Source organism: Prionailurus bengalensis, chromosome D1 (assembly GCF_016509475.1).
Source record: "Prionailurus bengalensis isolate Pbe53 chromosome D1, Fcat_Pben_1.1_paternal_pri, whole genome shotgun sequence".
NCBI classification, from domain to species: Eukaryota; Metazoa; Chordata; class Mammalia; order Carnivora; family Felidae; genus Prionailurus; species Prionailurus bengalensis.
In genome coordinates this window covers 40065231-40209409 of record NC_057346.1, presented here as the reverse complement: position 1 = coordinate 40209409, position 144179 = coordinate 40065231, and the positions used below count along the sequence as shown (strand labels likewise).

General features: G+C 39.4%; 1 protein-coding gene and 1 long non-coding RNA gene across 4 annotated transcripts; one reads left to right on the top strand and one right to left on the bottom strand.

Annotated features, from left to right (window-relative positions):
- Positions 1-36286: 36286 nt before the first annotated feature.
- Positions 36287-46818, bottom strand: LOC122483214. The gene is made up of 3 exons (XR_006297353.1): positions 46707-46818; positions 44555-44687; positions 36287-36693 (listed from the first exon to the last, which is right to left on the bottom strand). It is a non-coding gene; the product is annotated as an uncharacterized LOC122483214 (long non-coding RNA).
- DEUP1 (deuterosome assembly protein 1) lies at positions 46122-129063 on the top strand. 3 transcript variants are annotated; one of them, XM_043579951.1, is made up of 15 exons: positions 46122-46254; positions 48118-48190; positions 65354-65525; positions 67167-67262; positions 74638-74772; positions 78004-78117; positions 80111-80353; positions 86472-86617; positions 89861-89966; positions 94316-94513; positions 97621-97707; positions 108158-108181; positions 112317-112513; positions 118612-118726; positions 128850-129063. In XM_043579951.1, exons 2-15 carry the CDS (start codon positions 48162-48164, stop codon positions 129024-129026), a joined length of 1839 nt encoding a protein of 612 aa, XP_043435886.1. In that variant the 5' UTR covers positions 46122-46254; positions 48118-48161; the 3' UTR covers positions 129027-129063. The 3 variants fall into 3 exon arrangements, with proteins under 3 accessions (XP_043435886.1, XP_043435888.1, XP_043435887.1); XM_043579952.1 differs by lacking the exon at positions 46122-46254 and adding an exon at positions 46874-46977; XM_043579953.1 differs by lacking the exon at positions 94316-94513.
- Positions 129064-144179: the final 15116 nt, after the last annotated feature.

Below are 144179 nucleotides of genomic sequence, written 5' to 3'. Positions count from 1 at the left end.
TCTGAGCGGTCAGCACAGAGCCCGACGCGGGGCTCGAACTCACGGACCGTGAGATCATGACCTGAGCCGAAGTCGGACGCTTAACCAACCGAGCCACCCAGGCGCCCCCGAATTAAAATTTTAAAAAGAGAGTAAATCCTCAGAGTTCTCGTGACTAGAAGAAAATGTTTTCCTTTTTTCTTTTCTTTTTATTGTATCTATGAAAAACTGGATGTTAGCTGAACCTATTGCGATAATCATGTCTCAACATCTATAAATCACACCATCATGCTGTATGCCTTAAATTTATACAGTGATGTATGTCAATTTATTTTTCAGTGAAACTGGGGAAGAAAACGTCCTTGAAAATCTAAACCCATCTTGCTAGATTTCCCACTCGTCTCTCATTAGAAAACCCTCCTTCCGTTAATTTACCCACCCACCCATACAAGCAGTATTTTTTGAGAGCTCATGACTTGACTGGCACAAACCACGGAGTGGGGAAACAGATGCATGAACAATTCATTACACTCCAGTGTGGTTGATGATGCATTTGAGACACATACAAGGGGCTGCGGGGAGCAAAAGAGGGAGTAGCTGACTTTGCCCAGGTGCCAAAGGAAGCAGGGGAAGTATCTGGAAGAGGAAACCATATTTGAACAGGACCTAGGAGAGAGATTTAGTCAGGCAGGAAAGTGGAGAAAAAATATTCTAGGCTGAAGGAGCAGCTCGTAAATAATTCCATGAGGCCTGTAGTTTCATGTATTTCGTAAGAAATACATGTGTCTGTTTTACGTAGGGTGAGCGACCGTGTGCCTGGATCACAGGAGTCCATAGGCATGAGCGACTATCCAAACACCTTAAGTCCTGTTTCCTCCCATAATCCTTCCTGGTTGCTCTTGGTATCCTGTGTCCTCTCCCTTCTTGCAGACCCATTGCCCAATTATTTGGCACTTGATTCAAGACTACTTTTATCAGCCTCTGATTTTTCTCCCACCTGGTTTATTTCCATCCAACTTAACAGCAAAGAATATGCCTTATGTTTGCTTCTCTGGTATCTACTTCAGCAACTGATCAATGTACCATGGTGCATAGTAAGTTCTTAAAACTCATGGCTGACCAATAGATGGGTGGCCCTTTCGCTTCTCTGTTCCCAGCCACAAGGCCACCTGAATGGTTAATTCTAATTTTTTTAATGTTTATTTATTTTTGACAGAGAGAGAGGGAGACAGAACATGAGCAGGGGAGGGGCAGAGAGAGAGGGAGTCACAGAATCCGAGGCAGACTCCAGGCTCTGAGCTCTCAGCACAGAGCCCGATGCGGGGCTCAAACTCACAGAGTGTGAGATCATGACCTGAGCCTAAGCCGGACACTCAACTGACTGAGACACCCAGGCGCCCCCTGAATGGTTAATTCTAAAGGTGACTGACTAGAGCATTTTGCTATACCACTGGGATAAGTACCGGCACGCAATCACCCCAAACTGTCTTTTGAATCTTCTCTCACAGTAGAAAGGGCAGGTCTACCACTGGTGCAGAACCAGAGTTTCTGTAAATAAGGCCTGCTGTGATCCCATCAGACCTTTCAATACTGACTGAAGAGCTGGCAGTGTTTACTAAACTCCTGAGATCACTAAAGTCTGAAGTAATCTCTTATGCCTCATTAATCTCCAATGTTTGAAGTAATCGCTAATGTATAATAAATCTCTAGTCTCTGAAGGTTTAGATCACACAGATGTGTTGTTTCAGATGAATAGCGACAGACGTGATTTTGTCGTTCGGTCATTGAGCCCACACTTAGGGAACCTGTCATGTTCAAAGCACTGAACTGGATTCTTTTCCTGTGATTCACACTTCTATGTCCTAACTGCTCCATGTCATAGTGAAAAATGGACTAATTTACAAAAAAGTGGACCAGAAGTTCTATGAATGCAAAGTAAGTGATTATTTTAGTGTTCAAATAGATCAGGGGAACTTGTCCCATTAGTTTAAGGTTAAAGACGAGATTCTTTCATTCCTCCTTCCATCCTTCCCTCCTTCCTTCAACACGGTCATAGAGAACCTATGATGTATCAGATACTCTACTTGAAACCAAAGATACAATGATTTAAAAAAAAGACGTGAAAGATACAAACTTCCTAATATAAAATCAATAAGTCCTGGGGATGTAATGTACAGCATAGTGACTGTAGTTGAAAATACTGTGTAGGGGCGCCTGGGTGGCGCAGTCGGTTGAGCGTCCGACTTCAGCCAGGTCACGATCTCGCGGTTCGTGGGTTCGAGCCCCGCGTCGGGCTCTGGGCTGATGGCTCAGAGCCTGGAGCCTGTTTCCGATTCTGTGTCTCCCTCTCTCTCTGCCCCTGCCCCGTTCATGCTCTGTCTCTCTCTGTCCCAAAAATAAATAAACGTTGAAAAAAAAAATTTTTAAAAAAAGAAAATACTGTGTTGTAGGGGCCCCCGGGTGGCTCAGTCGGTTAAGCATCTGACTTCAGCTCAGGTCATGATCTCACGGTTCATGGGTTCAAGCCCCGCGTTGGGCTCTGTGCTGACAGCTCAGACCCTGGAACCTACTTCGGATTCTGTGACTCCCTCTCTCTCTGACTCTCCCCCACTCATGCTCGCACTCTCTCTCTCTCTCTTCTCAAAAATAAATGGACATTAAAAAATAATAATAATGCTACATTGTATATTTCAAAGTTGCTAAGAAATGAAATCTAAAAAGTTCTCATCACAAGAAAAAAGTTTCTTAACTACATATGTTGTTCATGATGGATGTTAACTAGAATTATTATGGTGACCATTTCACGAGATATACAAATATCAGATCATTACATTGTATACCTAGCATACCATAATAAACCTTTGTGTTGTATACCTAATACTAACATAGTATTTCGTGTCAAGTATACTTCAACTTTCAAAAAAAGAGAGACAAGATTTCTGCCCATATGGAGGAGAAATACCTTGTGCATAGAAAGCAGAGTCATCTAGAGCTTCCTACTTATTTGATCTACTGAATACTCATTTTATATCAGGCATTAGTATGGTTCAGATATGTTGTGTGAATTATATATGTCTGTTACTTTAAAGTATGCCTTTTATTTGGATGATGATGATAGTAAGTACTTAGAACATGAGAGTCGGATTTTAAAAAACTTGAGTTCTACTCTGTCTTGTATTAGGTATGTAAACTGAGAATATCATTTCCTTCTTTGTCCCTCAGTTTCCCTATCTACAAAACTGGGAGAATAGGGGTGCCTGGGTAACTCAGTCAGTTAAGTGTCCAGTTCCTGATTTCAGCTCAGGTCATGATCTCACAGTTATGAGATGGAGTCCTTTGTCGGGCTCTGTGCTAACAGCACAGAGCCTGCTTGGGATTCTCTGTCTCCCTCTCTCTCTGCCCCTCCCCTGCTCACATTCCATGTCTCTCTCAAAAAACAAAAACAAAAACAAAAACAAAAACAAAAACAAAAACAAAACAAAAAACTGGGAGAGTGGTAAATGTCCAGTTCTTAGGGTTTTGGGAGATCATATAAGATAACTCCCTACGTCTCTGTGCCTGCCTATCTATCTCCCTGAATTGTCTTTCCTACTTCCCCCTCCTATCTACCTGGTAAACTCCTAGTTATCTTTGAAACCCTAGCTCATGTAGTATCACCTCATGTCAGGAGTCTTTCTCTTTCTATCCCTGATGGTGCCAAGCACTCTCTTTACCCATGCAGGCTTTTATATTGCAATTGCCACATGATATTGTCATGCAGATAGGAAGAGCCTATGCCTTATTCACCCATTCTGTGCCTAGCATAGTGCCTGGCCCATAACCAGTGCTGAAAAGTCGGCTGAGTAAACGAATAAAAAAGATGTTGGAAAAAAGATAGATTTCAAAGCATTAAACAAACGTAAGGTATTATTCCCATCATTATGCTAGTGCAGAGCCACTGAAACCAAAAGGAGACTTGGCATGACTGAACAGTAAATGTGCATTCTATTAAACCTCTGATATTTTACCATTTTTTTTGGAACCACAGCATTTTCTAGTGAGTCACCAACTCACTTTTGCAAAAAAAGAAATACAGCAACTTCCTGGGAATAAACATGGTAATAACCAAAATCAAAAAGCATGAAGAAAACCCTTGTCCAAAAAGTATACATCTGAGGGGCGCCTGAGTAGCTCAGTTAAGCGTCCGACTTCGGCTCATGTCATGATCTCGCGGTCCGTGAGTTCAAGCCCCACATCAGGCTCTGTGCTGACAGCTCAGAGCCTGGAGCTTGTTTCGGATTCTGTGTCTCCCTCTCTCTCTGACCCTCCCCCGTTCGTGCTCCGTCTCTCTCTGTCTCAAAAATAAATAAAGATTAAAAAAAAAAGAAAAGTATACATCTGAGAGTTGAACCATAATACAAAGCATCTAGTTTACTTTATAGGGGGCATCAGCCTCTCTTAATTTGAGTCTCCTTAAAAGCTAGGGATATTTCTCTTGTAGTCAGCGCTGAAGCAGGAACCAAAGCCTGTACTTATTTATATCAGAAGGAAATTAGAGGCCATATATTTTGAAACCAGGCATTTGGCTAAACTTGTTTTAAAGAAATGTGCTTAGCCTGTTGGGAAGGGCACTGGGTGTTGTGTGGAAACCAATTTGACAATGTTATATTTCATATAAAATAAATAAATAAATAAATAAATAAATAAATAAACATAAAAAATTTAAAATAAAAGAAATGTGCTTAGGATTCTCCACCAACACAATCACTGCTAATGTGGTCTGTTCACTGTACCTCTTCCCCAAATGTGAATGTAATGAGGGGTGTCTCATGACCTTCTACTCCATGAGTTCAAAAGAGGGAAACATTCTTTTATGGGTTCAGTTATGTTTTCATTTTTTTGTTGTTGTTTTATTGTGAAACACACACACGCACACACATAAGTATGTGAAACATATATGTGCAATTTAGCAAAAAAACCTGCGAGCGCCTGGGTGGCTCAGTCAGTTGGGCGTCCAACTTCGGCTCAGGTCATGATCTCGTGGTTTGTGAGCGGTTTGTGGGTTCAAGCCCCGCACCAGGCTCTGCGCTGACAGCTCAAAGCCTGGAGCCTGCTTCCGATTCTGTGTCTCCTCCTCTCTCTGCCCCTCCCATGCTCATGCTCTGTCTCTCTCTGTCTCTCAATAATAAATAAACGTTAAAAAAATTTTTTAAAACCTGTAAAGTGAAATTGATCTAGCCACTACTCAGATAGAAATAGAACATTGCCAAGATTCTAGAAGTGCCCCCATGTATTCCTCTTTCTGGAAGAAACCACTGGCCCGGCTTTGGGGATAATCATTTTCCTACTTTTCCTTGTAGTTTTATTTCCGTAACTATTTTAAAACTTGTTATATCATACAGATTGTGGCAAGATTTATGTACACCAAAATGCGCCATTCAAATAATATGGTTTAGTGAGTTTTGCAAATGTGCATACCTATGTTGCAACCATCCCAATCAAAATACAGAATTTCTGGGGCAGGTGGGGGCTCAGCTGAGCCTCCGACTTTGGCTCAGGGAATGACATCACAGTTCATGAGTTTGAACCCCACATCGAGTCTCGCGTTGGGCTCTCTGCTGTCATTGCAGAGCCCGCTTCAGATCCTCTGTACCCGGCTATCTCTGCCCCTCCCCCGCTCGTGCTCTCTCTTTCAAAAATAAATATTAAAAAAACATTTAAAAAATACAGAATTTCTATCACCCCATAAAGCTTCTTCTTGTCCCTTTGCAGTAGACCTTCTCAGTCCCAACCCCAGACTACCATTAATCTACTTTCTATCACTGTAGGTAAGTTTGGCCTCTAACCGTCTATTACATATGGAACCATACAGTATATACTGGCTTCTTTCACTTAGCATAACGCCTGTCTGATTTTGAACTGTATGCAAGCAGAATCGTAATAGATGTTATGATTCTTTTGAGTCTTGCTTTTTTGTTTAACATTACATTTATGAAACCCATCCATAAATTCGCATCTACCTATAATTCATTCATTTTAATTGCTGTATATAAACCATTGTATAACTACAGCATAATTTATTTATCCTTTCAATTATTAGCAGGCACTTGGGATATTCTATAGTTCCACTGCTGACATGTACTGATCCTGTAAATTGATTTTACATCCAGCTAGCTTGCTAGCCTTCTTATTAAAAATAACAACTCTATAGGTTCTTTTGGAGTTTCAGTGCACATATATATTCATATTATAGGTGAATAATGACAACTTCATCCATAAAATCTCTATTTTGTTTTCATTTTTCTTGTTTGTGTGACTGCTCTCGCAAGGCCCTGCAATACAAAGTTAGATAGAAGTGCTGATAGCATATTCTTGTGTTGTTCCTGATCTCCAAAAAAGAGTTTTTCTTTTTTTTTTATTTTAATGCCAGTATAGCTATCATACAGTGTTATATTAGTTTCAGGTATATAGTATAGTAATTTAACACTTCCATACATCACCTAGTGCTCATCACAAATGCGCTCCTTCACCCATTCCCCAACCCACCTCCCTCTGGTAACCAGCAGTTTGTTCTCTGTAGTTAAGAGTGTTTCTTGGAGCAGCAGAAGGAGAAATCAAGGAATTTATCCCATTTACAGTTGCATCAAAAACCATAAAATACCTAGGAATAAACCTAACCAAAGAGGTAAAAAATCTATACACTGAAAACTATAGAAATCTCATGAAATTGAAGAAGACACAAAAAAATGAAAAAACTCTCCACACTCATGAATTGGAAGAACAAATATTGTTAACATGTCGATACTACCCAAAGCAATCTCTATCAAAATAACACCAGTATTCTTCACAGAACTAGAACAAACAATCCTAAAATTTGTATGGAACCAGAAAGGACCCCAAATAGCCAAAGCAATCCTGAAAAAGAAAACCAAAGCTGGAGGCATCACGATTCTGGACTTCCAAGCTGTATTACAAAGCTGCAATCATTAAAACAGTATGGTAGTGGCACAAAAACAGACTCACAGATCAATGGGACAGAATTGAGAACCCAGAAATGGGCCCACAAATGTATGGCCAACTAATCTTTGACAAAGCAGGAAAGAATATCCAATGGAATAAAGACAGTCTCTTCAGCAAGTGGTGCTGGGAAAACTGGACAGCGACATGCGGAAGAATGAACCTGGACCACTTTCTACACCATACACAAAAATAAACTCAAAATGGATGAAAGACCCAAATGTAAGACAGGAAGCCATCAAAATCCTCAAGGAGAAAGCAGGCAAAAACCTCTTTGATCTTGGCCGAAGCAACTTCTTACTCAACACGTTGCCAGAAGCAAGGGAAACAAAAGCAAAAATGAACTATTAGGACCTCATCAAAATAAAAAACTTCTGCATGGCAAAGGAAACAATCAGCAAAACTAAAAGGCAATCAACAGAATGGAAGACAATATTTGCAAATGACATAGCAGATAAAGGGTTAGTATTCAAAATATATAAGGAATTTACCAAACTCGACATCCAAAAAATAAATAATCCAGTGAAGAAATTGGCAGAAGACATGATTAGATACTTTTCCAAAGAAGACATCCAGATGGCTAACAGACGCATGAAAAGATGCTCAACATCACTCATCATCCAGGAAATACAAATCAAAACCACAATGAGACACCACCTCACACTTGTTAGAATGGCTAACATTAACATCTCAGGAAACAACAGATGTTGGCAAGGATGCAGAGAAAGAGGAACTCTTTTGCACTGCTGGTGGGAGTGCAAACCGGTGCAGCCACTCTGGAAAACAGTGTGGAGATTCCTCAAATATTAAAAATAGAACTACTCTACGACCCAGCAATTGCACTACTAGGCATTTGTTCAAAGGATGAAGAAGTGCTGATTCAATGGGGCACACGCACCCCAATGTTTATAGCAGCACTATCAACAATAGCCAAAGTATGGAAGGAGCCCAAATGTCCATCAACTGATGAATAGATAAAGGATGTGTGGTATACAAATAAAATGGAATGTTACTCGGCGATCAAAAAGAATGAAATCTTGGGGCACCTGGGTGGCTCAGTCGGTTAAGTGTCTGACTTCAGCCCAGGTCATGATATTTCATGGTTTCTGAATTCGAGCCCTGTGTCGGGCTCTGTGCTGTTCTGACAGCTCAAATCCTGGAGCCTGCTTCAGATTCTGTGTCTCCCTCTCTCTCTGCCCCTCCCCTGCTTGCACTCTCTCTCTCTCTCTCTCAAAAATAAATAAACATTAAAAAAATGTTTTAAAGAATGAAATCTTGCCATTTGCAATAACGTGGATGAACTACGTTATTATGCTAAGTGAAATAAGTCAGAGAAAGACAAATATATGACTTCACTCATATGTGGAATTTAAGATCCAAAATAGATGAATATAAGGGAAGAAAAAAATAATATAAAACCAGAGAGGGAAACAAACCATAAGAGACTCTTAAATGCAGAGAACAAACTGAGGGTTGCTGGCGGGGTGTTCGGTGAGGGGGTGGGTTAAATGGGGGAGGGGCATTAAGGAGGGCACTTGTTAGGATGATCACTGGGTGTTTTATGTGAGTAATGAATCACTATATTTTATTCCTGAAAAATAAAATAAAATATTAAATAAAATAAAATAAAATAAAATAAAATAAAATAAGAGTCTGTTTCTTGTTTTGCCCCCCTCTCTCCTTTTTACTTTTGCTCAATCATTTTGTTTCTTAAATTCCACATATGAGTGAGATCATATGCTATTTGTCTTTCCCTGACTGACTTATTTCACTTAGAGTAATACTCTTTAGATTCATCCATGTTGTTGCAAATGGCCAAGATTTCATTCCCTTCTATGGTTGAGTATATATCATATCTTCTTTATCTATTCATCTATCAATGGACCCTTGGGCTTCTTCCATATCTTGGGTACTATAAATAATGGTACTAAAAGCACTAACTATAAGCATAGGGGTTTATATACCTTCGAATTAGTGTTTTCATATTCTTTGGGGAAATACCTGTAGCCTACTGCCTCATAGGGTAGTTCTATCTTTAATCTTTTGAGGACTCTCCATACTGTTTTCCTCAGTGGCTGCACCAGTTTGCATTCCCGCCAACAGCGCATGTGGTTTCTTTTTTCTCCACATCCTTGCCAACATTTGTTGTTTTCTTGAGTCAATGGAAAGGTTTTTTTTTTTTTTTAATTATATTAGGTATGACTATTAGGCCCGATGTTTACTGGAGATTGGGGGGTGGGATATTATTTATCAGAATATTCTCTGGCAGAATGAAATTCTCTTTTAATCGCAGAAGTTTGGGGGATAAAATTCACAAATGATATAAACTTACTAATAGTTTAGACATAATTAGAAAATATGCTTTTCTGCAACTATTGAACAGATGATCATATGAACTGACATTCTATTATTAAATTGGTATTCTATAAACCAGTCTTCTATCCCTAACATAAACCAATTTGGTAATAGTGTATTATTCATTATATGATTTCTTTATTTTTGTTTATGTCCAACTTCATGAGTAAATTGGCTTGTAATTTTCTTTTCTCATACTCTCCTTGTCAGGTTTTGGGTTCAAAGCTTTGCTAAGCTCATGAAAGCATAGGAGAGTGTAGTTTTTCAAAAATTTCAACCTTGGGTGAGATTGGATTTATTTTTTCTTTGAATGTTTGGTAGAATTCACCAATGAAGCCATCCAGGTCAGCAATTTCCTTTGGGGAAAATGTTTGATCTGACATTGAAATTCAGGTTTTTTACATTATTCCTTTTTGAGTAGGTTTGGTAACATAATTTTTCTAGGAATTGCTTTTTTTTCTCAATTTTTTAATTTATAGGTATGAAGTTCTTCATAGAAATATCTACATGATCATTTATTATCCACAGCATTTTTCGGTGTCCTATACAATTTGATTAAACCTAGTTTGCTCATTGTATTCTACAAATACTCTGGACTCTTGCTTTTTCGATTTGTTGGTTTATTTGATTATTTACTGAGACAAGTGAATTAAACTTGTCTACTATGATTGTAGTTTTGTGTATTTCTCTTTGCAATGCTCCAATTTTAGCTTGCTTGTTCGCTTTTTTGGATGTGTTGATCGGTGTACATAAATTTATAATTTCTATTATGATTGAAAGTGAATACTTTTATCACTATGAAATCATCCTCTATCTTTAGTAGACGTTTTGCCATAATTTTTTTTTCTGATATTAACCTGGCTGTACTAGCTTCCTTTGGTAGGTAATCTACAAAGAGTATATTTTCAAAACCTTTTATCTTCAGATGTTCTGTACCCATAAGTTTTAGATGTATCCCCTTAAAACAACATATAAAAAAACTCACCTGAATATTTTGCCTTGTAACTGAATCCTTTTGTCCATTTATAGTTAATACAATGACTGATATACGTGAGTTTTAAATATATTTTAAAATTTTTTTAGTGAGAGTGTGAGCAGGGAAGAGAGGCAGAGGGAGAGGGAGAGCAAGAATCTTAAGCAGGTTCCACATTCAGCATGGAACCCAACAAGTGGATTGATCCCACCACCCTGGGATCATGACTGAGCCAAAATCAAGACCTGAAATCAAGAGCCAGAGGCTCAACCAACTGAGCCACATAGGTGTCCCTGGATTTTAAAATATTCTTTTTCATTTCATGTGCATTCTTTATTAATTTTTTCTCTCCTTTCTTTCTTACTTTTTGTTCATTGACAGAATATTTTTATTATTTCATTTTTCTCCTAGGAATTTTCAGCTTACACAGTTTGTTTTATTCTGTTCATGGTTAACCTACAACTGTGTCCTCTAATCCAGTAATCACTACTTCAAGTGTGCCTGTTTATATTTTAATGAATTAAAATTAAATAAAACAAAAAACTCAGTTCCTTAGTTACACAAGCTACATTCCTAGTACTCTAAAACTCTATGCATCTAGTGCCTACTATGTTGGACCGCATAATGGAACACTTTCATTATCTCAGAAAGTTCTTTGGGATGGAACTACCTTACAGACTGTAGCATATGTACTTATCAAGGGCTAAAGTAAATTGCTACCCTTATTTACGTCCTAGATAGTCCAAGGACTTTAGAACACCATATCTCAACACCCCAATTTGTTTATTATCGTTGCAGCATATGTTAGTTCATTACAAAATTCTCACTAGGCAGTATTATTATAGTTTTATGCAGTCAGTATTCTTTACATATGCCCATTTTTTCACTGTATCTAGTCTTCATTCTTTCTTATGCTGGTGGCCAACTCTATGTTTTTGTTTGCAAATATTCTTATTTTACCCTCATTCTTAAAAGATTGTTCTCCTACATAACAGTGTTCTAGGTTTTCAGGTTATTAATCGCGAAACATATTTTGCTAACTTTCTATCATCCTGCTGGCATAGTTGCTCAAAATTTGCTGTTTTAAAATATTGAATGTTGAGATGCATAAAACGTAAAAGTCACAAGAAACATGTGAATCTGTGTGCACGCACCCCTAGTGTTTGGGTACTGCTAGAGCTTTAGGCTGCATCAACAACATGGCCCTCAAGGCCTCAACACAAGAGGAGATTTGACGGAAGAGGAGTAGGGCTGAGCCAGCAATCTTTTCTGCTCATAGTTAATATATCTTACTTTTGCAAATTTTACCAAAACATGTGATCACTTTATCAAAGGACGAAACCACCACTCAATATTTGAAAGAAGGGGCACGTGTGCACGCACGCACACACATGTGCACACACACACACACACACACACAGCTAAATGCCTTATTTACTATAGTCAGGCACAGCCTCTCTGAGTGGAGCGAACTGTTGATTTACATAGGGTTTGGGTAAGGGTAGAGTTCTAGTATTGATGATTCTCAGGGGACAAATGAATTGATGGCATCTGTAGAAGCCGTGACTGGGTGAGACTCTTGTTGACTGGTTAACATTCAGAGGCTGTTCATTGGAGTGAGTCTCTAACTGATTTTCAGGAGTAACTGGCTGACTTTCAAAAGGGTATTCACTGAGGGGCACCCGAGGGCTCAATTGGTTAAGCGACCAACTCTTGATGGACTCAGGTCATGATCTCAGGGTCCTGAGATCGAGCCCTGTGTGCTCTGCACTGGGCATGGAACCTGCTTAAGATTCTCTTTCTCTCTCTCTCTCTCTCTCTCTCTCTCTCTCTCTGTCTCTCCCTCTGCCCCTCCCCCTGCTCTCTCTCTTTCTCTCTCTCTAAAAAACTAAAGAATAATAAAAGGATGTTCAATGAGACAAGTTGTCCTTGATGTACTAAACAGAGGTTTAAAACCAGTTTGATGGCTAAGGCTACAGAACAACCTGTGGGTTTTTTTTGTTTTTGTTTTTTAGTGTTGGTTTTTAGGAATGTAGGAACCTTTCTTTATTTTCAACCTGAAACATTTCTACATTTCTAAGGCCTTTCCTGGGCCTTAGAAAGGGTTGATATCAATGAGAGGTCTTAAAGCTTAAGTTTCACTAACTTCATAGTAAATCTACCTCTGAGGCCAGAATCATAACTATTTCACCTTTGCCCCAAGGGTGGGAATGTAAACTGGTGCAAGCTACTCTGGAAAACAGTACAAAGTTTCTCAAAAAGTCAAAAGCAGAACTACCCTATGAGCCAGTAATTGCCCTGCTAGATATTTATCCAAAGAATATAAAGACTAATTCAAAGGGATACTTGCACCTCATGTTTGTAGCAGCATTATCTACAATAGCCAAACTGTGGAAGCAGCCCAAGTGTCTGTGGACTGATGAATGGATAAAGAAGAAGGGGTACACACACACACACACACACACACACACGCACAATGGATACTATTCAGCCATAAAAAAAAAAGAGTGAAGTCTTGCCATTTGCAATGGCACGGATGGAGCTGGAGAGTATAACACTAGGTGAAATAAGTCTGTCAGAGAAGAGGAGGAGCTGAGATGGAGAAGGACCCTAGGCTTGCCTAGTCCCTTGAACACAGCTTAAGAGACACCCCACCAAAGACCATATACAAATGGCAAATAGTCGTATGAAAAGATGCTCCCCATATGTCATCAAGGAAATGAAAATTAAAACAGTGAGAGGGGCACCTGAGTGGCTCAGTTGGTTAAGCATCTGACTTCGGCTCAGGTCATGATCTCACGGTTCATGAGTTCGAGCCCCGCATCCGGCTCTGTGCTGACGGCTCAGAGCCTGGAGCCTGAATCCAGAACACTGACAACACTAAATGCTGACAAGGATGCGGGGCAACAGGATCTCGTGTTCTTTGCTGGTGGGAATGGCATGCCAATTTGGAAGATTATTTGGAGATTTCTTACAAAAATAAACATACAATACAGCAATCATGTTCCATGGGTATTTACCCGAAGGTATTGAAAACTTCTATCTGCACAAAAATGTGCAATGGATGTTTATGGCGACATTATTCATAATTGCTGACACTCGGAATGTCCTTCGGCAGATGAATGGCTAACCTGGTACTTCCAGGTATTGGGATATTATTCAGTACTAAAAAGAAATGATCTGTCAAGCCATAAAAAGACAAGGAGGAACCGTAATTGCATATTTCTTAGTGAAATTTAGTGAATTTCATATTTCTTAGTGAATTTAGGAAGGCCACATACTGTACGATTTCAACTGCATGCTATTCCAGAAAAGGTAAAATTATGGAGACAGTAAAAAGATCAGTGGTTGCCAGGGATGGGGAAGTAGAGATATATAGGCAGAGCACAGAGGATTTTTAGGATGCTGAAAATACTCTGTATGATATAATGATAGAATATGTCCTTATACATTTGTCCAAACCCATAGAGTATACAACACAAGCATGAACCCCAAAGTAAACTATGGACTTTGGGTGATTATGATGTGTCAATGTAGCTTCATCCTTAGCAAAAAACGTACCAGTCTGGTTAGTGATGTTGATGATGGGAGAGACTATGTATGTGTGTGGACAGGATTTATGAGAAAGCTCTGTACCTTCCTCTCAATGTTATTACAAACTTGGGGCAATAGGGGCACCTGGGTGGTTCAGTTGGTTGAGCATCTGACTCTTGATTTCAGCTCAGGTCATGATCCCAGGGTTGTGGGATCAAGCCCCTCATTTGGCTGCACAGTGAGCATGGAGCCTGCTTAAGATTCTCTCTCCCTCTAAAAAAAAAAAAAAAAAAAAAAAGATTCTCCCTCCCTCTCCTTCTGCCCCTCTCCCCCACGTTCGATCTCTCCCTTTCTAACATTAAAAAAATGGGTAAGGTGGTATATTTTATATATATTTTACCACATTAAAAAAAAATTCTAGAGGGCACCTGTGTAGCTCCGTCAGTTAAGAGTCCGACTTCTGCTCAGGTCATGATCTCGCAGTTCGGGAGTCTGAACATCAGGCTCTGTGCTGACAGCTCGGAGCCTGGAGCCTGCTTCATGATCTCTCTCTCTCTCTCTCTCTCTCTCTCTCTCTCTCTCAAAATTAAATAAGGAAGGTTGGCTCAAATAACCTAGTTACCTAGTTGACTATTACTACAAATGGAAGCTGGAAACTGACATTTCTATTGAATAACTACTCTGCCAAGGGTGATGCCATGTGCTTAACCTTATTACTTCATATAATTAGTAATCGTTTAAGTAAGAGTTACTTGTTCCTTTGGCAAGCAGCCAGTGCACAGTTAACATACTTAGGGTGTAGGCAGGCCTTGTGCTAGGTGCCAGACATCAGCACCAATCAGGTGAACTGATTCAACAGTAAACATCAGCAGCTCAGTTCATGCCTGAGAAAGGCGCAGAATGCAGATGCCATTACAGAACCACATGGTAAGAACAGAAGAGGAGGACCTCCCCCTGGCTCCTACGTTCTAGGCTTCCTGCTCAACATTTACATTCCTTATCTCATTTCATTCACCCAACAACTCTGAGTTAGGAATTACGGCCTCCATTTTACAAAGGACGACCTTAAATCTCAGATTGAATTTGCCTGTGACCGTACAACTGCCGAGAGTCGAGTCGAAGAGCTGAAACGCAAAGACCACACCTGCTTCTCCAAACCCCAAGTCCTCTCCACACGTGGGTTCCCAGAGCAGTTCTGGGAACCAAGCTGCCGCAAGGCAGCGTTTCACCATGAATACAGAAACGAAAGCAGTGGAGACAATATGGTGAGTTTTCTGTTTAAAAAAAAAACAACAACTATATTCCATTAATAGACTGTCCAATATACTACAACTTGCCCCCTTTCATAGTTTGGTACTAAATGTTTCCTTTCTGGGGCACCTGGATGGCTCAGTCTTAATCACCTGACTTGAGCTCAGGTCGTGATCTCACAGTTCATGAGTTTGGGTCCCACATCCAGTGAGCTCAAGGTGAGCTGAAGCCCTGCTTCAGGTGAGCCCCGCTTCTCTCTCCCCCTCTCTCTTTCTCTCTGCCCCTCATGAGATTCTCTCCTCCACTCTGCCCTGTCTCTCTCTACCCCTCGCTCACTTGCACCTTCTCTCTCTCAAAAAAAAAAAAATGCTTTTTTTTCTCTATTCTGAACTGATCCCCATCATAATAGATAGTCGTTGTCGCTCTTTTTCAGGATCCCTATATCTAAATTCTCTTCTTATGTTTGGGAAAGTCTGCACTTCATAAATCTTTATGGGAAGCACAGACTTCCTCCAAACCTAGAAGCTCACTTTCCCACCTACCTTGCAGGGAGGACATGAGCCCCTGAGCTATGCTCCACTGATGATAAATTCACCCCAGACTTTGACTTTGAAACCAGTGTTAGGAAGAGGCAAAGACTGCCCAGGCAAGGAAATTCCTTCCCAAATTTCCCCAGGATCCACTCTGGGGATGAATGGCGGCGGTGGTAAAGTATACCTGGTTCCAGGGGCCGTGTGTCAGTGGAGACATCCAGTGGCCCCATTGCTGACGTGAGCAGTTAACCTACAGCATCTACTGTTTAAAGGCACTGGCAGTGGTGTGTTTATTGTATCAGAGGTCTGGGCAGTGTTCTTGTTGGCTTGGCCCAAAGCCTCCAGCCCTGCCGGCCATTCTGTGAGCCACACAAAATCCTCACCATAAATTCTTTCTTCTTGAAAGCAGCATGATTCGTTTCTGTTGCTTGCAGCTAAGAAACCCTGTGAGAATAGTTGGGTGTTTGTTTTAATATCCATTCTTGGGGTGCCTGGGTGGCGCAGTCGGTTAAGCGTCCGACTTCAGCCAGGTCACGATCTCGCAGTCCGTGAGTTCGAGCCCCGCGTCAGGCTCTGGGCTGATGGCTCGGAGCCTGGAGCCTGTTTCCGATGCTGTGTCTCCCTCTCTCTCTGCCCCTCCCCCATTCATGCTCTGTTTCTCTCTGTCCCAAAAATAAATAAAAAAACATTGAAAAAAAATTTAATATTCATTCTTGACAATCTAAAAGGTGTCAGTATTATTAAGCAGTTCCCACCATTTTGGAAAAAAATATTGTTTGGTGAAATTAAAAAACATTTGGGAACCACTGCTGTGTATTTTAATACTCTAGGTTGTGCACTCAAAGCTCTACCTAATGAACAATTAAACTGACCTAAATAGAATTGATTTTCTCTTAGACTGGTGCGGTGACTAAACATAACTCTGGATAACCATGCAGTCTGTTTTATTTAGTTGTTAATGTGGCCAGACAGGCAACAAGTCTGTCTTCTTAGCAAACAAACCAGATTGACTATGTGTCTTTCTAATTGCTTTCTCAGCTGCTGTGAAATGTTTGATCTGGTTAACAATACAGATCAGCTCCTCTTTTTAAAAGATTAAAACGGCCTGTAATTAATTAACTAATTACTGTATTGATTCATTATATTTACTTACTGAGCGCAGCTATAGGTTTTTACCAAGCAAGATGCCCGGCATGCACAAAAGACACAAAGCTTATGATCTCAATTACAAGCCATTCTTTCCATCTCCCCTGAAACCACCAGTAGTGGGCCCACCACAATGACTTCTGGTCTGGGCTTTTGTAATTGCTCCCTAGCTGGTTTCTTTTCTTCTACCCTTGCTCTTCTGCAATCCATTTTCCATTGAGGAACTAGGGCATTCTTTTAAAACATTAATTGGGTCACAGTACTGCTGTGCTATAAATCCTTCCAAAATCTTCCAATATCCTTACCTTTAAACCCAAAGTTGTTAATCCAACCCGGAAGGCCCCATGCAATCTGCCTATATTTCTAACCGTGTCTCACCTGCCCCCTGCCACGTGTCCCAAACATACTGTCCTCTCAGTTGCTGAAAGGCTTTGATCTCTTTCCGGACTCAAGGCCTTTAAACATATGATCCCTTCTGCCTGCAATGTTTTTCTTCCCACTGTTCACCTGGCTCACCCCTACTTTACTTCCTGTTTTAGTTTTTACTTGTTCAGAAGCACCTTCTCCGACCACCTCATTTAAGATAGACCCCTGACTTACTCTTTCAACACATCTGATATTTTATAGCTGACATTTTCTCTCACAGCTCTTACTGCAATCTGTGATTCTATATTCACATGTTTGTTTCTGTTTACTGTTTGTCTCCTCCATCCTCGTCTGTAAGCTTTAGAAAGACAGGGACAACTGTCTTGTTTACCACCTGGCACCCAGCATACCTCCTGGTACGGGCTCCTTAGACATTGGTTGAATGGATGAAGGAAGAAATTAGCAAACAAAGCCAACGCTTATACAGTTCCATGGAAAAATAGCGTTCTGGACAGGAAATGCTAGAGATTGCAGAGAGAGGGAACTCAGAGGAAAGCTACAGAAAGGCTCCTTGGGGAGGCAGCACTGGAGGGAGACCCCAAAGTTTGAGTAAGATATGAACAGGCTCTGGTGAGGGCGAGACCTCTGGGAGAAGCTTCATTGCTTAAAGAAAGGGTGGTGGCTGGGGGAAAGGTGGCCGCTTCGCAGGAAACAGAGGGATCTCACTCCTGGATAACTGAGTAGTTGGATTTCAATGTTCGGTGAGGCCATGAATCGATTTTTTATGAATCCTATCTCCGGAATAAACACATTTATGGAGTGAATCTACTCAGGATATAAACTGCCAGGTGTGTGGTGTAGGGACGGTGGCAGACATTGGGCGCTGGCTTGCTCGATTCCACGCCAACTCCTGAAAGGACGGTGCCTGCTACATGCTTGAGCCTGGGGAGCTGAGACTACACACCCAGACCCCATAGATTCCATCAGGCAGACGGCCCCAGGCCAGATTCAAGGAGGAAGCGAACTTCACGCACAAGAGTGCACGTTTGGCAAGCACAGTTGCCAAAGCATGTGTGTTTTTGTCGTTGTTGTTTTGGGTTGGTTTTCTGGTTTTTGGGTTTTTTTTGGTCTTCGTTTCTTTTGTTGTTGTTGTTTTGTTTTGGGGTTTTTTTGTTTTGTTTTGTTTTTGTTGTTTGAGTCAGCCGTAGCCGAGCTCCCAGCGTCTGGTTACTTACTCGCGTCCTGGTTATTGAAAGACAAGGCACAGTATACTCCTTGCGCTCATGCAGATCATGGCCAAGTTTCCAGGATGAATACTCCTGGAGAGCCCATGATTTGGGGGTCTCTCTTAACTATTACAAGGTTCAAATGTCACTTTAGAAGGCAAACACAGTGTGAATTCAACATTTTAAATGCTCTCTAAACTTGACTGCTGAAGTCTCATCGTCCCTTCAATGTCCCTAACAGTAAAGATCGAAAAACGGTTCTCCCACTGACTCGAGTTCACACTTAGGGCCCACATCCCTGCCACGGGAAACATTCACACCCTTTCCCCTTAGGATGGGGTGCTCAAGATTCACAGCACACCAGCATCTTTCTTCCAAATCCTCCCCACGAAACCCTCTCTTAATCTCCACCCTCTACCATTTTAAGTCCTTGGTAGGAGTGATCCACCTCATCAGTTCCTGGACATCACTGCCACCTACTTTGACATTTCCGCAGATTTATCTGTTTTACATCTCGCTGATCACTTCAGCGGACACATGCATTTCAACATCTTTTTGCACCAGCATTTATGCCTCCCCACCTCTAACTTCTGCCTTCCTCAGAAAACCTTCTTTTGAATGATATCCATCCCGTTTTTAGCTCCTTGTGTGGATTCCAACCAGCCCTAAGCCAACTAGAAAAATATTCTCCTGGTCTATTAGTGGTTCAGCATGAATATATATACTGAATGAGTCCCCTGTTATATCACAGGGCAAGATGCTTTCGTCTCTATTTCACCTGGGAAGGGTGTCATCCTAGCGGTTGCTGGCAGCCTTCTTGTCATGAGAAAAACATCCTAAGAACAATACCCAGCCATTGAGGAAGCAAGCTGAGACCTGGAGCCCTGAGAGTGCATGGCTTGGATTGCTCTACCTTTAAACTTCTTGCTGTAAGAGATAATAAGGGTCCTTATTATTTTAGCCGATTGGAGTCAGAGTTTCTGTTATTAGCAAGCAAAAGATAGTGATCATCTATAAATTCCCTACGTCAGGTTATAAGTCTTGAACCACTCACTGTGGAAATATTTGATAATGGAAAACATTTGGTAGTTGAAAACATTTGGAGATGGAAAACAAATGGAAACATGGGTTGATGGGGAACATTAACTGGCATAGTATAGTCATTTGTTTCTTCCTTAGCACGAAGGGTAGAAGTCATTTTCCGGGAACCAAAGGGCTCCTCTAAATTTGGGGAGAAGGGGAAAAGGTAAAGGAATTCCAAAGAGACAAAACATCCCACTGAGGAGTGCCTGGGTGGCTCAGTGGGTTAAGCGTCTGACTTTGGCTCAGGTCATGAATTCACAACTCATGAGTTCAAGCCCCACATCAGGCTCTGTGCTGACAGCTCAGAGCCTGGAGCCTGCTTCAGATTCTGTGTCTCCCTCTCTCTCTGCCCTCCCCTGCTCGTGCTCTGTCTCTCTCTCTCTCAAAAATAAATAAATATTAAAAAATTTTTAACTTAAAAATAAAACACCCCACTGAGACTATAGGCAAAGCTTTTTAAAGTAATTTTTGAGGGGTGCCTGGGTGGCTCAGTCGGTTAAGCGGCCGACTTCGGCTCAGGTCATGATCTTGCGGTCCGTGAGTTCGAGCCCCGTGTTGGGCTCTGTGCTGACAGCTCAGAGCCCGGAGCCTGTTTCAGATTCTGTGTCTCCCTCTCTCTGACCCTCCCCTGTTCATGTTCTGTCTCTCCCTGTCTCAAAAATAAATTTAAAAAAAAGTTTAAAAAAATTTTATAAAAAAAAATAATTTTTGAAACCATTCTCTTTGAGAGTGCATTTTTTTTTTAAATGTTTATTCATTTTTGAGAGACAGAGCGTGAGCAGGGGAGGGGCAGAGAGAGGGAGACACAGAATCTGAAGCAGGCTCCAGACTCCAAGCTGTCAGCACAGAGCCCGATGCGGGGCTCAAACTCACGAACCGTGAGATCATGACCTGAGCTGAAATCGGACACTTAGCCAACTGGGCCACCCAGGCGCCCCATGACTGCAGTTTTAATGTTGCCGTTACCTGGGCACTTTTAGCAGCACCTGGGCAATTACTATTAATTCAAGATAATTGCTTCACATACATTGAAAAAGTCCAGTATGCTTATTTCCTTTTCAATGAAATTTTTTTAACCTAAGTTTGATTACCTTATGAGACTAATGGGTATTTTGGAAAAAAATTAAAATCTATTTTATAGAAAGATACCAAATCAACACATGAACTTACGAACTTCATTCTTAATTAAATAAGTGTCTTTAGGGGAAGTAGCTGTTTCCAGCCAATAAAGGCACTTTAGTTAACCGTTTTGTTTTTATTCTATTCGAGCGTTTAATTCTATCAGTTTGGTAAATCCCCTATGCATGCTGTGTATTTCTGGGAAGCTCAGGATCTCTGTGTGTTTTGGTGTGTTCTGTGTGAAGAAGTATGATGATGCTATAATCAAGGCCACTTTGCTTCTAGCTACCTGTAGCATCAATGATAAAAATAGACAGGAAAGAGATACTTGGATGGCATCGTCTGTATTGTGGTTGGAGAAATGATCAATATCCTCTGAATGTCTCTGGCATCTTCCCTTCCACGACTTGCGTTCAGACTTTCATTATCTTGCTGGATTACTGCAAAGCCCCTGAAGTGGTATCTTTTTAATCTCCTGTCTTTCCTTTCTTCAGCCCAGACGTCACGCTATCTCCAGATAAATCTTACAGGCACACAACTCCCATAGCATCGCTGTCTCACTCAAGAGCCTTCAGGGACCCCCCATTGTCAACCAAAATCAATAGCATTCGGGGCCCAGGTGTTCAAGAGCCTTCTAAATGTGACCCAAACACACTTTCCAAACTTTTCTCTCAATCTTTGCCTGGGTGTATTGTATGATTTCAATCAACCGGACTGTTCGCTGTTCCTCGGGGATCCCTCATGCTCCCACTTCTCCAAGCCATGGCTGTGATCGTTTTTCTATGATGACTATTGTCTTAGTCTGTTCTATGGTGACCATTGTCTGCTGTAACAAAAATGCCATAGGTGGGTGGCTTAAACCACAAATATTTATTTCTCACAGTACTGAAGTCTAAGAAGTCCAAGATTGGGGCACGGGAAGATTTGGTGTCTGGAAGATTTGCCCGCTGCCTGGTTCATAGACAGTGTCTTCTTGCTGTGTCCTCACGTGGGTAGTGCTTGGACAGGGCTGCACAAGAAGAGAAGTCCCTCACTGCAGGAGAACGTCCGGAGGTTACAGTGGGGAGGCAACCATCCAGAAGGGGAGGAGGACAAGGGGACTCCCAGGGAAGGAGAGGATGGAGAGGGGCCTTATGTGACCAGGTGATACGTCTTTGGGTCAGAGACCTCTGAAGGGCCATAGCAGCTTACAACCAGAAGGTTCTACCTTATCAATGGCCAGCAGATGTGGGGGTCAGATTTCACTAGGTATGCAAAGCAGTTAAGGCTCTAAATGGTTAAAAATCTGCTTGTCTGGACTATTTTTTTAAATAACTGGATGTGTAAAATTTTGATAGGATGCAAGTAAGTTTTTGAACTGATCTCAGTCTACAGAGAAGTAATAAACAACCTAGGGGTCAATACCCACAGACCATCTTTGGCTCATTTATATAACATTTTGGGCAATAAGTAGCAGTCAGTGCCAAAGCAACCGTTTACAAATTGAGTTAAGTATTAAACACTTAAAATTTAGGAGGTGCTGCAGCAAATGACTTGACATATCCTTTGGAATTATAAACTGGGAAAGAATGAAACCGATTTGATTGGTGATGGCAGTACCTACCATCACTCTCTCCCCACTCTTTCCCAAATAAATCCATGGGAACTTCAATCAGAGTTCAACTTAAGGTGCCCAAACCACAGTATTACCCGGTATGATAGAAAACAGAGACCCCTCCCAGTGCTATGATCCCACTAATGGTGCCCCCTAGTGGTTACCGTGTAGGTTAGTTTCATGAAGGGACTTCTTCCAAATGGAGGAGATGAAAATGTTGGGTAAAATGTATTATTCTTCCATGAAGTGGTACACCATTAGACTTGTTTATGTAATCACAATATAAAACGACACACAATTTTTTCCGTCCAACATAAAATGTCCCACAATTTATATTATTCCCCCACAGGGTCCATCTTCTTTGTTTTAATACTGAAGCTCCTACAATTTGGACTCATTTTCTACTGTCCAGGGTTGATAAATACCTCAATTATTTGTCTGCACATAAGTCCAGAAACACAAGCAGAGATTCTTTTTTAAAAAAATGAAACTTAGGGGCGCCTGGGTGGCGCAGTCGGTTAAGCGTCCGACTTCAGCCAGGTCACGATCTCGCCGTCCGTGAGTTCGAGCCCCGCATCAGGCTCTGGGCTGATGGCTCAGAGCCTGGAGCCTGTTTCCGATTCTGTGTCTCCCTCTCTCTCTGCCCCTCCCCCGTTCATGCTCTGTCTCTCTCTGTCCCAAAAATAAAAAAATAAAAAACGTTGAAAAAAAATTAAAAAAAATGAAACTTAGCATTTTAGAAATTCACAAGTCCCTTAAGAAATTTCTGGGACATGGGGCATAATAAAATACAAGATTTTGATTACTGCTTAATAGCCCTGGGGATGTTTTCTAAGTTAATTTGAAGAGGTAGTTTTAAGTATGTGACTCTTGATATTTATTTTTTGTCCAACAAATATTTACTGAGAACCCTTTCTATGTGCCAGGCACTGGACCAGAAAATGGGGACATGGCCCTAAGCAAGTTCGATGTGATTGCTGCCCTAATGATACCAGGAATGTCGCAGTGGTCATGAAGCTGCCCCAAACCTTTGCTTCCAAATTGAAGATTCTGACAAGGTAAGGCAAAAATAAGTCATTTTACTATTTTATTTTCTTCTGGTCTGGGCTTCCCTGAGGCTGGAACTGATGGACTTCAGTTGCAAATCCTGCCAGAGAGAAAGTGTTTTTTTTTTTTTTTTTCTTTTTTTGGGAAGGCAATTGATAGCTGTGTAAGATATCACTGGTCTGAGGACTCGAGTTTAAGCTCCAATTTGCTTCACCCAAGTCCTTGATCAGCCTCGAGGAGGCTGGTTCGTGGAATCCCACAGTCTGACTTATCAAAATATCCATTTGACCTTGAAAACATTCTTGCCGATGCCATGCAGCTAGAACACAAATGAGGTATTTGAACAAAGTGTTTGCATCAGTGACTCTAAATTGACACAAACTCTGTAGGTTGCCTAGGATGAGAAACGTCTCTAAGGCTCATTTTATTTGGTGCCTGCAGGGTTTTGTTATTCTCTGGGCTAGAAGATGACAAACAGCATGTTAATTAAAGAACTGACATCCTTGGATTTACTCTTTTCTCACTACTCAGAATATTCCTCCTCCCCCAGCTCTCATCCCCACTCCTACTATTCCCAAAGAAATGTAAATGAAACGTTTGGTAGTAGTTTTTACATGAATAATTTTGGGACAGATCCTGTTCTTCTCATCAACCACTTTACAGCAACGTCCAATCGGGTGCCCTGTTATGTTAAATTTTGATCTTTTTAACATAAGAAAAATCATTGTGATAAAGGTTAATGCCTCCTTAATATTTATACACTTGAGTCATATTGAAAGTGTATTTTGAAATTCTGAAATCTTGAATTAATATGACAACGTGCACAGACTGTGTGACACCATTTGTAATTCATTAGCACATACTTTACAATATATTAGCATCAAATGTGGAATGCTCCGTCGTGATCCTGGCAAGCCTGTGAGTTTCAACCTCGTGGATCCTCTAGCACTTTAAGGTTTTGACATAGATGTCCAGAGACAATTCCAAATGATTCTTGCAGATCAGGAATACGTTAATTTACCCAGCAACCTGCTAGGTATAATATATTACCCTGAGAAACACGCTTACCTAGCAGTCATCCAGCATATGTTTGTCTAGGTTCGAGCAGATTTTGAACACCAGACTGCCATAATGTAAATGAATTGTGACATGATCCTGGTAAATTGGGAACTGCATCTGCTGTACTGCACCTGGCGTGTGTCCCCCTTGCACAGTGAGTCCGCAGATGATTAACAGTCACTACAACTCACATCATTTTGAAATAGTGCCTGGATAGCCCCACATGTATCGTCAGGGGCTCCTGCAACAGATGGAAATCTAACAGTGTCATAGATTTCATAAGTTTGTTCTTTGCTGTTGCTAAAACCCCCTGGAATATTTATTTTAATGACCTGTTCTCCTGGGCATCTGAAAACCAGTCTCTGACTGACAGATCCACACAGTGTCCAAAACAGTGATTTAATGGCTATACTTAGCTTGACTATCACCTCAAAACACTTAAATCTTAGCTCTTAAAAATTCCCAAATCTCCAAACATCCTTTGGCATCATAGAATATTCAGAGTTCCCCTGAGCTTAAAAACTTTTGTAGGAGCATAGCTCAGGAGTTCATGTTTAAAAATATTTATAAGGAGGGGCGCCTGGGGGGCCTCAGTCGGTTAAGCATCCAACTCTTGATTCTTGCCCAGGTCACGATGTCACATATTTGTGGGTTTGAGCCCCACACAGGGCTCCTTGCGGAGCCTGCTTCGGATTCTCTCTCTCTCTCTCTCTCTCTCTCTCTCTCTCTCTCTCTCTCCCTCTCTCCCCCCACCCTCTGCCCCTCTCCCCCCACCCCACCCCCGTGCTCAGTCTCTCTTTCCCAAAATAAATCAACAAACTTAAAAAAATAAAAATAAAAGAAAAATATTTATAAGGATGTTTCTGGTTTTATAATTATTAAAGAGAAAGCTGAATCATCTGAATTTTAGAACTGACAGGGCTGCTTCATATTTATTATTATTGATCTCTGTGACCTAACTCTTTAGAACTGTAGTACAGTATTTATGATCCATTGTGTGGTGTGTGTGCATAAGCGTATGTGTGTGCATGTGCACATCTGTATATGCACACAGATCTTCATGCAACACAGAAAATACGCAATTGGATGCGTGAGTGTGGTCTTGTCTTTGTGATTGTTGTTGCCTGTACATGTCAAGTTGTTCTCGCTTCCTCCCTTTGAGCAATGACAGACAGCTTTGTCCTCAGCTCATCCCTGCCCTGCTGCTTTGTCTCTCCAGCAGTGCGTCCAGGACTGCTAATTTCTTCTCAATATCCAGTGTATCTCCTCTTTGGTAATATAATGTTGGGTTTTAGCTAGACACATTACACATTGCTGCCCACCAAAATACACAGTTTCCAATCTTCCTTGCAGCAGGTGTGAACAAATGACTGCATTTTTGACAACAAGACATAAAAGACCCCTCCTTAGACTCCTTCCATCAACCTGCTGCCTGGAACACCAACTCAATGGCTTGAGCTCCGCAGCCATCTTGTGCAAATATCAATGAGATCTATATAGTGACCTGGAAGGAGACTTGTGCTCCGAAAGCCAGGGATCCTCACCAGTCTCTGGCTGCCTATCTTCAGGGTATGTTATGTAAGAGAGAAGTAAACCGCGATCTTGTCCAAGGCATTGGTTTTTCTGCTGTCGTGTGTGCAGGCAAATTGAATACCAACTGATGAAAGTGCCCTGGCCCTTTCTTCCATTTCTTCCACACCTGCCCTTCATGCCGTCTGTCTTCCGCTCTGTGCCCTACCATCCACATTACTGTTGTGCTCCTGGGAGCCATTTCTTACCTGTCTAGTACCCTTGACTGGTCACATGAAGCCAAGATCTGATGATGGCCTCTATATCCCATCCTTATCCCTACCTCTGTGTCTCTGGAAGTTTCTCTTCATACAGCTATTATGGTGGACATCAACAGACCCAAACTTGTATTGTGCCATTAGCAACCCAAACAGCAAGGGAGCATCTGCCCTACATCTCTGGAGGTGAAATCTCAGACACTTGTCTGATTGGCTGCTTTGGGTCATCTGTTTATCCCTGAAGTTGCTATTGATTAGGGAGAAGGGTAATGTGGTTAGCCAGGTTCAAGTTGTACCCAGCCATGTGGATAGGACAGAATGGGTTCAGTCTCTACATGAACTAACCACATGGAATGAGGGTCCCTACAAAAAAGAGGAGTTCCAAAAGAAGGTGAAAAACTACTAAGAAGGCAAAAGAAGGGAAGACTTCTATCACTGCATGATCTCTTCTCACAGATGAGGAAATTGAGCACAGAGAATTTTATTTTCCCAAGGACACACAGGAAGTAGGTCATGGAGCTGGGATTCAAATCCAGTTCTGTCTGACTCTAGAGTCTTTGTGCCCTAACCATCTGCTGAATTATGTTCTTTTATACAGTACTAAAAAGTAATCATTAAGACTCCAAAATTTAATTGATGGGGGCATCTGTGTTTCTCAGTCGGTTGAGCAACCAACTCTTAATTTCAGCTCAGGTCATGATCCCAGGGTTGTGGAACCGAGCCCCGTGATGGGTTCCATGCTCAATCCATGGAGCCTGCCTGGGATTCTTTCTCTCTCTCCCCCTGCCTCTCTCTCCAGGTTATGCTTACTCTCTCTCTCTCTCCAAAATAAAAAACAAAAAGCAAAACAAGAAACAAAACAAAACAAAATTTAACTGATGAACCAGAAAAAAAAAAGAAAAAGAATTAATTTGTCTAAATTTGTGAGATGGGCCTAAGACTATGATCTGAATTCCCACCTATATCCAACCTAAACAAGATAAGTCTCCTTACCACAGAAGTATATTATTCCTTTTTATACATTGTCCATAAACAAACAAATAAAAACATATATAGGTCACTTTGTGCCTTCAAGGGTTTTATTGTTTCCTTTTGGGGGGGAGCTTTATTCATTACACAGGTAGTCCACACAGAGCTATTTTCTAAATGATGCTCAGCTTTTTAATACCTTTTCCCAATTAAACATAATCATACCAACCTTAAACTACCCAAATGAATCCCTATGTACCTACACTATACTTGTCTTAGTGTTCTTTTTCATTTATTTTGTTTTAATTTAGTATATTTTCATTTTTTTTTTACTTTTTAATTAATTTATTTATTTGTAGAGAGAGACAAAGCACACGAGCAGGGGAGGGACAGAGAGAGAGGGAAAGAGAGAATCCCAAGCAGGCTCCACATTGCCAGCACAGAACCTGATATGGGGCTCAAACCCGCAAACTGTGAGATCATGACCCAAGCCGAAGTCAAAAGCTGGATGCTTAACCGAATAAGCCACCTCAGTGCCCCTAGTAACTTTTTTTTTTTCTAATTTGAGCACAGTTGACACACAATGTTACACTAGTTTCAGGTGTATAACTTAATGATTCAAAACCATAACGAGATATCATCATAAGTCAGAATGGCTAAAATCAAAATGACAAGAAATAACAAGTATTGGTGAGGATGTGGAGAAAAAGGAACCCTCATGCATCGTTGGTGGGAACGTAAATTGGTAAAGCCACTACAGAAAACAGTATGGAGGTTCCTCAAAAAATTAAAAATAGAAATACCATATGGTTCAGTAAATAATTCTACTACTGGGTATTTACCCAGAGACATACAAAAACACTAATTCAAAAATATATATGCATCCCTGTTTATGGCTGTTTATTGCAGCATTATTTACAATAGTCTAGACATGGAAGCAACCTGAGCATCCAGCAATAGATGAATGGATGAGGAAAATATGGTGTGTGTGTGTGTGTGTGTGTGTGTGTGTGTAATATTACACAGCCATAAAAAAGATAAGATTGTGTTATTTGAGACAACATAGATTGACCTATAGGGTACTGTGCTAAGTGAAATTAGTCAGTCTTAGCATTGTTCTTAATACTGGTCATGCTTTTTTGTTTCCCTAAGACAATACAGACTACCCTACCTACATAACTACATAAACATTGAAAGCTATGTTTAAATGCTCATCCACAGGAATCCTAAAGATGTAAACCATGGATGTCACCACTAAGGGATTTGTGTGCAGGGAATCACCCTAGAGATCATTAAACCCAATCATTGCATTTCACAGATGAGAGAAATAAGATTCGGAAGTTAAGTGCCTTGCCCCAAATCACTCCACTGGTTTGGCAGATTCTGGGGATTAGGTAACATTAAACCATTATGCATATTATTCCATATCTCATTTACCATGCACCATTAGGTCCTCCTCTTCAGAGATACAACCTCCTCTGAGACTTTGTTGGCCACAGAATTCAAGTTTGCCCTGGCATACTAGCCATGTGATTAATATAAAGGTAAGGCAAATAGAGCCAAATTCCAAGTAATATAAAGGTGCCACTGAAAAATGCCAGGAGATTTTTAATGATGGATTTAAGTATGCTTCTTGAATCTTGTACAGAATCTCATTTTCATCATAGGCAAATAATACAACCACTGTAGTAGTAAAAATGAAATTAAAGAAAGAGAGGAAGGAAGGAAGGGAGGGAGGGAGGAAGGGAGGAAATTATGATAAAAGAGGGGAAAAATAAGTCCTTGCAAATGACTGTTAAAAATTGTCCAGATAATTCTGGTGTGCTGTTTTTCTACCACAAAACACTTCTTTTCTTTTTCTTTTAATAATCCCCTTTCTAAAGCTGTTCAAAATTCATTAAATTGTCATGTTGTCACGGTATTCTTATCTCCAAATGTGAATTAACTACATGTTGACTTGAAGAAACATTTTTTTCTTCTATAGTGTTATGCCAGTATTGCTAGTGAGGAGATTTGCACCACCCTGAAAACTCTGAAGTAATAAAATTCTATTAATCATAGTGCTGTAAAGTTTCCAAGTTTATCTTCATGTTCATGGTCAGAAACCTAAATGGGTTTTTTTCAACTGTAGCAATTTCACTGGAATAATAGAGTTCTATAGTGGTGACATACATCTCTTAATTAAGGTTATTTGTCAGAATTACGTATACCAAGATATACGTTCTAATTTAGTATACCATAAAACATATTCTGGTCTTGTTTTCACTTAAGTTCAGGAATGCAGGTCCTGAGATTGAGTATTTCCTCTTAGGCCAAGAGTGGCAAATAGTTTTCATCCAAAGACCCAGCTTCATTATACCTAGAAACAGATATCGGGAAGGTTTGTGAGTCTGTTTCCAGACCCTGGAGGGAAATAGAGCTGTTATCAACAAGTCGTCTCCCACAGACTAACAAGCGAGAGGTAACATTGTGTAGCGCATTTACACTCTCCAAAAGATAGTTCTTATTGTCTGTTTTCTTTGTTGTTGTTTCAATTTTAATGTTTATCAAACTCATCCATGTACATGGTTAGAAATTGTAATAGTCATGGTTAGAAAGCCCAACAGGAAAACAAAGGCTTATAACAAAAAACAATAGTCTCCTGGTCTACCTCTTCCCACTCTTGATTTACCACTCCAGAAGGCAACCATTCCAAGTTCTTGGGCTTTTCTTCTCTATTTGCCTCTGCAGTTCCCAGGGTTGTTACTCACAGAGGACAGACTGACTCAGTCAGTTGGGTAGCTCATGGGGGTGCCAAGCTTCTAGGAACAATGGTTAAAGGCATGTGACAGGCTGCCCTAAGAAAAGAAAATGTTCAACACTGCTTGCCCCACTGGTGCAGGTGCCTCTCTGAAATACAACCTTGTGGCCGCCCCCCAGAGCTGCATGATTCTGCCATGCCCTCACCAGCCAAATGGTTTCCACATGGGGCCCCTTCCTCGAGGTGTCCACTTCCAAGTCAGACTCTCACGGGAGCGAGCCTGGTAGTGGAGGCCAGGTCACATATAGCTGTGCCAGCCGCCAAGGACACTGGAACAGAATTTGGGGTTCATTTTGGGGACACAGGGCTCAAATGACAATAAATTTCCCAAAGATAGTAAGATGTCATTCAAAAGGAGCTGGACAGCCCAAGAAATGACAAATATCTACCATAGCTTTCTAATGAACGAGTTGATTATACTGTTTTTCAAATTTGTATTTTATTTTATTAAAGTTTATTCATTTATTTTGAGAGCGACAGAGACAGCACAAGTGGGGAAGGTGCAGAGAGAGAGGGAGACAGAAAACCCCAAGCAGGCTCCGCACTGTCGGCACGGAGCCTGATGTGGGGCTTGAACCCCCGAAACTGTGAGATCATGACCTCAGCAGAAGCCAAGTCAGATGCTTAACAGACTGAGCTGCCCAGGAACCCCTAATTTTTGTTTTACATATTACCTGGGCTATCCTCACTGTTGAAGATAATCATAACTTCCCCAGACACAGACTTCTCTTTCATCCGCCCATATATATAAACATATAATATTGTTTTGATAGATCACTATTTGAGTTTACACGATTCTATCCACATAAACATTTTCCCTGAAATTAACAATTATTTCTTTTTTTTTTTTTCATTTGATAGGTTTCTCTATACCTGTCATGAGGGCATTCTAAATTTTTATTTCAGAATTGTAATTTCTGAATTTCTGGTATAGTATTTTAAAATTTCTAGGTGATCTATTTTGTTTTCTACGTGTTCTCTTTTTATAATCTGTGTGTGTGTGTGTGCGTGTGTAATGTTTTTTCTTATTTCCCTGAAGAGAATTACTGTTTGTTTTTCTTCTGCTTCTTATGTTGTTTCTTTTGTCTGTGTTACCTTTTCTATTTATTTTGGTCTCTCTGATGTTAAAAGTTGCCCTCCCTCAAATCTCTCATCATTCTTATTTTGGCTCCTATTTAAGAAAGAGGCCTTAATAGTGTGAGACAGAGTAGGGCTTCTTAAAGACTGGGCTTCGCTGAAGGATAATTGAGAAGAACACAGGGACTCCCAAGTGTCAACATTTTATTTTTTTCCTCATTTTTGTCTTCAGCTGATCACTTTCCTCCGAGAGGACTCCTCTAATATCCTGTCCTTAAATGTGGCTGCCAGCATCCTAAGAGCTGAGCCATGGAAACGGATGTTTAGAAAAGAGGCTTTCATTCAGTTCTGTATTTGGTATGGTAGCCTTCATTCTTTCTGCTGAATGCCCTAAGTCCAGAGACCTCTGGTTTGACATCTCCAGAGAAGAAACCTTGGATTTTCTGCCAGCTTCATGAAGAGGCAGTTGTCCAGCTGGGGAAAGGACCTGGGTTACCATCTACATCCTGTGTGGATTTTCAACCAACCCTCTTGTTTTCTTCCCTACCTGTTCTCCTATATTCTGAAGTACTTGTCGGAGTCAGTTCCTGAGCATTTTTTTTTTAAATCCTTGGCATGGGTTGATATGCTTCTTAGATTTAGCCCTAGTGGGCTTAGATTTCAGCTTCCTGTGATCTGTGGAGTTGGTCCCCATTTATCCATTAATCATCCAGCTGCTAAAATTATACCGCTGTCTTCTTTCCTATTGTCCCTGTGCTCTCTCTCTCCTCCTCCTCTCTCTCCAACTCTGTATGTATCCCCTTCTCCCCTCTTCTTCTCTCTCACCACGTGTGTGAGTGTGTGTGTGTGTGTGTGTGTGTGTGTGTGTCTGTAATCCTTTACTGTCATTGTCGAGTTGTAGAAAGGAAGAAAAGGTAAAGTATGTTCCAATCTTCCACATTTCTGTGTTAATTAGAAATCCTTTGCTAGGAGCCCCTGGGTGGCCTAGTTGGTTAAGCATCTCATTCTTGGTTTCTGCTCAAGTTGGTTAAGCATCTGACTCTTCGTTTCCACTCAGGTCACAATCTCAAGGTTCGTGAATTCAAGCCCCACGTCAGACTCTGTGCTGACAGTGAGGAGCCTGCTTTTGATTCTCTGTCTCCTTCTCTCTCTGCCCCTCCTCCTCTCACACACTCTCTCTTTCTCTCTCAAAAATAAATATACATTTAATAAAATTAAAAACAAAGAAATCCTTTGTTACATATTTTTTCTTGAAATCTTGTCAACATTTACCATATAGTACAACAAACAGAATTGAAATTATTTTTTTCACAATTTACAAGTCCGCTTTTATCAACTTTTAACAAATCAGATCTTCAGTAGGAATGAACTGGTTTTCCTCTTGGACATTTAATCATTATGTTGAGACTTGGGTGGGGCCTCAACTCCTTTCTCTTTCAATCTCAATTCAATGTTAATAGCTAAATATTAAGTATCTCCCTGTTATGCAATTATGTAATTATATAAGCAACAAGTTTCAAAAAACATCAAAAAACACAAAGTAAAAAAAAATTGCTGTTCCTTTTTCAAAGTAATATGTAAAATTCACTTTTTTTCAGTCCCACTAGGCTCATTTGCAAGTATCTACCATATCTTTGTAAGCACTGTCAACATTTTGGTCTGTAGGCTTCTAGGAATTTTTAGGTTTATACTTACATATGCAAGTTTAGATTTGTTTCCCCCAAAGTATAGGATCATGCTATACATACCACTATTAAACTTGCTCTGTTCTTTTTTGTCATAGATGCTGGGTCTGGAGTTCTCTCCTGTCCAGCAAGAGAGTGGATGCAGAATTAAAATGCAAGAGAGGCTAATGTCCAGGAGAAGCAAGAGCCCCAAGTAAGGGTCCTTGCTCCGTTTTTATTAGGATCAGAAGACTTATAAGTGTGATAGATGTGCACAAAGAGACAATGAAACCATGAACATCAACTCATGGGCGTGAGGGAAAGGGGGGTTCGAAGATATGTGGTGTTCGGGATTTGGGTCAGTACAAAATAAAATCCTGACACCGGGCAGATGGTTGTTTAAGGCAGGCATGAGGTGCCACCTCTGTTTACCTAAACTTGCCTAGGGGACAAGAAAGACAGAACATGCTACCTCAGGGTCAACAAGGCACCTTTCTTTTGCTAATTATCTCTGCTCCTGGAAACTTTGCCCTGCTGTGATCTAAAGTCCTGTTTACCTGTTTACCTGTTTTGGTCATTCCTTCCTGTGAAAGGAGCTTTCTGCTATAGTACTAAATTGGGGACGTTTCCACCCTGAATACCTAATCTTACTTACCTAATTTTGGATGCTTTCATCCTGAGATTTCCTATTCCTGTAGGCCTTGTTAACCCATGGGTGCAAGCTCAGGGAATTCCTAAGCTTGTTCCCCACACGTTTTTACTTGTTGGTATATTGACAACATTTTTCTAAGTTAATATTTTTTATATACCTCATTATTTTGAATGGGTATTGAGGTAGTTTTAAGATACATTCATAAATAAAATAAGTCTACTAATTCTTGATACTCCTCTCCAAAAGGTGTAGCATAATTCCCCTCTTCTGAGTGTGGGCTTTGTGACTAACTTCTAATGAACAGAATATGGCCGAAGTGACACTACGTGATGTCTGAGAATAGATCGTAGAAGGCGTTGCAGCTTCCCCTTTGCACTCTCTCTCAGACCACTCATTTAAGGAGAAGCCAGTTCTGTGTCACCAGGACACTCAAGCAGCCCTAAAGAAAGGCCCATGTGGCAGGAAACTAAGGCCCTCTGCCCATAGCCAGTGAGGAAGTGTGGCCCTCTGCCAATATCCAATTGAGTGAGCCATCTTGGTAGTGGATCTGCCAGCCCCAGTCAAGCCTTCCAAAGAATGCAGCCCAATGCTCTAGTTTCTCTTCAGATCGCATAAATCTTTTGCCTTTTACCAAAGAATGCAGCCCTGACTGACATCTTGACTGTAATGTCAGGAGACACCCTGAACCAAAACCACCCAGTTATCTTGCTTTCTGATTCCTGACCGACAGAAACTATGATATACTACAGGGTTGTTATAAGCTTCTATGTTTTGAAGTAATTTGTTACACAGCAGTAGATAACTGATACAGTTTTGGTACCTGGAATTTGGGTGCTGTCATGTTAAAACCTAAATATGTGGAAGTGGCTTTAGAACTGGGCAGCGAGAAAAGACTGTCAGGGCTTTGAGGAAGAGTGTTAGTAAAAGCCTAATGAAACTATTACTAGAGGCCTGATTGCCATTGGGAGGCTGTGGGTGAAGCCTCAAAGGAAAGTGAACAAAAGCTTTATGGAAACTGGAGAAAAGGGGATCCTTGTTATGTAACGGCAGAAAACTTAGTATACCGTTCCCTGTAGTAATCTGGAAAGTATAAAATGTACCTAATGAACTGGGTAGTGTAGCTAGAGAGATTTTCAGGTAAAGTGCTGTAGGTGTCACCTGGTTTCTTCTTGCTGTTTACAATAAAATGTAAGAACAAAGAGAGAAACTAAAGAAAGGATTATTACACATGACAAAGCTAGACTGGATGGTTTTGGAGATGCCCAATGCTTCCAAATGGCAAACCAAGCTAAAATTAATAAATGGCTTCCCATCAAAGATCAAATCAAGGCCACTTCCAGGAAAAACATGGTCTAGAGATGAGGCTGAGAGGTAGCTATAGAATACCTTGTTTATGACCACAGAAAGATTGAACTAAGATGGTGCCTCAGAAAACTGTTCAAACAACAGAGCTTTAAAGATGCTTAGGGATGTTGTTCTTCCATAGTTCAGCGGAAGCCCAAGGTAGAGAGAATTTACCTTGAAGAGATTTATGGGTGTGGCTTTTGTTGAATGAAGGGAACCTCAATACAATTCATAGGAGGCCAACAGTTTTCTAAAAAATAATTATAATTACAGAAATACTACCAGCTCAGACTGAAAGAGACAGAGATAGTACACAATGAAAAGAAGCATTTGGAACTCCAAAATTTTACTGAGAAAATTACACAGCTCCAATACAGCCTACCTTGCAAGGAAAAGGAAGGATTAATCCAAAGAGGTCATCAAGAACCCAGGTTGTGGACCCAAGAGCCACAGAGGATCATTCCCGGGCAGGAGTAAGATTGAATTTGAATCAAGACACTTTTAACATGTGGCTTAGAACAATGATTGCTTTGGGCCTCCCATTTTCCTTCTTTTTGAACAGGAATGTCTACAGTGCTTATCTTTTGTCCATTCTACATAATGTACATTGAAGGTGTATGTGAGCAGATACCTTGTCTCTTTAGCCCACAGTGCCTGAGATCAGAGGAAGTGTACTCAAGGAGCTGCACTTAAGGAATGACACCTGGGAAGCTTCAGCCATACCTGGGCCAAATTAACATGATATCTTTCTGAAGCTGATACTGTAATGGGTTGAGACTTGGGGGTGAAGGGGAGTAAATTTGGAAGGGATGAGTATATTTTATTTTATTTTATTTAATCAATCAATCAATCAATCAATTAATCAATCAATCAATTATTTGAGAGAAAGCAAGAACAATCAGGGGAGAGGGGCAGAGGAAGGAGAGATCTAGAATCTTAAACAGGTTCCATGCTCAATGATGAACCTGACACAGAGATTGATCCCACATCCCTGGGACCATGACCTGAACCGAAACCAAGAGTTAGAAACTCAACCGAGTGAGCCACCCAGGTGCCCTGGGATGAGTATGTTTTCTATGTGAAAATAATTTTAATTTGTGGCCAGAGAACAAGTTGGAGTAGTTTTAAAATATGTCCCCAAATCACTCAACACTCTTCCCTCCAAAAAGTGGAGACAAAATCACTTTCTCTTGAGCTTAGACTGGACTTGATGACTTGGAATATTAGAGCATTGGTAGAATATTGATATTGTAGAATACTGCAGAAATGATAGTGTGCAAATTCTAACGCTAGGTCATAGAAGCCAGCTTCATTCTTGCTCTGTCTTAGATCACTCATTCTGGGAGAAGCAAGCCGCCATGTCACTCAGAATGCTCAAGTAGCTCTAGGGAGAGGTTCGTGTAGTCCATGTGGAGAGGGACTGTGGTCCTCTACCAACAGGCATGTTGGGGGGCCATATTGGAAGCAGATTCCCCAGTCCCAGTCAAGCATTCAAAGACTGCACTCCCGGCAAACATCTTGACTGTACTCTCATGATCGACCCTGAGTTCAAACCATCCAGCTAAGCCACTACCAATTCACCACCCTCAAAAACTCTGAGATAATAAGTATTTGTTGTTTTGAACTGCTAATCTGGGGGGGGGGGCGGTAACTTATTACCCAGAAATATGTAAAGAAATATATTGTCCTCCCTCCTTCTTTTTTTGCAAATATAAACAATGCCGCAACAAGCCTCTTTGCATATATATCTTTATGTTCTCAAGGTATTACTTCTGTAGGGTAAATTCTTAAAATGGGAATCTCTGGCTATGCCCATTTTAAATTGATATAGATATTGTCAAATTTTCTCCCCCAAATAATTGTAACAATTTACACTCTCCCAAGCAGCAGATGAGAGTGTCTCTATATCTTTGCTAATTTTAAATGTCATTAGTCTTTCTAATTTTTCTCAATCCTATGAGAGAAAGTATGACATTTTTTAAATTTATATTCCTTAATTTTGCTGAGGGTGAGCTTCTTTTTGTTTTTATGGCTTGAAAAAACACCTTGCTTATTTCAGATGAAGTTTTCTTTGCACTCTTCTCTTCCTGGATCCTTCTTCTTCCACAGTGCCTTTCACGTGGCATAAATGGGCAGTTTCTGAATGGATGAAGAATGGAATAATTGAAATTCAGATATGCAGAAAGTCTTCATTTAACTCCATGGGATTGACTTTTAATTGGGGAAAAAATACCTTAGCAACCAATTATTTTAATTAGCCTTTCCCTTCCCCTATATCACTATTTGATTATCATTCAAGTATTCTCTGACAAAGCTCTTTATTTTACAACCTGCTCAGGTCAATCTTTTTGGTTCTTTTTTTTTTTTCTTTTAAAAAAAAAATTTTAAGCTCATTTATTTTGAGATAAAGAGGGTGTAGGCAGGGCAGCGAGAGAAGGAGAGAGACAGAATCCCAAGCAGGCTCTGCACTGTCAGCATGGAGCCCAAGGCAGAGCTCCGACTCACGAACCGCAAGATCATGACCTGAGCCAAAAGAGACACTTAACCAACTGAGCCACCCAGGCACTCCAGGCTAACCTGTTTCTAAAAGTGGCCATATACTTTTCCTTTCTAAATGTTTTAAATACAGCAGAATAGCTATGTAACAAATACTAACACTAGTTAACAACAATAATGGTGCTAACTGCAGCTATTATTAAGCACCTACAATGTGACAAGTTCATTATATACATAACTGATCTAATTTAACATTTCTCCATCCCTCTATTATTATTTCCTACTGTAGGAACGAGGAAACTAATACACAATGAGGGCAAATAAATTAAGTGGTAGAGCTGAGATGCAGACTCTTATCCATATGAATTCAAAGCCCACATTCTCTCTATAATGCTCAGCTGACTTTCTAGGAAATAAACATTTATATAGTTGTTTTCACATATCATATGTTCAGAGAAAAAGGAGGGTTCAAGAAGAGAAAAATATTGCACAATTTTAAGTAATGAACACTGAAATTATATTTTTCTTGCCCAGAGGGCAACTGCTTACTGCTGTTGATTCCCCGCTCAGAAGAATGAACATTTTTTTTCCTTCATGGTTTGCAAACTTAATTCAGCCATCAATGGGTAAGTGACTTACACCCAGTTAAAGTGAGGAAATGCAATTGAAACACTTAACTATGAAAAGAGAAAAAAAAGAAAATGTGGCTTCCTTTCAGTGATCATCAGTCACTACCATCCAAGGATTTATGTCAAGCTGAGAAAATTCTCCCAGTCTGTTCAGAAATAAGACTGCATAATGAATTTCAACACGGCACTATGATAATGAGATTGATGCCTTCTTTACAAAGCAATTTACAAACTCTCAGAGGTAATTTGGGTTTCTGGATGTTGAGGTCACCGCAGACGGAAGGGGAGTATACTGTTAGGTACACTCCAAAATGTTCCATCACAATAATGTGAATTTAATTTTTAGAAAAGATAACTCCCCTAAATTGTCAAAAGTTGTTTCTAACAAGCCTCGTATGGAATTACAGTGCCGTAGAATGAAACCATGGGGAAAGGAAATGGCACTGTATGTGAGAGTAATATGAACTAGATTCACGCTACATACTTCTCGGATTCTTTTTCTGGACATATCTAAGAGGCTTCATAATGTTAGTCTGGGGAAAAAAGGGAGAGGAAAATGTTTGGGTTTTTTTTTTTTTTCTTCCTGATTGAAAATGGCAAACTCACGTTCCCTCAATGCTGCACTCAGATACCTCCTAGAATGATGTTTTATTATGGGCATAACCACTCGTATTCAGTAGCAACAGCAACCGGGCTAAGGTGTTTTCTACCTGCAAGAAAAAGAGGCATAATGATGGCAACGCGATGAGGAGTCTCGCGCCACAAAGTACCTAAGCAACGAGGGTTCTGGGAGTCATTTTTCTTCAACCTGTGTGTTGTTCCACGCGATCATTGAAGGGTGACACTAAAATGGATAAAACACTGGTATCTCTCTAAAACAGGGGCTGCGTACCCTCACAGTGATGACAGAAGGTTTATTCATTAATATTTGTTTGAAGTGCTTTTTCATGTATCTCTAACTCAATTTTATTCAGCCAGCTGCGCGTTAACAATTGTTTATAGGATAACCAGAACACATGACACTCAGAGATACACAGAAAGTAATTCTCAATTCATAGAAGTCATTTCGGTAAAATTAAATAACAGCACAATAACAATAATTGAGTTTCCTAATATGAATTTCTGTGTTCTGAGTATATTTTAAAGCCCTATTGTCTTATTTTATAAATGGCTATATTGTGTTCTTTGGTTTATATAGTGGGGACTCATGTTTAGCCCAATAAAGATATGAATGGTTACATATAGAAATAGTGATAGATATTTATATATACATGGGTTAGTATAGACATAAATATGTCCTTGCTTTGTCAGCTTAGAATCAATGACACTCGAGTAGCAATGAACATACCCATTGCTTGTATCTCGGTTTCTAATTGCACTTTAAATAAAAGGCAACATAGATCCTTGGAGAAATAGCAGATTCTAGCACAGAAGCAGAAAATATACATATACAGAATGAGCCTGGAGCATCGTGTAATGCCAGAAAGCAATGAGGTGCTCTCAAAATACAAAACTAAACTAAACCCCACACTACTGAAGGTATGTGTCAAAGGAACATAGAAATTAGCTGAAAGAACTCCCAATGGCCAAATCTAGAACAATTTGAGAAACAAAATAAAGTCGTTTTGGATTATAAGTCAAAATATACAATAAACATCCACAAGTTCATGCTGATATAAATAAATGGAAGAGATGAGACAAATCTGTGCAAAAGAATTTCAAATAATTTTTTTTTAATTTTTTTTTCAATGTTTATTTATTTTTGGGACAGAGAGAGACAGAGCATGAACGGGGGAGGGGCAGAGAGAGAGGGAGACACAGAATCGGAAACAGGCTCCAGGCTCTGAGCCATCAGCCCAGAGCCTGACGCGGGGCTCGAACTCACGGACCGCGAGATCGTGACCTGGCTGAAGTCGGACGCTTAACCGACTGCGCCACCCAGGCGCCCCTCAAATAATTTTTATAAATATTCTACCCTTAAGGAGGTGATGGAGTAGATTCCCTATTCCTTAAGTGTCAGCCGCACATAATGACTTTCTTCTAAAGAGTACAGGATATAGGGGTGCCTGGGTGGCTCAGTCGGTTAAGCGGCCGCCTTCGGCTCAGGTCATGATCTCCCGGTCCGTGAGTTCAGCCCCGCCTCTGGCTCCGTTCTGACCGCTCGGAGCCTGGAGCCTGTTTCAGATTCTGTGTCTCCCTCTCTCTGACCCTCCCCCGTTCACGCTCTGTCTCTCTCTGTCTCAAAAATAAATAAACATTAAAAAAAAATTAAAAAAAAAAAGAGTACAGGATGCAAAGGGTGGGGGGAGTAACTTTACAGTGGCGAGAACTAACGAACACCAGCGGACCAAGATCAACATCAACATAAATCATGTTGATAGCAGGTACTCTCAATACAGTGTGCTGAAAATGACGGTTTGTTTCTTTGATCTTCCTCCACCAAACCTATGACCCCAGTCTAATCAGTAGGAAAACACTAGACAAATTTCATTCAAGGGACATTCCACAAAATACCTAACCACCACTTCTCAAAACTGTCAAGATCATCGAAAACAAGGAAATTCTTAGAAACCGTCACAGCCAAGAGATGCTCAAGGAGACATGATAACTAAATGTGTTATCCTGGATGGGGCCCTGCAACAGAAAAAATTAGGTAAAAACTAAGGAAATATGAGTAAAATATGGACTTTATTTAATAGTATTATATCTGTATTGGTTTATTAATTGTAACAAATGGACCATACTAATGTACGATGTTAATAATAAAATATAATAATAAAAATGTACGATGTTAATACTGGATGTGGGGTATGTGGAAACTATATTATCTTCACTATTATCTTCACAATTTCTCTGTAAATCTAAAACTCCTAAAATAAAAGGCTTATTTTTGTACATATTTTTTTATTTTAGAGAAATAGAGAGAGAAAGAAAGAACGAAAGAAAGAAAGAAAGAAAGAAAGAAAGAAAGAAAGAAAGAAAGAAAAAAGTAAGAAAAGAAAGAATCTTAGGCAGGCTCCATACTCAGTGCAGAGCCTGACAGGGGGCTTGATCCCACGACCCTGGGATCATGGCCAGAGCCAAAATCAAGAGTTGGATGTTCATCCAACTGAGCCACCCAGGTGTCCCAAGGTTTATTTTTTTTTAAGTCACAAAAATGGAACAGCAGAAAACATACCCATCTTGACTTTGGCCTGGGTGAAAGGAAATTCTTTCTCTGGAAATTTGTATCATAAGTTGTCCCTACACTTATTTTTCATTCATTCATATTACCCGTGTTGTGTGAAAAGTCTCCTGTGAAGAATTTAATGTAGAGTGGTTCGGGATTGAGTATGCCCCAAGGAACCTCCAAAAGCAGATGTAAATCCTCTCTGGAAGAATTTAACCTCAATGTGGTTTCAAAGATGTCTCAGAAATAAATTCCTCCCCCCAAATTATCTCATAGTCAAAAGTCATAAAACACACACACAAAACTAAGACAACATGGTAAGAACTAGCAGTAATAGATCTTGAAAATTTTGTTGAGATTGGAATCATAAAACACAAAATAAAAAATGACTATGATTAATATGTTTAAAAATTAAGAGAACCTTGAACATTTGACACAGAAAAGGTAATTATAAAAATTATGAAAAGTGACAAAGATGATTTGCAAATTAACCAAATTAAGTTTATTTTATTTCAAATTAAACAAATACTTGTTGAGTACCCACTCTATGCTAGGGCATGTACTAGATGTGTTCATGTATATAATCTATCTTATTTTCAACAACAAGTAATTATATTAAAGTGCTAAACTTGTAAACTTTCATCTTAAAATATTTTTCATTATTTTGTTTTCTCTCTACTATCTGAAAACTTTCTTCTGATCTATTGTCTAGTTCACAAATTCTCTTTGTCGCTGTGTCAAACTACTATTACACACATCTGTTATGTTCTTAATTTTGGTTGTTAGTAATTTTTTTTTAATTTCTATTTGGTTCCTTTTCACATATGTCAAGTCAGTTTTTATACTTACTTCTCCCTAAAGATTTCTTCAGTTTTGTCATTTGTTTCTTTAAACATGCTATTCATAGTTTTATAATTTTTGTCTGATTCCAGTATCTAAGGCTTCTGTGGTTCTGTTTCTGTGGTCTGTAGTTTCTATTGTTTTTCCCTGATGGTATCTTGTTTCCTGGCCCTGGATTACATTTAGGTATGTTCCGGTCATTTGATTTGAGAAATTATTCTTGGGAATAATTTGAGGCCTAGAATGATTTTAATCTTAACCAAAGAAAATTTTTGCTTGCTTCCTCCATGTGTCTTTCTTTCTTTCTTTCTTTTTTTTTTTAACATTTATTTACTTTTGAGAGACAGAGAGGGAGACAGAGCACAAGCAGGGGAGGGGTAGAGAGAGAGGGACACAGAAACTGAAGCAGGCTCCAGGCTTTGAGCTGTCAGCACAGAGACCATCACAGGGCTCGAACCCATGAACCGCGAGATCATGACCTGAGCCACCCAGGTGTCCCCTCAATGTCTCTTGATCTACCAGTCCAATAATGCCTCACCCATGCTCAGAGATTGAGGGTGCCCCGAATTACCCAGGTGATCCAAAGCTGAGCTGCAAGTCAGTGAGGGTACTCATTTATTTCCACTTGACCGTTTTCCTGAGGGCAAAGCCTGTGGGGTTCCAGTTTAAGGTAGAACTCCCTACGTGGAGAGCGCCCAGGTTTTGTCTTTTGTCCCCTGTGCTTCCTAAGACCAATAAAACTGCTGCTCAGTTTTGTAGTTACTCCTTCCAGAGCATCAGATGCCCTCCAGGCAAAAGCAGCATTGAGTGCCTGGCCAACTTCTCTAAGTTCTTGCCCTTTCCTAGACTTTGACCCAATAATTTCTCACTATCATATCAGCTCGGGACTTGAAAAGCTTCAACAGAGATGAGCTTCTGGAAAGAGTTGACCCCTGGCTGCAAATTTGTTTTCCCCACTGGGGACCCTTCACTTCGACATTGCCCCTGCCATGCCTGAGCCCAGGGAATAAGCTGTCTCCTCTATAAAACTTTAGCTCAAAACTGTACAAAATCTTCAGTTCCCCTTAACTTTTCGAAACCATAGTGCCAAAACACTAAGGGTCTACTAGAAGAAAGCAAAGTACAAGAAAAAAATATGATTGGCATTTTCCAAAAAAAAAATTGGTTTTGCTTTCTACAGTGAGACCTGCTGTTTAGAACTCCCATCAGGATCAGGAAGACACATTCCTTTGGCACCTGGGCCCCCCCGGAGAGCCGAAACTAAGAGGTAAGGCCCTCCCATTTAGTCTGAATTCTCTTCGGGGGAGCAGCCCTCGCTAGGGCTAGAGAATGGATAGCACTGTGAACTGTAACGCGCTGAAAAGGCCTCTCCCTGCCTGGCTAAGTGTCTGAGCTACACGCTTCCCTTGAGACGTCCGATCCCTCTTCCAACCCAGAGAAAATCAATGAGGATTTTGATAGGAGGAGACTTCCATAGTCCCTCTCAAATCACATGCGAATAATTTAGACTCTCTCACACTGCATGACCCTTTACACTCAATGAAGGGCTTTGGCACATTGACCAGACACCTGTATTCTGGGACTGTGCTGTCCAGTATGGTAGCCACCAGTCATGTGTGGCAATCGAACACTCGAGTACAGCTCTACGAACTGGTTGGGCTGTAAGCATGAACGCCAAGTTTTGAACACTTCGTATGGTAAAAAAGAATGTACAACATCTCAGTAATTTTTTTAGTAACTAAATGTTGAAATGGTACTCTGGATATATTGAGTTAAATAAATATATGATTAAAATTAACTTCACCTGCTTTTTTAATTTGGCTACTACAATATTTAAAATTACATAAGTGGTTTGCATTACATTTCCACGGGACGGTGTTGTCCCGAGGGTGATCTTGGTTCTAAAGACTGAATTTCCTCTTCCTGAATAGTTATTTTCTCAACTAGGATATTTTTTTAAGTATCTGTAGAAAATTCCTTAGCGCCTTTCTGTTTTTGGAAGTAGCGTGATATAATAAGAAAAAAAACACTTGGGTTCTAATCTCTATTTTTGTCATTAACTAGCAATGAAAGTAGTCAAATCATTTTATCGCTTTGGGTCTGAGTTTCTTTATGTAAAATAAAAGGGTTGGACTGGGGGGACCTATATGGTTTCTTCCAGTTCTATGATTATTTGATTTGATTATAAAATTTCTTCTAAAATATTTTCCAAGGATACTATAGACTTAGGTTTGATTACAAACTTTCTTCTAAAATATTTTCCTGGAAAATATAAACTTAGCTTTTTATTACAAAAATATGTAATTTTTGAACCTTCTTTTAAAAATTTTTTTAATGTTGATTTATTTTTGAGAAAGAGAGAGAGAGAGAAACAGAGTGTGAGCAGGGGCAGGGGCAGAGGGAGAGGGAGATACAGAATCCGAAGCAGGCTCCAGGCTCTGAGCTGTCACCATAGAGCCTAACACAGGGCTCAAACTCCTGAACTGCAATATCAGGACCAGAGTGAAGTTGGATGCTCAACTGACTGAGTCATCCAGGTTCCCCGAACCTTCTTTTGAAGAAGATAAAAAAATAAATATTTCCCTTGTTAAAAGGACAGACATTATTAGGCTAATTTATACAACTTTGCATACGCTAAAGTGCATGTTTATTTTCTGTGCTGCCATTGTAAGTTTTGCCATGAAAACTATTTTGTTAATTACAGTTTTTCCATTTTTCAGGTTCAATCTATGGCTATGATTATTGTCTATTGTATATAATTGATCCATTAGCTTCTCCTCCATGGGTCATTCTCATTCCTCAGACATACATGTCTTCTATATTCTCTTTTGACCATTTCTGGTTATATTTTTTATCTTATTCTGACCTTGCTGTGTCCTCTAATTTTCTTTCAGCGTTGAGCTCTCTTGCCATCTCATACCAGCACTCTGGTCACACTCTTCCACTCCTTTAGACTCAGGAACTTCCTGCTCTCCTCATCCTTTCCAAAACAATTTCATCTGGAAAGATATAATAATAAGTACATTTCAGGTAAATTGCAATCTGCAGTTACTTCTGCAAAGTGTTGGGGATGAGGTGGTGGGAAGGTAGGTCTTTGTATGTTAAGCCTTAATTTGCATGCTGAAATGAAAACCTTTATTCCTATTAAATTGAATGGACTGTTTCTTTTTTTTTTTTTAATGTTTATTTATTTTTGAGAGAGAGAGAGCACAAGCAGAGGAGGGGCAGAGAGACAGGGAAACAGAGAATCTCAAGTAGGCCCCGTGCTGTCAGTGCAGTGCAAAGGGGATTGAACCCACGAATCCTGAGATCATGACCTGAGTCGCAACCAAGAGTCAAATGCCTAACCAACTGAGCCACCCAGCCGCCCCTCAGAGTGTTTCTGTTCTATATTTAAATTGTCTTAAACTCCATCACAGTATGTGAATTCTCACACATTTATGCTTTGCAAGCCCTGCCCACACCTATTCTTTCTTGTGAAAATGTGGCTTTAGACGTATCTACAGTTACCTATGCAAGATTCCGACCGCTCAAGAAACCTACTCAACCTTAACTTTTGGACAGAGTTTGAGAAGCACTGAATTTGGCATAAGACAATCTAGGTTCATTATCTTAGCCACACTTGAACTGGATGTATCACCTTGGACATATCCATGATTCTAAGGTAATCTGCTAAAAGGAGCCCTAATAACACCTGTTACACACATGTCACATGGTACTTCTGAGCATCTAAAGGAAATAACCAACATGAAAGCACTTACCAATGGTAAAGCACTACTCAGTGTGAGTGATATTGGGCATCCTGAAACTTCATGAAATTTTGTTCCTAGTTCCATTTTCCCTTCTTTGGGTCAGAATAAATACACTGACCCATTGAGTTTCGACAAGAACTAAGAATATGACTGAAGGTTTTCAGAATAATGGAAAGTTTCAAGTTAAGACGAAACGGTCACTGTCTTCATTCAATCATAATGAGAGCTATGAAACACATATTAGAACTAATAACCTAAGTTATTTTACACAATTCATCTGTGAAACTCAATTTGTCAAGAAATAGTAAATGTTTTTTTTGAAATTCAAATGGAACCTGGGTGGAGGGATTAGGGTCAACGTTAAATTGCTAGTCGGTTTAAGTAACAAATTCATGTTAATGTTGTGAAAGTGGAGTGTAAAGAAAAGACTTTAGAATTAGATGTTAATCAACTGGATTTTTGAAAAAGGCTCCTACTCCTAAAATTGATGCAAAAATATTTTCCAAATAAATTCAAGTGCTGAAAAATATTATTCAAAGCATCTATAGAATATACACATGTGTGTACATGTATGTATGCATATATTCTTTCCTGTTATTTCTTTGAAATCAGAGCTACGAGACAGAGTTCTATCATCAATTATTCTTGGAATTTAGTGAAAAAAGAAAAGAATTTGGAATCAGTCACTCGGTTCCGTCCACCTTCCCTGGCTTAGGAGCTATTTCCTCCTCCCTAAAAAGGGAGGCAATCCTGTCGGCTCCGCCTAACTCGCAGAGTTGTGCTAAGAACCGAGTGCGCCTTATGGGAAAGGCAGGTACGGTTGCTGATAGGACGATTAGAGGAGCCGGGCCCTCAGCAATGCAGTTTTAAAAACCCCAGCTCTTCGCAGCTGGCGAATAGAAAGCCAGTTCTCTTTACCCCAAATCTATTCCATTTTTGATACCATTTCAAATGTAGGTAAGAGGAAGGAGGGCCAGGGGCATTTAAGAAACCCGGACGCAGAAACTTCCTCTCCCCTCAGCTGTGTATATATACTCTTTCCCTTCGTCCGTCCGTTCAACAATATTTCTCAGACCCCTGTCGGGTTTGGGACCCTGGGCTAGGTAGCGACAGCCCCGAAGGGGAAAGGACCCAGAATGCGGTCCTGAGGAGCCTTCGCTCTAGGGAGCACACACTGGACCCGTAACTGCGGGCCAGCGAGGACCCGGGCCCCACCGCCCCACCTCCCCACTCCCGGCCCCGCCACTGCCGAGCCCATCCCCCTACCCCTCCGCGGCGGCGGCTTGTTCCGGCCGCGTCCCCATGGCAACCAGTGGCGGCGCGGAGGGCCGGCTGCTGGCGGGGAGGGAGAGGCCCTAACGGCCTTGGCGGCCGCGGGGCGAGCGGACCCGGACGGCGGGAGCGCGGCGGCGGGTGGCGAGCGGCGGGCGGCGGGCGGCGGGCGGTGGGGCCCCTCGGGGCGGGCCCGGTGGGCGGTGACCCCGGCGTTCCCGCTCCAGGGGCCTCAGACCTCGCGGGAGAGCGCGGCGTAGCGCAGGTAACCCGCTGCGGCCTCCAGGACCCGGTGTCCACCCCGACCCTCGCCGTCGCCGCTCTGCCGGGCCGGCCCCAGGGGTACCGGGGACCCCTACTGGCCGGCTGCTTCGCGGGGGGCTGGGCGTGAACCGTGCTCGGTCTGGCGGGGGCGCGCGCGGGCGGGGAGAGTCTGGGCTGTCGGGATGGTCTTGCAGAACCCAGAGCTGAACCTCCCTGAACAGGCAGGTGTGGGTTCTAGCTGTGTGGTCTTGGGCAGGTCGCCTAGCTTGTCTGTGCCTCCGTTTCCCTGACGCTAAAGTGAGTGATTGGAAGAACCTGCACAATCAGTTTATCTGTCCGTTCTGGTCCAGTTTTCCTTCCCCATCCCTGCCCCTGGCCCCTCTGCTGCACACAATCCCAGAGGCTCTCTTCAATTCCTTTAATTTGGAAGTGACCTGAGCCCCGGGGTCTTCCTCGTCTTTCTACCATCTCAATGCTACTTAATTGACTTTAATTCAATGATTCAGAGGAGTTGAAGTTCTTTTCAACACTTTGTCCAATTCTCCTCATATCTTATTTTTTAAATAAAACTTTGTTGCTGGGGGAAATTTTTTTTTTTTTTTAATTTAGGCAAGTACCAAGAGGGTAAGCAGGTGCCCACAAAGCCATTGAGGAATTATAAGATTTATATTTTTAGGCAACTCTTAGCCTTTTTGTCCTAAATCTCCAGGTATATTCATTCTAACAAAACCCAGAAAGGGCCAAAGAAAGAATTTACTCGAAGGCAAACTTTTAGGAGACAAGAAAGGAAAATTTGAGAACATTTAGCTGTAACACCTCCACAATGGGTATTGTTTGACTCCTCTCCTCTTAAAGTGATAAGCACTTTGCACAGTCGCTGGCGCCAAGATGTTGCTCAGTAAATAGTGAATGAATGCTCCTTGCGGTCAATGCCACATATTTCAACTCATCACTTAGGCAATGTCATAAATGCATGGGGGGACTTAAAAAGGGGGCAAATTTCCACATTTTGTAGAACCAAGAGCTACTACACTGCGAAAAGCTCACACTGCATGGTTTGCCAACAGCAGAGTCTTCTTGTTTTATAGGTTAATAAATGTAAGCATTTTAGAAAGCGAGGTCATTTTTTTCCCCCTAACAGATTAAAAACCAAGAAACATAAACCAGAAGCAGCTGTTTCTTGACATGGAGAACCAAGCCAATAATACAATGGGGTAAGTGCTGAAAATTATCTGTTTGTTAAGTTGGTACTTAACTATGCCCCAAACTCCCTGATGGTACATGAATTTTGAAATTTGGTATTAATAGAAGGATGTACCAATTACTTTGGGTGAGGAGGATGGGGGGAAACTCGTGATTCTAATTAAGAACGTATGGTATGAATCTTTCCAATTTTGACTATGGATCTGGACTCGAAAATCACCATTTCCCCACAGTTTGTGAGTTTTTACAGTGTTTTGGGATGATGGGTGCCCACGCAGGCCTCTTGTGCTCTTGGGTTTCCACAGGGCAGTGGCTCCCACCCATACTGCCCCTATCTTGCTGCATTGAGTGTCCCAGGCTTCCCTCCACACTTGCCCTTAAGGCCGAACTCAACCCTTAGCCTCAAAACAGATCTGGCTCCTACAGACTCTTTTTTTTTTTTTTAAACGTTTATTTATTATTGAGAGAGAGAGCATGAGCATGGGAAGGGCAGGCACAGAATCTGAAGCAAGCTCCAGGTTCTGAGCTGTCAGTATAGAGCCCGACGCGGGGCTCGAACTCACAAACTGTGAGATCGTGACCTGAACCGAAGTGGGACGCTTAACTGACTGAGCCACCCAGGTGCCCCATGGCTCCTACAGACTCTTAAGTCTAGAGAACAAACTGGTGGTTACCAGAGGGCACGTGGGTGGGGAGATGGCGAAATAGGTAAAGGGGATTAAGAGTCCACTAATCATTGTGAGCACTGAGTAATGTGTAGAATTGTTGAATCACCACATTGTACACCTGAAACTATTATATCGCTGTAAAGTGTACTGGGATTAAAATTAATTAATCAAAAATTAATAACGTTTTAAAAAAACGGATTTATCTCCTCAAACAACAGTAAGAACTGGATATTTTACCAAAGTCTCATGAAGCGATCAAGAATAGAATTTGTACAGCACTCACCATTGTAAATAATTAAATTCCCTGGGGCGCCTGGGTGGCGCAGTCGGTTAAGCGTCCGACTTCAGCCAGGTCACGATCTCGCGGTCCGTGAGTTCGAGCCCCGCGTCAGGCTCTGGGCTGATGGCTCGGAGCCTGGAGCCTGTTTCCGATTCTGTGACTCCCTCTCTCTCTGCCCCTCCCCCATTCATGCTCTGTCTCTCTCTGTCCCAAAAATAAATAAACATTGAAAAAAAAATTTTTAATTAAAAAAAATAATAATAATTAAATTCCCTTTCACAAATATCTGTCCCCACCCCTTCTGTGCCACCTGCACCACAAAGGTATCTCTTCCTATTGTTTCATTAGTCACCCGGCCACTGGCTGACTCCAGAGCTGGGGGACAGGGGAGGGGCCAGTGAAGGGGAGTGGTACTGGAGTGCCTAATCTGGACTGTGACTGACTTGCACTGCGTCAGTGGCTATTCTGCGCTGACCATGACTTTGACATCAGGCTAAAGGAGGGCTGCACAAGTCCAAGTAGTTACAGCTGTCAGTTTTGTAAATCCTACTCTATACTTCTTACAACAGCCCCGTTAGGCATTGTTCTCATTTTGCACCTAAGAAAATTGAGTGTATTAGAGTATAGGCTGAGGTCTTGCAGTGAAGAGGCCCCAAAATGCAGTGGTTGAAATAAGGCTGAAGTTTATTTCTGTCTCATGAATAGGTTTAGGGATAAGCAGACCAGGACTGGTGGGGCAGCTCTGCCATCCTCACTAGGTGATTTTTCATCTCTGGACCCAAAATTATTGCTTCAACTCCCACCACTGTGCTCCTGCCAGAGGGAAGAGGGAAGGGCAAGGGGAAAATTTGGTTCCTTTTCGGAATGTGCCCCCGAAAGAGCAGGCCTCACTTCTCGTCATTTCCCACTGGCCAGAGCTACAGCTAGCTAAAAGGAAGGTTGGGAAGTGTGATCTCTAACTGAGCAGCTCTATGGCCAGCTAAAGCTTAGGTGAGAAAAGGAAGAAGAGTGGATATTGGTGGACAGTTAGCAGCCGCGGCCACATTTCTGAGCTCAGAAAGGTAGAAAGAAGGAGAAATAAAGCAGCAGCTTGCCCCAGAATATGCAGCTGGTTAGTGGAGAAGGTAGGATGTGAATTCAGATATGTCTGGTTCTAATCCCGGCATCCTTTGCTACATTGGAAATGGGGGCAGTGAGAGTATCTGTAAGCAGAGCCAGGTTAGGATTCTGGATTGAGCAGGTGTTAGGTCCCTGATGTGATGATGGCACTGAGGGCCTAGGTGCAAATTGAAGGTCTCAGACCTAAGGTTGGGTGCCAGATCAGAGGCCATGGAGACTGCTATTTCTCTTCATTCATTCTTTTGGGGGGAAAGTGTGGAATATTGAATGTGTGGCAAGCACAACACTAAGTCTTCTGGTTCATACAAAGATCATTAAGAAACAGACCTTAAATGGGGCGCCTGGGTGGCGCAGTCGGTTAAGCGTCCGACTTCAGCCAGGTCACGATCTCGCGGTCCGTGAGTTCGAGCCCCGCGTCGGGCTCTGGGCTGATGGCTCGGAGCCTGGAGCCTGTTTCCGATTCTGTGACTCCCTCTCTCTCTGCCCCTCCCCCGTTCATGCTCTGTCTCTCTCTGTCCCAAAAATAAATAAACGTTGAAAAAAAAAAAAAATTTAAAAAAAAAAAAAAAAAAAAGAAACAGACCTTAAACAACTTAGAATTTAGTAGGGAGCTATAGCACTTGTACAATGTGATTGCAAGTGTATTAGAGTGTAGGCTAGAGTATAGACCAAATTCTCCCCTTGCCCCCGCCCCGGAAGTGAATGAGAATTACTAGAAGTTTCCATGAGCAAGTACCCTACTGATCCCCGCAGACATGGGACCAGACATTGTCTACCATGGCCTACAAAGCATGAAGCGTCAGGTTGACTTTGCTTCTGTCCCTCATGCTGTTGAGAAATATGTAAAAATCTAGATAATAAAGAGTAAAACTTCATCAGGGGCATCTTACAGAGCTTATCAAAGCATGTCACCTACATACGGTAATGTTCTGTGGTGCAACGTTCATTTAACAATACGTATCTAGAGTCTCCTATGAGCCGTTGATTGTTGTAAGCACCAGGAAAAGAGCAGTGAACAAAACAGAGACCACTCCTCCAAGGGTCAGTGAGAGTCATTAACATGTTTTCTATGGTGATGTGAAGAAAAATAAAGCTGGCTAAGGATGAGAAGATGAACGGGATGGTCAAACAAGCATTCCCTGCTAAGGTGACATTTGAGCAAAGATGATATTGGGCAAAGAGAGTTCCAGACAGCAGGAACAGAAAGCGTGAAGGCGTAAGGTGGGCGTTTTTACACAGAATATTTGTTAGGTGAATTATTCTCCAACAGCTGGGTTACAACAGGGTTTGGTTTTCATTTTAAATCCATGATTTCCCCCCAGTTAAAGGTGTTTGTATTTGTGCCATCATAATCAACCTAAACTCCTTCTAATCAAAACAGCCATGTTTGAGTTTGTCCTTTTTATTTGTTTTTAGAGTGTGTGCCCAGAACATAATTATAAATGAGCAAATGATCTGTTTGTATTGGCCTGCTTAAGAGAACCATATCTACAGTTTGCTTTGTTTCAGCTTCCTTATTAATTTCTACTCCTATTAACTTGTCCTTCTTGGATTTATTTTACTTCTTTTGTTCTCTGGATTTTTTTAGTTAAAAAATGTGGTTCGCTTATTTTTATGATTTCTGAATTTTATGATTTCTTTAAGTAATAAAAGCCTTTCAAGCTCAAGTTTCTCCTGAGCGCAGCTCTGCTGTGGGGCCATCCTATTAGTGTTTCCACTCTCAGTTTCTAAATAAATTGCCTGCGATTTCAGCTTTGATTTCTGTTTGACTAATTTGAGATATTGAAGACATGAAAGTTGTGAGGGAGGGATTAATTATATTTTTATTACTATTCCTTTCTAATCTCCCTACCACCATGGTCACAGACTATGGCCTATGTGATATTTCAGTTTCATTAAGAGTGTTCTTATAGTCCCTTGCATGATCAGCTACTATAAATGTCCTTTGGACATTTGAAAACAAATGTATATTCTGTATTGGTTAAGTAAAAAGGTTTACAAAGTTATACATAAGTCATCAGACCTCTAATAAGATCTAATAATATTTAAATTATGTTTTTCAAATCCATTTTTACCTTGCTTTTTGTTTATTTGATCTATCAAATTTTATGGAAGGTCTTCACCATAATTGTGGTTTTGTCCAATTCTTATAGTTCAAACAGTTTTTGTTTTACATATTTCAGTGTTCTGCTTAATGTATTGAGGTTCATGGATGTTATATCTTGATATATTATATGATTTAGCTTTATAAAATATCTCACAAATATAAGTTAACGTGTTTTGTTGTTGTTTTAAATTCTACTTTGCCTGATATTGATATCGCCATCTCTGTTCTGTTTTTAATTTATTTTAGTCTGTAATATCCTTGTTCATCCCCTTTGTAATAGAAGAAACTCTGTCTTTTCCTTTCTGTGTGGGAGAAACCCAGTTCTTGCCTACTACGTTTTTCTTCCCTGTGTGCCTCCTTTACCTTCACAGAGAACCCTTCACTTCTGATGCCCTTGTCACCAAATGCATGGAGGTTTTTCCTGCACCAAGCAATTGTCTGTGACACCAGCTGGGTGTCCTACAATTTAGCTCAATTCTGACACTATCTACCTGGAGATAGCATGCAATCACACAGGTTAAAGGCTCAGTACCACATGACTCCTCCTGCCACTTCAGATGCCAGTAACAAGCCCAGGTTGTCACCTGTGCTTCTGACCAACTGGAAGTAGATACTCCGATGGGGGGTTCCAACGACCTCCACCTTGGGTGCAGTGCATTTGCTGGAGCAGCTCACAGAACTCAAGGAAACACGTTTACCAGGATAAGGATAAACACGTTTATCAGATGAACAGCCAAATGGAAGAGAGGCATAGGGCAAGCTACGTGGGAAGGGGTGCTGGGCTTCCATGCCCAGGTGTGTTGCCCTCCCAGCACTTCCTGTGTTACCAACCCAGACGATCTCTGGATCCCATACTTTTGGAATTTGTGTGGCGCTTCATCATGTAAGCATAATGGATCATTACCTCCATTTGCAGCCCTTCTCCCTTCTCAAGATCATGGAAGGTGGGATGAAAATTCCAGGCTTCCAACCATGGCTGAGTCTTTCCAGTGACCAGCGCTCATTCTGGGAGCCCACACAAAATTTCCTCGTTAGAACAAAAGGTACTCTTATCACGCAAGAAATTACAAAGGTTTCAGAATCCCTGTCTCAGAAACCAGGGTCAAAGATTAAATATCAGAACAAAACATGCTCCTAGCACTCTTATCACTTAGGAAATGAAAGGGCTTTAGGAGCTCTGTGCCAGAAATAGGAAATAGACACCGATATATATTTTCTATTATCTCACTTCCTTGTTTTCATTTTTTTTTATATTGTGTCTCTTGTAAATAGCATACGGTTAGATTTAAAAAATACCTCAGTTGGAGAGTCTTCGCCATTAAAAAGAGGATTTTATGATCATTAATATGCCAACGTTTGACCCATTTTGATTTCCCCAAATTTGCTACTCTGAGCTAGTTTTCTTTTTCCTCATTTTCTATTAGAAGTTTTACATCCTATTTTATAAGTTCTCAATGAACACTTTCTACAAACATTGTAAATTTGGGTTTCTCTTTTGGCATCTTGCATTTTAACTGTATCTTTGACTTCCCCCATCTTTTTTTCTTTTTTAAGACTTAACCTTTAGTAGTGCCTGTGCTTCCCCATTCCTTTATCTCACCTCCATAAAGTTATCTGGATTTCTAGTTCCTGGTCGCTATTAATTTATATATAAATTATTACATATAGGATAATGTTAATTATTATTTTATTCCACTTTTATTTTAGAATCCTTTATTAATGGCTTTAAGTTTGCATTGCTTATTACTGTTGTTTGTATGCAAAATCTTCCCTGTTCTTAATTTTTAAAACTATTTTTAATGTTTATTTATTTATTTTTTTTTAATTAATGTTTATTTTTGAGAGAAAGAGAGAGAGTGCAAGCGGGGAAGGGGCAGAGACAGAGGGAGACACAGAATCTGAAGCAGGCTCCAGGCTCTGAGCTGTCAGCATAGAGCCCGGCACAGATGCTTAACCATCTGAGCCACCCAGGCACCCATCCCTGTTCTTAATTTTTAAAAAATTTTGAATTCATTTTAATTTGACTGAAGTACTTCCTTAGGTAATCTTTTCATAAAAATGAACATGGGTGATATACTTCTTAACTTGTTACATGTTCAGATGTCTTACTCATACTCTTATACAGGAACTGTGTAACATTGCTCTTTGTCTGGAAGCACTGAGTATTGCAGAGGGAAAATCCAATGCCAGTCTTTCAGGTCTGTCCTTTCTTCCTTTTTTTTCCCCCCATGTTGTGTGTGTCTGAAAGTCTATAGAATTCCTTTTTTTATATAGTATTTTTTTAAGTTTTTTTTTAATTTATTTTGAGAGAGAGATAGAGAGTTAAGTGGGGGAGAGGTAGAGAGAGACACACTCCCAAACGGGCTCCACACTGTCAGTGCAGAGCCTGATGCACGGCTCAAACTCACTAACCCTGACATCATGACCTGAGCAGAAATCAAGAGTCAGACACTTAACCAACTGAGCCACCCACGTGCCCCTATAGGATTTCTTTTTATCCTTGGAATTTACAAATTTACTGGATTAACTTTCTAGGTATGGAATCTTCTGCAATAACCCTTCACTGTATTTGGTGAACATTTTTACACTAAAGATTCAAATCTTTTCAAGTCAGTGACATTTTCTTCTATTTCTTTCATTAGTAATTCTCTACTCTCTTGTTTCATTCTCATCTCCTAGAAGGATTATATCTTTCTTTGCTCTCATAATTTCCATTGTTGTCCATTGTGCTCTATGTCCTGGAGGAATTTCTTGAGTCTTCTCTTTTCTTTCAGCACCGATTACATTATTTTTATTGCCTCTATTGAGATCTTTGGTACTGGCAACCATGTTTTCTTTCCAAGAACTTCTTTTCTGTATGCCTCTTTCATTGTTCCTTTTATAGTTTTATCAATGCAATTTACCCTTGACTTTTATTAAAAATATGAATAAGTGGTGTCTGAAATGATCTCTTATATCAACTCCTTTATAATCAGTCATTCTGAGGGTGTGGCTCTGGTATAGTTCTCCACGTCCTTCAATTCATGCCTCACCCCAGGCCCTAATAACTGCTCCACAGCCCCTCCTTTCTCCTGGCCCCTGCTCCTCTAAGAGAAGCTAATTCAGTTTTTTTTACAAAATCTGGACACCAACTACAGTGCAGTTGCAACTCCCTGAGGGCTCAGCACAGCCGCCAGCCAAGGTGTTCTACAGTCTAGTAGAACCGAAGACTACTAAAACTTATGCTTAGTAACCTTTGACGGGCATTTCTAAATAGGAATTACACAAATGCACTGAGCAGGCCTAAGGTCAACATAATACATATATAGAGTCCCTAAATGTATGAATTCTGCAACGTTGCTTTTACAAATGTTTCTTTCCTTGTATAAGTGGATTCACATATAATGGATTACTTCTTTAAAATATCTTTTCTAGGGGCACCTGGGCAGCCCAGTTGGTTAAGTGTCTGACTCTTGACTTTGGCTCAGGTCATGCATGGTCTCTTCGTTCGTGAAATCAAGGACCCTCATGGGGCTCTGCACTGACAACCCTGGAGCCTGCTTACGATTCTCTGTCTCCCTCTCGCTCTCTGCCCCTCCTCCACTCTCACTCTCAAAATAAGTAAATAAACTTAAAAAAATAAAAGAAAATATCTTTAACTAAAAAAAGAACATTTATCCGGATCTTTCTTTACTTAGTCACACGTGTATGTAATTTAAGAAGTCACTTGGTTCCTTATCGCTGTAATCAAAAAACAACAATCTCCTGTTCCCTCCCCAGAGGCAGTTCTTTTGGCTGAATCTTTTGGCATTTATCTCTAAATAACATGGTTTTCTTGCTACTTCTTGATTTTTTTCAGTTTTAGGCGGTATCTATTGACATCCACAGTGGTTATTTTTCCTGCCTGCACTACCCACTACCTCATCCCCACCACACACATGATCGCACACACGTATATGCCCACGGTCTCTCTCTCTCTCTCTCTCTCTCACACACACACACACACACACAAACACACACACACACTTCTCTTTCTTCCATCATCCTCTCAATGCACCATAATTTTGGTTGGATCAATATTCTGTTTGCCTAGTTATGTCTTTGTAAATGCTCTTCGCCTTTGAGCCATAGCATACTGGGATGATGCTTCCTTCCCTGCATAACATTTTGTTTTCTTCCGGAGTTAATAACTCTGGCGTCTTAACTATTACTTTTTGAAGTTTTCTTCTTTTCTGCCAAATTTTCTTCAAAAAATCACCTTCTGTTTGTATTTGAGCAAGTTGGTTGAAGTGCTTTTCTCAAACGTCCGTGATCCCTGACTGCTCGCTCCTGTGTAAGATGGCGGAGTGGAAGCTGACCAGAAGCTCCGCTGGGCGTGGGCGGGGCTTGTTGACGGGGCTTCTCTACTTGCCATCGGCTTGTCTCTTTCAGTGCCTGTCTCAGGCTGATCATATTCTAGAGAACACTCTTTTAAATTCTCCTACTTAGAGGGTGTAAGTTGGGCCACCAGCATTTACCCTCTACCTAGCTGGGTTGCTTCCTGGCTTTTTCTCTACTGCTAGCTCCCATTATTTTTGTGCTCGTAGCTTAAAAATATGCCTTTGCTTTTTTTTAGTAGAATTTGGGAAGGGAGCAAAATGTTTATGTTCATCCGTCTTCAACCGAAAGCCTCATTTTTCTCTAAATCATTTACTCTACTTTTTATTCTGTGACTTATATCTTAGCCATTCATCTCGTTCATGGAATCTTATCAAATCCTTCCTAAAAATCTGCTGCATGATCTGCCGATTTTTAAAATCTGCCATGAAAGTCATATTTTCAAAGAACCAAGACAGATGGATATTAAAGTATAGCTTCTCACGTCTAATTCAGAAAAACCCTTTAAAGCAGTACTCTATGTGTGCATCTTTTTTAACCTTTAAAGTGTTCTTTCCCTCTGAGATATATTAATTCCTAAACACAACCGTACTTCCCAGTTTCTTAGTTTAATACAGTTTTAATTATAATTTGTAAATAAAAAATTCTATAAGTCAATATTTTGGTAGTTTAATAAATTGTAGTAAAGTAGTCTTTTTGCACATTGAAAATTCTTTTTAATTTGATTGATTCTCTTGCCTTCTGAATGGCCCAGACTCTACCCCCATTATTCTCCCTCCACCCTTTATCCCCAGCCACACATAATCTTTTCCAGAGTAATCAAATTTGACAATTTCTAGTTTCTAGTTTATCTGCAGAAGAAGCAAAGTGAAGTAGACCTGGGGTAAATCCCAATATTATTTCATATTAACACACAGAACCATGGCATCATTCGTAATAAGCTACATATGCATTAGTTTGGATTCTGTAAGCCAATCTCTAGGACAATTAAAATTCCCTCTTGCTAAAAGGTCTATCTGGGGAAAGACTGCCGTGTTAGTATGTGTGAGGATAGTCATTTAATCCCTTTTCTATTTAAAACTAGAATAGAATAGTCATTATACAAAAAGTTTCAAGAAAAAATTTATCTGTAATACAGGTAATACAATAGTCATTAAAACTAGAATGAATAGTCATTATACAAAAAGTTTCAAGAAAAAATTTATCTGTAATACATGTGTTTAGAAGATCCTCCACTCTTTTTAAAATGTAAAAATATGAGATTTAAAGTTTGTATATACCTCGAATTCTGATGAAACATTGATAGGGAGTTGGAAGCTATCACATTGCACATTTTATTTCTCTGAATGTCTTTGATGAGTATGATGGAGGCCTTTAAAAGTACTTCTAAGCATGCTTTTTAGGAATAGTGGGATTTATACCTCCTCTACATATCAACATTAAGCTTATTGCAGATGAGGGAGAAGAATGGACCGAATATGAGCCACCATCTCAAATGTGCAGTAAAAATAGGCATTGTAACACTGCTAAGTCAGCACACGCTAAGGATGACGGTAAATAGCATTTTTTGGACAACAAGAAAAGTGCTTGAGAAGAGCTATTTTTAGCTATAATTTAGTAACTAATTTTGAACAAGGGCAACTGTGAAATTCTGATCTAGGGGTCATAAAGTAGAAGCCTTTCACTTTACTGTTTTAGGAGGAACAATCGAGTGAAGAGCAGGCAGACATCTCAGACATGTCTGTGGAAGTGGATTCTGGGACTTCTGGGAGCTCTCCCATTCCATACTATTTAAGTTTCTGGTGTGGTGCGGTATTTGACGTGCGGAATAAGAATAGGTCTGTGAGCCACCACAGAAAAGTTAAATTATACTGGTATCACCAAATATATAGCAATATAAGTAAGACAAATAATACATTACTACATTTTAGAATGTGTTTCATTACAATATTTTGGAAAAGTTAAGACCCAGTATGATTGCTCATATTGCTCGTCAACCTTTTGAAAACGCATTTCCTTAGACTATTCCGTAGTCTCCTTTTTCTCTTCTGTCTATGCTTCCCTTCCTCATTCCCTCCCCTTCTTCCATGATGACTTCCATATTTATTTTTTAAGCCTGCCCTTCTCTCTCTCAAGCTGAAGATCCATTTCTATTCTGCTATCTATGTCCCAAAATGAACTCACTTTTTTTTAAATGTTTATTTACTATTGAGAGAAAGAGAGAGAGAGACAGAGTACAAGTAGGGGAGGGAAAGAGAGAGGGAGACACAGAATCTGAAGCAGGCTCCAGGCTCTGAGCTGTCAGCACAGAACCCGATGCGGGGCTCGAACTCACGAGCTGTGAGATCATGACCTGAGCCGAAGTCAGACACTTAACCAACCAAGCCACCCAGGTGCCCGAACTCACTTTTTTTTTGTGGACTTGTTTATCCATTTTTATTTTCCAGTTTGATGATGGGTAGGCTGATGCCGCATCCCAGTTTGCCCAGAATAATCACTGCTTTATACCTATTGTCCTGGCATAATTATCATTAGTGCCCCTTTCACTTTCAGAATTGTCCTAGTTTGCATAATTGATCATATGGTCACCGTGTAGCAGGATTCTCACACAGAGAGTCATGACACCAAGGCTTTTCTTTCCGGGAAGCAACTTTATTCCTGCTGGCATCCCTCCATTGGGTTCGTACCCAAAGAACTGAGCCCTGAATGCCACATGACCAAATTTTTTATATACTTTTTACTTCTTCGTCTCCCATATATGGTAACACACAAACATGCAGTCTGATTAAATGGTCCCATGTTACAAGGTCATAGGGATGTTGTCACGTATGTGTATAGCCAGGTTGCCTTGAGTTGTTTTTTTTTTTTTTCTTTCCTTAGGGTGGGGACCCTACCACAACCACAGCCATCTGATAAAGGTCTGCTCTTGTAAGAACCAGGATGTAAGCCTATATGTGAAAGGACTTTGGAGTAACATACATGTCCATGGAGACTGGGTGAATTGTATCTGATGGACATGTATATTACTCCAGCTCTTTTTACTCTGCATGCCTCTCCACGTTCCCTTCCCCTGCCCCCTCCAACACACCGGCCACTACTACCTCCATTTATATCATCAGCTTTCTATTTTGCTTTCTTCATCCTTAAATTTCACATCCTGATATTTTGACTCTAGGCTCCTCAGACTGTTTTGTCACCCTGCAAGTCTCAGTGTGCCCCCTTCCTACTGGCTTAAGACTTCTGTCCTCTGGGCACCTAGGTGGCTCAGTCGGGTAAGCATCTGACCTCAGCTCAGGTCATGATTTCAGTTCATGAGTTTGAGCCCGGCATCGGGGCTCTCCACTCTCAGTGCAGAGCCCGCTTCGAATCCTCTGTCTCCCTCTCTCTGCCCCTCCCCCACTCTCTCCTTTTCTCTCTCTCTCTCAAAAATAAATAAACATTAAAAACAACAACAACAACAACAAAAAGACTTCTGTTCTGACCCCAGAATCCTTCTCTCGTGAATGGCTCCCAAGGATAAACCCGACAGTAAGGGTCAGGGTTTGTATGTCTCAAGTAGTGTATCAGTTACAATCCACCCAGTCTCCAAAGCTAGAAGACTTGGAGTACTTTTTTCTTTTTTAGTGCCTCATTCAACTTTTCTAAAATAGGAATAATAAGTCCTACATTATGGGATGTTGTAAGGATCCGTGAGAGCAAGAACAGGAAAGCAATTAGCATAGCATCAGTCAGCATTTGACTAAAGGAAGAAATGAAAATATAAATAATGTTAGTGCTCAGCTCTGTGAAGAAGGCTAAACTAAGCCTTTTGTATTTTATTTTAAAGTTCTCTAGATTTAGGAGCAAATATTGATGCTGCTGAGACAGCTCAACTGCTCTTAATTATCTCTGAAAAACTGAAGAAAGGAAGACATCCTGGAAGATGAGACAATTGAATTTCAAAAGAGAATATTAAATTTGACAGAAAGCTGGGTTTAGCGTAAGCCTGAGTGTGACTGGATCTTCGGTAATACTCTGGAAGGAGCCGTGGGTGGCCTGCGAGCATCTGGAAGAAGCGGGGGTCACCAGGACTCCGCACGGACACGCCCTGACCGCTGCAGACTAGGTCAGCCTTGGCTCACAGGGCTCATATGCTGGTGCGTCTGCAGGCATATTGATAGAATTTTATTTGGACTTTGCCATGATATTTTACAGGGCTTTTCATGACATTTTTATGGGGAGAGGGAGAAAAAAATTGTAAGGTTAATTAAGTGGGTTAGAAACTGATTATAAGAAAAGAAATAATCAACGGATCCCTGTCACCCTGAAGGACTTCAGAATGTAATAGAATGCCATAGAGCTCTGTCCTCCATCCTGTCTTTCATGATATTTTACAGTCACTTGTATGAAAAAAACATTTATATGTAAAACAAGTAATGCTTCTCAAATCTGCAGCTGACACAAAACAGGGAGGTAAAGTGAATATATTTTCTGTCAGAAACAGGATCCCGTAAGCCCTTTTACGAAGGCTTCTGTGGTAACCCATCCTGGCCAAATCTGTATTCAGTACCCCTCCTTTCTAGTCCCAGAAGAGCTCCATGTATTCATCAGTCTCTTATTGTGCCTGTCTTGTAAGTATCTCTGCCCAGGCAGTTGGTCTCGTGTCTCTGTCTTCCCAGTTCCTCGCACAGTGGGCAGCAGTCGCTGAATGAATGTTTGCTTCATTAAAGAACCAGGGCTAGGGGTGCCTGGGTGGCTTAGTGAGTTGAGCGATTCTTGATTTCAGCTCAGGTCATGATCCCAGCCAGGGTTGTGGGATCGAGCCCCGTGCCAGTCTCTGCACTGAGCATGTACCCTGCTTAAGATTTTCTCTCTCCCTCAGCCTCTCTCCTCTGCTCGCATGCATGTGCGCTCTCTCTCTACCCCCCTCTCTCTTTCAGTTTTTTAAAAAAAAAGGACCAGTGATAGCAATCTACATTGAGAGGCTGAAACTCTCACACTGAAATTTAATAAGGATATATATAAAGCCCTGCTCTTGGAGCACCCCCCAAAAATGAAACAAGCACAAGATAGTGGCTTTGTTTTTAGCATGCATGAAAAAAGATGTTTGGGCAAAAACAAAAACAAACAAACAAGCTCACCTTGACATGGTATAATATCACTGCTTTGCCCTTCCCCCTCCCAGATTCAAAGCTAAGGTGATCCTCATCTGCTTGAATAAAAGTATAGATAGCACCTAAAACAAAGGATGTGAGAGTCCCCCTCTACACTGATTAGACCATACCTGGGGGATTAAGTTAATGTTCTGAACGGTATATTTCAAGGAGGAAGTCAACACAGGAACTTGTTCAGTGGAGAGCCATCAGGATTGTGAAGGAGAGCCACCAAATTATGAAAATCTTACCATAGTCATTCACTTTTTCATTCGTTCAACAAATGTATGTTAAGTGTCTAGTATTTGCTAGGCAGTACACTAGGTAGTGAGTGGTGGAAAAAAAAAGAAATCTCTATGAGAAATTGAAGGAAATAAAGATACTTGTGGAAATAAACAAAGACACCCAAATGAGAACAAATGAAGCCTACTTATTGAAAGCTTGATCTAGCAGAGGCGTCAGCAACCATCACTTGCATCTGGCAGAGTCTCGAAGGCGAGGTGGGAAAGCTTCACAGTGAACAAAAGAGAAGGCTTCAGGTATGCTGTCTTGGATGGGGGCTGTTGGCACAGGGAAACTGGAGGCAGGATTAGTAGAAGCGGGGCATCCTATGTGATTGATTTGAGGAGCGTGTTTGGTTTTCTCTAGTTGGTCCTGAGTTGGAAGTAGGGGAAAAAATTAAGGCAGCTCTCAGTCATTGACCACATCCTGACAATTCTAGGAGTACTGCTGTAGAGGTTGTGGGTGAGAGTCTGTTATCGTAGGTTCCAGCCATTCTCTGTCTGAATGTTCAGTATCTACTCTTGAACGCTGAGAAAACTTGGCAGAAGCCAGAGGTACACTGATAGCTGTATTTGACATATTGATAACTGTATTAAGTACTCTTAGTCTACTGTGTTGAAAAGGCATTTGTTGTGCATGGTCCCGGTGGATCAAATTAGAATAAGTGGATGAAAAAGCTCTTCAGTATAAGAAAGAACTTTAAGAGGGGCGCCTGGGTGGCGCAGTCGGTTAAGCGTCTGACTTCAGCCAGGTCACGATCTCGCGGTCCGTGAGTTCGAGCCCCGCGTCAGGCTCTGGGCTGATGGCTCAGAGCCTGGAGCCTGTTTCCGATTCTGTGTCTCCCTCTCTCTCTGCCCCTCCCCCGTTCATGCTCTGTCTCTCTCTGTCCCAAAAATAAATAAATAAATAAATAAATAAATAAATAAATAAATAAATAAAAGAACTTTAAGAAACTCATCGCTGTCTAGATGCAATCTCAGACAGTGGTTTCCTGGTAAAGGAAGCATTCAGACCTAGGCTGGATGACCTGTTGGCAGCGATATTGTGAAACAGATCACAAACCCTGGTGTGCGCCAGAATCACTTGATATCTTTGTTAGTGATGCAGAATCTTGGACTCTGTTCTAAACCTCCTGAATCTGACCAGTAGGGCATCATAGATGATGCTATTAAGACTGTGAAAGGTATACAAACACTGGTTGGACAAGATGACTTGTAAAACTCCCTTCACCTTGAGTCTAATATCCTCATTTTTGCACAGCGTAGTCATAATCAGGAAAGAAACCATTCACTCATTTATTTAATAATACTGATGTCACTACTTTCGGCCTGTATTTCAATTCCGTCCACGTGGTGCAGTCCTACCTGTCCAGGAGATAGTGAAAAGAAGAGCTCACTTGTTCATTTTTCAAAAATTTATTGAGTATCTGCTATATGCTGGAGTGCTGTGCTGAGCTCCAGGAAGATGGTGATGAGAAGGGCTGATACAGTCCTTTTGCGTTCAGAGCTCACGATAGCAGAAAAAAAACAATGTGTTTACAATAAAGGGTGATACATGTTGTTATGAAAAGAAAACGGTGTGAAAACTATTCTTTTCGTTCTGTTGTTTTTCCCCCACATCATAACTCCAATTAAAATTCCATCAACTTATTTATAGAGGAATTAGTACTTCCTTTCCTCAGGTTTGTTTTTGGTTTTAAGTAAAAATGGGAAAGGCTTTGGGCTTTCGTCCAGGAATGCCAGAAGACTGTAGAATTGCACTTTGTACTTAAAAGCTCTCTGATGACAGAACTGGTGAGTCTGCTGTTGAATAAACCAATCACAGGAATATCCCATGTTCAGGCTGACTGGGCATTTTAGAAAGTGACTCTGGAAATTCTGAGTTCTTTGGGTTCTAATACCTGTCTGTTTCTGACCCTAATGCAATGGAACTAATTTATGCTGTATGTTTCAAGCAAGTTCTTATTCAGTGCATCATGTCTTTTGCTGTGTGGTGCGCAGAAGGGAGCTTACGATGGGAGACAGCTGCCTAGGATCTAGATCTGGCTCCTCTACTAATTGATGTGTGACCTTGACCTCTCTGGGCCTGAGGTTTTTCAAAATGCTAAATGATCCTTAATCACCTCTGAAATTCTGACCTGGTGAAACCGAATGGAGAAAATATTATTCTTCACCTGCCTTTCCCTCCTGCCTTCCTCACGCCTACACAAATGTAGTAGAGGCCCCATCATCACCATTGAATGGATCCTGAAATAACTCGCTTTCTAATCTGGACATTTGTGTGTTCCTTAGGCTGAAACCTGAGGCTTGTCCAGTCTGAATAACTGGACTTATGCCAGGTCTCTGTGGAATGCGTCAGCTTCTTTGAAGGAGAACCCTACCCTAGAAGCACAATAGGCATCTCCATAAATCTAGCTCTTACCAGCAGTTTTGTTTCAAATATAAATAGACCCTCCAAGACCCAAGATATTGCCCCGCATCTGACTAATAATATCACCATTATCTAAAGACTTACATTACTCTGCCCACACCTCCCTGATCAGATTCCTTCCCAAGGGATACCAGCGAGATCACGCCAAGTTCCCTTCCTGGAGGAGTAACTCTAGCTCAGTTAGTATCCTTGAATCTGGTCCTACCTAGCCTGGGGTTGCCCTTCTAATCCTTGATAGGCACGACTGAAGTCCCACTTTGCCTGCATCAAATTTACTCAAGTTATGCTAGACATAGGTACATGTGTATTTACATGTAAGAGCACTGAGCCATTTTTCATAATTAGAATTTGCCATCGAATCAGCCCACTCTAAAAATTTTATTTAATTTTATTTTTTTAGCTAACTCTCTTTATTGCGACCTTGTTTCTGACATAATCCGCATGATGTGTTTCCACTTTAGGACTCCCTTGTCTATGTCAAAACTTTTGGCTCTGGGAGACCCATACACTACCACCTACACTAAGAAAATACAAGCAGTCACTTTAGCAATGTATTGCATTATATTATGACAGCACCTATACTTTAGAAAATGTCATTTTTAAAAATGTACTGTATATTCACTGAAATTAGCTTTCAGTTTTAATATAAAATTTATCCCCAGCTTTCAGACTTCTTCCTGTTTAAATAATTGAACAATTTGAAGAAATAATTGATCAAGCTGTTCAGAGCAATGGAATAATTTTTCCCGTCCTCACATTTCACTCTTTTAAAATGTGCTTTACTTTTTGACAATTGCCAGAGCTTCTCCTTGTGAGGCCGAACTTCAGGAATTAATGGAACAAATTGACATCATGGTAAGCAACAAAAAATTGGACTGGGAAAGGAAAATGCGGGCTTTGGAGACACGATTAGATCTTCGGGATCAAGAGTTGGCAAATGCACAAACTTGTTTGGATCAGAAAGGTCAAGAGGTACTGAATATATGTGTTAATAACATGTTAATTCCTCAGACTGTTATAAATAATATTCCCTCAGAATATGTTTTTCATTATGTATCCTTTTTATCGGGCATCAGCAGTAGCATTTATTGCTAACAATTCTGTCATAGCATGCTGAATGTGTTCTATCAAATAAGTGACAATCAGAACCTAAACCCATCCAAATTTGCTGATGCAGACAAACATAAAATGTCAGTGCCGTCTAGAAAAGTAAACAGACATTCAGTATATATGTGAAATAAATATCGTTTGCGAGCAAAAATGTCAGTGCTTTTGCAGCTGTAGAAACAAAGTAGTTGTCCAAACTGTGTCTTTGGACATGGCCGAGTTCAAGAGCCTTTTCTAATCTACTAGAAGAGTATTTCCTGAGAGAAGTCAAATGCCAAGACACGATTGCAGGACAAGGGAGAAAAGTGTTTGGTGAAGGGGGTGTATGTGTATATCTGGGCACCCTCTTAAGAGGGGTGCTTCCCAGCCCCTGTAAGGCTGCTTACAGTCCTGTTGGTGGTTGTAGAGTATCTGAGTGCTCTGGGGCTTCTGGAGGAGTTCAGGAAAACCATACACTTTACCTAATGTGGACTTTTGTGTCTGTGAATTTTTCTTTTGGGTGAGGCATAAGAGAAGGTGTTTACATTAATCCTATACTAAAACATCATCAGTCAACTTGTTCATCAGGCATTTCTCTACCTTTATTGGCCTCTCAATAGAACTTAGTTTTTAGGGGCGCCTGGGTGGCTCAGACGGTTAGGCATCCGACTTCAGCTCAGGTGACAATCTCACGGTTTTGGGTTTGAGCCCTGCATCCGGCTCTGTGCTGACAGCTCAGAGCCTGGAGCCTGCTTCGGATTCTGTCTCCCTCTCTCTCTGCCCCTCCCCCACTCACGCTCTGTCTCCCTCCATCTCTCAAAAATGAATAAATGTTAAAAAAAAAAAAAGAAAAAAAAGGAACTTAGTTTTTCACATAGTTAACGGAGTTCTTGTTTGGCACAGTTAACTTAGTTATTGGCACCTGGTTTCCCTCCGTAGTAGAGGCCGGTCATCAGACCTGGAATATGCAAGGGACTGTTTTCTTACTTTCATATCTGTGATGACACCGACGTGTCATCACAGCAGGTGCCTCACCTGCTTTTTAAGCAGACAATTTCTGTCAGCCAAACCTCTAAGGACTCCTCTTAGATATTATTCCTTCCTTTCTTATAAAAATGTGATCATTGCTCCATGGTCCCACCAAAGCAGAGCTCATTGAAGGCAGTGGAGACAAAAATAAAAGCTGAGGTGTATCCGTAGAGGTTCTGCCTGAGTATGATGACATAGCCTCCTGAAAAGATAATGCAAAGTAAATTCTAAACCTTAATTTAAAGTGTGATGGTGATAAGGATCTTTTGTCAAACATCCATACTGTACTGTCCGAATGTGTGCCCAACGGAATAGTGCTAGCAATGTTTGGTTTTGTGACTTTAATTATTAATAGCTATTTTAAGAACTGTAGTACAAATATTTACTCTGGTTTTGGTACAGCAGTTTTATTTAAATTGTACTCCTTTTTTGCACATTTTCTGATTTTTGTCAGGCAAAATTTAGAAAAATCAAAATTAAATGTTTTTCTTGATGCAGGTGGGGTTACTTAGACAGAAATTGGACAGTCTGGAAAAATGTAACTTAGCAATGACTCAGAATTACGAAGGACAACTACAAACCCTGAAAGCTCAAGTAAGGAAAACTATTGTAATTTAATATCATATAATAATTTAACACATTTTGATATATGTTTTAACATACAAAATTATATTAGTTACTTTTTCATAAGTTGTAATAATTTTATTTAAATGGACTATTTTTAATACAAGTATAATTCTTATATTTTAACTACAGGTTATATGTTTGACCCTGTCTTTAATTGTTTTATTAGATTGCCTTTTTTATTGGACTCTCAGCCCTTTATCCCTTTAACTGTTAGCATAGTGCAAGACTGATACCTTTCTATGATATGATAATAATTAGCTATGTGAACAAAAGAATAATTTTGCTATTATGAAATAGATAATTGAAAGGATAAAACTGGTCTTTATAACTTGCTAGTGGTGGAACTGTTGCATAAATGATAGGTCTTCTGCATTGGGATGCTAATTTCTTTCTTATTTATCCCTGTGTCACCTCACTGTGAAGGCAAGCAAAAAGTCTTCTCTCCCTTAGCACAGAAAACATAGGGCAGTAATCACCTGTCATCTCAGGTCTGGTAGATGCCATGTCTTGCTTTAAATGAATCAGTGGGAAATACTGTTTGATTAAGAAATTTTTGAAGTGCAAAGATTTCATAAGTGATAATATAATCAAATGAGCCTAAAGTAGTTAATTCTTTATTACATAGCTTCTTATGGAGGTCATCAGCCATTAAGACTGGAATATGAAACATGATGCCATTTAATAAGTACACTATAATCTTAGACTAGCTCCAAAGTCTAGACATTTTGCCTGCAATTTACATAGCGGCCACTAGATGGTAGCTTGAATTATGAAACTAAATGGTTTTTCCTTGCTAAGACTCTAAGCAATCAACCAACCTTCTTTTTTGTATAAAGATAAAGCTTTAAAAAATCACTATAGGTCAATATAAATGGAGAGTCCACGATCTAAAATAAGTTTGAAAAAAATACAGTAATTGAGTTACAAGTGAAGATATCTCTAAATTATATTTAGTTGGTTCAGTCACTGCTTACCAAATCTTTAATGTCTGAGTTTTTTCACATCTGTTATTAAAAAGTTTTGAGACTTGCTTACAGGTGCTGAGCAGTTATTTAACATATGACTCCTTCCTATTTGATGCTTTGCAGTTTTATTCTATGACTTGGCTGCTGGCTAACCAACAAATATCCCTATGGCGGTTTCACAAAAATTTGTTCTATGGAATGCTAGTATGAGAGTTTAGGAAATGCTGTTTACTTCCTCTCTGCCCTTGGACATTCACAGTGCATATTCAACAAACCCATTTAGACTTTTTCATCCATCATTTTCCAAAACATATTTGACCATGGAACGCTTTTTATTTTTCAAGCTAAAACCTACTTTACTATAGTACAGTCTTACAGTGTAAACACCGAAAACAGGTGTCTCAGAGAATACATTTTGAAAACACTACATTGTTGTTGAGAGAGCAGCCATCTGCTCCACTGCAGTTTAATGCTTCTCTTTTCTTCTCGTGTTAAAAGAAAGTTAAGAAGAGCATTAGGGAAGAAGAGCAAAAGAGAAGGAAAGAGGGAAGGGAAAAAGAGAGAAAAAGGAAAGTACTATGTACTTAAATTGGTTTGCATAATGGCTAGTAATATGTCATTTTTTTAACCAGAAAACGGTATCTCGTGGCAAACATGATGTGGTTGCTGCCAGCTCACTCTACTGATTTCTTCTTTGATATTCCTGGTTTATTTACAATTGCATTTTACTAAACTATTTTAAAGATATACTTTACCACACTGTTCCTTGAATAAGTCAACTCTGCCAAAACTTTCTCATAGAAATTGCTTCCTTTGTAAAAAGAGGTTATTTTCTTTTCCTTCTAACCATAATGATTAAATTGTGATTTAATCATTAAATCTATGATTTAATCTATGAAAATTTTCATGAAATCTATGAAAATCTATGAAAAATTTCAATTAATCTATGATTAAATCTATGATTAAATTGTGTATATATTTGAGATTTTCACTTCTGGAAAGCTGGAGTTGATTCTTTCAGACCCTGCTAAATAAAACTAGAAAGTCTGGACATTATTTATAAAATCACATAAGATTCTGAGAAGTGGAGAAAAGAGGCAGGCCGACTAGGACGTCGGTACCCAAAGAGCAACACAGTGGTGAGTTCCCTGGGATTTCTTTTTGCCCCTTGTATCCCAGTCTGGGTGACAGAGACGCTGACAACCCAGACCCTACAAGGGGCACAAACAGATAAAAAGAATCCCAAGGAATATCTGCTCTCTACAGCAGACCTGGGAAAGGCAGCCTACCAAGATTACACACTTTTAGATAATAACTGCTCTACTCCAGCCCAACACCACAGAAAAATACCTCAGCTCCAAACCACCCCACTAGCACAGACTGAGTAGACAGCCTTGGATTCTACCCTCACCAGCCTTTAAGAAGGTATCCCTGGCTCCCCAGCCTGGGTGGTATTAGAGAAGACTTGAGTGGAGAGCCAGGACTTTTGTCACCACTAGGTGTTAACAAGGCCCTCCCCAACCCATGGTGTTAGTGGAGGCCATGTGGAGAGTCTGGACTAGTATGCCCATTTGATGGTGATGAGGAACTCCCCCCTGGGGATATCAAGGAAAGCCTAATCAGGAGTCAGGATATTCACTGCCTCTCAGTGGTAATGAGGCCGCTCACCCTCACTACAGTTTCAGTGAAGGCCATGTGAGAAGCAGTAACAAGGCACCTGTGCCCCTCTAGTCAGGGTGGTACAGTGAAGACTAGTGGGGATCCTCAACTCCCACTCCCACTCAGCAGTGGTAAGGAATGCCTCCCTCAGGTTACCAGCTGAGGCCAAGATCTAGACTCCCACCACCCAAGGCAGTGACGAGGCAGTGTCCCACTTTCCCTGCCAGAATGCCGTCAGAAAAGGATGGCTGAAATACAGTCCCTAAAGAAAATCTAGTGTCTCATAACACAATACCCAAAATGTCCAAGTTTCAATAAAAAAGTCACTCATCACACCTAGAACCAGAAAGATCTCAACTTGAATGAAAAAAGACAACCAAGAGAAGCCAACACTGAATTAATACAGATGTTAGAATTATCTGACAAGGATTTTAAAGAAGCCGTTATAAAAGTTCCTCAGAGGGCAATTACACACATACTTGAAACAAATGAAAGTTTTAGCAAAGAAAAACTGTAAATATAACCAGTTAGAAATTTTGTCTCTGAAAAATACAATAACCAAACTAAAAAATTTCAATGGATGGGCTCAAAAGTAGAATGGAGGGGATGGAGGAAATAGTCAGTGCACTTGAAGATAGCAGAATAGAAATTACTGGATCTGAAAAACAGAAAATAGACTAAAAAAAAAATAAACTTAGGGACATGTAGTACTATAACAAAAAATTGGAAATTTGTGCCATCAGAGTCCCAGAGGGAGAAGAGGGCAGGATTGAAAAAGTATTCAAAGAAGTAATGGCTGAAAACTTGGCAAAATATGTAAACCTACAGATTCAAGAATCTGGATGAAACTCAAACAGGATGAACACAAAGAAATCTACACCAAGACACATCATAGGCAAAGTTCTGAAAACTAAAAGACAAAGAAAAAAAATCTCGGAAGCAGCAAGAGAGAAATAACACCTTACCTACAGAGACGAATCAAGTCAGATAACAGACTTCTCATCAGAAACCATGGAGGCCAGAGGAAGGTGGAATATTTTTCAGTTGCTGAAGCAACATAAATGTCAACCCAGAATTCTATGTCCAGAGAAAATATCCTTAGGAATGAAAGGAAAATCAAGTCCTTCTTGAATGAAGGACAACTATGAGAATTTGTCACAGTAAACGTACCTCCAAAGAATGGCGAAAGAAAGTTCATTTAGCAGTAAGGAAATGATGAGGAAAGCATCTTGAGATATTAGGAAAGAAGAAAAACCAATGGGAAGAATTAAGAAATGGGTAAACATACTACTTTTCTTCTCTTGAGTTTTCTAAATTGTTTGGCAGCTAAAGCCAAAATTATAACAGTGTCTAATGTGGTTCTTAATGTATGTTGAGGAAATACTTAAGAGAATAATGCTCTAAATGGGTCAGGTCAAAGGGACATAAAGAAAAGTAAGACTTCGGGGCGCCTGGGTGGCGCAGTCGGTTGAGCGTCCGACTTCAGCCAGGTCATGATCTCGCGGTCTGTGAGTTCGAGCCCCGCGTCAGGCTCTGGGCTGATGGCTCAGAGCCTGGAGCCTGTTTCCGATTCTGTGTCTCCCTCTCTCTCTGCCCCTCCCCCGTTCATGCTCTGTCTCTCTCTGTCCCAAAAATAAATAAAACGTTGAAAAAAAAATTAAAAAAAAAAAAGTTCTGAATCTATCCTCCTTTCTCTTTGCCTTTAAAAAAAAAAAAAAAAAGAAAAGTAAGACTTCTGCATTTCATTTGGGCTGGTAAAATGTTGACGCCAGTAGACTGTAGTGAGTTATGTAAATATAATACCTAGAGCAACAACTGAGAAAACTATTCAACAGATGCATTCAAAAACACTACAGATAAACCAAAATGGAATTCTAAGTAATTCTCAGATAACCCTGAAGAAGACAGAAAGGCTAAAATAGAGAAACCAAAAAACTGGAAAACAGAAGAAAAAAAACCAACAACAACAAAAAAGGCTTAAACTCTGATAGATCATAATTACATTAAATGGAAATTGCCTAAACACATCAGTTAGAAGATGGAGATTGACAGAGTAAATTAAGAAAGTATAACCCAACTATATGTCCTGCTCCAGAAACTGACTTCAGATATACCTATATAGGTCAGTTGAAAGTAAAATGGTAGAAAAAAATTCCATGCAAATATTAATCAAAAGAAAGCAGAAACAGTGCCAAGATAATTCAGTGGAGAAAGAATAGTCTCTTCAACAAACAGTAAAGGGACAACTGAATACCCACATGTGAAAGAACTAAATAAGACCTAGATATAGACAAAAATTAGCTCAAAATGGATCAAAGACCTAAATGTAAAAACTAAATCTATAAAACTCTTAGAAAAAAAATAGGAGTAGATCTTAATGACTTTGGATTAGGCAGTGGTTTCTTAGATTTGGCACCAAGAGTACAAGAAAAGTTAGATGAATTTGACTTCACCAAAATTAAAAAAAAACCTTTGTCCTTCAAAGAATGCCTTCAAGAAAGTGAAAAGATGACTCACAAAGTGGAAGAAAATATTTACAAGTCATATATCTGATAAGGGACTAGTATCCAGAACTAAAAAATAACTCATACTAGTCAATAATAAAAAGTAAATGACATGACTTTAAAATGGGCAAAGATATGTCTATTGATGAATAGACATCTTTCCAAAGAAGGTATACAAGTGCCAATAATCACATGAAAAAATGCTCAATATCATGAGTCATTAAGGAAATGCAGATCAACTCATGAGATACCTATTTGCACTGACGAGAATAGCTATAATCAAAAAGAGGGACAATAACAAGTGTCAGCAAGGATATGGAGAAATTAGAACCCCATACATTGCCAGTTGTAATGGAAAATGGCACAGTCACTTTGGAAAAACAGTTTGGCAGTGCCTTAAAAAGTTAAACCCAGAGTTTCCATATGATCCAGCAGTTCTACTCCTGGTTGTATACCCAACAGAAATAAATATATATATCCACACAAAAACTTGTACCCAAATGTTCACAGCAGCATTCTTTGTAATATACAAAAAGTAGAAAGAACCTAAATGTCCTTCAGTAGATGAATGGATAAGTGAAATGTGGCATATCCATGCAATGGAATACTATTCAGCCATAAAATAAATGAAGTATTGGTCCATGTTACAACCTTGATGAACCTTGAAAGCATTATGCTAAGGGAAAGAAGCCAGGCACAAAAGGCCACATAACGTGTGATTCCATTAATATGCAATGATCAGAATAGGCAAGTATAAAGAAACAGAAAGTAGGTTAGTAGTTTCCAGGGACTGGGGACAGGAGGCAATGTGTAATCATTCTAATATAATGGGGTTTCTTTTTGAGGTAATAAAAAATACCCTCACATTAGTAATATGATGGTTGTATAACTTTGTAAATATACTAAAAACCAATTAATTTTATATTTTAAAGGGTGAACTTTATGGTAGGTGCATGATATCTCAATTTAAAAAATTATGTGAGAAAGAAAAAGAAAGCAAATGTGACTATATTAATATCAGATAAAGTAGACACAATTGTTCCTAGCTTTACTTGTGACATCCCACAACTGGAAACATCCAAAATGTCTCAATATGTAAATGGTCCAGCAAATGCTAGTTCCATCCATAGCATGGAATACCACTGAGCAATAAAAAGGCATGAACTATTGATACACACGTGTATCTCCAAGGCATTATGCTGACTGAAAAAAGCCAATCTCAAAATGTCATATACTGTTTGATTCCATTTTAGAACATTCTCAAATGACAAAATTCTAGAAATAGAAACAAATTAGTGCTTGCCAAAGGGTTAAGAGTGGGAAGACGAGCGTCACTAAAAAGGCAGGAAGGTCTTTGTGCTGATGGAATGGTTCTGTATCTCGATCAAAGTTGTGGTCACACAAATCTACCCGTGTGATAAGATGGCTTAAAACTATACACGTATATTGTACCAATGTCAGTTTCCTGGGTTTACTATTGTACCATAGTTCAACAAGATGTCGATATTGGAAGAACCCAGAACCTCTCTTCGAAATCTTTGCAACTTCCTGTGAATCTTTAATTGTTTCAAAATTTAAAACAAAACCAAAAAACTCTTATAAACAGTTATATAGAAATTTCTTCACTTTATGGAGCATGCTGCTTTTAATCTATTATTTGAAGGTATAACAAGAAACAGAAAAAATAGTACAGAGTCTAAGTTTTTCTTCCTTATTGGTATGAAAAAGTTGATATCAATTTGATACTTAAATTTATATAAACTGTCATCGATAAGTAGTTTGTGCTGTTTGTATCTTTTAAATTAAGTATTCAATTTTCTTTAATAAAGTATACACTTGTTATCTTATACATGGGGCTACTGAAATTAAAATTGTCAACACAAGATGGCACTAAGTAAAAGAAAAAACTTGGTTTTTAAAATTTGTGAGCTTTGCTACACAAATGAAAACAGAACTAAATAAAACATTTATGAAGTGAATCATTTAACTGTGCAGTTCATCAGGTCCCAGATTTACATGAAAACTGAATTGTGTTCAGTTTCAATAATTAGTTTTAATAACTGGTTCTGTCTTCACTAATCAGAACATTCAAGCATTACCGCATTTTCTAATCATGACTTAAATTTTCAAAGACGTGCCCAAGAAAGAACTCCAGTGAAATCAAGTTAGAAGCACCAGTAATGGTAAAACATGAGCATTTTCTATTATATACAGTTTTCCAAACTGACGAATAGCTTTGAGAAACTGAGACTACACCAGATGAAACAAAGTAAAGTTCGGAGAAAAGAATTACTGCACCCCAGAGAAGAAATACCCTTTGAACTGAGCAATCTGAACCAGAAATTAGAGGTGAGCTGTATGTATTTCCTTAGTTTCCTCACGCATCGGAAGGATTGATTGCTGTTGTCGTGGGCTGTTTGTCTCTGGTGTACACAATGGCATGTACGGCCGTGGTAACAAACACCATTACAAATCAGCTTCTCGTTGAATATATTTTCTTAGCGCACCTTCCCTCTAGGCACTTAGCGAATTAAAACATCACTTTGATTTATGCATCTTTTATACAGATCAGCATTTTTGGAGAGCCAAAAAAAAAAAAAGAGAGTTCAAAGAAACTGCAGATGTTGAGTGAAATTGAAGGACATCCCTGGGGTCAGTTAAATGGAATAGCTAATAAATCTTTTAATGGCTATTTAACTATTAGGTACTTAAATCCCAATGAAGCCTCCTAACAGTTTTCAGAACAGTGCTCGAAGTTTCAGGGGTATTTTTCTTAAAAGAGGTGGCGCCACTCCAAAATAGCCCTCCGTCCCTAAAATGGCTTACTGTGTCATGAATGCACTTATTTTTACCCCTTAACTTCCCAACTTTGGAAAAAAACAAACCAGCTATTTTTCTTCCCTAATGCTCTTGAGGGTTTCTGCTAGAGGTCATGTAACAGACAGGTTCTACCATAAATTCCTCTTCTCTAACCTTAGTGTAGTTCCCAGTGCTCCTCCATTATTGTGTGTTAATTGGCCTCAAGTTGACCCTTATCAAGTTAGCCCACTCTGTTTCTTCCTTTATTCTCAAGCCCTAAACCCCAGCACCACCACCCTGATCTCCAGCCAATGATCTCCCTTTCTTCCACTTCACTGGTAGATAATGGTTGGTACCCCCCAGTCACCCAGGTGAATACCCAAGAATCTTTGATCTGTTCCTTTCTCTTACTCCCCATATTTGAGCCCAGCTTTGCCCCTTTCCCTGGTCTAATGCCTCTTATCTCCTTCCTCTTTGTCTAATTATCATTGTCCTGTTTCATTTGCATCATTTTATTCTGCAATTAACAATCCTTCTCAAACTTTCCCTTCAAAATGTCTTTAAAAGAAAAAAAAAATCTAAAATCACAGCCCTAAAACCAGCCTATTGCAACAACTTTGCTGGAAGGCTTGCGTTTTAGCTTTTAAATTCCTGTAGATTTTACATTCTGCTGAATAATGTACCGGGTTTTTTTTTAAATACAAAATTACTACCATCATGATGTAAAATTGACTCTACAGGAAGTTGCGCCACGTGTAACCACCTGCTGACGGTGGTGTGACCAGACTGTCTTCAGAAAGATCCTGGTTTCATAGAAGATGCCCAAAGATATGCCCTGTAATACATATGCTTTCCCTAAAAGTGCAGAGATCAAGTCACTGGTTACCCTTCTGGTTGACTTTTTATGGGATTTTATGGGAGAACCACATTCATATAAATTGTTCATACAAAAAAAAAAAGGCCTGAAATTAATATGAAGTACTTTGTGTGAACACTTTTACATTTAGGGAACCAAATTTTTACATAAAATATATTTCATGAATTTATAGATGAAATTAGTAGCAAAATATGACCTGATATGTTTGTACTTATATAAAAGTTTTTAAGCACACTCTGTAGGTAGTTTAATCTGTGTAATTATGGAAACATTTCATGTACCTGTTTTTACTTGGAGCTGTATGACAAATTAATATGTAAGAGATGGGCTGTTCCAGTTTTAGTCTACATCCAAGCATGTTTTTCCTTTGGGACAAATATTATTCACTGGTCTAGTAAGAGAAAGAGCATGTTGTTGTGGAAGAATATGACAGTTTAAAACACTTCTTGACTTCTTGACTGATTGATTCCCAAAGCCATATCCTTTGTGTTAAACTATGAACATTCACGTTCCATGAATATACTACTTGAGCAAAAACTTGAAGAAATGAGCATGTTGTGTCAAGCTAGTTTCATGTCTTCCTCAGGTTAGCTCAGTTGGCACTGGCATTTATTTGCCCTGTGACCTTTAGGCAAGTTGTTAGCCTCACAGGGATTTCATTTTTTTCACCAATAAATAGGGTTAAAAATACCTTATAGGTGACATTATGGTTATGGGAGAAACACACACACACACACACACACACACACATATACATATACATATATGTGTGTGTGTGTGTGTGTGTGTGTGTGTATGTATATTTAAATGCACACTGAAGCATTTAGGGGTGAAAATACATGAGGTCTGGAAGTTGGCTTAAACTACTCAACAAAAAAGTGTGGAGAGAGAGAGGCAAAATAAAGATGGTCAGGTTGATGGTAGTCAAACTGGGTGAAGGGTGCATGGGAGTTTTTTTTTAATCTCTACTTTTATGCAAGTATGAAAATTTTCATACTAAAAAGCTAAAGTCATCTTACAAGTGAAGGTTTGTAGAGTCCCTGACATATAACAATCACTAAAGAAATGTTAGTTCTATCTTCCAGTATTTAGTAAAGGATTAAAAACACATATATAATAATGTAGCTTCCCCTAGAAACTCTAATTTTAATGACCTTGACTTACTCGCAACCTTGAAGGCCCAGAAAAGTTTTTTCAGCATGGAGAACTTACTCTGGAGGTTTAGGCAAGTTCTACAGACCCTCTGGAACCTGGTAGGACACCTCCAATCTCTACAAAAATCCTCATAAAGCTCTCTAGGTCTCTCTGTGGTCCCATAACTACTGGATATATTGTGCCGGCTTGCTAGTCTTGAAACCAATACATCTAGAAGATCAAGAAAGCCAGGACTGTTATGAGCACATGCTGATATGTCTGTGACACATATTTCTAGCTTATTTGGCCTTATTCTTGAGCTCATTTCTACCTGTTGTAGAACTTGTAAAGAACTAAGATTAATGCTCCTGCCTCCTCTTAAAGCATGCTGGGAAATACTTATTTTCAAGATTGAGGTTGTTGGGTGGGTAATGCTGAATATTAGCATATCTGAAAGGTAAGAACAGTGTAAGTCAACCTTGCCCACATTTTGACAAAGTCACTAAATCAGTCTAAGCCCCACCCCATAAAAACAACCAGCCAACCAAAACCGAGGATACAGGTTTGGTGACAAGAATTAGAAGCTATGTCTAGTAATAAATCCAAGATGAGTGATTTAATACTTTTTTGTTTCTTTGTTTTCCTAATGGGGAAAAAGAATGGGTATAGTTTTTTAGAATGAAAATGTACAAATGAAAGAAGCCTTGCTCATTGTGCTTTTAAGTGAATAATTCTCCTCAATTTATGTTTGTACCTCCACTTTTTTAAAGGAATTTAGAGCAAAGTCAAGAGAGTGGGACAAGCAAGAGATACTGTATCAGACTCATCTGGTTTCTTTAGATGCTCAACAAAAATTATTATCTGAGAAGTGTAATCAGTTTCAGGTACATTATCTAATACTATCCTCTAACTTAGAAAAAAATTAGAGGTTAACTATTGCTATCTTCATAATCTTACTACAGAGAGAAATGCCAACCACAGGAAAATAACCAGAACAGGTCTAATACTGGGTAAAGTCACAAGTGCATGAACATTTTTAATGGTGAATTTAGTCCACGTGTCTCAAAGGATGGTACTTTTTAAAGTGTCCATTGTCATCATGTCATTAAATAACATATGTTTTTGCATGTCTACGGGCAAGTTGCTTAGAAAGTCTGAGATTGCTTGGTCTCTGACCTCAAGAATCTTACAGCTTAGAGGTAGAACACACATACATATTTACAGATAATTTATAGCAAGTGAATGGGAAACCCTTTTAGAGTTCAGAGGAGAAAGGGGGATATTGGGGCTGAGATAGTGAGGAAATATCCTACAGCAGGGGTTAGACTGGGGCTGGACCTTGAAGAAGATGTACAGTATTTTGAGAATATGTTTGGGGTGGTGGAAATAACAGCAAAATCACCGAAGCAAGAGAGCAAAAGGCAAATTCTGGGTATAGAAAATGAGCCAACTGGTTGGGAGTCTGTATGGAAGGTGGGGAAGGTAGGAGATGGTAAGGCTGGTGAGTTGGATGCAGGTTATAATAAGCCTTAAAGTCTCATCTAAGGAATTTGGAATTTTTTATCAAAGCCAGTGAGAAACTATGGTTTTTGTTTGATTTGGGTTTTGTTTCTTATTTTTCATTCTTTAAGTTACTTGAATTATATGTTTATTATGTTCTCTGAGTTTAACAATACAAAATAATGTAAAATTAATAGCTTCATCTTCTACCCCGTTCTTATCCGTTTAATACAAACACTTAATAGGTGTTTTTCTTTCCATACTTTTTCTTTTGTTTGTACAAACACGTAAAATGTGGATTTGGGAGAAATTATATATTTTTCCTTTTTAGAATTTTGTGGTTTTACTTAATAATAATTATCTTTCCGTATGGATACTCTCTCAAGTCATTACTTAGTTCTGCATAATATTTGATAGTATATGGTTTACATTACCATATATATATATCATAGTATATAGTAGATATACCATAATTCTTTCAGTCATCTCCTTACTGATGAACATTCAGGTTGTTTCTAGTTTTTTGCTATTATAATACTATAACAAATATCCTCTGATAGACATCTTTAAATGCTAGTACTTTTCTTTTGTTAGATTAAAAATCCTAGAAATTATTCTTGAGCCACAGAGTATTATGTTCATTCAGATTTTTAAATGAATACTAGCATATTGCCTCCCAAAAGATTATAGTGATGTACAATTCATGAGCAGTCTATGGGAGTACCCATACTTTCACCAACATGGAACGTTAGCAGTCTTTTTATTTTTTCCCAACTCGGACTGATAGTAGTATTGGCTTGATTTGTTTTGCATTTCTCTGACTACTTACAAGGTTGAGCACCTCTTCATATCCTTCTGAGCCTTTTTCATTTCCTTTTCTGCATATTGCCTATTTACAAACTTTGCCAATTTTCCTTTTGTGTTATTTCTCTTTTTCATATCGATGTATAGAAGTTTCTGTACCTTAAGAGTTATTAACGCTTATTACTTGTGTTGACTACTTTTTCCTACAATCCAACTGCTTTTGTTTAATTGTTTATTTTATTTTTCATCATATAGATACTTTCAACTACTGTGTAATGACATCCACAATTTTCCTCTTGTAAATATTCTTTCTTGCGTAATAAGACTTCCCTACCCCAGGCTTCCTACCCTACTCTGCATCTTGACTCTGAGGTTATACAAATGTATTTTCTCTTTATGTCATCCAAAACTGAAGTTTTAGGAAAAAACCAAGACTGAATTACAAAGAGTGAAACTTCATTATAAACATATTTAAAGATTTTTCCTAAATATTTTCTATCATTCTTGAATTTTATTCATGTAAGCTTAAATATGATATTCTCCATTTAATCGACACAGTCTTCGCTTTCTCAGAAACAGGCACAAAGTTACCAAACTCAACTAAATGGTAAAAAACAGTGCATAGAAGACGGCAGCTCAGAAGTTCCTCAGTTGATGTGCGAACCGGATCACAGTTGTGAAGCCAGTGAAAGAGATGAGTTCATTATTGAAAAACTAAAATCAGCTGTGAGTGAAATAGCATTAAGCAGGAATAAATTACAGGATGAAAATCAGAAGCTTTTGCAAGAACTGAAAATGTACCAAAGACAGTGCCAGGTGATTATTTATTTCTCAATTGATCTTGCCCATGAGTTGTATAAATGATGAGTCAACAGGTGTATGGATTACATAATTTTCTATTACATGTGTAACTTCAATTCATATTTCCTCTTACTAAGTAATTCTCACTTGATGAGTAAATTCAGTAATCCCTTAAATACCCTACCCCACCAGAATGAACTTTGGTTCTGCCGCAGTATAATAATCATTACCAGTACAGTTTAACAGCTCTCACTTACAGATCTCTATGCCTAACACTCATGGCCCTTTAGCCTCACGCCACCCTGTGTCCCCACTACTCTCTCTGACCCTGTGCCCCTTTGACTTGCAGGAATACTGGGTTGGAGACCCAGGAAATTAGTAAGGTTTCAACAATCTAATTACTCCAGGGAGGCCCTCCGTGTGATCTATCACTGTTCCCTTTACCATAATCATTTACCAAAGAGTAGCCTGGAGTTTTGTTTTGTTTTGTTTTGTTTTGTTTTGTTTTGTTTTGTTTTCAGGTAACCTCCACATTGGCAGATGGGATTGCTGATTTTTCCAAGAATTAATTTTCTTCTTAACCCAACAATCTTGTCTTTCTTGCTCTTTCTTTCTTTCTTTCTTTCTTTCTTTCTTTCTTTCTTTCTTTCTTTCTTTCTCTTTCTTTCCTTCCTTCCTTCCTTCCTTCTTCCTTTCTTTCTTTCCTTCTTTCTTTCTTTCTTTCTTTCTTTCTTTCTTTCTTTCTTTCTTTCTTTCTTTCTCTCTTTTGCTCTTCTGCGTCACTAAGGTTATTCAGCATTCATAAATTGGTCATTACCAATTTCTTTACTAAATGTATATTTCTTATTCATGGGTATCCCAGTTACTTGACACATTCTATGGTTTTATCTACCACCTACAAGCATTCAGCCTTTTCAACCAATTCTTCCAAGTCAGCTGGCCCAATGTAGTCCCACTTTGTTCCTTTCTCATGCTAAGATATACTTTGGAGGTCACTGTCTGGGCAGACTTCCACTTCTGATCTTCTGCCACTTAAACTCCCAGGGGTTATTTTTTTAGTCTTGGGGAAACTCCTCATTCCCCCATCCTGCCACATTGTACATGGGATTAATTCTTTTATTTTAATATGATATTTATTTATTTACCAACTGCTATGAGAGAATTTGCCAAAATTCTTTTTACAGATTTTGGTTCACAAAAAAAAAAAAAAAAAAAAAAAAAAAAAAAGATTTAATTATCCTTGGATCTAGGATCATTATTAAATTTAAACTAATAATCTCCATTTTATATTTTATACAAGAACCACATTTGTTAAAAAAAAACTACTTGGCAATCAAAAAGAATGAAATCTTGCCATTTGCAACTACGTGGATGGAGCTAGAGGGTATTACATTAAGCGAAAGTAGTCAGAGAAAGACAAATATATGACTTCACTCATATGAGGACTTTTAAGACACAGAACAGATGAACATAAGGGAAGGGAAGCAAAAATAATATAAAAACAGGGAGGGGGACAAAACATGAGACTTAAATATGGAGAACAAACAGAGGGTTACTGGAGGGGTTGTAGGAGAGGGGATGGGCTTAATGGGTAAGAGGCTTTAAGGAATCTACTCCTGAAATTATTGTCGCGCTATTTGCTAACTAATTTGGATGTAAATTTAAAAAATAAAAATAAAAAATATATATAGGGGAAAAAATAAAATTTAAATAAATAAATAATGAAATGAGAACAAACAAGAATGTATTAAAATGTATCAAATTGTATTTAAGTAATCAAGTTGTTTTGTAATATATAATATGTCTTGTATATGCGTACATAAAACATAAAAAACATAAACATAAAAAAACCCATAAAACATTAAAAAAAACTAACCGAATTATCCTGGAATATTTTTTACACAAAAAATATGTTACAGCTTTAATGAAAAGATCTTTGAGAAGTAGTTTGTTTCAAAAACTTCAAGATGGCTAACATAAGATTTCTACTCCCAAAAAACACTACTTATTTTTGATGCATTTGGAAAAAAAAATGCTGAAAATAATGCTTTTATTTAGCTTTTTCCCTGTTTTATTTCCAAATTTGACCTGTGTTTCATTCTCTTTAAAGCAACACTAAATAAGAGGAGCTCAATTAATTACTATTTGGTAGCTGATTTGAAGGTTTAAAAATCACTGCTTCTCTCAGACCATTCGGCAAAGTTCTAACTAAACAGATGGGCCTTAAACTTGTTTTGCAAAATTTATATTTTACCAAATGGGAATAATTGGAGGTAACTAATCACTTAACCAGTGCATATATTTAGAATGAAGTTTCCCTTCTCTTTTTGCAAAACTGTCATATGACAATGCTCCACATCTTGCACATGAATTTAAAAAGGCAACCATTTCAAATTGAATTATTGTCACTTATTGTATATAAAATTCTGTTTAGTTTACAGCATATTTTAATGCCAGATGCATCTGAATTTTTTTCTCACTTGTCTTTCCACAACTTTGAAATGTGTCAGTATACATACTAATTCCGTTGCATAGAATTATTTACTAGGCTGTACTACACTCACATTTTAAAAATGTGCAACATTTCCTATTGGAGGTTAATGACGAAAAGAAATTGTCCTGCATTTTTCTAATATCTGTGCCAAAAAAATTGACCTTTTTTTATTTGTCAGTGTGTCATTATGGGACTAGAGCAGCAATGTCCAGTGGAAATAGAATGCAAGCCACAAATAGAATTTAAGTTTTTCTAGTAACCACATTAAAAGAAGTCATAAGAAGTGGGTGAAATTAAAACATAATAATAATTTATTTATATTCATTCAACATATATTCCAAGCATTATCATTGCAACATATAATCAGTGTAAAATTATTGAGATAATGAGATATTTTACATTTCTTTTCATACTAAGTCTTCAAACTCCTGTGTGTATTTTACACTTACAACATATCTCAATTTGGAAGCCAAGTAGTCACTGGAAATATTTGATCTGTGTTTAGATTTCATAAAATTTACAGTTAAAAAAGTAGACTTACAGGGGCACCTGGCTGCCTCAGTCGGTAGAGCATGTGACTCTTGATCTTGAGGTCATGAGCTTGAGCCTCACGTGGAGGATTGAGTTTACTTTTTAAAAAAGCAGATTTACATACCTCAGCTGTTCCAAACAAACTTGAGAGTGTTCTAGTAACCGAATCAAGTACCAAAGAATCATTTTCCTAATTATTTGCATCCACATTGACAAATAAATAATTTGACTTTTATGCAAAAGCATGCATGCCAACCACATCTAAGTTAAATAAATTCACTAATTTTGTGTCAACTTGGTATTATTAATGTTGAATTCAAAGGGATATTGCATAAATCAAAGAACAACTCTCAATTTACCAATATCAACAAAACCTCTTTTCTTGTACTTGCCTGGTCAATTTACATAATGCTGTCAATTATAATTAAAATCTTTTGCATATTCATTCATGTTAGAAAAATGTGTCAAATCATTATTATTGATTTGTATTATGAAGAGTTTCAATTTTGACATAAATTCTCTCACCTGTGTAGCGAGATCACAAAGAAGCTTTTTTTTTTCCTTAGGGATAGGGAGCCCTATCCCTAGGGGGGTTAGGGAGTATCTTCAAATATCACTCTTCTAGGTATTATTTTCTAATTAGAGTAAACATTTTACAGACTTTTAGCTAACTCCAGCCCATGGTGACTTTGCATTTCATTGGCCTGGAGTTACAGCCCTTTTATGCTCCCCTGCCCCAAGTGAAGGAAGACCGAGCTGTCTACCCCCAGCTCCAAGTTAGATTGCTCCGGAGGCAAATTTGCAAGACAGGGAGCACAGATGGTGCCTACTTCAATTGGGCAAAGTCATGGATGACATTCACGTCAAGTTAATTTGTTTTTTCTACTTGCTAATCTATTGTTTCACATTTCTTTTGTTTGTTCCTTTTTGAAATTTTAGCCTCATCTGAAAAATCCACACTGTTTGAAGCAGTGACTTTATGCAAACAAGTTTATTAAATCATCCATTTGAATACATTTTTACTCTTATTTCCAGGTCAGCCAGGAACGTCTGGGGCCAAAGTATTGCAATTAGGTCCTTCACTGAACCGGGGTCTCGAGGTCTCCCAGAAAATAATACAAATTTAAGGCTTAGGTTAAAAAAAAAGTTTAGCTGGGAACTCATATATCCTATGCTGTCTGCATACTGATATTTCTAGGCTCTGTGAATTTGGGGGTAAGAATGAATAAAAAAACATATGTCCACACAAAAGCTTGTAATGAAATTTTATAGCATATTATTCATAATAGCCAAAAAGAAGAAATATCAAATGTCTATCAACTGGTGAATTAATAAACAAAATGCAGTATATTCATGCAATTAAATATTATTTATCAACAAAAAGGAATGAAATACTGATACATGCCGTAACATGGATAAACCATAAAAGCATTATGCTGAGTGAGAGAAGCCAGTCACAAAGGCCATGTATTGTATGACCCCATTTGTGTGAAATGTCCAGAAAAGGTAATTCCATAGAGACAGAACATACCATAGCAGTTGCCAGGGGTGATGGGGAGCAAAAATAGAAAGTGACTACTAAAGGGTATTGGGTTTATTTTGGTTGTGATGAAAATGTTCTGGAATTAGCGGTGATCCTTACCCAGCTTTGTGAATATACTAAAGCCCACTGAATTATACATTTTAAATGGGTGAATTTTATGGGATGTGTATTATATTCAAATAAATCTATTAATGATATATACAAAAAATTATTAATAAATGATTTTTTAAAAATATCTGTAGTGTTCTCTGCAGCCTTTATTAGCAGAGGAACCTCCTGCCCTCATAATACCCAACCCTGTCTTTACCAGCAAGCTACAGGTCTATGTCACTTATTTTGCTTGAAACAAATTATTTTTGCATCTTGAATGTTCCAACTGGACTAGTAGACAAAAGACCTGGATTTTTCTTTTCCAAAATCTGCCGCTTGTAAGCTATGTAACTTTGGACCACGTATGGCCCTCAATTTCCTCATCTACTAAAGTGGCGATGGACTTGATGACCTAGGTCAGGTACACTTAATAAATAATAGTTTCTCTGTAGAAGCAAGTAAAAGAAATCCAGTGATATGGAAGCACTCTGCCATTCCTTGCCCCCAGAGAACAGCCAAGTACTGCTGGAGAAAATCACTCTCAACAGGCCAGGGTCACAGATCTCAAATGAACACGCAACATGGCAGGAATCCCACTCTGTTGCTCCACTCAGCTAATTCTCCCATTCCCATTGCAGGCCATTTCAAACCTTCTCCACTCTTAAAAATCACTCCCATGCCCCCACCTCCCCTTCTCCTTCCAGTGACATTGCCTTTTTTTACCTCCCAAGGGAAATAGAAGCCAACAAAGAGCCACTGTCTTCTCTCTCCATATCCAGATGCATATGCTGGTCTACATTCCATTTTCCTGCCTTCTTCCCTTTTGCTTTACACAACTCTTCCCCTGGTGCTTTGGGACCTACCCTACCTACTTCTCAAGAACCCACACCATTACTGTTAATCCTCCTCTCTTCTGATTGGACCCTTCCCAACAGGTTTTAAATTTGCTCAAGCCTCTTGTCAACAAAATAAGACAGTGGGCTCACAGGATTGCTGGTGTCTCCAGTTGCCAGATAAAGTAGGACTACTACTGGGCAATAGGGGAACCATAGACCATGGTTTACAACTCACTCTGTTGGTTATCGTCTTGTTTAAATTGGTAATTATTTGCATTAATCCGAATTTTACACATTAATCGTTTATTCCTACTTTTATGCTTCTCTCAAATTTACATACAATGTGACCATATTTGTGTGATTATTTGATTATTCTTTGTCTTTTCTTTATCACTAGACTGTGAGCTCACTGAGAACAGTCTTGGTATCCTCAGTGTTGAGCACATAATAAGGGCACAGCAAATATTTGTTGAATAAATGAAAGAAGGAATGAAATTCTGTAAGACAGAGCCAGCAAAGGACTAAATACCAGTTTATTTGAAATTAAGCTGGTTCATAGATGTTAAATATTTTTAAATATACTATACATCATGGTATCCAGATACGAACATTGAACATTTTTTTGATGTTTTTATTTAGGCCATGGAAGCAGGACTCTCGGAAGTGAAAAGTGAGTTACAGTCACGTGATGATCTCTTGAGAATTATAGAAATGGAACGATTACAGCTGCACAGGGAATTATTAAAAATAGGAGAGTGCCAAAATACTCATGAAAATAAGAAAAGGTATAGTCTTTATATTCAGAAGCCTGAGAGAAACTGTTTAAGACATGATGTTTGAAGATTTTAAGAGCTTTAGATTTAAAACTAGAATGAAAAGTTTATTTGTTTTGTGTTTACATGCTGTTATTTATTGGATAATATTAGATATTAAAAATAAAATCAGTGATTATTTCACCTTCAAAATTAATGTATTTACTTTCCCAGAAAAATGTATTGTATTCTGGTGTATTGATACTTATGTATCGCAGTACATCAGAAATTTTCTCAGAACTTGTATTTTTCAGGAGATTGTAAAAGCAGTAGTATAGAGCTGATATTTGTATATATTGCTAAATAAGAGTTATTCCATATGTTCAGATGTTTTTATCTTGATTGCCTATAAACCTGTTATTAACTTTTTCACTTGTAAATACTGTATTTATTTTGGTCTCCATACTCACTCTCCCTTGTCAGTTGCATTAAGAGTTTGTTAGAACAGATTTTTTTTCCTCTTTTAAAATCAGGCAGATATTGTGTATTCCATAACCACAAAGGAAATGGGATTGCTAAGGATTGTTAAATATTTACACTTGTGAGTAGAAAGTTTGACTGTTCTATTCATTGATGTTCTCATTCTCCTTGGAACTTGAATCCTTCTCAAATCTGAAGGCTCATGCAAGACCAGTGATAGGACTTTAAAAATTGACTAACCAAATGGTAAGGGATATTTTCTTGAAAGATGATAACGTTGTTTCAAAGGCAGTAATTATTTCGTTAAAGTTGTGGGACCTGCTCAAATTTTTTTGAGCCCTATGCTATGGCAAATGGCAAATGGCAAATTAAGGTTCCTAAAAATGACCTATTGTGTGTCTCACCAAAGATGGTAGGATGCCTATTCACCAGTCAACATTATAGCATGTTCCACATGCAAGTTATATATTATTATCACTGGTCATTAGGAAATCTGTTGGAAAAATATAATATGCAAGGCACTGTTCCAGTGTGGTGAGTTGGTGAGAAATGTCTTTGCCTAAAGAATGCATATGCCTAAAAACATAAGAGGTGTCCTAGAAAAGCAAACCTTGCACCCCCTGCCTAGCTCTGGTTTTATGTAAGAGCACGGTAGGTCCTTTCTGTGGGGCTGTCTCACAAGGCCAATGCTGAATTCCAGACATTGCCAACTTTCCTTCAATATAGGATTTAATCTAAGATCTTGCACTTATTTGCATATTTGGCCAATACAAATCTTTTGTCATGCCTAATGCCATTCTCTATTTAAGTTGGTATTTATTTTAATCTTTCATCTTTCTCATTTGGAGGGTATTCCTCAGTTCTAGTATTCTGAGATTTGATGAAAAGATAGATATTTAACTTTTCACAGCTTCCCTTGTATCTTAGACTTTGGGCTGTCTTCTTAGCCTTCTTCTTTCCCATTGAAAATTTCTAATCCTTTGGTTTGTTCTCATATGAATGTGATTCCAGCCTCTTTATTGTTTTGGTTTCTTTTATTTGGACTCTGTTTCTTCTTTACAGTTGTATTAAGGTGAAGCAGCCCAGACTTCTGAGTGCAGATGCACAATAGTTTTATAGAAGTAGCATAGGAATGCTTTTATTCATTTTCAGGTCCTTTCTCAATAATGCCAAGATTTTGTTAGCTTTTTCTTTTTTTGAGCTACAGAAGCACCTTGGGCTGATATGTTCTGAGAGTTATTAAAAATAATTCCAGCGTTCCTTTTCTACACGACAACTGATAATTCCTTTATCTATTTATATTAGCATTTTATATTAGCATGATTACTGTTTTCTTCTTTGAACTTGTCCACGTTGAAGTTTGATGTTTGTTCCGATCACTCAGTGAAATTTACACAACCATAATGAGGTGTTTCCCCCCGCCCCCCCCATTCAGATCATCATTCCACTCCCTGAAATTGCTTAGGAAGAATTGAAAAATAGGAAATTTCATTTTTCACCCCTTTCAAATAATAGCAAATGAGAATTTAAGACTGATTCTGAAATAATGTTTAAAGAGAATATTGGATAGAATGCTCACAATAGATGACTGAGTAGGAAACAGAAGGGACTGAAAAATGTGTGCAGTACATTCTAATTGTACGGAAATAGTATCTATATGCCTATGCAGATATGCAGATGTATATATTTATAGGTATATTTATAGATATGTATATATTTATACACACATGCCTAGAAAAAAAGACCGTCAGTATACACAAAAACGCCAACAATGCTTTTGCCCTAATGATAACATAATAGCAGTATATACTCTGATATACTCTGTTTTCTACAGTTAACATATGTATTTGATTATCAGAAGAAAAGCAATCCAGTCTAGATACAAGTACCTCAGGGATATCACTATTAATTTATACCTTTTAAAGATCCCTTTATTTTCAATATTTACATTCATTATTTCTCTGTCATTCCTCAGATTTTGTTTTGTTTGTGTGGCTTAAGTTTTTGATTGATGAAACCTTTTAAGAAGTTCTTTGGAAATCTGAAATTGTACTCACTCACACGTGGGTACGTTCCTCAGAACACCAGACTTTCCCAGATTAGGCAAGCCATTGAAAGCATGCCACTTTCCGTGCCTGGCTAGTGCAAGTGATTTTTAGTGATTTTTCACTTACCAGCTTCCGAGATGTAGAAGGGAACCTGTTTCTACTTCTCCAGACTTCCTGTGGAAATTGTATTTTCTGTACCAGTTTCTGCTTCTCCCCTCTGGTAGCCACATGTGCTAGCAATTCCATTTTATAAATGAAGCAGCCAAAGAAGAGATGTATTTGAACTTTCTCTGGGCAGGCTGTCAGATTTAGTCACATTGGATCGCTTTTATGGAGTCCCTGCTCCCTTCGGACTCCCCCCGACATAGTTCCTTTCCACAATGTAGAAGCAAGTTAGATGTGTTTCCTTTTCTTAAGGGGTTCCAAAGCCATTTTACTACAGAAAACACTCTTATATATAAAAATCTTATCTACATATGCAAAGCCAGTATTCTGCCCATTTTCAAAATATAATTGAAATTCCATATTAATTGCTACCTTTTATTTTTTGTCACTAAAACCATTTGCACTCAGTTAAACATGTGAATACTTATGGGATCTGAATGTATTAGCATTTGCAATTTCTGTAGCTTGAAAATTTTCCAATAAACTAATAATCTCTTTCTGCAACCTACAATCGTCTAAATTAACAATATAATCACCACAGTTTACTCAGCGAAGTTTAATTTTTATTCACTTTAATCTGTAGACATGAATCATCTTATTCACCTTCGACTAAAGAACCAGAAAGGAAAAGGAAAGAGTTGTTTCCAGTGATCCTAGATCAGCCAAATCACGAAAAAGAGTTGAACAAGGTATGGAAAATAAGGGGCTTCTGAAGCCTCTGAATACAGAGGGGGGAAACACTTCCTTCTCATTCCCTTCTTTTTTCCTTCTATAGTTCCCCCAAAGATAATAACCTACCAGCCTGCTAATTCTGACATTCTTCTGTGCGACGCTGTGAAAAATGCAAACCTTCAGTCACCGTCGTGCCTAAAACGTGAAGGGCCTTGTGGCCCCGTGACAGGTGGCTTATGGCGAGAAGAATGAGAGCACAGACTCAGGCATGCAACCATATATATTAGGTGCATGAACTTGGGGGAGTTGCCTGTGCAAGCTGCTCGGGGTCCGCATTTCTAGCTTGGGGATGGGATAATTAGCACCTCCCTCATAAAATCGCGATAAGGATTAACTGAGCTAATAAGAGCCTCTACTTGGCACTGACCTGTGCCGGGAGCTGTTCTGAGGGCGTAACAAATCTCAATTCATGTATTCCTCGCAACCATTTTATAAGGTAGGTGCTAATATTATCTTCCTTTCTCATTTGAGGACCCTAAGGCACAGAGAAGTTAGGTGATTTCCCCCGATGTTACACAGCTGTTAGGCAGCAGAGGTCAGATTGGAACTCAGGCAGTCTGACTCCAGAGTCCACGCTCTTCCCTTAAGTTAAAATCCGTTTAAAACTCGCAAGTAAAGTGCTTAGAACAGGGCTCGCCTAGCTCAGAGGGAGCGTCTAGTAAGTGAAGGCTGCTCTTGGTATTGGTTACACCCGCCCTTTGTCACCGAGCACCTAACATGTGCCAAGTAGACTGCCGGGAGCTGGGAATACAAGGGTGAATGAGGCCGGGGCGCTGTCCTTGAACACCTTGTGGTTCCCAGCTGCCTACAGAAAGCATATTCTCTTCTCTCCCTAGCAAAATCCAATGGTGGCTTCCTTTCCACGAAGCTTATCATGGCTGCTACCCACGTCTCTGGTCTTTAGGTTTGAGGATCACACCTAAATATTCAATATTATATGATCTAAACAATTGGAAAAACCTGAGCGTGGCTTTGAATTATCATCTATCCCAGCACACAAAAGTGAAAATAAGTATTTGGAGAATGAATGAAGGTGAAGGTCTCCCATAATTGTGTAGGTTCATAAATTCAGTGGCTGTTTGTATAAAGTCAACAATCATTAATTGAGCATCTAGCAGGACTCTCGCTATTCTGCTCATTTCTGTAGGAACTACAATGATGTGAAAGGCAAATCCTGTCTCCCAAAGAGTTGACCGTCAGGTAGCTATTAAGTGTAGAAAAGGTGTTAGGAATTAACGGTCATTTTCCTTATATTTTTCACATACTCCCATGAAACTGATTTCACTGCTATTTAAAAGTATAACTTTGAAAAACTGCTCTTTACTCGTGTCCCCAGTGAATGCATTATGATACAAAGGTTGATTAAAGCCACCTAAAGTATAGTTACACCATTCTGAACCTCCCACACTCAATAAAACCTTGAGTAATAAGAAATCTACTGACATTGCACAGTTTTGACATGGAAGGAGAGAATGCTAGGCACAAATTCTCTTCATGGGCTCTTGGAGACCTCTAGATAATGCACTGCTGTGCAAAAAAGGTAACAAATGAATTGGGTATAAATAGCTGTAGCTCCCAGGAAGTGTTTGTGGAGAGCATTTTCATTCTCTTGTAATAAAAGCAACAAGAGCCATGTATTATGAATCCTGCAAGTGTTTTATTTCTTTCTCTGTTTTTCAGTGTAGAACTATTTTTGTTTTGTGATAAAATTGACATTTTTAATAAAGCCAAAAGTCATTTAGAGCTCGGTAAATTAATCTCATTTAGCAGGAAGCTTTGCAATATAGCATGTTGTTTTAGTATCTAAACGCTGTGAAAATAATAAAAATAGTTTATTCCTTTCTCATAATGGGATATTCATGTTTGCACATTTTAAAAATTCCATTTTGAGAGAACATGTTAACTACACAACAGGGATGTAATCAGCAAAATCCAAACGGGGACAAACCCCAGAACAGCCCTGTTGTTTCATCAAATAAATTGTAAGGAAAAAAAAAAAAAAACAGAGAGAGAAGATTGGAGACAAAATGAGACCTGTAACATTGTCCTCAGGGTGAGGACATTTGTACCCTCTGTCTCCTGGTCCCTTCTTTTGCTCTTCGGAGTTGGGTGACTCAAGCCCAGTTAGTTCCCTTCCTGGTGAGTCCTTTTTGTTTTTCCCCCTCATCTATTCAATGATGGGATTGGACCATGTGATTCCTAAGGTTATGTCAAACTCTGAAATTCTAAAAATGTTAGTATTGAGAACGAAATCACAGGGGGGTTGGTGGTATAAAGCTAAGGACAAGCCAAGTTTGCCTTCTGGACACATGTCCTTTCCATGTTAGGTCATCCCATGCTAGCTTTTTCCAATGTGTGAACCACCTTCTAGGGCCCTGTGCCCATGGGTTACATGGCACAATGGGTAGTAAGGTCCTGGAATCAGACTGCCTGTCACCAGGAATGTGACTGTGAAAAGTTACATACTTAACTCCTTCATTCTGCAAAACAGAGAACTCTTGCATGGCTTAGATGATGTATACAGACTACTTAGAACACACACAAAAAGAAGGATATGATCCAGTCCACATATTTAGATCACAATTCAAATAAACAAACAGAAAAACATACATTGAGCTTCTGACACATTTGTAAATTTGAATACTGCCTGGATATTTGATGATATGGAGGAGTTGTTAATATTTTTAAGATATTACATTGGTATTCTGGCTATTTTTTAAAAAGAGAAAGAGAGTGCCCTTATTCTTTTACAGATATATCCTGAAATGTCTAAAGATGAAATGAAAATAAAATCAATTTTAGAAGTAAGTGCCCTGGAGAAATTCATATAAATCTCTTTGTGGATGGACTCCACCAACCTCTCCAGCCTCATGTCTCACAACACGCCAAGTCCTGGCCATTCCAGACTCCTCTTCCTTCGCTGTGTCTGCATTCTCTCTCACCCCTACTCTTCACTCTTTGCCTGGGAGCCCTTCTCCACCCCTGCCTTCCGTCTGGCTTCTATTCATCTTTCAGTATTTGTCTGACATCCCATCCTCTGAGAAGCCCATCCTGACATCCCCAGGTTGGGTTGAGCATCCCTCCACTACATACCCCTGACGTTGATTGTTTATTTTTGTCTCCCCCAATGGACCACGATCTTCTTGAGACTGGCGATTGGGTACTTTATCTCCAGATCTCAAGAATTAGACACAGTTAATGATTTCTAGAAAGGTGGTAAGAGGCTGGACTAAGACAGTGATAGTAGAAATGCAGAGCAGAGGAGAGATTTAGAAGTGCAAGGGACAGAATTTGCTGCCTGACTGTATTTGGTGGGACAGGGTGGGGAGGAGCCCAAGGTGAACCAGAGGTTGCTGACAGGGAAGGCCTAACTATCGTTAAGAATAGGAGACTCCCACAGGCTTAAGGGCAGGAGGTGATGCATTTTCATGGATACATGAAGTTTCAAATTTATTATAACGTGATTCTGAAAAACATAGCATTCAGTCACAAACAGTACCCACAATGTAGTAAAAAAAAAAAAAAAAAAAAAAAAGCCCTGAATTTAAAACCAAGAGTCTTAGGTTCTAGTCCTGGCTCTGCCAGTTAATAGCTTTATGACCTTGAACAAGGCACCTAACCGTTCTAAGCCAGTTTTTTTCTCCCTAAAAAACATGCCTGGTCCATCCACCTCTGGGGAGTGAGTCCAGACCTCTTCCGTCACACATTCTGCAGTGGTTGTGTGATGGGTATAGAGTGAAGTTATAGAGCAGGGCCTATAGCTGACAGTAAGATATTATGCACTTACAATTTTAAAGGAGTAGATCTCATGTTAAGCGTTCTTACCATGAAAAAAAATTTTTTAAAGGAACACAAGGAATCTTTTGCAGGTAATGGGCATGATTATTACATCTGTTGTGGTGATAGTAGCATGCATGTATGTCCAAATTCACCAAATCGTATATAAGTACATGCAGTTTTTGAATACTAATTATATCTCAATGAAGCCGGGAGGTTCAGTGCTTGATGTTTTCTCCACCTTCCTGTCAAAGTGGTTGTCAAAGTAGTATCAGTGGTAAGTGGTGATGTGCATATAATAGAAAATAGAAGTGAGAAATGGAATTTTGAATTTGAAAGGAGACAAGTAAATCGGTCATTTATTGTGAGTATCTGTTTTTCGTTCAGCCTTGATTGGAAAAGGAGGGTAAAGTGGGGCCTGCCAAAGGTTTAAGGGAGGACGGGAAGGCTGAGCATGGCTAACAAAAGCTTCAAGCCACTTTCTAGAGAAAAAGATCTGTTGATATTTGCTGGAATGTATCTGCCGCAGATAAGAAGCCAACTGTATCAGGAGGAAGAGTGCCATGGTTCTGAGCAGGAAAGAATGAGGAATGAAATCTCGGACCTAACAGAGGAACTTCATCAGAAGGAGATCACTATAGCAACTATCATGAAGAAAGCTGCCTTTCTGGAAAGACAGTTAAAAATGGAGTTAGAAATAAAAGAAAAAATGTTATCAAAACAGCAGGTATGCAAGCGGGCAGGACAGCACTTGTCCAGGTCACTGTCTTGCTCGGCTCTGATAGTAAGTCTTCATCATTGATTCATAAGCCGTTGCATTTCTTGCTATTGTTTCTGAGGCTAGCATCATTTGCGAAATAATGCAAAGTGTCATCAAAAAAGAACCGGGGAAAAAGTGACAGCACAAGATAATTGCATTAAATTCCGTCCTAACATTTTCTCGTGACCTGTATTTTGATCGCCTCCCACAGGATGCTCTAGTCAAAGATGTTTTCTTGAATTTGTTTTCTATATCCCATTAGAATTTTTGTCTTAAAAAAAGGCCTCTATTCCAGCCTTTCATGGATACTTCCCACCCCCATGTACATATACGTGTATATGAGATATATATTTTTTAAGTTTATTTATTTATTTTGAGAGCGTGCATGAGTGGGGGAGGGACAGAGAGAGAAGGAGACAGAGAATCCCAAGCAGGCTCTGTGCTGTCAGTGCAGAGGCCAATGCGGGGCTCAGTCTCACAGTCCATAAGGTCGTGACCTGAGCCGAAATCAAGAGTTGGACGCTAAACCAACTGAGCCACCCAGGCACCCCCCCCCCCATTTTATATATTTATTTGGGGGTTTTTTAAAAAATAGATGTTGAAACATGAAAATTAGTCCATGTTTACTGAACATTGACTCAACGCACAGCATGGTTCATGGTAAAAAACTGCAATTATAATGTTCTACTGTTAAAACACTGCAAGAACTTCAACGTCTTCCCTCCTTCCGTTTCCTTCCTTCCTTCCTTCCTTCCTTCCTTCCTTCCTTCCATTTTTTTTGAAATTCCTTCAACACTTTACTCATCATCAAATTGGTGATTAAAAAGTGTAAGGTTTACCTGCTTTTTTAAATCCCAAATCAGGAGGCTTTGCGTGCACCATTCAATAACTTTCTGGGCATTTAAGGGTCACTTCATAAATAAGATGGTTATTTAAATCCTGTGTATTATAAAAACAAGAAGAGATTTGGCCTTTGTCCAATTATAAACCTTCAACTGATCAACTTGTACAATACACAGGAAAACAGCATAGATGGGATAATGGCAGTGGTTGTACCTGATAGGAAAAGATATTTTACAGGTGTGAGCAGTGACCTGGGTAACTGGATTATGGATGATTTTTTTTTTGAGATGAAATTTTTAAAATTTAATCCAACTTAGTTAACATGTAGTGTAATAATGATTTCAGGAATAGAATTTAGTGATTCATCACTTACATATAACACCCAGTGCTCATCCCAGCAAGTGCCCTCCTTAATGCCCATCGCCCATGTAGCCCACCGCCCCAACACCCCACCAGCAACCCTTAGTTTGTTCTCTGTATTTAAGAGTCTCTTCATGGTTCATCTCCCTGTTTTTATCTTGTTTTTGCTTCCCTTCCCCTATGTCCATCTGTTTTGTTTCTTAAATTCCACATGAGTGAAATCATATGACTCTGACTGACTTATTTTGCTTAGCATAACACACTCTAGTTCCATCCACATTGTTGCAAGTGGCAAGATTTCATTCTTTTTGATGGTCAAATAATATTCCATTGTATATATTTTTGTCCATTCGTCAGTCAATGGACATTTAGGCTCTTTCCGTAATTTGGCTATTGGCGATAGTGCTGCTATAAACATTGGGTTACATGTGCCCTCTCGAATCAGCACTCCTGTATCCTTTAGATAAATACCTAGTAGTGCAATCGCTGGGTCGTAGGGTAGTTCTATTTTTAAGTTTTTGAGGAACCACACACTGTTTTCCAGAGTGGCTGCACCAGTTTGCATTCCCACCAGCAGTGCAAACGGGTTCCTCTTTCTCCACATCCTCACCAACATCTGTCGCCTAAGTTGTTAATTTTAACCATTTTGACGGGTGTGAGGTGGTATCTCATTGTGGTTTTGATTTGTATTCCCCTGATGATGAATGATGTTGAGCATCTTTTCATGTGTCTGTAGCCATCTGGATATCTTCTTTGGAAAAGTTTCTATTCCTGTCTTTTGCCCATTTCTTCATGGGAATATTTGTTTTTTGGATGTTGAGTTTGATAAGTTCTTTATAGATTTTGGATACTAACCCTTTATCTGATGTGTCATTGCAAATATCTTCTCCCATTCCATCGGTTGCCTTTTAGTTTTGCTGATTGTTTCCTTTGTCGTACAGAAGCTTTTTATTTTGATGAGGTCCCAATAGTTCATTTTTGCTTTTGTTTCCCTTGCCTCCAGAGACATGTCAAGTAAGAAGTTGCTGAGGCCAAGGTCAAAGAGGTTGTTGCCTGTTTTCTCCTTTAGGATTTTGATGGCTTCCTTTCTTACGTTTTAGGTCGTTCATCCATTTTGAGTTTATTTTTGTGTTTGGTGTAAGAAAGTGGTCCAGGTTCATTTTCTTGCATGTTGCCGTCCAATTTTCCCGGCACCATTTGCTGAAGAGACTGTCTTTTGGTTATGGATGATTTTTATTTTCACCTTTATGTTTTTTGATATTTTTAGGTTTTTGTTAAGGAAACTATAGTTTGTAATCTACAAAAGTAAATCTTTTCAAGGGAAGTGTTTTATATAGAAATGAGGCCTATGTAAATAAAAGAGCAGATACTATTTCTGAGTACTGCTAAGTAGAAAAAATCAGGGAAAAATAAATAAATTAGACAAAATGAAGCGGCCACACAAAAAGAGAGCCGTTTGGCAGAAATATTAGAACAAAATTAAACATCAAAGTCATATTTGCATATTGTTAAAAATGAAGGTAGTGAAGAATTCAATGGGCAGTGTTATTCGAGCATGTTTTAAATAGTGGTTTTTCTGGTAATAATTAGCATACAATAGAAAATAGAAGTGATACGGAATTTTGGTATGGTAAAGAACATCATTATTGTCAGTATCTGTTTTTAATTTAGCACTGGTCAGGAAAAGAGGGTAAAGTGGGGCTGCCAAAGAGAGACCTGAATGCAAATACCTGATTTGGAATGATAGTGCCTAAGAAGTGTTTCCCTTCACTGCCCTTAGAAAATGTTTATATGAATAAAATTAATTTTAATACAATTGTGAGCTTTTATTATGAATTTTACACTCACTTTTCCTACTGATCCCCTTCCAGGTCTCAGACATGAGATACAAAGCTGTCAGAACTGAAAACACACACCTGAAAGGGATGATGGGAGATTTGGACCCCGGACAGTACATGGTAATTAATAATGCTGAAACTATTCAGTAACTTGAACCGAGATATTACGTACTTGGTCAGGACTTGCCCAGACATTATTTGCTAAGCACGTCCCATGCGTCAGGCAGGCAGCAGTGGGGGCAGCAAATTATCTTGTACTTGGACTAAACTTACTTTTATCCTCAGGCTAGAACATTTGAATTTCTAGTTTTCTCCTCTGTTCTTTTCTTGGATTGGGCTACAGGCTGATCATTTCCTCAAACATGCCACTTCCTTGCTTTTTTTTGCTCTCACTGTTGCCTCTGAAATCCTCGTGGCCTGACTCATGTGTCAACCGTACCCTTGATGAAGCCGCCCCTAAAACTCCAGTGAGAATGAGTTGTGCCATCCACACTGGGTTTATATTTTGGGGTCGCTTGTTTTGTAGCCTGACACTTCCCCACTGGGTGGTGAACAGGGGCCACATTTTACTGAAGTGTGTACCACCAGCACCTCACAATGTCAGGGGTATAGTAGGGTTCAGTGAATGTTGGTTGAATGAAAGGAAGGATGAAGAAATGAATGATTGAGGATTGACCTTGTGATTTTAACCAACGGCTCTACATTGCTTAATATAGCAGTTGAAGGTTAGTTTTTATATGTAAATATAAGAACTTTTATTTATTGAACTAATGAAATACTATTGTTACTTGTTTAACATTTATTTGCTCTGAGAGAAAATTTTGAAATAAAACAATTTTTCCACCACTGGGGGAATCGAGAGGATAAAAGATGACTATGGTGATTGCTTCACCTGGCTTCAGTCTCCTCAGCTATGACACAAGGAAGTTAGACTAGGGGTTCTCCATGATTCTAGATTTCTGTGATAGTAGGTACTTGTTCTCATAATAGTAAGTATCCTAACATCAAAGAGTTAGAGGCATTCCGCAAGCATTCTGCCTTCTTTGGCCCTGCTTACAGATTGTGTAATCAAAGGATAGACGGATACAAAGTGAAGTGTACATGGTTTCCCAGTCTGTTACATAACATCTGTGTGACGTCTGGCGTTTGTTCCTATAAACGCTCAACACACAAAAATTTGAACTGAGTCCTGCCCTCATGAAAATCTTTTTTTTTTCCCCCTCTCACAAAATGGTCTTTGTGGTGGTTTTGTCAGTTTTTTTTTTAAACTAAATGTTTTCAGGTATGAATTCTGCCTCATGACAGCCCACACTGAGCCTGCTTCACCCTGGTTTGTATGGGCATTTGGTTTTGTTCACTTATTTGTTTTTGGCTTTTTCAAGAAATAAAACACATAAAGATCTGTAAAGAAGAAGCTAATTATTCCACTGCTTTTCCCAATCCCAATTTGGAATCCAGAGATATCCAGTGCTAACAAACTAGTATGTAGCATTCTATCACTTTTTCTCGCTCACACACACATATAGAAGGGAGGAGTTAAGTGTTCCTTTACAGAAATAAGTGTATAATATACACATTATTCTAAATTGCCTTTTGACTCTGTATCACCAACATCTGTATAAGACAGTAGAAAAACATCTTTTTTTTTGTAATTTCTTAGGAAAATCAATATATACTCATGTAAAATATATATAATTTTTAGTAAATTGAATCATAACTTACATACTAGTGATTTCAGTGCTGTCTTTTGTTCTTGCTTCTCCCCTTTTCCTTTGCTCTGTTTCCCTACCCACCTCATAACCTCCTCCACCAGATAACACGTGTTAACTGTTCAGTATGTATCGTTTTATACTTTTCATGTATATTAATTCATACATATGTGTATGCGTGCGTGTGAATATGTATACATACGTGTGTATAGTCATATAACTAATATCTATACATACATGTATATAGTCATATATTAACTTTTATTATAAATTGGATTACATTATGCATACTTTTCTCCATCTTGTTTTTGTCCGCTCAGCAATATCTTTTGCGAATCGTTATAAATCAACTAGTTTAGGTCTATTTCATTTTGTATAATGGCTTCATAATATCCCATGATGTGAATGTATCAAAATTTATTCAACTATTTCTCGGGATCAATTCATTCATCATTAATTCAACTCTGTTTCTAGATTTGTGCACAAATAAACAATACTGTAAAAAAAATCTTCATACATACATTTTTGAACAGCTTCCTAAGAAAAGAATTGCTGATTGAAAGAATATGTATGTTTTAGGGGTGTCTGGGTGGCTCAGTTGGTTAAGCGTCCGACTCTTGATTTCGGCTCAGGTCATGATCTCATGGCTTGTGGGATGGAGCCCCGTGTCTGGCTGCACACTGAAAGCACAGCGTAACCTGTTTGGAATTCTCTCTTCCTCTCTCTCTGCCCCCCCCCCCTTGCAAACACCCTCTCTCTTTCTCTCTCTCCCTCAAAATAAATTTTAAAAACTTTTAAAAAAGGATATGTATGTTTTAATTTTAAAACATTTGTTGTCAAATCATATTTCTACTATCTCTGTCTGTGCATACCTTTTATGTTCCTCCTTACCAGCAATAGGTGTTACTGCTTTTTAAAATTTTTGGCAGTCTGATGGGTGTAAAGTGATTTCTCAGTAGTACTTGAATTTCTCTTTCCCTGGATACTGTGAATATATTTTTGTATGTTATTGGCAATGTACTATGAATTATATTCTTTGCTCATTTTTCTGTTGGGATGTCTTTTTCTTGTCAATTTATAACAGCAATTTCTTTAATTTATTGTTTGTGATTTTATTTATGATATCTTTTTGCCATACACAAAGTTTTAATGTTTGTTTATTTTTGAGAAAGAGTGAGAAGGAGACTCAGAATCCAAAGTAGGTTCCAGGCTCTGAGCTGTCAGCACAGAGCCCGACGCGGGGCTCGAACCCACAAGCCATGAGATCGTGACCTGAGCCGAAGTCAGACGCATAAGTGACTGAGCCACCCAGGCACCCCTACCATACACAAAGTTTTAAACCTTCATTTGTCAAAAACGTGTATCTTTTTGTTTACAGCTTCTGAATTTTCTTCCTAGAATAACAAGGTTTTTCCAACTTCTAGACAGTATACGTTGTTAGAATGTCTTCAAAGATTTGTGTCTTTTTCCATCTAAGCTTTTAATCCATTTGAATTACCATTTTACATATGATATAAAACAAGAACCCAATTTAAATTTTTATATGAAGGTTAAGGTCAATTTATCCCGTTTCTCCAGATAATTTCCTGTTGGGTTTTATTTGGAATCAAAATAAGTTTACATATTACTTTGAAAGAACTGGCACTTTCATGATAGTAAATTTTCTCATCCAAGGATATGACATCATTTTCCATTTCTTCATATCTCAGTTTATGCTCTTCAATAAGACCTTACAATTTTCTTTCTCTAGGTTCTGTGCCTTTCTTTTAAAATTATGCTCAGGTATTTTATAATTCTTGTCACAGTTGTAAGTGAAGTATTTTCCTTTTTCCCTTTCTAAGAACTTATTTCCAATATAGTAAAAAAACCAAATTGTCTTTAAATTCTAGTAGGCATTTACTAGAGGTTCTTAGGGATATTTGAGATATACTATCATTTCAACAAAAATAGATAGTTTTAGCTCTTTTTTTCTACTGTTCATATCAGTTATTTTTGTCATACTGCATTTGCTAAAACCCTCAAGGGAATATTAAATAATAAGAGTGATTGCCGAGAAAACTGTCTAATTTCTGATTCTAGATGAAATTGTTTTAGAGTTTCACTGTTTAGAATAATTATTGTTCTTGGGCTATGGTCTTACATCTTTTTATTCCTAGTTTACTTAGAGTTTTTAAGATTTGCTGCCAGCTTTTATCAAATAGCTTTTCAGCATTTATGACATCGTGTGGCTTTGTCTATAATTTGTTGATGTATGATAGAGTATGGTTGACAGATTTCCTGATCTTGACCCATCTTTGAATTTGGGGAATGAACCTTCTTGGTCGTTGTATTCATTTGCTGGGCCTGCCATAACAAAGTACCACAAACTGGGTGACTTAAAACAATAGAAACTTATTGTCATATAGTTCTGGAAGTAGAAGTCCAAGATCAAGGTGTTACCAGGGCCATACTCCCTCTGAAACCTGTGGAGGAGGGTTCTTCCTTATCTCTTTATAGCTTCTAGTGATTTGCCAGCAATCTGTGGCAATCCTTGGATTATATATGCATCATCCTATCTTCACATGGCGCCCTTCCTGTGTCTCTGTCTTCACGGCCAACTTGTTTCTTCGTGTGGTCTTCCCTCCATGGGTGTCTGTCTCTGTATCCAAATTTCCCCTTTTTGTAGAATACCTGTCATGTTGGATTAGGTCCTACCCTAGTGACCTCATCTTTACTTTATTACCTATGTAAAGATCCTTTTTCCAAGTAAGGCCACATCCTGAGATATAGGAGTTAGGATTTCAGCCTACCTTTTGTGGAGGGAGGGGAAGAGAAAATTCAACCCATAACAGTCATACTCTAACAATTTCAACATATTCCTGGGTTCTATGTGACAATATTTTATTTAGGAAATTATGACCTGCGGGGGTGCCTGGGTGGCTCAGTCAACTGGTTAAGTGTCTGACTCTTGGTTTTGGCGCAGGTCATGATCTCACGGTTTATGGAATCGAGCCCCACGTCGGGCTCTGTGCTGACAGTGCAAAGCCTGCTTGCGATTCTCTCTCTCCCTCTATCTCTGCCCTTCCCTGCTCTCATGCTCTCGCTGTCTCTCAAAATAAATAAATAAACATTTAAAAACAAAAATTATGACCTGTGTATATAAATGAGATTTATACACAGTTCTTTCTACTTGTTTTAAAGTTATGCTGGCTTTATAACAAAAATTGGGAGTATTCATCTTTATGAGTTATCTAGAATAGTTTAAATAATATTGGAACTATCCATTCTTTAAAGGTTAAAAAGAGCTTAGCTGTGAAACCATCTGGACATTGAAGTTTCAGTGAAGTATATTTACAATTACCTTTCCATTCTCTTTTAGCATACTTGGTATATTCAGATTTCACTTCTTAGGTTGCTTTGATTGTTTGTATTTTTCTAGGAAATTTTTACACATTCCAATTTGTTTCCTTGTTACCAAAGATAGTAATATCCTATAATTCTTTTTGTCTTTTCTATAGTCTATGTTCATGTTTCCTTTCTTATTCCTAAACTTGTATAGTTTAGCTCTCTGTCCTTCTTTTTTAAAGCCTGGCACACAAGGGGATTATGTATTTTTTTTAGTATTTAAAAGTGTTGGCTTTTGGATTTATTATTTCATCTATTCTTTCTAATTTCATTATGTTTAACTTTTATCGATTTCCTCCTCCCAATTTGTTTTATTTTGTTGCTCTTTGTATTTCTTAGTATAAACACTGAATTTCTTAATTTTATATGTTTTTGATTGTGAAGCCTTTTAAAGCTGTATGTGTTCTTTTGGCTGTAACTTTGCTGCATCCCATCAATTGCCATGAAATATTCTCTTACGTTTCTTCCCAAACGTACTCTCACAGTCACAGAGTAGAGTGGGTTTGGTCTCTGAGATCAGGGAGACCAGGCAAAATTGTCAGCCAAGACCTGCCCAGGATAAGTGGCCCTGCTTGGCTCTGGGGAGGGAAAGATTCCTCACCAGCTCTCCCTGACAGAGGAGTCCCACACACCTGGCTCAGGAGTGAAGGGTTAGAAATAAATATGGGGGAAAAAATAGTTACAGAGAGGGAGGGAGGCAAACCGGAAGAGACTCTTAAATACAGAGAACAAACTGAGGGTGGATGGGGGGTGGGAGGGAGGGGAAAGTGGGTGATGGGCATTGAGGGGCACCTGTTGGGATGAGCACTGGGTGTTGTATGGAAGCCAATTTGACAATAAATTATATTAAAAAAATAAGTAAATATGGGACAGGGAGATGCAACAGGATGCCAACAACTTCCAAGGCTCCCTCGTTCCTCATGAGAATGTTAGAAAATGTTTGTCCCACAGGGAAACTAGCACTCATGTTTCAAGTCAATGAGCCAGTTTCAACTTAGTTTCTTAAAACTTAACCTTTTTCCCAGGTTTATCAAGGTGTAATTGACAAATAAAATCGTATATACTTAAATTGTACAATGTGATTGCATGTGTATATACATTGTGAGATGATTACGACAATCAAGTTAATTAACACATACATCTTCATATAGTTGTGTGTGTGTGTGTGTGTGTGTGCGTGTGTACGTGTGGTGACAATGCTTAATATCTATCCTTTTAGCAAATTCCAGGTGTATAGTACAGTATTATTAGCTATAGTCATCATGCTGAATAGTAGATCCCCAGAACCTAGTCATCTTGTAAATGAACCTAGTCATCTTTGACTCAACATCTGGCCTTTTCCCCTACCCCTCAGCCCCTGGCAACTGTCATCCTCCTGTCTACTTCTATGAATTCGGCTTTTTTTTAAATTGAAGTATAGGTGACATCCAATGTTATATTAGTTTCCGGTGTGCAACATAGTGACTTGGCAATTCTGTACACTATGCAGTGCTCACCATGATAAGTATAGTTACCACCTGTCACCATACAAAGTTATTACAATATGATTTTGTTTTTTAATTCCACGTATAAGTGAGATAATACAGTATTTGTCTTTCTCTGGTTTATGTCACTTAGCATAATGTCATCCGGTTTCATCCATGTTGATGCAGATGGCAGGATTTCCTTCTTTTTTATGGCTGAATAATATTCCATTGTGTATGTATATAAGTATATATACACAAATAACACATTTTCTCTATCCACTCATCCATACCTTGGCTATTGTGAATAATGCTGCAATAACATGGGAATGCAGATGGTTCTTCTAAATACTGATTTCATTTCCATTAGATATATACCCAGAAGTGGGATTGGTGATCATATGGTAGTTCTATCTTTGTTTTTTTGAGGAACTTCCATACTGTTTTCCATAATGATGGTGCAAGATTACATTCCCACCAACAGTGTACAAGAGTTCCCTTTCCTCCACATCTTCACCAACACTTGTTATATTTTGCCTTTATGTTAATAGCTACCCTACCAGGTATGAGGTGATGCCTCATTGTGGTTTTGACTTGCGTTTCCATGATGATTAGCGATGTCGATCACCTTTTCACATAACTTCTTATTCTTGGCCGCTTATGGGTCTTCTTTGGAAAACTGTATATTCAGGTCCTTTGTACATTTTTTAATTGCATTATTTGTTTGTGGGTTTTATTTTGTTTGTTTTGCTACTGAGTTGTATGAGTTCCTTATATATTTTGGAAATTAAACCCTTATCAGATATACGGTTTACAAATATTTTCTCCCATGAAGTTACCTCTTCACTCTATGATTGTTTCCTTGGCTGTGCAATAAGCTTTTTTTTTTAGTTTTATATAGGGCCACTTGTCTATTCTTGCTTTTATTGCCTGTGCTTTTGGTGTCAAATACAACAAATCATTTCCGGAACCAATATCAAATATCTGTTTCCCCTCTGTTTTCTTCTAGGAGTTTTATAGTTGCAGGTCTTATATTTAAGTCTTTAATCCACTTCCAGTTAGTTTTTTTGTGAGTGGCATAAAATAGAGGTCCAGTGTCATTCTTTTGCATGTGAATATCCAGTTTTCCCAATATTTATTGAAGACACTATCCTTTCCCCACTGTGTGTCCTTGCTGCTTTTATTAAAGATCAGTCGACCATATGTGTGTGGGTTACTTTCTGAGCTCTTTATTCTGTTCCCTATCTATACCATGCCACAATCACTACAGAATGTTTCCATTCATTCCATACATATTTACTGAATACCTACTATGTGTCTGACAGTATGCCAAGATTGTGAATAAGTCAGACTAGATCCTTGAACTTAGGAAACTTAATATTAGTACAAGGAGACCAATTATTAGTAGATATGGACAATTAACTGGACACTTATGCTGAAGAGTAATAGGAAAGCTCAGAATTCAGGGGCACTGATAGGGATTACTTAACCCTGTCGTGGGAGTAATAAAAGGCATCTGGGGAGCAGTCAGCCATACAGATTGGTGGGAAAGAGTCATGCTGAAAGAATAGAATGTACAAAGACCAGAGATGAGGGAGAGTCAGGGAAACTTGGAGAACTGTATAATAACAAAGATCTGCAATGTATTGGGTATTTACTCCATGCCTTATAATCTGCTGGACGCTTTACATACATAGTGTCTCTATCCTTATAACAAGTATGTGGTGGTTGAGTATGACGATATCATTTCACAGAAAAAGGAATGGAATCTTTATGTTTTTAAGTAACTTGCCCAAGATCATGTAGCTTGTAAGTTGGTTTGGATAACTCCAAATGCATAATACTGCCATAATATCCTATGGTTCTCTCTGTTTCTTCTGTTTTATTCATTGGCTCCTCCCACTACTGTTCCTGCCTCTCCTCATTCCCCCAGTTTTGCTGTTGGCTCTTGCGCCTCTGGCTCCATGCTTTCCCTTAAAGGATAGATCCGTCAACCACTCCAAGTTACCTCCTCTGGATTACCTCGTGGCTTCTAAGCTCTCCCCTTCTTATCCCAGACACAACCTTTCCTTGTGTTCTTCTTCCTATCAAGAACATGTGCTCAATTTCCAATAGGAGGTTAGAACTCTTTATATTCCATGGCTTCCTTAATCTGGCTCTCCCACTTTGTGTCCCTTATAGTGACCTACAACAAACCCTCTGCTAGAGCTAGACCTGTCTCAGTCTCATCTGCATATGTGATAGTCACTTCTCATGCTCTTTCTTGCTTCCGGGCTTTCGCACATGCTTTCCTTCTACCTAAAAACTCCCTTTTCCCACTTCACATAGTTATGCCCTGTTAATGTTTTAGATAACTCAGCATAAATTTTACATGCTATACAAAATCTTCTTTGATTTTCCTCTGCTCTTCTAAGTGTCCCTCCTAGAAACCACCATAACATCCTTTATTTAACACCCATCATAGTACAGGGTTAAAATTACCTGTTTCTTGTCAGCTACCCATCCCCTTACCAGTAGGCCCATTGAGGGCAGTTACGGTCCTAGTTTACCATTATACCCAAGCACTTAGTACAGTACCTGAATATAGGAAGCGGTGAAAAAATATTTTGTTAGTTGAGTGAATGAACAAATGAATGAGTGAGTGAGTGAACAAATGAATGAATGAATGAATGAATGAATGAATGAATGAATCCTTTATATATCCTCCACCTGAATGCTTTTCCTTAGCACTGAGTTTTGGATTGTCTTCCTTTATTTTTTTAACTGCTTAGTGTATGTATGTTTTGTCTCATCAGTCGTAGACTTCTTGATGGGAGAAGTGGACGATATTTTATACTTCTTCATAGAGGGTTTGGTATAGGATAGGGCTCGATGAATACTTGTGGATTTGTGGGGTCTCACCTGTAGTGTAAGAGGCATGAGTAAACTTTCATGGGAATTATTGCTCACATCATGAGAGATTGCCAGAGTGTTGTTTTATCTCACCTTCTGCATGATCTCAGTTGCCATTCATTGATTCAGAAACATTTGAGTTTATACTTGGTGCAGCATAATTTAATATATAATTATACGTTATCTATATTATTCACTATTTTTTCATACATGTTAATTTAGTCTACTCGGTTTTATTGTATTTTCCATGAGAGCAGGGTCACTTTTTTGTACTTGATTACCTCTGTGGCACTTAGCACATATATATACAACATGTGTTTGTTTAAAGAGTGGTTAATTGGATGGATATCATAAAATGGAGTGCCATTGATGTGTGGCCTTCAGTGTGATGCCTTATTAAAATAGTATTTAATCATATATGCTTTATGTTGAATTGTAATTCATATAGAAAGTTAACTTTATCATTGTTCTCTCTTTTTTTGTATGTGAAGATTTATAATTGACTTTGATAACTGAAATAGTCAAGCCACTCCCCAAAGAGAAAAATCTCAAGTGCCTATTGAATTTAAAAAAAAAAAAAAGAGCAAATATAATTCTTTGTTCTTTAAGAGTGTATGATCTGGGGCGCCTGGGTGGCTCAGTCAGTTAAGCTTCTGACGTCGGCTCAGGTCATGATCTCGTAGTTTGTGAGTTCGAGCCCTGCGTCGGGCTTTGTGCTGACAGCTCAGGGCCTGGAGCCTGCTTCAGATTCTGTGTCTCCCTCTTCCTCTGCCCACCCTGCTCACTCTCTGTCTCTCTCTCTCTCTCTCTCAAAAATAAATAAACATTAAAAAGAATTTTTTAAAAAGTATACAATCTATTTTGTTACTTTATGTAGCACTCATTAGTTTAAAGATTTCATACTAAAGAAAACTCCTATCTGTTATGTGTTCAAATCCCACAATTAGATAGTTAATTCTTTCTGAAATAATTGTAATGGATAAATAAACATGGAATTAAAGGATTGGTGCTGAATTTTTACCCCAGGCAGTAAGAAACAAAATATTTACATCATTATTTTAGGGCTTCTAAAATATGTGGTATTTGGATAATATTCGAATAACAATTCTTTTTCCTTTCCAGACAAGTGAAATCACTGACATTAAGGTAGGTCATTTCTAAATAACTAGAACTTTGGGAATTTTTCCACTTGACTAACTGTGAAGCGCCCTGTTTATCACACTTAGGGAAAGAAAGTTTAAACAAGGCCCTCACCCAGTAGTAGGGGCCTGCCCTCAGTCATTAGCTGTCCCCTGCTCCCAGCTATGGCAGCTCCCCTTTCCCTCCATTGAGTCTGTGAAGGAACTGCCCGCCTGGTTGGTAACTCTTCCTCAGGTCTCAGAGAGATGCTTTTTTTTTTTAATTTATTTTTTTTTTAATTTTTTTTTTCAACGTTTATTTATTTTTGGGACAGAGAGAGACAGAGCATGAACGGGGGAGGGGCAGAGAGAGAGGGAGACACAGAATCGGAAACAGGCTCCAGGCTCTGAGCCATCAGCCCAGAGCCTGACGCGGGGCTCGAACTCCCGGACCGCGAGATCGTGACCTGGCTGAAGTCGGACGCTTAACCGACTGCGCCACCCAGGCGCCCCGAGAGATGCTTTTAAAACTGTAACAGAAGTGGCTCTGAGAAAGATGTTTCCCTTGGATTTGTGCAAAAACAGTTAGTTACTCAGAGAAAAGTATGAGGTGTTTACCTGTATTTCCCTGGGTAGCTAATGAGAAATCAAGTTTTTCATGATAGTTTTTTGTGTGATTCCATGTTTACTTAGGCCCGTGAGTATATTTATTAAATTTTCCTGCATCTAAGAAACGTGCCGTAAAATCAGATTTCATCAGAATTCAGAATTGGTGGTAATTTTTAAGACTCATTTGTTCATCTGCCCTTCACCATCCGTGAAGTTGGCCAAATAAAATAATAGCATAAAAAATTACTACCCTCACAACAATCTAAAACATCCATTTATGTATTAAAAATGAATATACTAACCATAAACCAAAAACATGGATAAAGCCTGTCCTTCTGTAGAAGTACTTTGTTAGCCTATTTTGTTGAACATACGTGAATTTAAAAGAAAAGGTGTGGGGCGCCTGGGTGGCTCAGTCGGTTAAGCCGTCCGACTTCGGCTCAGGTCACGATCTCGCAGTCCGCGAGTTCGAGCCCCGCGTCGGGCTCTGGGCTGATGGCTCAGAGCCTGGAGCCTGCTTCCGATTCTGTGTTTCCCTCTCTCTCTGCCCCTCCCCCGTTCATGCTGTGTCTCTCTCTGTCTCAAAAATAAACGTTAAAAAAAAAATTAAAAAAAAAAAAAAGAAATGGTGTATCATAAAATACTGTTCTTCAGACACTGCAGTAATTTAACTGGTCTCATGCTGCCATGCCAGAGTAAGTACTAGGAAGTTTTGCCATTTCGAGAATGAAGCAATGGATTAAAACTACAAAACCCTGGGGCGCCTGGATGGCGCAGTCGGTTAAGCGTCCGACTTCAGCCAGGTCACGATCTCGCGGTCCGGGAGTTCGAGCCCCGCGTCGGGCTCTGGGCTGATGGCTCAGAGCCTGGAGCCTGTTTCCGATTCTGTGTCTCCCTCTCTCTCTGCCCCTCCCCCGTTCATGCTCTGTCTCTCTCTGTCCCAAAAATAAATAAACGTTGGAAAAAAAAAAAAAACTACAAAACCCTAAAATTTGAGGGAAGAAAATTTTAGCTAACAGGCCTATCAAATAACCCATCAGAAATACAGAGGTAGAATTTAATCAGTGCCTATTTTCACACGATAACCCATCTAGTGAAGGATATAGTCCTGACATTACTAGAAAAGCCTTGAAGAAAAACATGAAATGAGAGAGCCCAAAAATGTTGTCGTCAAGGAAAATGGAATATGCTTTTAAATACAAATTATGCAAATACATTACCTATGTAATTTTTTCAGGTCATGTTCACAACACTTATTTAATTATGGTGCATTTAGAAAATTATAGAGTCTTTTAAAAAATTATTACTATCATTCTTAATTACTTTAAACCAACATTGGGCCAAAAAGAATCACAGGCGAAATCTAAATTTATAGAAAAGGCTTGAATAAAATTATAACCGAGCAGCAGACCATCAAGAATTACATATTTTGATGAATAGATTTTTTTAGAGTAAAACTTTCAATCCTTCATGAACTTTCTCTACCAGATCTGTTCATATGAATACTTATCTTAGGAAGGGCAAAATTTTATGAGATGGCCTCCTTTATATTTATTATAAATCTACTCTAATTTTAAAGATTTTTTAAACTTATTTATTTATTTTTTTTTTTAATTTTTTTTTTCCAACGTTTATTTATTTTTGGGACAGAGAGAGACAGAGCATGAACGGGGGAGGGGCAGAGAGAGAGGGAGACACAGAATCGGAAACAGGCTCCAGGCTCTGAGCCATCAGCCCAGAGCCCGACGCGGGGCTCGAACTCCCGGACCGCGAGATCGTGACCTGGCTGAAGTCGGACGCTCAACCGACTACGCCACCCAGGCGCCCCTATTTATTTATTTTTCAAGGAGAGAGAGAGACAGAGCATGAGCAGGGGAGGAACAGAGAGAGAGAGGGAGACACAGAATTCGAAGCAGGCTCTAGGCTCTAAGCTGTCAGCACAGAGCCCGATGCGGGGCTCAGACCCACAAAGTGTGAGATCATGACCTGAGCCGAAGTCGGACGTTTAACCGACCGAGCCACCCAGGCACCCCAATCTACTCTAATTTTAGAATAAACAATCCTTTCTCTTGGAAAGCATGCTACAGATTACTCTTTTATCTGCACTGATGTATCTCAATGAGCAAATGTGAAGACCTACAAAAGGCAAGGGCCTAACAAGCAGAGACATACCTTTAATGATCCTTCTATTCCAAAGGGCACCTTGGTCAATAGCTGTATAAACACATAACCCTTTCTGTGTTGTTCTGGGGCAATTTGGCCTCCTGGAGAATTGTCTTCCAAAAGTGGGGCCTTTCTAACGATTCATGAACTTCTATAACACATTAGGCAGTAAACAGAAAATGTAGTAAGCAGGCTTGGCCTTTGAAAGCAAAAATTAAAACAAATAGGTAAACCTTTTTAATACCTAATATGTACACATTTCTATACTTATCAATCCTGATACTAATATGATATATATTATGTGAATAATATAAGACATGCAGTTAGTAAAAATAAAAATAATGACTTTATGGGATGCCTAGTCCATGAAGTGACCTACATGCCAAAACCTTACATTTAGAAACTTCAAAATAAAACTTCTAAGACATACTCATCTATAGTCTTATGGGCTTATAACCATAGAAATTTGGAGCTTCAAAGATGATACTTTATCCATGTCATACTTTTTGTGCTAAAATATTACCCTCTGACAACAAAAAACTCTTGTTGAATCAGCAACTACATGACCCACAGATATCTAAATCACAGGACTAGAAACAACCATGTAGTCATTTAAAGCATTTTCATGAGTTTTTGTGTGAGACTATGTCCTGTTTTTTTTAAACTCTGTGAGAAGAAAAGTGTAGACTCTCCATAAAATTTCTTACAGCATTTAATTCAAAACTCATCAGAAATCTTTGTTCTTGCTTTGTAAACCGCTCGTTTTGTGATCTGAACATGTTTCATATCCCCTTCTTAGGACACATTAAGATTAGGTGGTGCATACCAGATAGTAAACTACATCATGAAGCCGCATTCCTGAAGACTAGTACTGCCACCATTTCAACTGTTAGATCTTTGCTCTCAAATGGTCCAGAATCAGACTCCAGTCTGTATGGATTTAGTAGATAATTGTTCATCACCCAACAGTGGGGAATCGATATGTGATTTTCTATGACATACATTATTGTAATCAGAGCAAAAAATCTTCCAAAATTGAAATGTGTATTAATTCTGGTTCTATTATTAGTGCTGGAAGGCATACCCTGTAGACACGAAAACCCTTAAATCCAGCCAGTCTGTTCTAGAGAGAGAGAACGCTAGTGCAAAAGTGAACACGGACAGTGGTGGATGCATTGCTCTCGTTGTGAAGCGTTCGGTGGCAGCTGTCACTGAGTGTCCGTGTTGTGAGGAGATGAGGGCAGGAGAGGGCTTCTGGAGGCACACAAAGGTAGAGCCATGTCACTGGACTCAGATGAAAGGGGCTTACGACAGCCATGTCTAAGTGCACAGAAAATACGCATTCCCTTATAAGGAACAGTTTTTTCAGTGATGGTTTTTTCATTCTCTAGAGTTTGGACTTCACTAACAGGGAACATTCGAGGCATACGTCTATTAACAAACTGGAACACGAGAATGAAAGGCTCCGAAATGATCTTGCAAAACTTCGCTCCAATGGCAAATCAGCATGGGCCAATCAAAATACCTATGAAGAAATGGGACGGTACACCTATCAAAACCAAATGAAAATGGAAAAAAATGAAGATAGGTATGTTAGCTCCATTGTATAAGGACACAACTGTATAAACATTTAATAGAAACATTTATTTTTAAACAACTCAACGGAGAACTTTTATATACTTTCTCTTCAATTGTTATTTTATTTTGTAGTGATAATACAGTAGTATAGATATATTGTTTTATATTAAATTCTGTGCTGTCAATAGCTTTCGAAATACAACAGTGAAATGATAGCGTTACAGTGAATTCTACTTACTTCAAACCCTTCTTAGAAGCCGATGTGGCACACAAAGTATACAAAGAAGTAATCTTATTTTTTTATGTCATAAGAATAGAAAAGCTAGATTTTAATATGTTACGTATATTGTTCAAACAGAATAGAAATTACTTCTGACTTTCAAAATATACGCTTTATATTGACAACTCCAGCAGTAGCGACAAACTGTTGGTCCCTTCGTAGGAAAGGAATTGGAGGGTGGGTAAGAGGTTTTCTCGGAGCGAAGAGAAGCATGTGGAAAATTAGTATCTGCTATCCACAGGATCCCCTTTTAAAGTGCCTTAGTTCAAAATTTAAGTACATACATCAACCATAAAATTAGACTAATTTATTCCACTTTAATAAAATACTTACAGAATCAAAACTGTCCTTGGCGGCTTTCCACTGTTTTTCCAAACCTGGGAAATTCTCAGCAAAATAAACAAGTTTCTTTTCTCCAGGATATCTTAGAGTCATTACTATGCTCTTGTGCATTGTGAGTTTCAGGAAGGGTGTGGCATGCAACATTCCCCGAACTTCTTTAAGATCAGATTTGTTAACATTTCATGGTGCCAAGAAACGGTGAATTGATAGGACCTAACTTCGATCCAACTTTTGCTCAAAAACTCATCACACTTAGCATGAAAACCTTGCCTACTGTTTGCATATAACATAATATTTACAACCTTGGGAAACGTACTTAAACTTTGTAAGCCTCAATTTCCCATCTGATAAATAGAGATAATAAGTATAAGGGGTTTTTGTGTGTGTGAGAATTACAGAAGAAAATACAGTTCCATATAAAACATATATTTCCATAAATTTTAGCCATTATTGATATTATTATTACTAATAAAATTGTTAGCATTTATAACAATATGAATACTTCTGCAACAACTCACAGTGCCAAAAAGTAGCTTTGGGTGGCCAAACAAATGGCTGAATCTGACATTCCCTCAGCCGCAGTCCTGTGAGAAGGGGCGATGCCGGCCTATCTTTGTAACTAAGCACGCCCCATCTAAACGTGGAGAAATCCATAAATCCATGGGACATAGCAAAAAATATGTCTGTTCAACATTCTTGTGGACGTAGTGCAGCTCTCTCCTACTTGCATCCCCTCAAGGCTGCACGTATTAGAGGCTGTATCCTAATCCGATGCAAGAAATAGCAACCCTTCAAAAGTGCTCAATTAATAACCTTTTTTCAAGACGTTCAGGAAGGAAATGAGGGCAGACTGGCTGCTATCCTAGAAACTAAGCACTGGGGGTGGGTTGCTGGCAGGGGGCGGCGGGGGGAGGGGGTGCAGGGAGGTGGGGGAGAGGCAGGGGGCCGGTGGGGCCGTCTGGGTGCAGGTGGCAGAGTACAAACAGGGTGAGGGGGCGGATGTAACAGTCCGCTGAGGCCTAGCCGCGGGCCGGTTCTGTGGTGCCCGTGCCCGGGTGTTCCGGCCTCTATAACTGAAAACCTGTCTCCAGAAGAGGTCTCATCTTGATTGTGGTATAGAAATATTTTTTCTGATACAGAACTTACCCTTTTCAAAATGCTCCCCTACTCCACAGATTCATGTCTCCGTGGGTCAAATCACGACCCCACGCATTTGGTTCTTTTATTGTAAGAGAAAAGCAGGGCCCTAAAGCTGTTAGGGCCTTCCTGTGCACGTTAGTACTGGTCTGTATCGAGCACCCATTAGGCGCAGAACATTGTTTCCTATTCTTGCTTGTTGGGAACAACTTTGAAAGCCTTGGATGATGGTACCAGGTGCCGTCATTTAGAAGACAGTTATTCCGCCTTTTATTATTTTTAAAAAGTAATTTTATTGTTTGGGTTGCCCCCTTTTTTCTTTGCTGGGCAGTACAGAATGTGTTAAAAGTGCCTAACAAAAACAAGACAGTAGGGGACGCAGAAAGCAACACAAGAGGTAAAATGCTCAGCAGGAGATGATCTTAATAAGCAGTCAGGACTACTCTTCCTGCCGCAGAGCCGCGTGTCCTGCCAGCCTCATCTGTTGAGGGTTTCATTAAATTTGTTTTAATGCCTTGCCTGATTTCAGTGTTCTCCAGTGACCTGATTTTTAAGAGAAACAGCATTTCAAATGTTCTGAATAAATTATTATCATGTAGAACCCGGTATGGGGAAAGCGTTGTTGAGTTGCAAGGACCCTGAACCCAGCAGTAGAGAGCTGTAAAATACATGTCTATTAATTTTAGCAAGTGAAAATGAAATGTTCCTTCTTTCCCTCACAGCACAGCTCAGTGAAGCCTAGATATATTTGTTAGGCATAAACATCATCGGAAAATACTGAGTCATATTTACATAGTGCTGGCTAATGTCACAAGGTCGTATCAAACTATTTTAGAAAGGAAAAAGCTTTTAGGCAAACATATATGAAGATGATGTTCCACAATGTTTAAGCCAATTTTTTAGGCACTTCCTACTTCTAGCTGAAGAAGATTTGCATAATACATCTTTAAATAATCTTTTGTCCGCTTGGAAGTAACCCAATTTTTGTTGTTGTTTTTCATTCCTATTAGAAGTAATAGGAAGTTCTTCATGCTCATCCACTTGAAAATGTGAAGCATTTTGGGATATTCTAACAGATTTGCTTTCCGATAAGAAAGTTATTCGGCACTTAAAGAAATTATGAATAAGATGCAATTTAATTTGGTGAGGATGTATTGAATTTTTAACATTTTAAAAAAAAATTTATTTATTTGGGGGCACCTGAGTGGCTCAGTCGGTTGAGTGTCTGACTTTGGCTCAGGTCATGATCTCACAGTTCGTGGGTTCGAGCCCCGCAGCGGACTCTGTGCTGACAGCTTGGAGACTGGAGCCTGCTTTGGACTCTGCGTCTCCCTCTCTCTCTCTCTGCCCCTCCCCTGCTCATGCTCTGTGTCTCTCTGTCTCAGAAATAAACATTAAAAATTTTTTATTTATTTTGAGAGAGAGCACGCGAGCCGGGGAGGGGCAGAGAGAGGGAAACAGAGAATCCCAAGCAGGCTCGGCTGACACAGGCTTGATCTCACAAACTGAGCGACCATGACCTGAGCCGAAATCAAGAGCCAGATGCTTAGCCAACTGAGCCACCCAGGTGCCCCTGTATTGAATATTTTAAAAGTTTTTAAAAGTCAGAGTTTTGTAGCTTAAGGATGAAAGCTAATTTGAAATAGTGGTACCCAGAGCAATTAATATATGACTAATTTTAATGACAACTCAATTTTGTAATAAATGGAGTTTCTTCTCTATATATGATACATACTTAAAGGTTACATCATGTACAGGAAAGAGTTTAGTAATCCTCACATTAATCATTAAAATTGCTTCAAATGTAGTTCATAAATAAAACGTTTCTAATACTAAGAAAATCACAAAGTCGGTAGGTTTGTCATAACCACTCTCACAGGATCCCTTGTCAAAGAATGAACAGTCATCTAGAAGCAAAAAAGCAAGTTGAGAAAATTTTGCACCAAGGTGTTACTCAAGAAGAAACAAAACATAGCAGGCTGAGCAGTTGTGGGCCGGGAAATAATGAGTTGTTCAAAGAACTGGGAGCATCATGTGGAGCGTTAGAAGGTGAGACTGAAGCAGGCAAATTAGCGGTTTGTGAAGGGATCCTATTCCATGCTGAGGACATTATCCCATAGCCCGGGGAAAATTAACTGAAGGCCCGGAAGAGATGGACAGTTAGACACGTCTGAAAATTGCAGACAGTGGACCCAGGTCTCAAGTGGGCAGAGTTCTGTTCCCAACAACTGAGGCCTGCTTTCCTGGCAGAAGTAGGCAGAGGCCTTGGACTAGGGCCTGTGGAAAAGCTAACTGGACAGACCAACTCGTGAGAGGCTACTAAAAGCCATCCGAGGGGCGCCTGGGTGGCTCAGTCGGTTAAGCCTCCGACTTCAGCTCAGGTCACGATCTCGAGGTCCGTGAGTTCGAGCCCCCGTCAGGCTCTGGGCTGATGGCTCAGAGCCTGGAGCCTGCTTCTGATTCTGTGTCTCCCTCTCTTTCTGCCCCTCCCCCGTTCATGCTCTCTCTCTCTGTCCCAAAAATAAAATAAACGTTAAAAAAAAATTTTTTAAAGCCATCCGAAATAATTCTGAGGAGCTTTTAAAATGATATACTGAGCATTTCTTGCAAGGTGGTTTAGGAAGTATTTGAATCGCTGCATTCTAGAAGAAGAACTTTTCAGCTATAAAGACGATTTAAAGCAAAAGTACTTTACTCCCTAATGTAGTCTTTCCTTTCAATCTCTGCATTTTATTGATCGTACAATAAAAGAATGTTCATATGTAAGTTTTAGTAATTAACACTATAAAACTGTATCGATACGTCCAAAGCCAAGTGGATAATTGAGAGAATTCTTTAGATAATTTAGGACAAATAACACTTTCCCTGAAATCTTTGTATAATTGAGATTACAACGAGATATATCTTTCTTGAGTCACTTCTATAATTATCTTATTTTGTCCCACTGTGCTTTAAAGTATAGATGGGAGCCTCCCTCAAATTAAAAGGTTCAGCGGAAGATTCTATGCAGATGTACTATGCAATTGTTATAATTCTGTCTGAATTGCGGATGTTTCATCTTAACGTGCACATCATAAACCATGTTATTTCAGTTTAATTTGCTGTTCTGTTTCCATGGTAATTATGGTTTGGGAGAATGGATTTTAAAAAAGATATATTTCAAGATAAGTAAAAACGGAAAGCACGTTGTGTTTGTTTTTTATGTCCTAATTTACAGATGTCTCACTTAACTTTTATTGCTATTTGTATGCATCGCTTTGAAATGTTTACATAATAAGAAACCGGTCTGTGGAGACAGATAGTCTTTGGATAAGAACAGAGAACAATGATGTAAATTTGTTTGAACCGTGCAAAATTCAAATGTGAAGGCTTTGAAAATGGTAAATCATTACCTATGGAGAATTTGAATAATCAGTAAAAATGAATAAATAAGTTTAAGGTGAAGGGATTCTGATGTTTTCATGGGCTTTGATGATTTTGATTAAATTTCAACCCCAATTTCATGAATTAATGTGCAGAAAGATATTTATTCAGTTCTGAACAGCTCATACCATAGGATCTTTTTATGTAAAATTTTAAGTCACGTTCATTTGGTTTTTTGTTTTATTATAGTCAGCATACGAAAATTTTAAATCTCACTGGTCTTTTATTCAGTTTCATCTTCTACTTTATATGTTAGCACAAACAACCGATTCTGTACTGTACCTTCCACCCAAACTGTGGAGTGCAAGTCTCCTAACAACTCATTTTTTATCATTGAAAAAACTAAAGTCACAGAAAGATCTAGTTACCTGCTTAAGGTCAAGGTCATACAACTAAGTGTGGAAGAGCTAAGGAGAAGATAGTAATTGAAAATACGTTACAAATTATTAAGCCCTATAGGAATTAGAATTATTGTACAAGGACTTATTCTGGCATCAAACAAACAAAACAAAACAAAAGAAGCATAATTCTGTTAAGAAAGCCAGCAAGGTTAAGTGAACTACAGAATACAAAAAGAGGATTATTTAGACTTCTCGAGGGCAGCATTGTTAGCTGTTCTGAGATTTTTCTGAAACGGGTATCATGTTTTTTAATTAAATGGCAAAGAGATTTGAAAGTAACATAGAAAAGGATGCAACAGAGGCAATAAGGATAGAAGAATATTTTTAACAATTACAAAGTTTTCTGTCCATTATTAACCATTAGAAATTATTTACCAGGAAAATTATTTTCAAAGAGACCCTGAGATAAGCCCAAACATTTTGTGATGCTCTCCCTCTGTTAGACATCAGAGAAATGTAAGTGCTTAGCTACATGAACCAGCAGTATCCTTGGTGGTGGTGATGACGACCGTCCTCCTCTTTTAGACTTAGCCAAGACCGGGAGCCCAACAGAAGTGTGACACCTCCTCTGCCGCCTTTGCCATTTCAAACCAGAGAAATGACAAGTCCCCTGGTTAGCGATGACGAAGTGTTCCCACTGGTGAGTTGCTGGTTGTGGTTGTTTTTTTCCTTGAAGGACTGATGACTTTTACAGTGATACCTATATACTGGTATATATACACACAGTTGTTGGGGGAAAAAAAATTGTTGCTTCTTGACTAGGACTCCAAGGTGGGCCTGTGCATCATTTTGGCCATGCCTTTCTATGGAAGAAAAAGAGATCCGTAATGTTTCATGAAGTATTTCAATCTCTGGTTACTCACCTCTAGTGCAGGCCAGAATTATGGGGGATGCTTTTGAAAATCTTGAGTGCTTGGGACTTATCCCTAAACATCCCACGAGCCCTCCATGATCTGAATATTTTAAAGAGCTACAAGTGATCTTTTATGCCTGTTTAAAAAAATCTTTTCTGTTGACTCTGACGTACATACAGAAGCTTGCACAAATCAGAATTGGACAGCTTGATGAATTAGCACAAAGGGCACATCAGTGCAACTACTACCCAGGTAGAACAGAACATTGGTAGCACTCCAGAGGCACCCCTCACGTCCCCTTCCAGTCACTCCTTCGACTTGCCCCCAAGGTAACCACTGTCCTGACTTCTAACGTCATATATTTGTTGTGGCCATTTGTCGATTTTACCTAAGTAGAATCCTATTACCTGTGTCCTTTGTGTCTGGCTTCTTTTGCTCAGCATTATTTCTGAGACTCGTCACCCATATTGTTTTATATGGCTGTACTTGATCCATTTTTGTTTCTCTGCAGTATTCCATTGTATATAAATGCTACGTAGAATGACACCACAACCTACCCATTCTACTGTCAACAGATGTTTGAGTTATGTCCTGCTTGGGAATAGCTCTGCTAAAAAGCATTCTTGCATATGTCTCTGGGTACACATGGGTACACGTTTCTATTGGGTTTACTCCTAAGAGTGGAGCTGCTAGGTCATAGGATAACCTGCATAAGGTCAGCTTTTGGAGGTAGTGCCGAGCGGTTTTCCTAATTGCTGGAGCCAGTTAATGCCCCAGTAAGCAGTCTATGAGTGTCCTTGTTACATATTCTTTCCAACACTTGGCATTATTTGGTCTTTTTCATTTTAGCTTTCCTGGTCACTGTGTAGTAACTTCCTATTGTGGTTTTAATTATTTGTCTGGTGACTAATGGAGTTGAGGACTTTTTCATGTATTTATTGGCCATTTTGATATTCTCCTTCGTGAAGTGTCTGTTCAGTTTCCTTGCCTAATTTTCTGTTGGATTGTCTTTATTCTCATCGATTTGTATGAGTTCTTTACATGTTCTGAAGATAAGTCCTTTGTTGATTATATATATCGCAGATATCTTCTCCCGTTCTTAACTTGACTCTTCACTTAAGGGTATCTTTTGGTAACCAGAAGTTCCTAATATTAATACATCCAAACTTACGAGTCTTTTCCTTTATGGTTAACATTTTTTGGTATGCTATTTAAAACTTTTCTCGTCCCAAGCTATAAAAATATTATTCTACGTTACCTCCTAGAACCTTTGCTCTTTACCTTTTGTGTTTACATCTACGCCTGGAATTACCTTTTACCTATGGTGCAAGGTAATATTCTCAATCCCTTCCCCCGTGGAAATAGCCGGTTGAACTTGCACATGTCTTTCAGTCCTGTAGATTCTATTTTTTTGTTTAGTTTTCTTGATCTATTGTACTAAGACCTCCAGGAAATGTTGAGTAGCGGCCGTGGTAGAGCCCGCATCTTTCTCTCCTCAGTTACTGCAGAGGGAAAGCTTTACGATATTTGCTAGAGGTGTTTTGTAGATTTCTTTTAAAGATTAAGGAAATCCCCTCTTATTTCTAGATTGCTAACTCTGTCCATGAATTGATACGGAATTTTATCCAATACTTTTTCTGCCTCTTTCGACATTACCAAAAAGAAAAAAGAAAAAAAAAAGAAATGACCATATGAGTTTTCTCTTTTGCTTGCCTAATGTGATGTATGTCTCGATTTTCGGTTGTTAACCCACCTCTGAATTCTCGGAATAAACTCCACTTGAGAGCTGGATTTGGTTTGCTCACGTTGGCTTAGAATTTTTGCTTTGTGTTCACTAGAAGAATTAGCCTGTAGTGTTCCTTTGCTGTCCTTGTCAAGCGCTGATATCAGATGCCGCTGACCTCATAAGACAGGGAAAGCGTTCTTCATCTCATATTCCTCTGTCTCCTCATTTTCCTTGGCAATCTGTGTTGGTTTCTATGCAGAAGGTGAAAGAGCCAGCTCTCCCTGTCTTGAGAGAGTGGCCTCGTGCAGGTTAATTTCGGATTTACATTTTTTGGTCCTTGACTTTTCATTTGATCCTCTTAGTGTCTAGTTCTGTGCTGAAATTTTCTACTTTATGATTTAATTTCTTGAACATAATAATCACAGGGTTTTTTAAAGTAGCTATTTGCCTCCGAAAGTAAGTCGTACTGGTGGCAATTACTTTCACTTGTATTCAAAGTACATTTGTGTAATTTTCACTGCCTCTCCCTGATATGCTAATGGATACAAATTATAAACAATGACAACAGAAAATGTCTAAACTGGATGGGGTGTCCCATGAGTACTTTACTGCTTTTCTGGAATCCATCACCTTCTTTTGGGAGAGACTGGAAGTCAGAGTCAAGCTATTTCGGAAGGAGATGACTTCAAACCATTAACTTTTGAAGTGTCAGAGACCTCTAAAGCCTTGAAATGCTCTTTTGCGTTCATCTCAACATAAAATGCCAAAGTTATCTGAAAAGAATAAAATTCTATGCCAACAAAGTAAACAAAATCAACTTCCTCATTTTAGCTGTAGGAACTAAGGGGACTTAGCCAATTCTGTATCGCAAATTTTTGATCTTGAAGGACTCCAAAGCAAGCCTGTACTCCAGTGAGGCAAAAGGAAAACAAAACATGATGAATTGCTAAATGCCCCATGGTTCTAATAGCAGATGATTTTAGCATTTTAGGATCATTAGTCTCTGCTCAGATATCGCCTCATCCGAGATGTCTGAGCAGCCAACCTGTGGCGGCCCCTCCCTCTTCGATCCCTTGTCCTGTGTTTGTTTGTTTGTTTTCATAGCACTTCACCGTAAGACATTTTATGCCTGCTTGTTTGTTTGCCTCCCTCCCCTAGAATTTAAGCTCCATGAAAGCAGAGATTTTTTTTTTCTGTCTTTGTTTTACCGTTGTAACCCCAGCACCTAAAATAGTGTTTGGTACTCGTAGGCACGTAAAAAGCATACAAGAGTATCCGTCGTATTAACTTAATAGACTCTGGGCTTCCTTCTGTCTCTAAAATTCCACATTACTCCTTTGAGGACGTTCATGAGCCCCAGAGTCACTAGAAAGGAAAATTCTCTACTGCTTTAGGTCTGGGCGTGGGGAATTTAATCTGTGACAGGGCCCCAGAGTCTGAAAGACATAGCCCAGTCCACTGTTCTGAGTCCAGTGGTTTCCGTCAACTTCTGCATTTTAACTTCTATGTCAGTACTGTCCCTACCGACAGCACCAGCGACCTTCTAGTTGTTAATTCAATATGCTTTTAAGAACTCATCTTCCTTCATCATTTTTTCTTGAAACTCATATTCTCTGGCTTCTATCTGAAGCCAATGACACTATTTTCCACTGATTTTTTCCTGCTGCCTGTTTCCTTTTTCCCAGTCTGCTTCCAAGTTTCTCTCTCCTATGGCTGTCCTTAGATGTCATCGTTCGTTCGTAAAATCAACCTGTATTACAAGCACCCGGGATATGGAAGGTTCTGTTTTAAACACATCTTTGATGAGACAGACAAGTCTACAGTCTAGTAAAAAAAAAGAGAGGAACCCCATCGATGGATGAATGAATAAACAAATAGTGTTATAGACACACGATGGAATACTATGTAGCCATAAAAAGGAGTGCAGTATTGATATATGCTATATTGTGGCAGGTGAACCTCCAAAATATTATGCTAAGTGAAAGCAATTAGCCACAGGAGGTCATATATCGTATTATTCCACCTATGAGAAGTGCTCAGAACAGGTAAATCATAGAAACAGGGTGCAGACGATGGTTCCACGAGCAGTGCAGGGAGCAAGGAATGAGGATCAGTGGCTTGATGGGTTCAGGTTCCTTTCAGGATGATGAAAATATTTTGTAACTAGAGAGAGATGGTGGTTGCACAACATTGTGAATGTACTAAGTCAGAACCAAATGAACCAAATTGTTCATTTTTATTTAAAAAAAAAAAATTTTTTTTCAACGTTTATTTATTTTTGGGACAGAGAGAGACAGAGCATGAACGGGGGAGGGGTAGAGAGAGAGGGAGACACAGAATCGGAAACAGGCTCCAGGCTCTGAGCCATCAGCCCAGAGCCCGACGCGGGGCTCGAACTCCCGGACCGCGAGATCGTGACCTGGCTGAAGTCGGACGCTTAACCGACTGAGCCACCCAGGCGCCCCCCAAATTGTTCATTTTTAAATGGTCTTATTTTATGTGCCCTGTACCTCAAAAAAGGGGAGGGACAACTAATGACTAGAAACAAATGAATATATAAGAAAATACCAAAGAGTGATAAATTCTACGAGGAAAGAAAAGCCAGGAATGCCATCATATGATAGGAAGTGATGGCAGTGTGGGGAATTACTGTCAGTTGAGTGGCCAGGAGAATGAGGAGGGGACGCTGAGGGGGGACCTAAATTAACAGAAAAAGATCTAAAGACCTGGAGGAAGAGGGCTTCCGGCCAAGAGAACCACTAGTGCAAATCTGCAAGGCAGAAACAAGAGTAGTAAAGTTTGAGAACCAAAAGGGGGGTGGGTGGGGTCTGGAGCCTAGAAGGGGAGAGAGAGAATGGCATGAAAGGGGGCCAGAGAAGCAGTCAGAGGAAGACCATATGCGGAGAGACTGTAGGCCATAGGAAGGAATTTGACTTTCGTTTCAAAAATACCTTTGAAAAGACCCCTTGAGTGCCAAATAAGCAATAAATTCTAGAGGGCCAAAAGGAGAAGCGTGGAGAACCATCTCCGGGCTCTTTTCAGTAGTCCGGGCAAGAGATGATGATGCTGGCTTGGCAGCGTGGACACAGAGTAACACAGCGGATCCAGGAAACGCTAGAAGTAAAATATGGGGATCATCAGCATGGGGCTGGTATTTCAATCTATAGGACTGGATGAGTATAAATAGGGAAACTCCCAAGACCAGGCCTTAGACCACAATACTTAGTGGTCTGGTGGGGATCTTCAAGGAGAGGAGCAAAGTTTGATGGTGAAGAGGGGGGACCCATGAGTGACGAGATTCATCTGCAGAAGCAGCCACTGAGAAGACAAGAAGGAATAGAATCCACAGTACAGTTAGGAGTAAGAGTCCCTGAAACAGAGTATGGCCTGAAACATGGCTATGGTGCAAATGGGTGTAGAGAGGAAGGGGCTCCCTCCCGAGAAAGAGGCGAGGCCACCCGGTAATGAGTGAGAAAATGAATATACTAGTAGAATGGGCAGATGGTGTTAACTAACCTTTTGACACATGAGGTCCTGAACTGTAAGTAAAAGCAGTCCCTGCAGTAATAGAATTCCTCCTCCATCCACCCACCCCAGCATTCAGCTGCTCAGGTGCAGGCATGCGTCAGCACTTTATTTAGGCTTGGGTTTTACCAAGTACCTAGAACAGAGGAATGGTTTCAATGATGGATCTGGAATATAAGCAGAGTCAGAAGGGAATGGATGCCAGGAGAAAGTAGGAATATGAGACGAAATAAGCTGGAAGGGTAATGGGTGGGTTGCTGAAAATCTTGATTAGTAAATAATGAAGTTATCGTTGATGACAGTGTCAAGAACACAGCCGTGGGAGTGGGTGCCTGAAATGAAGCACTCTCCTAGATTCCTTTTTTTTTTTTTTTTTCAAGAAACAGAATGAGACAAAGCGTGAGCGGGGGAGGGGCAGAGAGAGAAGGAGACAGAATCTGAAGCAGGCTCCAGGCTCTGAGCAAGCGGTCAGCACAGAGCCTGATGTGGGGCTCGAACCCACAAACTGTGAGATCATGACCTGAGCCGAAGTCGGACGCTCAACCGACTGAGCCACCCAGGCACCCCCAAGATTCCATTTTTGAACTGCTGTTTTTATTTGCATGTTTTGGGTGATTTCAGTCAGACTCACAGCTTTAATTATCTATAACTTTGAAATATCTCTAATCCAAACCAACCTTTTGGGATCTGGATTGATAGATCTCATTGTCTACATGACAATCTGTTTGAGCCCCAAGTCACCTCTAACTCAGCATTATTTAAGATCAAATGCATTTTCTTCATTCATATATTAATTCAAAATTTTGTTTGAAATATACTCTGTGCTACAAACTGCTAGAATCTGGAGAATCCAAAATAAATAAGACCTTACCCTTAATGGGCTCCTTCTACTGTTTTCTGTTTATCAATAAATGGCATTGATGTCATGCAATCATCACTCAAGCCAGAAGTTGGGAAGTCATCTGAGATCAGGTTTCCTAGAATCTGAGATGAAGATTCCTATGAAAGTGATTTATTGAGGGTACTATTCTTGGCAGGAGGAGAGTCAGGGAAGTAGTCTAGGGGAAGGGAGAAAAGCTAAACAAGGATAAGATCTCAGCTAGAGAGGAGATTGGCGTGGTCTCACCGGGAACTTGGGGCACAAATTGCACAACAGAGTTGGTTCCCCCAGAGACAAGAAGTCTGGCGTTTTGTACCCCCTGTCAGTCAGTCATTGCCTCTTAGAGGAGAAGGGAATGGGCTGAGGGGGGTATTACAACTTCCCAGATGAGGCAGAAGGCTCCGGTTCAGCTGAGGGCAGGTCTCCAGAGAACCAACACCCACAGCAGCTGGAGGACAGATGCACCAGCCTGGTGAAGGAAATTCCAATAGGGCACCAACAGCATCCACTATAGTCCACCTCTTGAACCACTCAGATCCGTGTTCAACTCCTGTTGTTCATTCCACTCAGACCTGTCTTCTCCAAGATTCTGACTGGTCATAATTTCTGGGAAAACCTATAAGAGGAGGGTTGCGACAACTTGATGCTACAACCGGTCTCAAGGACTTGATAGACACCATCCCCTCACCCATTCTAGATTCCCCTCCCTCTCAGCTGGCCAGGTAGCTTGCCTTGTGGGGTGAGCCCCTGGTTCCCATGGCCTTATCCGGATGTGGTTTGCCATTTACAGTTAAAACTGGGCATGAGAGTATTCAAAGAAACCTCAGTGGCTCGCCTAAACATAAAATATATTCTTCACTGCCCCCATTATACAGTAGTAGCCTTTGTAATGATTAGGGCCAGGTACCCCTGCTAGTATAGCACCTCTTTTCTGTGCCTCTGAACTGCCAGCATGAGGAAGCCAAAGTGGCTAGGTGCCAGCTAGTGCTTTACCCGGGACCTGTAGATCAACAGAGCCTAAAGATACAAAGACAGAAGGTACTAATTCTCCAAGTGGGTCAACAGAAATGATAGAATGGAGCCATTCCTACATCCTCCGTTTCATTCCCAGATTCGTGTATTCTACCTGTTGGAAATACAGTAGCATATAAGGGCCATTGGTTTAAAGTCTATACCATATCCTGAAGAATAGTACCCCATCCTCACAAGTTAAAATTTGCAAGCTGATGCCTCAGTTCTGCCTTCAAGAAGCCTATCAGGCTAGCATCCTCTAGATGGTGCTATATGTGGTAAGAGCAATGAATACCATGGTCATGCCCCCACTGCCATACTCCTCTGCTTTAAGGTAGGTTCCTTTACTACTAATCAGGATCCCACGTCAGTAAATCAGTCTCTCTGCGAGCTTTCAGGTAGTGGTCAAGGCCAAGGCCCTTCAGGCAGGAAAGGCAAACCCATACAATATATGTCAGTGCTGCTGGTAAGGATGAAACATTGCCCTTTCCAAGGTGTCAGGGACCTGGTGTAAACAAATTGCCAACAAGAGGCTGGTTGGTCTCTTTGAGGGTTGGTGCCATGTCAGGAACTCAGCTTTAGTCTCTATTGCAAGCAGATCATTCAACAAGCAACAGTTCACCAAATTAACCTTGGTGAAAGGGAGACCATGCTGTTGGGCCCGTCCATAATTTCCACCAGAGTGGCCAAGGACAGAGGCTAGATCAATTCATCATACCCGCTTCTTAGATGCTCTGTCTCAACTCAGTAGCATTAGAGGAACTGTTTTGTCAACAGTAGACGGTTTTCTGCCCCAGATGACATGGCCTTGGCTTCAAAATCTTAAGGGTCTTCAATGCAACTTGACTCGTGAAACTTTGCAGAGGCTGCACAAAGCAATTTTTTTTCTGTATCAGAGATTCTTCTAGTATGAGATCTTCCAAGTCATTTTGCCCAGGTGGTAGGACTGCTCGTACCCCATTCCCAACCTACTGCAGTGTCCTTTCTTGCTCTGGGCTCTACCGCAAACACAAAATGAAACAGAAACAGCCTTCTGTGTCACCCAGTAAATGAGTCAGATTATTCCACCCAAGAGTGGAAGATGCTGCTTCCAAAACCTGAAGGGACCTACCAAGCTTTGTGCTTCTTTAGTGATAAGAAATGCAAGGTGCATTAATTTGTGCTTAAGAGATATCCTACCATGCTCCATATAACTGGACACCTAAAAATGTGTCGAGCCCAGGGCTCCTGGATGGCTCAGTCGGTTAAGCATCCAATTTTGGCTCAGGTCATGACCTCACAGTTTGTGGGTTTGAGCTCCATGTTGGGCTCTGTGCTGACAGCTCAGAACCTGGAGCCTGCTTCGGATTCTGTGTCTCCCTCTCTCTGCCCCTCTCCCGCTCTCTCTCGCTCTCAAAACAATAAATGGATATTAAAAAAAATTGTTTTTTAAGTGTCAAGCCTGTGAACCATTTATGGGGTTTATCTTTCACTCTCTGGATGGAGTGTGTCCTTCCAAGCCTTCGACATACTTGCCACTTCCTGCTCATCAGATCTTAGCGTGATGTTAATGTTACTACATTATGCCCTATAATTTATAGCCCTTGGAATGTCCAGACGGCCAGGCTTCTTCAGAATTTATTGTGACAGCATCCTTACATAACATATAACACTGGGGCAAGAACATGAATGTGTACTGTTGTCTGTCCCACGTGGACACCAGCTACTTACTTCTGATCCTCCTCCTCACTGGGTATTAAAAAGAGGGCATTTGTCAAGTCAACAGCAGCATATCGTGTACCTAAGTCTATAGTAAAGATACTCTGTTCGGTACCACAGCCACAGCTGGCGCTACTACTTGGATGAGTTTCTACGGCACTCCATTATCATCCGCCATGATCCATACACTTTGTCAGAGGCCAGACTTACGAACTCAATTCCCCTAGAGCAGGGTTCACCGACATCCAGATCGTCAACTCTTGAAACACCATATAAAGCTCCATTCTTCCAATAAAACAAAAGTTGAAGAAGAGTTCAGGGACCCCAGAACTAGAAAATTAAAGTACAGATGTCCTCAACTTATTTTTTAAATTAACCTAAAACAGTAGTTTGAATGAAGCACGCGCACACATGTGTGTGTGTGTGCATGTGCACACACGTGCATTAGTAAGAACTTAGGTCACAGGCAGTTAAATGAGCACTTCCATATTGCCGTGAAGTGTGGAACTGGGCGCTTACCACGACGCTTTCTCAGTGGACAAACGAAATACATTCCCGCGTCATGGCGTTCCCCAGGAGGAAGCCACTCTTACCCAGGATGCATCGTGCTGCCAGCCCTCCTCACCCGGCCAATTCCAAACAGCAATTAGCTCCCATTTTCAGCCAGTCCTTAATTTTTCCCCCTATATAAGCTTTCTTTGCCCCCGTCCTACTGTAATCTTAACATGAGCTTTTTGGAGTTGCTTGTTTTCAGATGAAAACCCTTGGCTTTACAAATTAGTTGAGTGTGTTTGAGGCAAGTTCCATGGGAATTTTGTGGGCCCTGCATTTGCAGCTGGACACGGTAATATTCATTTCTGGAGCTTTTGAATATAAGGGTGCTGTGATGTTGTCATTTGTGGAGGATTGCACGAGCAGTCACTGCGTTATACCAGTAGGGACGGTTCAGCCTGGATTGTTTCATTAAGAGCTGTACCGTCTGACAGCGTGCCAGGCATGAGGCATGCCTGGAAACAGGAAGGTTTAAAAGGCTTTGTGTTCCTCACCTAACGTTTCTTTCTCTCTTTAGTCTCCCCCAGATATAGTCTTCCCGGCCTCTTTGGCTGCACAGCATTTCCTTCTGGAGGAAGAGAAGCGAGCAAAAGAATTTGAAAAACTTCTAAATTCACATATTGATGAACTGCAAAAACATACAGAATTCACTCTTAATAAATACACCAAGCTAAAACAAAATAGACACATTTGAGCTTTTAAACTCTTTTATTTGCTTCCCCCACCCCGAGGAAAAAAAAAAAAAAAAAGCTCTGGCAAAATATTTACAAAGCTGGATAATGAAACTGAGAAATTTTGTTCTGTTTTCTTGAGTAAATCATTTCTGTTAAGCAGCTAGAAAATAGTAGGTATTTTGTTCGAGAAAGCTGTTGGTATTTCTGCATTAACATAATAAATTCTTTGGCTGTAGAGTTACTATTAAAAAAACATGACTACTCCAAAAGAGATTTTTTTTCCCAGTCTAAGGAATATTTTGGAATTAAATATGAAGTTTTTCCCCCCACTTGAATCATGTATACTGAAAACCCATTTCCTCCGTAACAACACAAAACGAGCGAAAGGGAAAATGCTGCATTTCAAATATCCAGGGCAGCTCAGTTGTACTGGGTTTGAAAACTCAAGAATTTTTCTGAATGAAAAAACCTTATTTTGAGCTCTGTAAACATCCTAAATTTCTGTTCGAAATTTCTTGTAGAAATAGCTTTACCGGTTCTACAGTCATCCTTGTAATGTCTCTCTGTTTTAACACAATTAAGACATGGAACGTGCTGTTTACACATTTGAAATGTATGTACCAGCCAGAGATTAATGCTTTCCTGTTAGTACTACTTACTTCACGGAAATGAACAAGACAAAGAAGATCTAAAACATTGCTGCTGTTACAATCTTCCTTGTAATACCTCTGTTTTTAATGTAATAAAGCGATATGAAATTCTGTGAATGAAAACTTAAATGCCTAATCTCGATGCAACAGTAATAACACGGCAGTGGGCAATAAAATTCAAGTTACAAATACATACGCATGATAATCCATTCTTCTTTCTCGAAAAATGACATTTACATAAAGATTATGAGAAATCCCAATGAAGTTACGCAAGGTAAATCCTACAACTTTTATAGTTTTCGTTTCCTCTTCTAAGAGACTGAATCTCAGCGTACCCGAAGAGGAAGTCAAGTTGTCTTTAGATAACAGGTGTCATGTGAAAAAATGCAGAGCCCCATTCACTTGAGGAGACGGGACCGTGTAGTTTTGGAGAGCTCTTGGTATTTGCCAAAAGCCTTCATGTAGCAATGTTCATTTCAACTCAAAACATGCCTGTGAAATCAGCAAAGCTAGTATCCTTGTTCCTGGGACTTGAGCTGTTAAGAAACTTACTAGAATCAGGGTAATCAAGAAAATCAGAAATACCCAGCTTCCAATGACTGGCTCCAACTCTTCCTACTTCCCAGTGTCACCTTTCGTAAGCAAACAGCGAACAATGCTGTATCCACAGACGCCATGTTTCATGACAAACCATCAGAGGGGTGCAAAGCTTTTAGTGTACCCAAAAAGACCCACATGAGGAAAATAAAAGTTATGATGATTTAACATTATTTAGTAATTTCTAGCCTGGACACAAAGAAAATAGAATATTTTTCAGTATTCTCTTTAGAAGATGGGAAGAAAAAGTATGTTCAGGAAAAGGGCCTTCCATAAACAATTCTAAAACCTTTGTTATCTGTAATGCAAATGCAAATGGCGCAAAAGCTTAAACACACATATCTTTATAATCCCTCAAATCTGAATGCCACTTCATTCCCTTCAGGGTTGAGACATGATTACAAATTGCAGGCTGAAAATAAAGATCTAGGCTACAGTGTTCTTCGAACTTAGCAGAGTCAAGAGAGCATGAACTTGGAGTATGTCCAGGACTAACAGTGAATTTGTTCTTCTGGATTATTATTTCAAGTCCCTAAGCAAACTTCCTTTAAATCACTAGTTCAGCATTGCACTTAATACCAGCTTTCTTAAATCAGTAGTTTTCAGTATTTTTTGCTTAACAGCAGGATTCATTGTTCAAAAGGAATCAAACACTAAAGCCCAACGTATATATAATCAAGATAAAAAGCAAGCAAGCCGCTCAGTTTGCATGCTGAGAGGAGGGAAGGAATGTGGCTCCCTGCTGCTCACCCTCCCTCCTCAGTCTCTCCCACCCTCCAGGGACCAAAGGGATTTCACGGAGCAGTGTCCCAGGCAGGATGGGAGGGATTGGAGGAGAGGCAGGTATGCTCTGTATTAGCACACAATACATTTTCCCACAGAAACCGTGTTATGGATTATAGCCTCCTCCCTACGACAGGAGCCATTTTGGCCCATGATTCAGCTAAAATAGGAGGGAAGGAGAAGGAAAGAAACAGGTGAAAGACCAATGGTGCCATCCAACACAGGAAGCTGGCTCAAAGAGGAAGTGTGACTTGAGTTGACTTTTGCTTCATAACAGCTTAAATATATACTCCTATTTCTGTTATTCAGGAGCATATTTTTTTTTTAATTTTTTTTTTCAACGTTTATTTATTTTTGGGACAGAGAGAGACAGAGCATGAACGGGGGAGGGGCAGAGAGAGAGGGAGACACAGAATCAGAAACAGGCTCCAGGCTCCGAGCCATCAGCCCAGAGCCTGACGCGGGGCTTGAACTCACGGACCGCGAGATCGTGACCTGGCTGAAGTCGGACGCTTAACCGACTGCGCCACCCAGGCGCCCCTCAGGAGCATATTAAATGGTCTGCAAATGAAGCAAATCTGGGGTAGGGAGGGGCGGGCTGCTGGAAAGTCGGAGATAACCCCAAATTTTCAGTTAAGAAGATGGACAACTCTTGATTATCTGTCAGGGGAGCACCTCTGTTGGAGTGGAGCTTGCAGTCACCCCAATACCAGCATCCTGAGGTGCAGCCCCACCTAGGCCTTGACTCTCTCCTCCCACTCTGGGAGAGCAACCAAAGCCAAGTGTCTCAGACCACCTAATTAGAGAGGCCTTCCCCGGAGGTGAGTTTCTCTAGGTAGGTCCCTGCTATGCCTCAACTATGGTCAATCTGACCCAAGCAATCTAGAAGCAACTGTAGTTTCAACAGTGATACGCGGTTATCTCTTCCCCATCCCATTATCTCAGTGCATATCAATTTTTCCCTTTGTAGAACCCTCTTGCACTGTTGGTGGGAATGCAAATTGGTGCAGCCGCTCTGGAAAGCAGTGTGGAGGTTCCTCAGAAAATTAAAAATAGACCTACCCTATGACCCAGCAATAGCACTGCTAGGAATTTATCCAAGGGATACAGGAGCACTGATGCATAGGGCCACTTGTACCCCAATGTTCATAGCAGCACTCTCAACAATAGCCAAATTATGGAAAGAGCCTAAATGTCCATCAACTGATGAATGGATAAAGAAATTGTGGTTTATATACACAATGGAATATTACGTGGCAATGAGAAACAATGAAATATGGCCTTTTGTAGCAACGTGGATGGAACTGGAGAGTGTGATGCTAAGTGAAATAAGCCATACAGAGAAAGACAGATACCATAAGGTTTCACTCTTATGTGGATCCTGAGAAACTTAACAGGAACCCATGGGGGAGGGGAAGGAAAAAAAAAAAAAAGAGGTTAGAATGGGAGAGAGCCAAAGCATAAGAGACTGTTAAAAACTGAGAACAAACTGAGGGTTGATGGGGGGTGGGAGGGAGGAGAAGGTGGGTGATGGGTATTGAGGAGGGCACCTTTTGGGATGAGCACTGGGTGTTGTATGGAAACCAATTTGTCAATAAATTTCATGAAAAAAATAATAAAATTGTATTTTCAACGTAAAAATAAATAAATAAATAAATAAATAAAAATTCATTCATTTGGGGGAAAAAAAAAATTTTTTCCCTTTGTATACGTGCCTCCCGTCTCCAATTGGCCCTAGAAGATTCTAAAAGATCCCAAAAGAGAGGATTAGTATTAGGCTTCCTAGCCTCCCTTGTGCTCCTAGCACAGGTCCTGATCACGGGAGAGATTGGGTAAGCAGTGACTGATAGGCGATTGAATCCAGACATGGTGGCTACATGTAGCAAAGGCAATGAGTAGAGCAAATTTGAGGCAGTTTATGGAACGATGACAAAACACTAGGGGTTTCAAATTGTCGGCTGCGGAAGAGTACGTCGACTGTGAGTTTGAACACTGGTGGACGTGAGGGGGATTTTCACTCCTACTTGACCTCACATGGGACCATCTGAGTATCTACACCTTTTGTGTTTCAACTAATATCTAATAGGAATCCAATATAGAACATTAGCCATGGTGCTTAATAGTCAGAGCCAGTGAAACCCTAAGAATCCTAGGACGTGAGCAATACGGTAGAAAGTGTGAGAAGGCCCAAGGATTTAAAGCACAATTAGCCACTGAACTGAAACTCTGCCCAACCCTTCCAACCCTGTAGCCTAGAGCACCACCAGTTGCTAAATTCTAAAGGATAAAATATTCCAACCTGATAGGAGGTTCTTCCCTCCTAACATGAGGCTATCTACTGTGGCCCAGGGATGACAATGAATGGGCCATGGGCCTACTGAAGGAAAAGCCTGGGGAAACGTTTTCATGACCTCCAGGGAACTCTGAGGGCAGAGGTGAGCCAAAATATCAGCACGAGTCAGAGAAGTCAACCAGGCAGTGTTCAGAAACTACCCCTCGTCACCATCCTCCAACGTGGGTCAGGAGGGGTCACAGTCTTAAAATTTTTTTAATGTTTATTCATTTTTGAGAGACAGAGACAGAGCGTGAGTGGGGGAGAGGGAGAAAGAGAGAGAGAGAGAGAGAGAGAGGAAAAGAGACACAGAATCCGAAGCAGGCTCCAGGCTCTGAGCTGCCAGCACAGAGCCCCACGTGGGGCTCGAACTCACGGACCGTGAGATCATGACCTGAGCCGAAGTCAGCCGCTTAACAGACGGAGCACCCCACGCACCCCAGTAGGGGTCAACAATCTTATAACAAAGATAAACATGAGTCAGAGGCAGGCAGGCAATTAGTGTTATGGTGGCCGACAATCTCCTCACATCGCAGAACTGCCAGGTAATCTAGAATAGCAAGGTTTCAAACAGGGAAGGCTTAGAATGAAGGAGGTGCTCAGAGCCACCAAGCTAGCCCCATAACTGGACTAGAAATTCTTAAGTCTTAAAGGTTCTCAATACATCAGGACAGCTTAGATCTATTGGAGACCGATGACTCGTCACGCCTTGGCCCCATGACCTCAGCAAAGCTTCCGTTTCCCTGTGAATAGTCGTAATACTACCGTGTCCAAGGATTGTTGTGAGAGCTGAAGGAGATCATATATAGAAAACCATTAGAGTCTGGAACATAGCAAGGACTCCAGAAACACTAGCCGTTAGCACTTGTTGCCATCCTCGCCCTCTGAGGCACCAGGTCTGAGCTCGGCAGACGACAAAATACAGCCTCCAAAAGAACAATCTGAGCATTTATCGAGGACCATGTGCTGGGCACTACAATGTAAATTAAACTTATTTAATCGTTAGCAGTTTTATTAAGCAATAATTTACATACCGTAAAACTCACTCATTTCCAAGAGTATAATTCAGTGATATTTTACTGGGTTTACAAAGTTGTGCAATCACTACCACGACCCAATTTCAGAAAATTTCCATCACCCCAAAAAGATCCCCATGCCCATTTGCAGTCACTCTGACATTTACCTGAACGTTGCACATAAATGGATTCATATAATACGTAGGGATTTTTGCACCTGGCTTCTTTAAGTTAGTATGTTTTTGTGGTTCATGTTTTAGCAGGCACCAGTATTTTGTTCTCTTTTTATTGCTGCCTAGTATTTGGTTGTATGGATAAACCATATTTTGTTTATCCACTTCACCCGTTGATGGACATTTGTTGTTTCCAGTTTGGGGCTATTCTAAATAAAGCTGTTATGAACATTCACATACAAGTCTGTGTGTGGACATGTTTTCATTTCGGTTGAGTAGATTCCCGGGAGTAGAATTTCTGAGTCATATGGTATATTCATTTTTAACTTTCAAAAGAAACTGTGAAAAGGTTTTCTTCTGTAGCTGTACCATTTTCCATTTCCACTGGCAATGTGTAAGGATTCTAGTTCTCCATATCCCCTCCCATACATGTTCTTATCTGTCTCTTTCATTACAGTTCTTCCAGTGTGTGAAGTGCTATTTCATGCTAGTTTTAAGTCTTATTTCCCTAATGACGATCATGTCGAGTCATCTCTTTGTGTGCCTGTTGACCATGTCTTTTGGTGAAATGTCTATTCAAACCTTTTGTCCATTTTATAATTATGCAAAAATTTTTATATATATAAAATATGGTTTAGCCAAAAGTTCTTTATCAGATACATGATTTGGATATATTTCCCCCCGTCTGTGGCTTATCTTTTCATTTTCTTCATGGTATCTTTTAAAGCACGTACGTTTTTTTATTTTGAGGTAGTACAATTCATCGATTTTTTCTTTTATGGATTGTGTTCTCGTCTTCCTGAGAAACATTTGCCCAACCCAAGAAAACAAATATTTCCTCCTACATTTTCTTCTGAAAGTTTTTTAATTTTAAGTTTTACATCAGGTTTATGATCCATTTTGAGTTTTTTTTTTTTGTAAGTTTTAATCTCTACCCTCATCATGGGGCTCGAACCCACGACCCCGAGACCAAGACTCATACACCCCTCCTACTGAGCCAGCCAGGCACCCCTGAGTTAATGTTTTTGTCTGATGCAAGGGTCTAGATTCATCTTTTCACGTGTGGATATGCCATTGTCCCAGCATCATTTGTTGAAAAAATTATTCTTCCCCCCATCAAATTGTCTTGGTACTTTTGTTGAAAACTCAACTGACGATAAAGATGATGGATAAAGATAAAGGTTTATTTATGGACTCTTAATCCTGGTCCATTGATCTGTGTGTGTCTGTCCTTAGGCCGGTACTATATAGTCTTAATTATTGTGGCTTTGTAGCAAGTTTTGACATTGAAAACTGTAAATCCTCCAACTTACAAGATTGCTTTGGCTATTTTGGGCCCTTTGTACTTTCGAGTAAGTTTAAGGATTAGCTTGTCAGCTTCTCAATTGCCAAAAGAGGGCTGTTGGGATTTTGATATGGATTAAGATGGCAACTCTCTCCAAACTGATGGATACTGAATCTCAATTTGGTGAGAATTACCATCGTCATAATACTGAGTCTTCCAGTCAATCAGTAAAAATGAACTATCTCCCCATTTATTTGGATATTTTAAAATTTCTCTTAGGGGCGCCTGGGTGGCGCAGTCGGTTAAGCGTCCGACTTCAGCCAGGTCACGATCTCGCGGTCCGTGAGTTCAAGCCCCGCGTCAGGCTCTGGGCTGATGGCTCGGAGCCTGGAGCCTGTTTCCGATTCTGTGTCTCCCTCTCTCTCTGCCCCTCCCCCGTTCATGCTCTGTCTCTCTCTGTCCCAAAAATAAAATAAACATTGAAAAAAAAATAAAAAAAAAAATAATAAAATATAATTTCTCTTAGAAATGTGGTAGATTTGTCAATGTAGAAGTCTTCTAGGTTTTTGCTAAATTTATTCCTATTTTATTTTATTTGATACTATTATGAATGAGGTTGTTTTCTTAATTTCACTATATAGTGTTCATAACTAATTACAGAAATAAGATCAACTTTTATTCTGTGAACTTGCTGAGCTCATTTATTCTCCATATAAGAATTTTTTTAATTTCTTAAAGATGTCTACATACGAGATCATATTATCTTTAGATAAAGATAGTTTTTACTTCTTCCTTTCCACTCTGGGTGCAGTTTATTTCTTCTTCTTACCCGATTGAGCTAGCTAGAAACTCTAATACAATGTTAAATTGAAATAGCGAAAGCCATCATTTTTGCCTTGTTCCTGATCTTAAGGGAAAGCTTTCAGTCTCTCACCCTTAAGTATGATGCCAGCTATAGGGTTTTTGTAGATGCTTTGTTATCAGACTAAGGGTGTTCCCACCTATTCCTAGGTAGTTGAGAGCTTTTATGACTGGGTGTTAGATTTTGTCAAATGCGTTTTCTGCACCTATTGAAATGATCATGTAGTTCCTGTCCTTTATTACTATAGTATATTACATTAATTTATATTCTGGGATAAACTGCTATTGCATTCTTGAGAAAAATCCTACTATAATCCTTTCTATATGTTGCTGGATTCAGTTCCCTAATATTTTATTGAGGATTTTTGTGTCCATATGCACGAAGGATAATGTTCTGTAGTTTTCTTGTCACATGTATGTCTGGCCTTGGTATCACAGAAATTCTTGCCTCCTTGATTGAACGGGGAACTTTCCCCTACTCCATTTTCTGGAAGAGCTCATAAAGGATTAGCATTATTTCTTCAAATGTCTGGTGGAATTCGACAGTGAAGCTATCCCAACCTGGGCTTTTCTTTGTGGGAAAATTTTAATTATCAGTTCAGTGTCTTTCCTTGCTATAGGTCTATTCAGATTTTCTATTTCTTCTTGAGTCAGTGTGGGTGATTTGTGACTTTTAAATTCAATTTCACTTTTTTTTTAATTTTTTTTAACGTTTATTTATTTTTGAGACAGAGAGAGACAGAGCATGAATGGGGGAGGGTCAGAGAGAGGGAGACACAGAATCTGAAACAGGCTTCAGGCTCTGAGCTGTCAGCACAGACCCCGACGCGGGGCTTGAACTCACGGACCGTGAGATCATGACCTGAGCCGAAGTCGGCCACTTAACCGACTGAGCCACCCAGGCACCCCTCAATTTCACTTTTATAAGAACCCCTCAAAGTAAGAATCAGGCCCATTTTATTTGGAGACTTAAAAGATCAAATGATTTATCTCAAGGTCGGATATCTGGAAAATGGCCAGTCTGTGGGGTTCCAAAGCCCACACTGCTTCTGCCAGGCCACACTGCCTCTAATCAGACATGACCTTCTTAAAGTGAGCCCCACCTCAACGGATGCCACTAAAAACAGCCATCTTTTGGGAATGCCCTAATCCCTCTCTTTCTTTTCTCAAAAACCTGTGCCTCCCTGGAGTCCGAGTTGCTGGCAACATGGATGCTGCCCACAGACCATGGTTCTCCTCCCTTTAAAGCCCCACTGAGAATTACTGCCTTACGAGTCCCAGCATGATGCTCACAGGGGTTTCCCGGTGGGAAGGCACCCAGTGATAGAAGCAGCACTGAACAATTTAAGCAGAACATTTTCCTTCCTTGCCTGCCAAGGAGGGAAAAACAAAATGCCCAAGGACCTAAGTGATTAGAAGAAACCACACTTGTTTTGACACTGACAGCTGACAACTGATAATCAAGACCTCTGCAAGGTCACAAGAACCTTCTGTGTGACTTCCTAAACCCCGGTCCCTCACACAGAAATGATGTGGAAGAACCCATCAGAGACAAAATGTATTTGGCTCTATGTGTTTCACACAAAATAAAGAGTTAAGCTTTTCATTTATCTTGTCAATATATCTTTTATGGTGAACTGCTTAAAGATTATTATACAAGATAAAGCCAAAAGAGCCCATACTAACATTCTCCCCATTTGGGTATGATTTGTTTGGGGTTTGCTTATTTCTGAAAACAAGAACATTACAGCTTTGAAATTCCTCATTTTCATCAGCTTGAGGAAAATCTTCCAAAAGTCAGTACTGTTTGAGCTCAAACTATTTACAATTCTAGACGTATCTCTTAACGGAGATCAATTATTTGATGAGTCATTCTCAAATGATGTTGATGGATAAAATTATGAGTAACCGAACTAAAACAGCTCTTTGGCTTCAAATACAAAGTTTGCTACATACAAAGTTTAATCTATAACCAAAGGTTTTTATATGAATAAGAGTTGAACCCAAGAATTTTGGGAGTATCTACATGTACGTGGGTGGATGTATATGTGTATGTATACAGTGTATACACATATACATACACATGAAGCTCTGAAAATAATCACCAACAAAAATAACGTGGGAGGAATCCTTTGACGACAAAGAATATGTTCATGACAGATTGTGGTGATGGTTTCCTGGACGCATACTTTCTCCAAATTTGTCAAATTATATACATTAAATATGTACAGCGCTCTGTATGTCAACCATATCTTAACAAAGTTGTTTAAAAAAAACAAACATGAATCAAGAATATCTCAGAGCTTGGAAAACATACACATAGTTATGTCACTATTTTGAATATGAAAAATATGAGTACTGAAGAAAATACAGGATTTAATGGCTAGACACAATTGCTTCATTTTGGAGAACGTGCATTTATTTCATTGAAGATACTATCCTTGATGGATAAGGCGCCCCAAATTTGGGGTAGGTTGTTTAAGCCACCCAGTTTGTAGTACGTTGTTATATATATCCTAGCAAACTAATACACTCATATATCCCAAACTTGGAGCTGAGAAAGCCGACAATCTTGAAATGGCAACGGATGCAGATAAAAAGAACCCCAGCAAAGCCTGCTCTCTCTAAATTAAAGAAAAGGGGCAACAGAGCAAAGCAGAAAACTTCTACACAATAATAACTCTCATTTAACCAAACACCCCAGAAAAAACTGTGGCCCACCCTCACCCACACAAGCAAATGTAAACAGCCTAGATTTCCAGCCTCGTCCCAAACCCCCTTCCAGAGTGTCTGAGAAGGCTGAGTAGGGAGGTGGAGACTATGTGGAGAGCCCCCAAGAGGCAGTAACAAGGCAACCGTACTACCCCTCTCTGGTAAGTGATATCAATGAAGAATATGGAGAATCAGTTTACTCACTGTGGCTCAGTGGTTATGAGGCCACTCTTCCCCTACAGTGTCACTGGAGTCCATGTAAACAGCAGTAATGAGGCTCCCTTGCCCCTCCCAGCCAGGGTAGTATCAGCGAAAGACTACTGGGGGTGAGAAAAGACTCCTGGGGAGCCAGAACCCTCACCCACTCAGCAGTAAAGAGGAAGCCCTCTCCCCAGTTATTAACAGAGGTCGAGTCAACACCTGGATTTCCACTACCATCTGACAATAATGATACTTTACCCCATTTCCCTGCTCAAAAGTCATTAGAACAGGCCTACCAAGATACAAAATTTAAATAAAATCCAGAGTCTTATACTATAGTGCCCCAATATACAAGTTTAACTCAAAACTCACTTGTCATATCAAGAAGCAGGAAGATCGCAACCTGAATGAGAAAAGACAATCAATAGAGGACACCAAGTTGACACAGATTTTAGAGTTACCTGGAAAAGATTTAACGTAGCCATCATAAAATGACTCAGCAAGCAATTAGAAACATGCTTGGAAAAATAAAAATATAGGAAGTCTCAGCAAAGAAACAGAAGATCTAAAGTTAAACCAAATGGAAATCTTAGAACTGAAAAATACAATATCACACAAAAACTCGGTGGATGGGGTCTAAAATAGAATGGAAGAGACAGAGGAAACAATCAATGAACAATAGAAATCACCCAATCTGAACAACGGAAAGAAAATAGAATGAAAAAAAAAAATCACCAGAAAAAAAATCTCAGAAATGTGTAAAACTGTAACAAAAGATCTCACATTTGTGTCACTGAGGTCTTTTTTTAAATGTGTATTTATTTATTTTGAGAGAGACACAGGGGGAGGGGCACAGAGAAAGGGAGAGAGAGAATCTCAAGCAGGCTCCATGCTCAGCACAAAACCTAACATCAGGCTCAATCTCACAACTGTGAGATAATATCCTGAGCCAAAATCAAGAGTCAGATGCTTAAACCACTGGGCCACCCAGATGTACTACTGCAGTCTCGAAAGGAGAAGAAAGGGCAGGGCTGAAAAAGTAGTCCTAGAAATAATGCCCCAAAATTCCCTCCAAAGCTGAGCAAACTCCAAACAGTATAAACCCAAGGAAATCCACATTATAACACAATATAGTGAAATTTCCAAAAACTAAAAACAAAGAAAATTGGAAGCAGAAAGAAACAACATCTTATCTATAAAGAGAAAACAATTTTGATTAAACCAGATATTTAATTAGAAATGTGAAGACCAGAAGTAAATGACATTATTTTCAAATGCTGAAACAAAAGAACCATAAACCCAGAATATTATACCCAGTGAAAATATCCTTCAGGAATGAAGAGAAAATCAAGACATTCTCAAATGAAGGAAAACTAAGAGAATTTGTCACCATTAGATCTACCCTAGAAGAATTAAGGAATTTCTATTAACTAACTAACCAACTAACTGGATGGATGGATGGATGGATGGAGGGATAGATGGATGGATGGATAGATGGATGGATGGGGGATAAATCTTGGAATAATAGGAAAGAAAAAAAAACACGTGAGAGAGAATAAAATATGGTTAAATACAGTAGAGTGTCCTCCTCTTAAGTTTTCTAAATTATGTTTGATGGTTAAAGAAAATTTATTACACTTTATGATGTAATTCTAAATGTATGTAGAAGATATATTTATGATAATTATTCTGTACATAGGGCAGGGTAAAGGGAAATAAAGGAGATAAGATTACTACATATCACTGGAACTGGTAAAATGATAACACTAGAAGATTGTGATAAGTTATTTATATATCATATAACCTAGAACAACCAATAAAAAAAGCTATACAAGAAGATACAGTCAAAAACACTTTGATAAATCAAAATAGAATTCCTTAGAAATATTCAAGTAACCCAGAGGAAGGCAAGAAAAAGTAAACAGAAAAATTAAAAACAGAGAACAAAATTAAAAATAAAATATTTGACTTAGGCCCTGACACATCAATAACTACATTAAATATAAATGCTCTAAATGCACCAATTAAAAAACAGGAAATGGCAGAGTAGATTAAAAGCATGACCCAACTATATGCTGTTTATAAGAAACGCATTTCAAATAAATGACATAGGCAGGTTGAAAGTAAAAGGACAGAAAAGATATATCATACAAACATTGGTGAAAAGAAAGCAGGAGTGGCTATATCAGTCTCACATAATATAGACCTCAGAGCAAAGCAAATTACCAGAAAAGAGGAGGACATTATATAATTCTAAAAGGTCAATCTACCAAGAAGAGAAAGCGATCCTAAATGTGTGTGTACCAAACCACCGAACTGCAGAATACATAAAAGCAAAAACTGACAGAACAAAAGTTGAAATAAACAAATCCACAATTATACTTGGAAAATTCAACTGATTGAACTACTAGGCAGAAAATCAACAGGAATACAGAAAAAATCAATAATATCACCAATCAGCAAAATTTAGTTAACACATATAGATTTCTCCACACAGCACCAGTGGAATACACATTCTTTTAAACTGCCCTCAGAACCCATGCCAAGGTATATACCACACTGTGAGTCATCAAATAAACTTCAACATATTTAAAAGAAACAAAATAATAGGCAGTAAATTCTACCACCACAATGGAACCAAACTAGATGTTAATAACAGAAAGAAAGTAGAAAATCAAAAATAGGAAAAGAAAGAACTAAAAATCAATAACAGGAAAATCTCCAAACAGTCGAAAACTAAACAACATTCTAAATAATCAGTGGGTCAAAGGGGAAGTCTCCAGGGAAATTTAAAAATATACTGAACTGAGTAGAAACAAAGTGTAACATAAAATTTGTGGGAAACAGCTAAAGCAATGACAAGAGGGAATAGTATAGACTAAATGAACGCATTAAAAAAGAGAAAAAAAGTCTCAAATCAGTCATCTAAGCTCCTCTCTCGAGCGTCTAGAACAAAAAGAACAAAATAAACACAAAATAGGCAGAAGGAAGGAAGTAAAAATGTAACAGCATAAATCAATAAAATTGGAAGCAGAATAAACAATAATCAGTGAAACAAAGAGCTGATTCTTTTTTTAAAAAATCAATAAAATTCACAAATCTCTAGCAAGGCTGACAAAGGGAAAAAAAAGTAAGAAGACACAAATTACCAATATCAGGAATGAAACAGGGGATATTACTGCAGACTCTGCAGAAATCAAAAGGATAATAAGGGAATGCTATGAACAACACTGTTATAAATGCTATGAACACAAATATTTATTTTACAACGTAGTTGAAACGGACCAAGTCCTTGAAAAACATAAATTACCACAACCCACCCACTATCAAATTAATCACTTGAATAATTCTAAAACTACTGAGGAAACTGAACTCATAATTTTAAAACTATCAAAAAAGAAATCACCAGGCCCACGTTTTCACTAGAAAATTCTAATAAAAGTTTGATTAAGAAGTAACACAAATTCTACACAATCTTTACCAGAAAATAGAAGACTTCCCAATTTTTTTTCATAGGCTAATGTTACCATGATCCCAAAAACTTGACAAAGACCAAAAACAATGCAGACCAATATCTCTCATGAATATGGATGTAAAAATCCTTAACAAAGTATTAGCAAAGAAAATTCAGTAATATATAAGAGGAATTATACACCATGATTAAGTGAGATTTATTCAGGGATTCGAGGCTGTTTCAATATTCGAAAATGAATCAATGTAATCTACCTAAAGACAGATGAAGACTAAAAGAAGAAAAATCACATGTTCATATCAATTAATGAAGAAAAATTTGAGAAAATTAAACACCCTGCCATGATTAAAAAACTCTCAGAGGGGCGCCTGGGTGGCGCAGTTGGTTAAGCCTCCGACTTCAGCCAGGTCACGATCTCGCGGTCCGTGAGTTCGAGCCCCGCGTCAGGCTCTGAGCTGATGGCTCGGAGCCTGGAGCCTGTTTCCGATTCTGTGTCTCCCTCTCTCTCTGCCCCTCCCCCGTTCATGCTCTGTCTCTCTCTGTCCCAAAAATAAATAAAAAACATTGAAAAAAAAAATTAAAAAAAAAAAAAAAACTCTCAGAAGGAAACATCCTCAACTTGATAAAGAACACTTACCAAAAAACCTATGGATAATATTTTACTTGAAGGTGAAAATGCTTTCTTTCTCCCTAACAGTAGAACCACAGGAAGTGGGGCGCCTGGGTGGCTCAGTCGGTTAAGCAGCCGACTTCGGCTCAGGTCATGATCTCACGGTCCGTGAGTTCGAGCCCCGCGTCGGGCTCTGGGCTGATGGCTCAGAGCCTGGAGCCTGCTTCCGATTCTGTGTCTCCCTCTCTCTCTGCCCCTCCCCCATTCATGCTCTGTCTCTCTCTGTCTCAAAAATAAATAAATGTTAAAAAAAAAATTACAAAAAAAAAAACCACGGGAAGTATGTCCATTCTCACCACTTTACAAATACAGTGCTCTAAGTTCTAGCCAGTGTGATAAGTGAAGGAAAAGAAAAAAAAAAAAAAAAAAAAAAAAAGAAAGGAACCCAGATCAGAAACGAAGAATAAAACTTTCCCTATTT

Excerpts from the sequence above, each read along its gene's own strand:
- DEUP1 (XM_043579951.1), top strand. The coding sequence starts at position 48,162 with ATGGAGAACCAAGCCAATAATACAATGGG. Across the intron at positions 86,618-89,860 it reads ACTCATGAAAATAAGAAAAG|ACATGAATCATCTTATTCAC; the intron begins GTATAGTCTTTA and ends TTTAATCTGTAG. Across the intron at positions 94,514-97,620 it reads AAATGTTATCAAAACAGCAG|GTCTCAGACATGAGATACAA; the intron begins GTATGCAAGCGG and ends ATCCCCTTCCAG.